The sequence below is a fragment of the Pristiophorus japonicus genome, chromosome 5 (genome assembly GCF_044704955.1).
Source record: "Pristiophorus japonicus isolate sPriJap1 chromosome 5, sPriJap1.hap1, whole genome shotgun sequence".
Taxonomy (NCBI): Eukaryota; Metazoa; Chordata; class Chondrichthyes; family Pristiophoridae; genus Pristiophorus; species Pristiophorus japonicus.
The window spans coordinates 40,045,449-40,167,344 of NC_091981.1; the positions used below are offsets into that span (position 1 = coordinate 40,045,449).

Consider the following 121,896-nt stretch of genomic DNA (forward strand, 5'->3'; position numbering starts at 1 on the left):
TCCCCACCCCCGCGTTTCCCCTCTCTCGCTTCAACAACCCCCCCCGCTCCGTTCTCTCTCTCTCTCTCTCTTCACCCCCCCTCCCGCAGTCTCTCTCTCTCTCTCTCTCTCTCTGCCCTCCTTCTCTTCCCCCCCCTCCCCCACTCACTGCCTCTTTGCCTCTCTCTCTCCCCCCATGCCCCCTCTGATTTTTTCTCTCCCACAGAAGGCCACGAAATGTTCCTGTAGATAATCACAGCAATATTCTAGGCAAAAGTCCTGGAGATAATCCAAAAGTTCTAGAAACAGCTCCAGTGGCAATGAGCTCCACGCAGTTCGAGGTTCGGCCTCATTTCCGGTTTCCTCGGATTGAGCGCGCATGTGCAAAAAGGGGACGGAGCAGAAGGACACAAAAAAGTTGTCGCAAATGATCACTCCAAATAGAATACAGATCTCTGTAGATAGCAGGGTTTTTAAGAATGAGTAATATTAGACTAGTCAATGAACACTTGAAAACACAAACAGTTGCTGTGACAGTTCATGTGGCATAGTGTAATACAACATTTAACTCTGTAATGCACTTCAGAAATATAGTACAACAATTTAAATAGGTGCAAAGTTAGACGCGATTAGAGGAAGAATTCTGAAGAGCCAGAAATAAGACTGTCCGGCATGAGGCTAGTGCGCCACAGTGGAAGACTTTGGGCTGGATTTTCAGGTCATTTGAGACCAGGGTTTCGTCGGGTTTTCACCCTCCGCGGCGAAAAATGGGGCGGTCAGCTGTTTTGCGTCCGGGCACAATCCTCGGGTCAGTTTTTGCGGCGGCGCTTAGAAGCACTGCCAGGGGGAAGCTGTGCTGGGTGTGCAACACCGGCAGAAGTTTCGTCAAACACCCTACCCGTATGCTGCGAAACACTCCCCGCAATGACCGCCAGGAAAAACCACAGTGGTCTAGTCCAGCCCTGCTGGCGCCGGTGAGTTGGATAAACTGTAAAAAAGGTAAGTTAAAGTTTTAATTTTTTCATATTTTTGCAGCGATGTGCGTGGTAAGGATGTTGGCAATGTTTTTTGCAAGTTTTTGTGAATTTTTTTGTGTGTGTTTCTTCCCCCTCCCAAGGCCTCTCTCGGAGCGCTCCAGGCCCGGCACTAAAGTTTGTGAGGATCCCGTTTTTGCACTGCAAAACTAGTACTATGCCTCTCGTTGTATCCCGGCGCAAGGCCCAAATGACGAAAGTTGCTCCACAAAGCGGAAACGTTAACTGGGTGGTAAATTTCCCGCCTCACCTCAGGCTCGAGGGGCCGTATGGCCTTCTCCTACTCCTATTTCTTATATTCTATTTCTTATGTTTTCACCGTGAAAACAACAAAGTCAAAAATCCAGCCCATCTAACAGTTAAATAATCGAATAGGTTTGTGCTTTTAGATATAGACTTGAATGGGAAGTACACAAATATTACCTGTTAATTATACTATATAAACTGTAAAGGGCTAACTTTAGAAAACAATTACTGGGATCTTCAATATGATTATTGGTTACATTAAACCCAATAATGTTGCATTACTGCAATTCTAAAACCACACTATTTTGTTTGTGATCATATCATTCTTGGCTTTGCAAATGCAATGAAATAATGTAGCTGTTAGTAATGCATCAAATTGTATCCTATTCAGTCCTCGTTATCTTTGGGATGAGCTATGGGTTAAAATGAGTCAATTAGTGCTGCATTTACTTCTTCTTGAAGATCTGCTGTGGTTTCATCTGTTTAATTGAGTCAATATATATATACATATGGTAAATCACAAATATAACCCAAGAAACAAATCTAAATAACAATCAATTCTTCCAACAACTTATAAAAAAGGGGTAATGTTGGTGACACTATTATATTCATCACCAGTAACTATATTCTGGCTATCATTGACTGCATTCTCTTGGTACACTTACTTATGTTTATTTATAGGCGTCATCATCATCATAGGCAGTCCCTCGAAACGAGGATGACTTGCTTCCACACCAAAAAAGGATGAGTTCACAGGCGTTTGGAACGAAGGACCCGAATTACATCCTCAAGAGTGGAAGATGCCTATGCGTGGATTTTTTTTAACATGTGGTGGCCGTTGCACACCATCCACCACACGGGCTTGACAGAGCTAGGTCTTGGTCCAGTGGCAAGGATTACCCAAGACGACTGGGAGACCAGCTCTGCTGCGCGGACCTAGTGCGCATACATATGGCAGTATGGGCTGGCCTGTGCTGCCCCGGGGCCCCTGGCCCCGAACTCACGCCCCCCCGGATCCCGATCACATCCCTCCACACCGATCCTTCGCTCCGACCCCGCCGCTCCTACTGTATCTTCCCATGCTCCAATCACCGACCTGGACCTTGATGACATCACTCTTCGCTGCCGTCGCCCTGCTGCACCAGCTCGCGCTGTTCCCTGGAATGGGATGCCTCCACGCTGCTCCCGGGCCGCTCACCTCTGCTCCTTTTATGGCCCTGACCTGCCGCTGGTGTTCTCACGCAGGTCGTGGCCTCCACACTGCGCCCCGCCAGAACTGTACCTCACTGCTCCCCAGCAACAACATCAGAATGTTACACAGCTCCCCAACAACTTGTATTTATATAGCGCCTTTAACGTAGTGAAACGACCCAGGGAGCTTCACAGGAGCGTCATGCGATAAACGTCTGACACCAAGCGGCACAAGTAGAAACCAGCGCAGGTGATCAAAAGCTTGGTCAAAGCATTCGAGAAGGCACCCAACGTCTCGAGTCTCTTCGCCGGGTGCAGGCGGGAGGAGCATACGACAACCCAAGCACCCCACCCACTCGTCCCTCCAACCACTACCTGCGACAGAGAGTGTAGATCCCGCATTGGTCTCATCATTATAGGTGTACAAATAACATGTCTCCTACAATTTTAATGGCAAGTTCACCAAAACTATATTAACTAATAATAGACCTACTAGTAACTAGTGGACTAGTTCTCTCTCTGAAGAACATAAGAAATAGGCACAGGAGTAGGCCATATGGCCCCTCGAGTCTACTCCGCCATTGAATATCATAGCTGATCATCGACCTCAACTCCACTTTCCTGCCCAATCTCCATCTACCTCGATTCCCCTAGACTCCAAAAATCTATCTACCTCAGCCTCGAAGATATTCACCAACCCAGCATCCACAGCCCTCTAAGTGAACAAAATCCAAAGATTCACAACCCTTTGAGGGAACAAATTCTTCCTCATCTCTGTCTTAAATGGCCTACTTCTTATCTGGAGACTGTAGCACCTAGTTCTAGACATCCAGCCAAGGGAAACAGCTCTCAGCATCTACCCTGTCAGAATCTTGTATGTTTCAATGAGATCACCTCTCATTCTTTTAAATCCCAGGAATATTGGCCCATTCTACACAATCTCATGATATGATTACCCTCTCATCCCAGGATTCAATCTAGTGAACCTTTGTTACACCGCCTCCAAGGCGACTATATCCTTCCTTAGACAAGGAGACGGAAACGGTGCACAGTACTCCAGGTATGGTCTCACTGAGGCCCTGTACAATTGTAGCAAGACTTCCTTACTCTTATACTCCAACCCCTTGCAATAAAGGACAACATGCCATTTGCCTTCCTATTGCTTGCTGTACCTGCATGCTAGCTTTCTGTGTTTCTTGCACAAGGACACCCAAATCTCTCTGAACACCAACATTTAAAAGTTTCTCACCATTTAAAAATATTCTGTTTTTCTATTCTTCCTACATTATACTCTATCTGCCACCTTAATACCCACTCACTTGGACTATTTATATCCCTTTGCGGAAACTTTGTGATCTCCTCACAGCTTACAGTGCCACCTAGCTTTGTATCGTCAGCAAACTTGGAACATTAGGTAGAGAGATAGAACATAGAAAATAGGTGCAGGAGTAGGCCATTTGGCCCTTCAAGTGCAGGAGTAGGCCATTTGGCCCTTCAAGCCTGCATCGCCATTCAATGAGTTCATGGCTGAACATGCAACTTCAGTACCCCATTCCTGCTTTCTCGCCATATCCCTTGATCCCCCTAGTAGTAAGAACTACATCCAACTCCTTTTTGAATATATTTAGTGAATTAGCCTCAACAACTTTCTGTGGTAGAGAATGCCACAGGTTCACCACTCTCTGGGTGAAGAAGTTTCTCCTCATCTCAGTCCTAAATGGCTTACCCCTTATCCTTAAACTGTGACCCCTGGTTCTGGACTTCCCCAACATTGGGAACATTCTTCTTGCATCTAACCTGTCTAAACCCGTCAGAATTTTCAACGTTTCTAGGAGATCCCCTCTCATTCTTCTGAACTCCAATGAATACAAGCCCAGTTGATCCAGTCTTTCTTGATATGACAGTCCCGCCATCCCGGGAATCAGTCTGGGGAACCTTCGCTGCATTCCCGCAATAGCAAGAATGTCCTTCCTCAAGTTAGGAGACCAAAACTGTACACAATACTCCAGGTGTAGCCTCACCAAGGCCCTGTACAACTGTAGCAGGACTTCCTTACTCTTATACATTCAGTCCCTTCATCTAGGTCATTAATATAGATTGTAAATAGCTGAGGTCCCAGCATTGATCCTTGCGGCACCCCACAGGTTACAGCCTGCCAACCTGAAAAAGGCCCGTTTATTCCTCATCTCTGTTTTCTGTCCGTTAATCAATCCTCTATCCAAGCTAATACATTACCTCCAATCCCATGATCCCTTATCTTGTGTAATAACTTTTTATGTGGCACCTTATCAAATGCCTTTTGAAATTTAGAAAGAAAGAAAAAAAGACTTGGATTTATATAGCGCCTTTCACGACCACTGGACGTCTCAAAGCGCTTTACAGCCAATGAAGTACTTTTGGAGTGTAGTCACTGTTGTAATGTGGGAAATGCGACAGTCAAGCTCCCACAAACAGCAATGCGATAATAACAAGATAATGCGTTTTTTTGTTATGTTGATTGAGAGATAAATATTGGCCAGGGATAAATAGCTCCGGTGTTCTTTTTCAAAATAGTGCCATGGAATTTTTTACGGCCACCTGGGAGGGCCTTAGTTTAATGTTCCATCTGAAAGACAGCACCTTCGACAGTATAGCGCTTCCCAGCACTGCACTGGGAGTGTCAGCCTCGATTATTTGGTACTCAAGTCCTTCGAGCGGGACTTGAACCCACAACCTTCTGACTCGAGGCGAGAGTGCTACCCACTGACAGCTGACACTGCAGAGAAAGTGAGAAAGGGAGGGAAAGAGAGAGGGAGAGCGGGGAAAAAAGCAAGAGCGAAAAAAAAACATCAGTCTGAACAGAAAATTAATACCCAAAAATAACTCTGGGAGGGGGGTGCGTGGTGGGGGGTGCGTGGTGGGGGAATCTGTGGATAGGGTTATACCTTCCGTGATCTACTCCCTCCACTGGTCAGAACCTTAGAACATAGGCCCGGTCAAACAACGATTACTTCTTCATCCTGTAATATATACTCGATCAATGGGTTTAACCTTAACATACAAAAGCAAAATATTGCGGATGCTAGAATCTGGAATAAAAACAGAAAATGCTGGAAATCTCAGCTGGTCAGGAAGGATCTGTGGAGAGAAAGCAGAGTTAACGTTTCGGGTCGATGACCCTTCGTCAGAACTGGAGAGTGGTCGGAAAGAACACATTCTTAAGAAGCACTGAAAGGGGGAGGGGAAGAACGAACAATAGGGAAGATCTGTGATCGGGTGAAAGACAGGAGAGATAGAGAGACAAAAGGGATGATGGACCAAAATGAAATGGTAATGCCAGGAGTTGGAAAAACAAGAGTCAAGGTAGGGTGTGAATGGCGGGATAATGACCAGCTGCCATTAGAGACGAGGAGAGAAAAAAAGAAACAGGCTCGGGGGGGTGGGGGGGTGGGGAGGGGGGAGAAAGGGAGCCAAAGGTTGGCAGTGGTTACGCTCTGAAGTTGTTGAACTCGTTGTTGAGTCCAGAAGGCTGTAAAGTGCCGAAACGAAAGATGAGGTGCTCCCCTCAAGCTTGCGTTGAGCTCGGCTCCGGGTGAGGAGAACTTCGCTGTGTGATATCACAGGTAAGGCAGGCAAATCATTGATAGTGATTGTGGACTAAGTTTCTCTTTTAAATTAACATATAGCATATAACTAAATATTAAAAATTAACCTTTATTTGTTTAACTAATTTAATAAACTATATAGGGTAAATACTTGATTAACGCTAAACTAATTAATTAAATTAAATAATGGGAGAACAGGAGATGTGTTGCTGCTGCAATATGTGGGAGCTTCTGGACGTTTTGGTCCAGGGCGACTACATCTGCGGCAAGTGCCTGCGGCTCGATGAAATTCGGCTCCAAGTTGAGGAGCTGGAGTCTGAGCTACAGACATTGCAAGACATCAGGGAGGGAGAAAGTTACCTGGACCTTTTGCTCCAGGAGGAGCCACACCCTCTAGATTAAATACTTTGGAATTGACACGTGGTCAGGGACAGGAGGGTGTGATTGTGAGTGAAGCAGGTAAGGGGATCCAGGAGGTAGCATTACAGGAGCTTCAGTCCCTGCACTTGTCCAATAGATTTGAGGTTCTTGCAACCCTTGAGGACAAGTGTGCAGACTGCGGGGTGGATGAGCAGACTGACCAAGGCACCATGTGCAGAAAGCCATTCAAGTGGGGTGAGTAAAGAGGCAAATGGTTGTAGTAGGGGACAGCATAGTTAGGGGGATAGATAGGGTTCTCTGCAGCAAAGAGCGTACATCCCAAAGGCTGTGTTGCCTACCCGGTGCCAGGGTAAAGGACATCTCCTCCTGGCTGGAGAAGAACTTGGAGTGGGAGGGGGAGGATCCAGTTATCGTGGTACACGTTGGTACCAATGACATAGCAGAACCTCTTTCTTAGTCCTACCTGAGAGAGTTTGAACAGTTAGGGACTAAATTGAAAAGCAGAACCAAAGTTAATAATCTCTGCATTATTACCTGAGCCACGAGCAAATTAGAATCGGAGATGAATGCGTGGCTCAGAGGTTGGTGTGGGAGAAGTAGGTTTCGATTCGTGGGGCACTGGCACCAATACTCTGGAAAGAGAGAGCTGTTCCGTGGGGACGGACTACACCTGAACTATGCTGGAACCAGAGTTCTAGCGAACCGACTAAGTAGGGAGGTAGACAGGGTTTTAAATTAAATAAAGAGGGGGGGTGGGGGAGGACAGTCGCAGTGGAGAGCAATCTAGAATGCTAAAGAGAAAAAAAAAGGAAGCAATGCAGGAAAGTGATTGTGGTAAGGATAACCAGATTATGTCAGGAAGGGATAGAGCATACAAACAAAAGAGTGCACTAACAAATCGTGTCCTGGTAAGAAGAAATAGCGATAAGACAAATAGGGCTATAGTACAAAATAATGTTAAGATGTCTAATAATGTTAAAATGACAAATTTAAAAGCATTGTATCTGAATGCACAAAGCATCTGTAATAAGGTAGACGAATTAACAGCGCAAATAGATACGATATAGTTGCAATTATGGAGACATAGTTGCAGGGTGACCAGGGTTGGGAACTGAATATCCAAGGATATTCGATATTTAGGAAGGACAGGCAAAAAGGAAGAGGGGGTGGTGTGGCGTTGTTAGTAAAGGATGAAATCAGAGCAATTGTGAGAAAGGATATTGGCTCAGAAAATTAAGATGTAGAATCAGTCTGGGTGGAGCTAAGGAGTGCCAAGGGGCAGAAAACATTGGTGGGAGTTGTCTATAGGCCTCCAAACAGTAGTGGTACTGTAGGGGACAGCATCAAACAGGAAATTAGAGATGCATGTAGCAAGGGTCCTACAGTAATCATAGGTGACTTTAATCTACATATAGACTGGCCAAACCAAATTAGTAATAATACTGTGGCAGATGAATTCCTGGAGTGTGTACGAGATGTTTTTTTTTTAGACCAGTATGTTGAGGAGCCTACTAGGGAACAGACTATTCTAGATTGGGTATTGTGTACTGAGAAAGAGTTAATTAACAGTCTTGTTGTGCGGGCTCCTTTAGGGAAGAGTGACCACAACTCGATAGAATTCTTTATTAAGATGGAAAGTGAATTAGTCCGATCCGAAACTAGGGTCCTAAATCTAAACAAAGGAAACTACAAAGGTATGAGGAATGAATTGGCTATGATAGATTGGGAAGATTCATTAAAAGGCATGACGGTGGATAGGCAATGGTTAATATTTAAGGAACGAATGCATGAATTGCAACAATTATACATTCCTTTCTGGGTAAAAACACAAAAGGAAAAGTAGCCCAACCATGGCTAACAAAAGAAATTAAGGATAGTACAGGTTGGGCGTCCGAAATCCAGAAACCTCGGGACCAAGGCTGTTCCGGATATTGGAATGTCTTTGCTTGGGCCGAGGTAGGTGGGGTCGGCCTGCCTAGGTAAGGGGGAGAGGGGGGAGCCGGGGCTGGGGCGAAGTCGGGCCGAGGCGAGGTAGGGCCGCCAAGGGCCGGGCCGGGTGAAGTCGAGCCGCCGAGGGCCAGGGCGGCGAAGTCGCGTCGAAGTCGGGCTGGAGGTCGGGCCGCCGAGGACTGGGGCGAGGGAGGGCCGCTGAAGGACGGGGCGAAGTCCGGTCGCCAAGGCGGGGGATCCAGATCTCGGAACATTTTCCAGTTTCCGGACAACCCCGCCACAGATTGGCCCGGTGTCCGGATTCTGGAACTCTGGATTTCGGACGCTAAACCTGTATTAAATCCAAAGAGGAGTTATATAAAGTTGCCAGAAAAAGTAGCAAGCCTGAGGATTGGGAGCAGTTTAGAATTCATCAAAAAAGGACAAAGAAATTGATTAAGAGGGGAAAAATAGAGACAGAGAGTAAACTTGCAAGGAACATAAAAACCGACTGCAAAAGTTTCTACAAGTACGTAAAAAAAAAATGATTAGTGAAGACAAATGTACGTCCTTTACAGCCAGAAACAGGAGAATTTGTAATGGGGAACAAGGAAATGGCAGAACAATTAAATAAATACTTCGGTTCTGTCTTCACGGAAGAGGACACAAATAACATCCCAGAAACGCAAGGGAACCAAGGGCTTAGTGAGCAAGAGGAATTAAGGGAAATAATTATTAATAAGAAAATAGTGCTGGAGAGACTAATGGAACTGAAGGCAGATAAATCCCTAGGGTCTGATGATCTGCATCCCAGAGTACTAAAAGAGGTAGACATGAAATAGTAGCTGCATTGGTTGTCATCTTCCAAAATTCTATAGATTATAGAACAGTTCCTGCAGATTGGAGGGTGGCAAATGTAACCCCACTATTTAAAAAAGGAGAGAGAAAACAGGAAATTACAGACTAGTTAACCTGACATTAGTAGGGAAAATGGAGTCTATAATAAAGGATGTGATAACAGCACATTTAGATAATATCAATGGGATTAAACAAAGCCAACATGGATTTATGAAAGGAAAATCATGTTTGACAAACCTACTGGAATTTTTTGAGGATGTAATTGATAGAATAGATAAGGGAGAACCAGTGGATGTACCCAGTATTTGGATTTTCAGAAGGCATTTGATAAAGCCCACATAAGGGGCCCAAGTTTCCACATGATTCACGCCTGATTTTTAGGAGCAACTGGTGGAGAACGGATAATTTTAGAAATCGCAATTCTCCACATTTTTTTTTCTACAGTTCTAGTCAGGTAAAACAGTTCTAGTTTAGAACAGAATTTTTTCTTCAAAAGGGGGCGTGTCCGGCCACTGACGCCTGATTTGAAAGTTTCCACAGTGAAAATGTACTCCAAACTAAAGTAGAATGGAGCCAGTGAAGATTTTTGTAGAACTGAAAAAACCTATTCTACACATTAAAAAATCAGGCGCAGGTTACAAATTAGGCGTCCAGAACGAGGTGGGGGGGAAGGGAACTCATTAAATTCGACAATAAATCCTTATTTATACTTCTACAAATATTATACAAATAAATCCAACCTGAATAAACATTTATAAGTCAAGAAAAGATTAAATAAACCATCTTCCTACCTGTGTGAAAGTGCTTCAGCCAGGGAGAATTCTGCAGCCGTTCGTGCCGCTGAGGCGGAGGGAGAGGGGGGGGAGGGGGAGAGAGGGGGGAGGGGGGGGGAGGGGGAGAGAGGGGGGAGGGAGAGAGGGGGGGGGAGGGGGAGAGAGGGGGGGGAGGGGGAGAGAGGGGGGGGGAGGGGGAGAGAGGGGGGGGGGAGGGGGAGAGAGGGGGGGGAGGGGGAGAGAGGGGGGGAGGGGGAGAGAGGGGGGGAGGGGGAGAGAGGGGGGGAGGGGGAGAGAGGGGGGGAGGGGGAGAGAGGGGGGGGGAGGGGGAGAGGGGGGGGAGAGGGGGAGAGGGGGGGGGAGGGGGAGAGAGGGGGGGGAGGGGGAGAGAGGGGGGGGAGGGGGAGAGAGGGGGGGAGGGGGAGAGAGGGGGGGAGGGGGAGAGAGGGGGGGGAGGGGGAGAGAGGGGGGGGAGGGGAGAGAGGGGGGGGAGGGGGAGAGAGGGGGGGGGAGGGGGAGAGAGGGGGGGGAGGGGGAGAGAGGGGGGGAGGGGGAGAGAGGGGGGGAGGGGGAGAGAGGGGGGGAGGGGGAGAGAGGGGGGGGAGGGGGAGAGAGGGGGGGGAGGGGGAGAGAGGGGGGGGAGGGGGAGAGAGGGGGGGGAGGGGGAGAGAGGGGGGGGAGGGGGAGAGAGGGGGGGAGGGGGAGAGAGGGGGGGGAGGGGGAGAGAGGGGGGGGAGGGGGAGAGAGGGGGGAGGGGGAGAGAGGGGGGGAGGGGAGAGAGGGGGGGGGAGGGGGAGGGAGGGAGGGAGGGAGAGAGAGGGGGAGGGAGGGAGGGAGGGAGGGAGGGAGGGAGAGAGAGGGGGAGAGAGAGGGGGAGGGAGGGAGGGAGAGAGAGGGGGAGGGAGGGAGGGAGAGAGGGGGAGGGAGGGAGGGAGAGAGAGGGGGAGGGAGGGAGGGAGAGGGGGAGGGAGGGAGGGAGAGAGAGGGGGAGGGAGGGAGGGAGAGAGAGGGGGAGGGAGGGAGGGAGAGAGAGGGGGAGGGAGAGAGAGAGAGGGGGAGGGAGGGAGGGAGGGAGGGAGAGAGAGAGAGAGGGGGAGGGAGGGAGGGAGAGAGAGGGGGAGGGAGGGAGGGAGAGAGAGCGGGGGGCGTCGGGTTGGGGAACAGGAGCGCGGGTCGGGTCAGTCGGGTGGGGGGGGGAGCGGGTCTCGGGTCGGGGTCGGGACTCGGGTCAAGTCGGAGCGGGTGTCGGGTCTCGGGTTGGGTCGGGGGGGGGGCGGGGGGAGCGGGCGTCGGGTCTCAGGTCGGTGCGGGGGAGCGGGTCTCGGGGCGGGGCGGGGAGCGGGTGTCGGGTCGGGTTGGCGGGGTGGGGGGAGCGAGTGTCGGGTCTGGTCGGGCGGGGAGCAGGAGCTGGCCGTGGGAGGAGCCTCATTCACGCAGCCCCAGTGAGGCCATTGGGCCAGGGCTCGGGGCTGCGTGCTTCGGGCCCCTCCCACACAGTTCGGCGCCTGGAGCTACTGCACTTGCGTGCCGACTGTAGCGCGCATGTGCAGAGATCCCGGCACTGTTTTCAGCGCCGGGACCTGGCTCCGCCCCCCCATAGCCCGTGCTGACTGCGCCGAGTGCCACAGGACCTGTAAGTAGGTGGAGAATACCGAGGATTTTTTTAGGCGCTGTTTTTTTTCTTGTGGAAACTTGGGCCCCATAGGTTAGTGAGCAAAATTGAAGTACATAGAATTGGGGGTAATGTATTGACATGGATTGAAAATTGGTTAACTGACAGGAAACAGCGAGTAGGAATAAACGGGTCTTTTTCGGGGTGGCGGGCAGTGACTAGTGGGGTGTATATATATGATTTGGATGAAGGAACCAAATGTATATTTCCAAGTTTGCTGACGACACAAAGCTTGATGGGACTGTGAGTTGTGAGGAGGATGCAAAGACGTTGCAAGGCGATTTAGATAGGTTGAGTGAGTGGGCAAACACACGGCAGATGCAGTAGAACGTGGATAAATGTGAAGTTATCCACATTGGTAGGAAAAACATAAAGACAAAGTATTATTTAGATAGTGATGGCTTGGGAATAGTCGATGTACAGAGGGACCTGTGTGTCCTTGTACACCAGTCATTGAAAGCAAACATGTAGGTGCAGCAAGCAGTTAGGAAGGCAAATGGCATGTTGGCCTTCATTGCAAGAGGATTTGGGTACAGGAGCAAGGATGTATTACTACAGTTATACAGGGCCTTGGTGAGCATTGGTGTGCAGTTTTGGTCTCATTACCCAAGATAGGATATACTTACCATAGAGGGAGTGCAGCGAAGGTTCACCAGACTGATTCCTGGGATGGCAGGACTGTCGAATGAGGAGAGATTGGGTCAACTTGGCCTGTATATACTAGTGTTTAGAAGAATGAGAGGGGATCTCATTGAAACGTACAAAATTCTGACTGGGTTGGATAGATTGGATGTGGGGGGGATGTTTCCCCTGGCTGGGAAGTCAAGAACAAGGGGACACAGTCTCAGGATACGGGGTAGGAAATTTAGGACCGAGTTGAGGAGGAATTTCTTCACTCAGAGGGTGGTGAACCTGTGGAGGCCAAATCACTGAATATATTTAAGAGGGAGATAGATAGATTCCTGGAAACAAAAGGCATCAAGGGGTATGGGAAAAAAGCGGGAATATGGTGTTGAGATAGAGGATCAGCCATGATCATATTGAATGGCGGTACAGACTCGAAGGGCCGAATGGCCTACTACTGAACCTATTTTCTATGTTTCTATCTTGACTGATGTTTTTCCAACTTCTGGCATTACCATTTCAATTTGGTCCATCATCCCTTTTGTCTCTAACTCTCCTGTCTTCCACCCTATCACAGACCTTCCCTTTTGTTCTTTCTTCCGCTCCCTCTTTCAGTGCTTGTTAAGAATCTGTTCTTTCCGAACACTCTCCAGTTCTGACGAAGGGTCATCGACCTGAAACGTTAACTTTGCTTTCTCTCCACAGTTGCTGCCTGACCTGCTGAGATTTCCAGCATTTTCTGTTTTTAACCTTAATATATAGTTTGATGCGCATTTAAAACCCGTAGATTGCAGTTATTTTTTAAATGCTCTTCTTCGCCTCACTCTGCAAACCCTTTGGCCTACCCTCTGCTAAAAATTCCATTTCAAACCAGTTAGTCCCCCGAGCCACAGTCAGCTGAACTGTAAAATAGGATACAGAGCAAAAAAGACACTTGGTGACCGGCATCGCCAGAAACACAGAATGGGAGAGCAACAAAACAGGATCTGCAGAGCTCGGGGCAATTCAGCACAAGTGTCAGGAACTGCTCCACAAAGTTACTCAGTTGCACCTACTGCACGGCAACGTGTGTAGGGACAAGAATGAGTGACAGGCACAACATAAATTGGGAGAAAGGGACAGAGTACATTTAGGTGGGAAAGCAAGCTGTGAGGAGGACGCAAATAATCTGCAATGGGATATAGATAGGCTAAGTGAGTGGGCAAAAGTTTGGCAGATGGAGTATAATGTGGGAAAATGTGAGGTTATCCACTTTGGTAGGAAAAATAAAAAAGCAAATTATTTAAATGGGGAGAGATTACAAAATGCTGAGGTAGAGGGATCTGTGGGTCCTTGTAAATGAAACACAAAAGTTAGCATGCAGGTACAGCAAGTGATTAGGAAGGCAAATGGAATGTTGGCCTTTACTGCAAGAGGGATGGAGTATAAAAGTCCTGCTACAACTGAGACCACACCTGGAGTACAGTTTTTGTCTCCTTATTTAAGGAGGGATATATTTGCATTCGAGGCAGTTCAGAGAAGGTTCACGAGGTTGATTCCTGAGATGAAGGAGCTATCTTATGAAGAAAGGTTGAGCAGGTTGGACCTATACTCATTAGAGTTTAGAAGAACGAGAGGTGATCTTATTGAAAGGTGTAAGATTCTGAGGGGGCTTGACAAGGTAGATTTAGAAAGGATGTTTCCCTGCGTGGGAGAATCTAGAACTGGGGGGCATATTTTCAGAATAAGGGGTTGCCCATTTAAAATAGAAATGAGGAGGAATTTCTTCTCTCAGAGAGCTGTGGAGGCTGGATCATTGAATATATTTGAGGTAGAGATAAGGGAGTGAAGGGTTATGGGGAGCAGGCAAGGAAGTGGAGTTGAGGCCAAGATCAGATCAGCCATGATCTTATTGAATGGCAGAGCAGACTCGAGGAGCCAAATGGCCTACTCCTGCTCCTATTATGTCTTATGTTTATACTACATTCACTGGTTCCCCTTTATCTACCCTGCTAGTTACATCCTCAAAAAATTCTAATAAATGTCAAACATGATTTCCCTTTCATAAAACCATGTTGACTCTGCCTACTCATGTTATGATTTTCTAAGTGTCCTGATACCACATCCTTAACATTAACTTCCTCCTATTTCTGGCTTCTCTTCCCCTGGCATTTTTTCAGACAATGCCTGTTCATTTGCTTCTTCTCACTATTTTCAAAGCTCCCAAACACGCCACTTCATGAGATCGCAAGTACTTCTTCCTATTTAGTCATGGCATGGTCTCCTCAACATAGTTTGGGTAACCAATTTAACGAACATTTCCATTCTGTCCACAAGTATGATCCTGAACTCTCATTTGTTTTCTTTTCATCTTAGATTATACAGTACACAGCACAAACTGTGTAAGCCGGCAATGGTACGAGGACGTATTTGACTGTTGGGAGCTTTACCCTGTGCCTGGCCAAATAGTGTTTGCTTCAGGGCCAGCTCTCACCTTAGTGATCAGAGTCTATAGTTACAATATAATGTATTCCCACATTGTGCTCCTGAAACAGCCTTCACAATACATGGATCATTACAACTGTGAGTTTCAACAAAAATCATTTACTTCAAAGCAAACTGGCTCTATTCAGTTTGTGTACCTGCAGAGAAGATATCCATGGCCGGTTTTAGTTCTCCCCTCGTCCTCTGGTTGTTGTGAGTCAGATCCACCAGTGGGGTCGTTGGATCTCTCGCCGCTTCCAGCTCCGTGCTAAACATTGTCCCGTCCACAAAGCGCTCGGGGGCGATGTAGCAGGTCCTCCTCCTGGAGGTGTCGAAGAAGTAATTGAAGTCGGCCGGATTGTCTTCGGGCAGGTAGGTGGGCTTGAAGCTGGCAAAGTCGGTGAGCAGCACCCAGTTCCAGCTGGTGACCATGACGTTTTCCGTCTTGATGTCCCCGTGGCGTACGCCGACCCGGTGAGCCTGCTCCACCGCGTTGAGGAGCTGGAAGGCGATCCACTTCTTCTCGATGTTGTTGAGGAAAGGCCGGGTGCTGATTCGGTCGTACAGGTTGTCCCGGGCGTACTGCCGGAAGAGCATGGCGGCTTTCTCGGTGAAGCTCGCCCTCTGGAAGGGGACACAGTTGTGCGCCCCGTGCAGCTTGTGCCGCAGCTCCTCCAGCTCCTGCTTGTAGGCGGTGAGCGGCAGCGACGGGTCCTGCACGGCGAACACCTTGACCACCACCAGCCCCTCGCGGTGCTTGGCCCGGGCCACCTTGAAGAAGCGGGTGCTGCCCAGGCTCTTGTCGTACTCGAATTCGTGGATGTCCGAGAAGTAACTGTCAACAGACAGGATCTGAGAGGGAGCGATGCCGGCCAGCTGGTTACCCATAGCGACAGGGGCACCGAGCGCGCGCGACACAGGGGAGGGGGAGAGAGAGAGAGAGAGAGAGAGCGCGCGAGACTGGAACTGAGTGCGAGTCAGGAATTGAACGGTTTCAACGGTCAGTAACGGACACCCGCCCCACTCATCCCAACCACAGCCGCCCTCAAACCTCCGGCAGAATAAATACAGTTCGTCAATAAGCCAAAAGACAAGACGTTGCTCCCGGCTGCTTCTCGGTACTATTGTGGATCACTCCTGGCAGACGAGATGGACTTTCTCGGAACTGTTTAAATCCGTGTCTTTCCTTCCTCCCCCTTCCCTCGAAAAGTCACATTTTTGACGATTGTCGCTCCAGAGGTTGTGAATGTCACGTTAGGTTTAAAAAAAAAAGTGAACTTCACCAAAATAAAACAAACGCCTCGGGTTTGCGGTAACCAGCCACGTTTAGATCTGTCGAGGTGAAGGTAACGACCTGGAATTTCGGGAAGACCAAATCTAACTCCGGACGAGATGACTGGAGCCCCTTCCTGCGTTGAACCCGGAGGAAGATGGCGGCGGTAACGGCAGCGAAATTCAACGTAAGAACTGTTTAAAAAGACTAGTAGGAACCGACCGCACTGTCACGGCGCGAGGGGTTGATAATATGGGACGGACGGTTGGAAGCCGAGTTGGCGCGTGCGCACGAATCGGATTGCAACGTGAGGTGCGCGTGCGCTATTGGTGTAAGTGGAATTGTACAGTAAACACTGAAGTTTACGTGAGCTTGATAATTGTATATAAAATAAAGGTTACCTGTTATAATTGGATGTGGGAGTAGATATTTTAACAAGTATTGACTGATTCAGCTACGCCAAAAATGAAATGGACGCAGAGATGGTTGAACGGCAAAAAACAAAGGGTAGGGGGCAAAGGAAGCTTTTCAGATTATAAAGCTTCCCATAAAGTATTTGAGAATCTCAATCTATGTGTATTCATGACATTAATTTAGATCTATGTGTATTTATTAACTTTCATTAACAGTGAGGTTTCAGACTAAAGTACTGTAACGATGGTAATGCATTGAGGAACCTCATCAAAATTAATAAATAAGATCTAATCACTAGATGTCGCTCAAATCTCGTTGTGCGATGCTTTATATATGTCTTCTCAGAACATGAACAGTTCAACATGACTGGTAGATTTTACCTCCAAATTAATTTAGGGATCTGAAGTTTTTTTTCTTCCTTTTGGTTTTAATTGCATCTCATGATGCAATTACAGGTTGTCTATAGTTTCAAAATAATGGGAAAGGAGGGGCTAAGGATCTGTTCCAGGATAGAAAGGAAGAACTTGCATTGATCTGGCACCGTTCATTCCCTCAGGATGTCCCAATTTGCAGCCAATTACATATTTTTGGTGTAGTCATTGTTGTAATGCAAGAAAACATGGCAACTAATTTGTGCACAGCAAGATTACACAAACAATATTGAGATAATTGACAAGATAATTTTTTTTGTGATGATGATTGAGGGATACATGTTTGCCAGGAAAATGCTGCTCTTTGAATGGTGCCATAGGATCTTTTATGCCCATCTGAGCGAACATAGGAACATGAGTAGGCCATTCAGCCCCTCGAGCCTGTTCCACCATTTAATTAGATCTTAACTCCATCCACCCGCCTTGGTTCTGTAATCATCAATATCCTTGCCTGTCAAAAATATCAATCTCCGTTTTGACATTTTCAATTGACTTAGCCTAACAGCTTTTTGGGGGTAGTGTTGCAGATTTCCACAACGCTTTCCGTGAAGAATTGCTTTCTGACATCACCTCTGAGTGGCCTAGCTCTAATTTTAAGATTGTGGCTCCTTGTTTTGGACTCCTTCAACAGAGGAAATAGTTTTTAGTGATTTTTGTACTTGGATCCCTAAATCTCTGCTCATCCATAGTTCTTAGCTTCTCGTTATTTCGAAAAATACTCTGATCTATCTTTCTTTAGTCTCATTTTCCGACAGTTTTGCCCATTCACTTAATCTACCAATGTCCCCTTGCAATCTTCTACTTCCATCTACACTATTTCCTGTGCCACCTAACTTAGTGTTGTCAGTAAACTTAGATATGCGGCTCTTTAATCTTTCACCCAAGTCATTTTATAAATATAGTGAGAAGCTATGGCCCCAGTACAGATCCCTGAGAGACACCACTAGTCACATCCTGCTAATTTGAGAGCAGACGGGCCTCGGTGTAATGTCTCATCTGAAAGACAGCATCTCCGACAGCACTCCCTCAGTACGGTACTAAGAGAGTGCTGTTTACTATACTGTAAACCTCAATTATGTGCTCAAGTCTCTAGATTGGGACTTGAATCCACGACCTTCTGACTCAGGAGAGAATTTTACCATTGAGCCAAGGCTGACACCTATGTTGAGCTATCTTATTCCAGCCAATTTGATCAATACAGGTTGTTGGCATGATGCTGGAACAAGTACTCTGACATAAAACAAAATCAGATCTATGGAGAATAATGCAGTCTGCAAGCAGTAGTATTATATTCTATAGATTAAAGTTTAGAACTCAAATAAACCCAGTGAAGGAGTGGGTGAGGAGGGGAAGGAAGAGCGAGAGAGAGAGAGAGAGAGTTCCAGATATATCTGAGTTTTCATGGCAACTCAGACATGTAGTATTTAACGATGACTGGCTAACTGGCTGGAAAACAAAAATAAAAGGTACATGTGGTCTGGAGTTAATTGATGAATATCACATAAGTAAAGTGCAGGATATAATGTCCACTTTCATAACTAGAGTTTTGACTGCTACTCATCAGTTTACTGGCCTCCTACACATAATTTCCTTCAGTCTAAGTTCTCTTACAACAGTTTAGTGATGATAGAGACAGAATCTTGAGAAGTGGGTGGGCAGTAGAGACTTATTCTGAAAACTCAATTCTGGGACTAGTAAAGTTGAACATTAATAAATGGTCAAGACAGCTGAATAGTTAGAAAAACAAGTATTCTAATTGGAATATTATGGCTAATATTTGCATAGAGTTACACAGAAATTATAGCACAGAAACAAGCCATTCGGTACAACTGATCTATGCCTGTGTTTATGCTTCACATGAGCCTCATCCTGCCTTACTTCATCTCGCCTTATCAACATGCCCTTCTATTCCTTTCTCCTTCTGGTACTTATCTAGCTTACTCTTAAATGCTATTCACCTCAACTACTCCAGGTGGTATCAAGTTCCAAATTCTAACCACTCTCTGGGTAAAGAAGTTTCTCCTGAATTCCTTATTGGATTTATTGGTTACTATCTTATATTTATGATCCCTAGTTTTGGATTCCTCCACAAGCAGAAGCATTTTCTTTGTCGACCCGATCAAACCCCTTCATAATTTTAAAGACTGCTATTAATGCTTAGTCTAGGACACTGAGTTGGGACATTAACCTTCATAGAGGGCATTTCTCCAGACATCTGTCTTGCTCCTTGTAGTTACTAGTGTTACTTCAAATCCACTTGCTGAAGATAAATCAGTTCCCTTGCTTCTGATAGCAACAACTGCATCTTACAAATAATTTGCTTTGAGAGCCCATATTTCTTTTTATTTAAAACAAAACTCTTCAATTGAGATATTGGTCCAGAAATCCCGGCCTTCCCGGGTCCATACGGAGTTTCTACGGACCCGGGAAGGCATTGGAAAAGCCGGTTTTCAGCGCACAACGCGCTGCGCTGAAAACCGTTTTTTCTGATCTGTCAAGTTTCTGGCTTGATAGATCTCGCGCGTATAGGGAACAAGGACATTTGCACGGGCAAGATTCTAGGATTTATGCATATCTTGCCCAGCAAATGTCCTCAAAACTCTTGCGCCTGATAAAAACTTAAGGAGTTCCCATTATTATGAATGAGAATATACTATACCTGATTGGCTCCCCAGAGCCTTGTGACTACAACTCCAGGCTTGCACACGCCCCAATGTGAACGCGCTTCGTTGCGCAAGAGGAGGAGGCCTCGACGCCGGGATCTCTGGCGAGCATTCGACCAAAAGGTAGGTGTGCATCTTCTGTCCTATTTTTAGTCGAGCGCCCGTGGGAAGAAGAAACGAGGATTTCTGGGCCATGAAGATCTGGGCTCTCTAAGCTTGGCTTATATGTTATTGTGATTTCTACCATCATTGTCCTTACATTTACGTCCAGCAGAGAAAGCCACATATGACAGTTCCTATAACCTATTCATAGAAAAATTAATCAAATTGCAGAGTTTTATCCCCAACACAGGTAAAAATCCAGGAATCCTGTGTAATAAAAATGGAATTTGACGTACTCAGTCATTGTAACTCAATGGTCCTGCTAATTATCTTTATGGCTATTTTCAGAAATATATGGGTGACTCAAGATTTGTGAAAGAAAGTAATGTTTATCATCAGCCTCTTGCTCATCATTAAATGAACTCTTCCACACTGTATGTGGAACAGACTTATAATGAAGGCAACTGATTTAGGGTTAATTAATTTAAAAGGGAGTTGAATAAAAATCTGTTGAGAAAGGAGATTGAGCGTTATAGAGGTATTAGCAATACTGCTTGTTTTTTTTCAGTGGAGGTAGGAAAAGGAACTGAGAGCCATATATCCATGCTTGCTGATGACACAAGGGTTGATGGCATAGTAAGTAATATAGATGGGAGCATGCAATTACAAAGAGGCATTGATAGATTAAGTGAGTGGGCAAAACTATGGCAGATGGTTTTCAACGCAGGTAAGTGTGAGGTCATCCATTTTGGACCAAAAAAGGATAGATCTGACTTTTTTTAAATGGAGAAACAGTGGAAGGCCAAAGAGATTTAGAGGTCTAGGTACACAGATCACTAAAATATAGTAGTCAGGTACAAAAAATAATCAAAACGAATAATGGAATATTAGCCTTTATAACTAGAGGCCTACAGTGTAAAGGGGAGAAGTTTTGCAACATCTATATAAATCCCTGGTTAGATCACATCTGGAGTATTGTGTACAGTTCTGGGCACAGCACCATAGAAAGACTATATTGGCCTTGGAATGAGTGCAGCACAGATTCACCAGAATGTTACCAGAGCTCCAAGGGTTAGATTATGAGGAGAAATTACATAAACTCGGCTTGTATCCCTGGAATATAGCAGATTAAGGGGTGATGATTGAGATTTTTAAGATTTTGAAAGGAATTGATAGGGTAGATAGAGAGAAACGTCTTCTGCTGGTGGGGAAATCTAGAACAAGGAGATATAACCTTAAAATCAGAGCTAGGCCATTCAGGAGGGAACTTAGGAAACACAGTGAGAAAATCAGTAAGAAACCTTTGGCCAAATTAAGTTAATTTCAGGATTAAGTCATGGCAGGAAAGCCCAGACGTATCATGCTCCTCCTGTGCTATGTAGGAAATTAGGGACACTTCCAGTGTCCCTGACTACTATGTGTGCGGGAAGCGTATCCAGCTGCAGCTCCTGACAGACCGCATTGTGGCATTGGAGCTGCGCATGGATTCACTGTGGAGCATCCGCGATGCAGAGGATGTCGTGAATAGCACGTTTAGTGAGTTGGTCACACCGCAGGTAAAGGTTACAAAGGCAGATAGGGGATGGGTGACCATCAGGCAGAGCAGGAGTAGGAAGGTAGTGCAGGAGTCTCCCGTGGTCATCTCCCTCCAAAACAGATATACCACTTTGGATACTATTGGGGGAGATGGCACTTCAGGGGAAGGCAGCAGCAGCCAAGTTCATGGCACCATGGGTGGCTCTGCTGCACAGGAGGGCAGCAAAAAGAGTGGGAGAGTTATTGTGGTAGGGGATTCTACTGTAAGGGGAATAGATAGTTGTTTCTGCGGCCACAATCGAGACTCCAGGATGGTATGTTGCCTCCCTGGTGCAAGGGTCAAGGATGTCTCGGAGCTGCAGGGCATTCTGGAGGGGGAGGGTGAACAGCCAGTTGTTGTGCATATAGGTACCAACGATATAGGTAAAAAAATGGGACGAGGTCCTACAAGCTGAATTTAGGGAGCTAGGAGTTAAATTTAAAAAGCAGAACCTCAAAGGTAGTAATCTCAGGATTGCTACCAGTGCACATGCTAGTCAGAGTAGGAATGGCAGGATAGTTAAGATGAATACGTGGCTTGAGGAATGGTGCAAGAGGGAGGGATTCAAATTCCTGGGACATTGGAACCGGTTCTGGGGGAGGTGGGACCAGTACAAACCGGACAGCCTGCACCTGAGCGGGACCGGAACCGATGTCCTACGGGGAGTGTATGCTAGTGCTGTTGGGGAGAGTTTAAACTAATATGGCAGGGGGATGGGAATCTCTGCAGGGAGGCAGAGGGAAGTAAAATGGGGGCAGAAGCAAAAGGTAGAAAGGAAATAAGGAAAAGTGGAGGGCAGAGAAATCAAAGGTAAAAATCAAAAAGGGCCACATTACAACATAATTCTAAAAGTTAAAAAAAACAAGTCTGAAGGCTCTGTGTCTCAATGTGAGGAGCATTCGTAATAAGGTGGATGAACTAACTGCGCAGATAGCTGTTAACGGATATGATGTAATTGGGATTACGGAGACATGGCTCCAGGATGACCAAGGCTGGGAACTCAACATTCAGGAAGGATAGACAGGGGTATTCAACATTCAGGAAGGATAGACAGAAAGGAAAAAGGAGGTGGGGTAGCGTTGCTGGTTAATGAGGAGATTAACGCAATAGTAAGGAAGGACATTGGCTTGGATGATGTGAAATCTGTATGGGTAGAGCTGCGGAACACCAAAGGGCAGAAAACGCTAGTGGGAGTTGTGTACAGACCATCAAACAGTAATATTGAGGTTGGGGATGACATCAAACAGGAAATTAGGGATGCGTGCAATAAAGGTAAAGGTCATGGGTGACTTTAATCTGCATCTAGATTGGGCTAACCAAACTGGTAGCAATACGATGGAGGAGGATTTCCTGGAGTGTATAAGGGATAGTTTTCCAGACCAATATGTCGAGGAACCAACTAAAGAGCTGGCCATCCTAGACTGGGTGTTGTGTAATGAGAGAGGATTAATTAGCAATCTTGTTGTGCGAGGACCCTTGGGGAAGAGTGACCATAATATGTAGAATTCTTCATTTAAGATAGAGAGTGGCACAATTAATTCAGAGACTAGGGTCCTGAACTTAAAGAAAGGTAACTTCGATGGTATGAGACGTGAATTAGCTAGGATAGACTGGCGAATGATACTTAAAGGGTTGACGGTGGATAGGCAATGGCAGACATTTAAAAATCACATGGATGAACTTCAACAATTGTACATCCCTGTCTGGCGTAAAAATAAAATGGAGAAGATGGCTCAACCATGGCTAACAAGGGAAATTAGGGATAGTGTTAAATCCAAGGAAGAGGGGTATAAATTGGCCAGAAAAAGCAGCAAACCTAAGGACTGGGAGAAATTTAGAATTCAGCAGAGGAGGACAAAGGGTTTAATTAGGAGGGGGAAAATAGAGTATGAGAGTAAGCTTGCAGGGAACATAAAAACTGACTGCAAAAGCTTCTGTGAAGAGAAGTGAAGAGAAAAAGATTAGTGAAGACAAATATAGGTCCCTTGCAATCAGAATCATGTGAATTTATAATGGGGAACAAAGAAATGGCAGACCAATTGAACAAATACTTTGGTTCTGTCTTCACGAAGGAAGACACAAATAACCTTCCGGAAATACTAGGGGACCGAGGGTCTAGCGAGAAGGAGGAACTGAAGGAAATCCTTATTAGTCGGGAAATTGTGTTAGGGAAATTGATGGGATTGAAGGCCGATAAATCCCCAGGGCCTGAAAGTCTGCATCTCAGAGTACTTAAGGAAGTAGCCTTAGAAATAGTGGATGCATTTTCCAACATTCTATAGACTCTGGATCAGTTCCTATGGATTGGCGGGTAGCTAATGTAACCCTACTTTTTAAAAAAGGAGGGAGAGAGAAAACAGGGAATTAACGACTGGTTAACCTGACATCGGTAGTAGGGAAAATGTTGGAATGAATTATTAAAGATGTAATAACAGGGTATTTGGAAAGCAGTGACAGGATTGGTCCAAGTCAGCACAGATTTATGAAATGAAAATCATGTTTGACAAATCTTCTAGAATTTTTTGAGGATGTAACGAGTAGAGTGTACAAGGGAGAACCAGTGGATGTGGTGTATTTGGACTTTCAAAAGGCTTTTGACAAGGTCCCACACAAGAGATTAGTGTGCGCAATTAAAGCACATGGTATTGGGGGTAATGTATTGATGTGGATAGAGAACTGGTTGGCAGACAGGAAGCAAAGAGTAGGAATAAACGGGTCCTTTTCAGAATGTCAGGTAGTGACTAGTGGAGTACCGCAAGGTTCAGTGCTGGGACCCCAGCTATTTACAATATGCATTAATGATTTAGACGAAGGAATTGAATGTAATATCTCCAAGTTTGCTGTTGACACTAAGCTGGGTGGCAGTGTGAGTTGTGAGGAGGATGCTAAGAGGCTGCAGGGTGACTTGGACAGCTTAGGTGAGTGGGCAAATGCATGGCAGTATAATGTAGATAAATGTGAGGTTATCCACTTTGGTGGCAAAAACAGGAAGGCAGAATATTATCTGAATGGTGACAGATTAGGAAAAGGGGGAGGTGCAAGGAGACCTGGGTGTCATGGTTCATCGGTCAATTGAAAGTTGGCATGCAGGTACAGCAGGCGGTGAAGAAAGCAAATGGCACGTTGGCCTTCATAGCGAGAGGATTTGAGTATAGGAGCAGGGAGGTCTTACTGCAGTTGTACAGGGCCTTGGTGAGGCCTCACCTTGAATATTGTGTACAGTTTTGGTCTCCTAATCTGAGGAAGGACATTCTTGCTATTGAGGGAGTGCAGCGAAGGTTCACCAGACTGATTCCGGGGATGGCAGGACTGACCTATGAAGAAAGACTGGATCAACTAGGCTTATATTCACTGGAATTTAGAAGAATGAGAGGGGATCTCATAGAAACATATAAAATTCTGACAGGTTTGTACTTGTTAGATGCAGGAAGAATGTTCCCGATGTTGGGGAAGTCCAGAACTAGGGGTCACAGTCTAAGGATAAGGGGTAAGCCATTTAGGACTGAGATGAGGAGAAACGTTTTCACTCAGAGAATTGTGAACCTGTGGAATTCTCTACCACAGAAAGTTGTTGAGGCCAGTTTGTTAAATATATTCAAAAGGGAGTTAGATGAAGTCCTTACTACTCGGGGGATCAAGGGGTATGGCGTGAAAGCAGGAAGTGGGTACTGAAGTTTCATGTTCAGCCATGAACTCATTGAATGGCGGTGCAGGCTAGAAGGGCTGAATGGCCTGCTCCTGCACCTATTTTCTATGTTTCTATGTTTCTATGTTCACACTGGACTGCTATCTCAGATTTGAGGTCATGTTTAGGCCTGTAGGAAGTGAGGTTGCTATGAAAGCTAACTTTTTGCTTGAGCTTGAGTAAAAGTATTGAGAGGTCCAAATACAGGTAGTAACAATTATTATCTACAATTTACAGCACATTCTTTATAATCTCTCTGCCTATGATGCATTTATGTTGTATTTATTTTAAAAAGACAAATGTAAGATACTGATATTAATTAAAATATTTCCAAAATTTCAACTTGGACAGCGTGTTACACATTTTGTTTTCTTATCAACTTCCCAAATTGCTTTTCGAAGTGATTTATGTTTCAAGCATGACTTCATCAGCAACACAACTTTTATTTGTAAATTGAATTTTCTTCAGTCGTTTAAAAATCGCAAACAAGTATGACAACTTTTGTCGAGAAGGGTCTGTGGTTATGCTAAAAGTTAGCCCCACTAGAGGGCTGTCAAACACTATACCCCATATTATAGGGATGTATCCCTAATCTCAGTAGTTTTAGATTTTCATTGTTGGTATTTCTAAATATACAGTCAACATTTTTGACAATCCATTGCTCAAAAAGAAACACACACAAATTGTAAACACTGGAAATCTGAAACAAAAAAACAAAAATAAATGCTAGAAACACTCAATAGATTAAACTGCATCTGTGGAAAGAATAAACAGGTTGTCATTTCTTGTGTAACCCTTTCTCAGAATTGGAAAAGAAAAAATGAGCACCATTTAAATAGAATCAGAACAAAAATGGAGAGCAGGAGCGCGCGCACACACACCAAAGAGGAAATATGGATTGAATAACTGTGATATGCTTAAAGTAAAAAATAGAATAGTTAAATGGCTGAAATGATATTAACACAAGACCATAGGAACAAATTAAACACTATAATACAAAAAATATGTGACTAATTAGGTGGTGAGGGAATATGCGACTAACTAGGTGGTGAGGGTAAATCCGGTCTCAAACTGAAACAGGAGAAATGAAATCAGATCTAGCCGCTAAGAAGAAAAGTCAATCGACATCAAGTGTGCAGACCACCCCCCAACCCCCGCCCGCATGGTGTTGCAATGATCAACCTAACTCCCACCCCAAAACGTGTATCCTCCATTTAGAAATAGTGGGGACCTTCAGGTCTGGAGTTATTAAAGTTAACGACAAGGCGGAAGGCTGCAGAGTTCAGAAGAGAAAGCTATGGTGCCATTCCTTACTTTGAAGTTGTTATGTATATAACCCTTGGTAACCTGTATGATATCACCACCAGAGGGACTACCTGTTTGAGTCCCAAGGGATCCCAGCATCCCTTGGAAGCACGGTATATAAGCAGGCCTCCCATGCTGTACCAACACCCTGGAGTTTAATTAAAGGAGCTAAGGTCGCACTTACTCATTGCATACAGTACTCAGTTGTATCACTTTATTATGAGCATAACAATTGGTGACGAGATAACGAACAACCACGTGAAAATGCAAAGAACTGTTGGTATCCTGGAGAAATTCTCAGAAGGGGACGATTGGGAGGCCTTTGTGGAGTGACTCGACCAATACTTCGTGGCCAACAAGCTGGAAAGGGACGAGAATGCTGCCAAACGAAGGGCGATCCTCCTTACCGTGTGTGGGGCAACAACCCATGGCCTCATGAAGTATCTTCTAGCTCCGGGGAAACCAACAACCAAATCCTATGAAGAACTGTGTACGCTGGTCCGGGAGCACCTAAATCCAAAGGAAAGAATTTTGATGGCAAGGTGTCAGTTCTACACGTGTCAACAGTCTGAAGGCCAGGAAGTGGCGAGCTACGTCGCCGAACGAAGCCGCCTTGCAGGACATTGTGAATTCGATGGATTCCTTGAGCAAATGCTAAGAGACTTTTTTGTGGTTGGCATTGGCCATGAGGTTATCCTTTGCAAACTATTGACTATTGAAACACCGAATCTGAGCAAAGCCATAACGATAGCCCAGGCATTTATGTCCACCAGCGATAACGCCAAACAAATTTCACAGCACAAAGAGGTTTCGACAAGTACTGTACACAAAGTAACGTCATTTTCAGGCAGGAATGCATATGGCAGAACGTACACGCAAGCAGCTGCATGACCTCAGATAACCCAGAGTCCGCCATCAATCGTTAATGCGAGGCAGTTAACACCTTGTTGGCGCTGTGGAGGTGATCATCGAATCCATCAATGCCGCTTCAAACACTATGCTGCAAAGGCTGTGGAACAATGGGACACCTCCAGCGAATGTGCAGACAAGCTGCAAACCCTGCACACCACCATGTTGCAGAGGAAGATCAATCCATGGTGGATCAGGCTGAACTAGAGACTCGAACCAAGGAGGCAGAAGTGTACGGGGTACACATCTTCACGAAATATCCACCGATCATGTTAAAAGTTGAACTGAACGGAATTCCAGTATCCATGGAACTAGACATGGGTGCGAGTCAGTCTATCATGAGCAAAAAGGCCTTCGACAGGCTGTGGTGCAACAAGGCACACAGTCCTAAGCTTAGCCCCATTCACACCAAGCTAAGAACTTACACCAAAGAGCTGATCCCTGTTATTGGCAGCACAGAAGTAAGAGTCTCCTCCTATGATGGAGCAGTGCACGAACTCCCACTATGGATTGTGCCAGGAGATGGCCCCATACTGTTCGGCAGAAGCTGGCTGGGAAAAATCCGCTGGAACTGGGACGACATCCGAATACTTTCATCCGTCAACGACGCCTTATGTGCCCAGGTTCTGAGCAAGTTCCCGTTGTTGTTTGAGCCAGGCATTGGAAGTTTCTCTGGGGCAAAGGTGCAGATCCACTTTGTTCCCGGTACACGGCCCATCCATCACAAGGCACAGGCGGTGCCATATATGATGCAAGAGAAAGTGGAAATTGAATTGGACAGGCTGCAATGAGAAGGCATCATCGCGCCGGTGGAGTTCAACAAGTGGGCCAGTCCAATTGTTCCGGTTCTCAAAGGTGATGGCACAGTCAGAATGTGTGGGGACTATAAAGTAACGATTAACCGTTTTTTGCTACAGGACCAGTACCCAAGGCAGACGACCTATTTGTGACCCTGGCTGGAGGAAAGACGTTCACCAAGTTGGACCTGACCTCGGCCTTCATGATACAAGAGCTGGAGGAATCTTCGGAAGGCCTCACCTGCATCAACACGCACAAAGGTCTGTTCATCTACAATAGATGCCCGTTTGGGATTCGTTCGGCCGCGCCAATTTTCTAACGGAACATGCAGAGCCTACTAAAGTTGGTTCCGCACACCGTAGTCTTCCAGGACGACATACTGGTCACAGGTCGGGACACCATCGAACACTTGCAGTACCTGGAAGAGGTTCTAAGTCGTCTAGATCGTGTGGGACTTGGGTTGAAACGCTCAAAGTATGTTTTCCTGGCGCCAGAGGTCAAATTCTTAGGAAGAAGAATCGCAGCAGACGGCATCAGACCCACCGACGCCAAGAAGGAGACCAACGCGCTGAGACCACAGAATGTGACGGAGGTGCGATCATTCCTGGAACTCCTAAACTATTTTGGTAATTTTCTACCCGGGTTAAGCACCTTGCTAGAACCCCTACATGTACTACTGTGCAAGGGAGATGATTGGCTATGGGGGAAATCACAAGAGGCTGCTTTTCAGAAAGCCAGAAATCTGTTAAGTTGCAACAAACTGCTTGTTCTGTATAACCCATGTAAACGATTAGTGCTAGCTTGCGATGCGTCGTCATATGGGGTCGGGTGTGTGTTATAACAGGCTAACGAATTGGGAACATTGCAACTGGTCGCCTATGCGTCCAGGAATTTGTCCAAGGCCGAAAGGGCTTACAGCATGACTGAAAAAGAAGCTCTGGCGTACGTTTACGGGGTTAAAAAAAAAATGCATCAGTATCGGTTTGGTCTCAAGTTTGAGCTAGAAACTGACCATAAGCCGCTCATATCGCTATTCTCAGAGAGCAAAGGGATTAACACCAATGCCGCTGCCCGCATCCAAAGATGGGCGCTCATGCTGTCGGCATACAACTATGTAATCCGCCACAGACCAGGCACAGAGAACTGCGCTGATGCTCTCAGGCGCCCACCACCGGGGTGGAAATGGCACAGCCTGCAGACTTGCTCTTGGTGATAGATGCATTCGAAAACGAAAAGTCACCCGTTACGGCTCGCCAGATCAGGACCTGGACCAGCTAGGATCCTTTACTGTCCCTGGTAAAAAAAAACTGTGTCCTCCATGGGAGCTGGTCCAGCGTCCCAGCAGAGATGCGTGAAGAGATCAAGCCATTCCAGTGGCGCAAAGACGAAATGTCCATACAGGCAGACTGTCTTTTGTGGGGTAATCGTGTGGTTTTGCCTAAGAAAGGCAGGGAAACGTTCATATGCGACCTACACTGTACCCATCCAGGCATAGTAATGATGAAAGCTATAGACAGATCCCATGTGTGGTACCCGGCATCGACTCAGACTTAGAGTCATGCGTGCGCCAATGCAGCACTTGCTCTGAACTGAGTAATGCACCCAGAGAGGCACCGCTAAGTTTGTGGTCATGGCCTTCCAAACCGTGGTCTAGGGTCCACATTGACTTTGCAGGCATATTCCTAGGCAAAATGTTCTTGGTTGTTGTGGATGCTTATTCAAAATGGATTGAATGTGTAATAATGTCTGTAAGCACATCCACTGCCACCATTGAAAGCCGACAAGCCATGTTTGCCACACACGGCCTGCCTGATGTCCTTGTCAGCGACAATGGGCGGTGTTTCACCAGTGCGGAATTCAAGGAATTCATGACCCGCAATGGGATCAAGCATGTCACATCTGCCCCGTTCAAGTCCGCATCCAACGGCCAGACAGAACGGGCAGTCCAAACCATCAAGCAAAGCTTGAAACGTGTGTCTGAAGACTCCCTGCAGACCCGCCTGTCCTGAGTCCTGCTCAGCTACCGCACCAGACCCCACTCGCTCACCGGGTTTATCCCAGCTGAGCTGCTCATGAAAAGGGCGCTCAAAACAAGGCTCACTCTTGTCCACCCTGATCTCCATGATCACGCCGAAGGCAGGTGGCATCAACAAAGCATGTACCATGATCGCGCAAACTTATCAAGCGATATTGAAGTCAATGACCCTGTATTTGAACTCAACTATGGACATGGTCCCAAATGGCTTGCTGGCATGGTCACAGCCAAAGAAGGGATTAGGGTGTTTCAGGTCAAACTGTCCGATGGACTAATGTGCAGAAAGCATTTGGTACCAAACCAAGTTTCAATTCACAGCCACGAGCAACCCGAAGAGGACACCACCAACTTCGACCCTCCAGCACACACACAAGTAGCAACCGACATCACGGTTGACCACAAAGCTGAACTCACCATCTCCAGCAACCCGGCAAGGCCAGCTGCCCAGCAGCCCAGCGAAGAACCAACCAACTCACCCACACCTGCATTTGTACTGAGACGATTGATAAGGGAGTGAAAAGCCCCAGATCGTCTCGCTCTGTAAATAAGTGTACTATTGACTTTGGGAGGGAGTGATGTTATGTATGTAACCCTTGGCAACCTGTATGATACCACCACCAGAGGGTCTACCTGTTCCAAGGGATCCCAGCATCCCTTGGGAGCACTGTATATAAGCAGGCCTCCCATGCTGTACCAACACTCTGGAGTTTAATTAAAGGAGCTAAGGTCACACTTATTGCATACAGTACTCAGTTGTATCACTTTATTATGAGCGTAACAATCGTTATTTAAATTATTTTTAAAATGGCATTTTTGGAAGCAGAATCACTAATATAACTATTTCCACCAATCTGATAATTCGACATTGAAGCATGATGCTGCTACTTTTCTAATTGTTGCTTTACATAGCACTGTTAGAAAGAAAGACTTGTATTTAAACAAGTCCCAAAGCGCCTCATAGCCAACAACAACAACTTGTTTTAAATATAGTGCCTTTAACAAGGTGCTTCACAGGTGTATTATAAGACAAAACAAATAAATTTGACACCGAGGCACATAAGAAGAAATTAAAGCAGATGCTTGGTCAAAGAGGTAGGTTTTACGGAGCGTCTTAAAGGAGGAAAGAGAGGCGGAGAGGTTTGGGTGGGGGTGGGGGTTGGGTGGCGGGGGGAGTTCCAGAGCTTAAGGCCCAGGCAGCTGAAGGCTCGGCCGCCAATGTTGAGCATCAGGGATGCTCAAGAGGGCAAAATTTGAGGAACGCAGATATCTTGGATAGTGGGGATTGGGTTGCGGGGGGGGGGGGGGAAGCTGTGGCGGGGGTGTTATGAGGTAGAAGGAGATTACAAAGAGTAGGGAGAGGCAAGGCCACGGAGGGATTTGTAAGCAAGGATGAGAATTTTGAAATTGAGGCATTCCTTAACCAGGAGCCAATGTAGGTGTGTGAGCACAGCGATGATGGGTGAGTGGGACTTGGTGCGAGTTAGGACATGGGCTGCCGAGTGTTGGATGATCTCAAGTTTAAGTAGAGTAGAATGTGGGAGGCCATGTGTTGGAGTAGTCGAGTCTAGAGGTAACAAAGTCATGGATGAGGGTTTCAGCAGCAGATGAGCTGAGGCATGGGCGGAGACGGGCGATGTTACGGAGGTGGAAATAGACGGTTTTAGTTAGGCTGCGGACATGTGGCCGGAAGCTCATTTCAGGGTCAAATATGATGCCAAGGTTGCGAACAGTCTGTTTCGGTCTCAGACAGATGCCAAGGAGAGGGATGGTGTCGGTGTCCAGGGACCGCAGTTTGTGGCGGGGACCAAAGACAATGGCATTGGTCTTCCCAATATTTAATTGGAGAACATTTCTGCTCATCCAGAACTCTGTCGGACAAGCAGTCTGACAATTTAGAGACCCTGGAGGGGTCAAGAAAAATGGTGGTGAGGTAGAGCTGAGTGTCGTCAGCATACATGTGGAAACTGATGTGTTTTTGGACAATGTCGTCAAGGGGCAGCATAGGAGGGGGCCAAAGATAGATCCTTGGGGGACACCAGAGGTAACGATGCGGGAGTGGGAAGAGAACCCATTGAAGGTGATTTTCTGGCTACGATTAGATAGATCAGAATGAATCCCACCCAGTTGGACAATGGAGAGGCGTTGGAGGAGGATGGAGTGGTCAACCATGTCAAAGGCTGCAGACAGGATGAGAAGGACGAGGACAGATAGTTTACCTTCGTCACAGTCACAAAGGATATCATTTGTGACTTTGAGAGCTGTTTCAGTACTGTGGCAGGGGCGGAAACCAAATTGAAGAGATTCAAACATGGAGTTCCGGGAAAGATGGGCATGGATTTGGGAGGTGACATGTTCAAGGACTTTGGAGAGGAAAGGGAGGTTGGAGATGTGGCGGTAGCTTGCAAGCACTGTGGGGTCAAGGATTTCTTTTGGTAGGAGATGGGGACAGTACCTGAGGAGAGAGAACCATTAACAATGTCAGCTAACATGGAAGCCAGAAAAGGAAGTTGGGTGATCAGTTTAGTGAGAATAAGTGGCTCACATGGACAACATAAGAACATAAGAAATAGGAGCAAGAGTAGGTCACCTGGCCCCTCGAGCCTGCTCCGCCATTCAATAAGATCATGGCTGATCTGTTCATGGACTCAGCTCCACTTCCCTGCCCACTTCCCATAACCCATTATTCCCATATCGCTCAAAAATCTGTCTATCTCTGCCTTAAATATATTCAATGACCCAGCCTCCACAGATCTCTGGGGCAGAGAATTCCACAGATTTACAATCCTCAGAGAAGAAATTCCTCCTCATCTCAGTTTTAAATGAGCGGCATCTTATTCTGAGACTGCCCCCTAGTTTTAGTTTCCCCTATGAGTTGAAATATCCTCTCTTCATCCACCTTGTCGAGCCCCCTCATTATCTTATATGTTTTGATAAGATCACCTTTCATTCTTCTGAACTTCAAAGAGTATAGGCCCAACCTACTCAATTTATCTTCATAAGTCAACCCCCCTCATCTCCAGAATCAACTGAGTGAACCTTCTCTGAACAGCCTCCAAAGCAAGTATATCCTTCCTTAAATACGGAGACCAAAACTGTACACAGTACTCTAGGTGTGGCCTCACCAATACCCTGTACAGTTGTAGTAGGAATGCTCTGCTTTTATACTCCATTCCCTTGCGATAAAGGCCAACATTCTATTTGCCTTTGTTATTACTTGCTGTACCTGCATACTAACTGTTATGTATTTAACCCCATGTAAGCTTGTAACCTACATTGCACCTGTGCACCAGAGGGCCTACCTGGGATCCCAGCATCCCTTGGGAGTACAGTATATAAGCAGGCCACCCACGAGGTACCTGCACTCTGGAACTACAATAAAGGAGCTAAGGTCACACTTACTCATTACACACAGTACGCGGTCTGACCATTTATTATGAGTATAACAATTGGCGACGAGGTAACGAACCGCGCAAAAGTGCAAAGAACAGTCAGCATCCTGGAGAAGTTCTCGGAGGGGGACGATTGGGAGGCCTTCGTGGAGAGACTCGACCAATACTTCGCAGCCAACGAGCTGTAACAGGACGAGATCGCAACCAAACAAAGGCCGATCCTCCTAACTGTTTGTGGGGCCACTACCGATAGCCTCACGAAGAATCTCCTGGCCCTGGCTAAACCAACAGAGAAATCCTACGAAGAACTATCTACGCTGGTCCGGGAGCACCTAAATCCTAAGGAAAGTGTTTTGTTGGTGAGATATCGGTTCGACACGTGTCAATGATCGGAGGGCCAGAAAATGGCGAGCTATATCGCCGAACTAAGGCGCCTTGAAGGACATTGTGAGTTTGAGGGATTCCTAGAACAAATGCTCAGAGACTTTTTTGTACTGGGCATCGGACATGAGACAATCCTTCGCAAACTGTTGACTGTAGAAACTCCGAATCTGAGTAAAACCATAACGATAGCACCAGCATTTATGTCCACCAGCGACAACACCAAGCAGATTTCGCAGAACAAAGAAGTTTCGGCCAGTACTGTGCCAGTAACGTCAGTTTTGAGCAGAAATGTACAGGGCAGAATGTACACACCGGTTGCTGTGGCCCGACCTCAATTGACCCAGAGTTCACCATCATCTGTTAATGCAAAGCAGTTAACACTCTGTTGGCACTGCGGGGGGTGATCATCGGCCCCATCAATGCCGCTTAAGCACTATGCATGCAATGGCTGCAGAACAATGGGACACCTCCAACGAATGTGCAGGCGCGCTGCAAACCCTGCAAACGTTGCAGAGGAAGATCGGTCCACAAGAGATCAGACGGAATTGGAAACTCGTACGGAGGAGGCAGAGGTGTACCGGGTACACACGTTCATGACGAAATGCCCACCAACAATGTTGAAAGTTGAACTGAACGGTATTCTAGAGACTATGGAGCTGGACAGGGGGCAAGTCAGTCCATAATGAGTAAAAAGGCCTTTGACAGGCTGTGGGGGAAGAAGGCACACAGGCCCAAGCTCAGCCCCATTCACACGAAGCTAAGGACTTTTACAAAGGAACTAATCCCGATAATTGGCAGTGCTGAAGTCAAAGTCTCCTATGATGGAGCAGTACATGAACTCCTGCTGTAAATTGTGCCGGGGGATGGCCCCACGTTATTTGGCAGAAGCTGGCTGGGGGAAATCCGCAGGTTCTAAGCAAGTTCCCATCGTTATTCAAGCCAAGCATTGGAAGTTTCTCTGGGGCGAAAGTGCAGATCCATTTGGTTCCCGGTACGCGACCCATCCACCACAAGGCTCGGACGGTACCGTACATGATGCGTGAAAAAATGGAAATCGAGCTAGACAGGCTGCAACGTGAAGGCATCATCGCGCCGATGGAATTCAACGACTGGGCCAGTCCAATTGTTCCGGTACTCAAGGAGGACGGTGCAGTTAGAATTTGCGGTGACTATAAAGTAACAATTAACCATTTTTCGCTGCAAGACCAGTACCCAAGGCAGACAACCCTGGCTGGAGGGAAGACGTTCACCAAGCTAGACCCGACCTCGGCCTACATGATGCAGGAGCTGGAGGAGTCTTCGAAAGGCCTCATCTGCATCAACACGCACAAAGGTCTATTTATTTACAACCGGTGCCCGTTCAGGATTCGGTCGGCTGCAGCGATCTTCCAGCGAAACAAAGAAAGCCTGCTAAAGTCGGTTCCTTTTACAGTGGTCTTCCAGGACGACATATTGGTTACAGGTCGGGACACCATGTAGCACTTGAAAAACCTGGAGAAGGTTCTTAGTCGGTTGGAACGCTCGAAGTGTGCTTTCCTGGCCCAGGAGGTCGAATTCTTAGGAAGTAGGATCGCAGCAACGGCATCAGACCCACCGACGCCAAGACGGAGGCCATCAAGAACACGCCGCGACCACGGAACGTGACGGAGATGCGGTCGTTTCTGGGACTCCTTAACTACTTCGGTAATTTCCTACCTGGGTTAAGCACCCTGCTAGAACCCCTACATGCAAGGGAAACGACTGGGTATGGGGGAATTCGCAAGAGGCTGCCTTTTAAGAAAGCCAGAAATTTACTGTGTTCTAACAAACTGCTAAACCTGTATAACCCATGTAAACAATTAGTGTTAGCTTGCGATGAGTCGTCATACGGGGTTGGGTGTGTGTTACAACAGGCTAATGAATCGAGAATTTTGCAACCAGTTGCGTATGCATCCAGGAGTTTGTCCAAGGCCGAAAGGGCCTACAGCATGGTTGAAAAAGAGGCTCTGGCGTGCGTTTACGGGGTAAAAAAAATGCACCAGTACTTGTTTGGCCTCAAGTTTGAGCTTGAAACAGACCACAAGCCGCTCATATCGCTATTCTCGGAGAGCAAAGGAATCAATACCAATGCCTCTGCCCGCATCCAAAGATGGGCGTTCATGCTGTCGGCATACAATTATGTAATTCGCCTCAGACCGGGCACAGAGAATTGCGCAGATGCTCTCAGTCAGCTACCATTGTGCCATTTCCACTCCTATGGTGGACAGCCAGCGGACTTGCTTATGGTCATGGAGGCATTTGAGAATGAGAAATCCCCCGTTACGGCCTGCCAGATCAGGACCTGGACCAGCCAGGATCCTTTACTGTCCCTGATTAAAAAAACTGTGTCCTCCATGAGATCTAGTCCAGTGTCCCAGTGGAGATGCAAGAAGCGATTTAAGCCATTCTACAGATGCAAAGATGACCTGTCCCTGCAGGCGGACTGTCTCTTGTGGGGCAATCGTGTGGTCTTGCCCAAGAAAGGCAGAGACATATTTATTGGGGAACTACACAGCAGCCACCCAGGCATCGTGATGATGAAAGTCATAGCCAGATCTCACGTGTGGTGGCCAGGCATCGACTCAGATTTAGAGTCATGTGCAGGCCAGTGCAACGCTTGCTCTCAGTTGAGCAATGCACCAGAGAGGACCGCTAAGTTTATGGTCCTGGCCATTCAAATCGTGGTCAAGGATCATGTAGACTATGCAGGCCCATTCCTAGGCAAAATGTTTTTGGTTGTCGTGGATGCTTACTCAAAGTGGATTGAATGTGCAATAATGTCTGCAAGCACGTCCACGGCCACCATTGAAAGTCTAAGAGCTATGTTTGCCACGCATGGCCTGCCTGATGTCCTAGTCAGCGACAATGGGTCGTGCTTCACAAGTGACGAACTCAAAGAGTTCACGACCTGCAACGGGATCAAATATGTCACATCTGCGCCGTTCAAGCCTGCATCCAACGGCCAAACCAGGCCGGGCAGTCCAGACCATCAAGCAAAGCTTGAAACGTGTGTCGGAAGGCTCCCTGCAGACCCGGTTGTCCCTAGTACTGCTCAGCTACTGCACCAGACCCCACTCACTCACAGGAATTCCCCTAGCCAAGCTGCTCATGAAAAGGGCACTTAAAACAAGGCTCTCTCTGGTCCACCCTGATCTACATGATCACATGGAGGACAAGTAGCATCGACAGAGTGTGTATCATGAATACGCAAACTTGTCACGCAATATTGAGACCAATTACCCAGTGTTTGTGCTCAATTATCGACACGGTCCCAAATGGCTCATTGGCACAGTCACAGCCAAAGAGGGGAGTAGGTTGTTTCAGGTCAAACTGACAAATGCACAGAAAACACTTGGACCAAATTAAACTGCGGTTCACCAACAGCTACGCACAAGCTGAAGAGGACTCCACCAACTTTGACCTTCCAACACACACACACACACACACACACACACACACAAGTGGCAACTGACATCACAGTTGACCACAAAACAAAACTCATCATCCCCAGCAGCCCGGCAAGGCCGGCTGCCCAACAGCCCAATGAAGAACTGACCAACCCAACCACATCAACATTTGTACCGAGACAATCGACAAGGGAACGCAAAGCCCCAGATCGTCTCACCTTGTAAATAAGTATATTGTTGACTTCACAGAGGAGTGATGTTATGTATTTAACCCCTTATAACCTTGTAACGTGCATCACACCTGTCCACCAGAGGGCCTACCTGTTGGATTCCCAAGGGATCCCAGCATCCCTTGGGAGTGCAGTATATAAGCAGGCCTCCCACGAGGTACCTGCACTCTGGAACAACAATAAAAGAGCTAAGGTCACACTTGCTCATTACACACAGTACTCGGTCTGACCATTTATTATGAGTATAACACTAACTTTTTGTGTTTCATGCACAAGGACCCCCAGGTCCCTCTGTACAGCAGCACTTTGTAATTTTTCTCCATTTAAATTATAATTTGTTTTTGTATTTTTTCTGCCAAAGTGGATAACCTCAGATTTTCCCACATTATATTCCCATCTGCCAAATTTTTGCCCACTCACTTAGCCTGTATGTATCCCTTTGCAGATTTTTTGTGTCCTCCTCACAATTTGCTCTCCCTTCCAACTTTGTATCATCGGTAAACTTGGCTCTATTACACTCGGTCCCCTCATCCAAGTCATTAATGTAGATTGTAAATAGTTGAGGCCCCAGCACCAATCCCTGCGGCACCCCACTAGTTACTGTTTGCCAACCGGAAAATGACCCATTTATCCCGTCTCTCTGTTTTCTGTTTGTTAGCCAATCCTCTATCCATGCTAATATATTACCCCCATCCCTGTGAACTTTTATCTTGTGCAGTAAACTTTTATGTAGCACCTTATCGAATGTCTTCTGGAACTCCAAATACACGACATCCACTGGTTCCCCCTTATCTACCCTGCTCATTACATCCTCAAAGAACTCCAGCAAATTTGTCAAACATGATTTCCCTTTCATAAAACCATGTTGACTCTGCTTGATTGAATCATGCTTTTCTAAATGTCCTGCTACTGCTTCCTTAATAATGGACTCCAGCATTTTCCTAACAACAGATGTTAGGCTAACTGGTGTATAGTTTCCTGCTTTCTGTCTGCCTCCTTTTTTAAATAGGGGTGTTACATTTGCGGTTTTCCAATCCACTGGGACCTCCCCAGAATCCAGGGAATTTTGGTAGATTACAACCAATGCATCCACTATCTCTGCAGTCACTTCTTTTAAGACGCTAGGATGGAAGCCATCAGGTCCAGGGGACTTATCCGCCTTTAGTCCCATTATTTTACCGAGTACTACATTTTTAGTGGTTGTATTAAGTTTCTCCCTCCCTATAGCCCCTTAATTATCCACTATTGGGATGTTTTTAGTGTCTTCTACCATGAAGACCGATACAAAATATTTGTTCAAAGTCTCTGCCATTTCCCTGTTCCCCATTATTAATTCCCCAGTCTCATCCTCTAAGGGACCAACATTTACTTTAGCCACTCTTTTCCTTTTTATGTACCGACAGAAACTCTTACTAACTGTTTTTATATTTCCTGCGAGTTTGCTTTCATAAATTGTGTTAGGGAAATTGATGGGATTGAAGGCTCTGCTGCACAGGAAGGCAGGAAAAAGAGTGGGAGAGCTATAGTGTTAGGGGATCCTATTGTAAGGGGAATAGATAGACGTTTCTGCGGCCGCAATCGAGCCTCCAGGATGGTATGTTGCCTTCCTGGTGCAAGGGTCAAGGATGTCTCAGGGTGGTTGCAGGACATTTTGGAGGGGGAGGGTGAACAACCAGTTGTCGTGGTGTATATAGGTTCCAACTATATAGGTAAAAAATGGGATGAGGTTCTACAAACTGAATTTAGGGAGCTAGGAGTTAAATTAAAAAGTAGGACCTCAAAGGTCATAATCTCAGGATTGCTACCAGTGCCACGTGCTAGTCAGAGTAGGAATCGCAGGAAAGCTTAGATGAATACGTGGCTTGAGGAGTGATGCAGAAGGGAGGGATTCAAATTCCTGCGACATTGGAACCCTAGTCTCTGAATTAACTGTGTCACTCTTCATCTTAATAAAGAATTCTACCATATTATGGTCACTGGGGGAGGTGGGACCAGTACAAACCGGACGGTCTGCACCTGGGAAGGACCGGAACCAATGTCCTCGGGGGAGTGTTTGCTCGTTCTATTGGGGAGGGGTTAAACTAATAGGGCAGGTGGATGGGAACCTATGCAGGGAAATGGAGGGAAGTAGAATGGGGGCAGAAGCAAAAGATAGAAAGAAGAAAAGTAAAAGTGGAGGGCAGAGAAACCCAAGGCAAAAATCAAAAAGGGCCACATTACAACAAAATTCTAAAGGGACAAAGTGTTAAAAAGACAAGACTGAAGGCTCTGTGCCTCAATGCGAGGAGTATTCGTAATAAGGTGGACGAATTAACTGCTCAGGCAGCAATTAATGAATATGATATAATTGGCATCATGGAGACATGGCTCCAGGGTGATCAAGGCTGGGAACTCAACATCCAAGGGTATTCAACATTCAGGGGTATTCAACATTCAGGAAGGATACACAGAAAGGAAAAGGAGGTGGGGTAGCGTTGCTGGTTAAAGAGGAGATTAACGCAAGAGTCAGGAAGGACATTAGCTTGGATGATGTGGAATCTGTATGGGTGGAGCTGCGGAATACCAAAGGGCAGAAAACTCTAGTGGGAGCTGTGTACAGATCACCAAACAGTAGTAGTGAGGTTGGGGACAGCATCAAACAAGAAATTAGGGATGCGTGCAATAAAGGTACAGCAGTTATCATGGGCAACTTTAATCTAAATATAGATTGGGCTAACCAAACTTGTAGCAATACAGTGGAGGAGGATTTCCTGGAGTGTGTTAGGGATGGTTCTCTGGACCAATATGTCGAGGAACCAACTGGAGGGCTGGCCATCCTAGACTGGGTGATGTGTAATGAGAAAGGACTAATTAGCAATCTTGTTGTCCGAGGCCCCTTAGGGAAGAGTGACCATAATATGGTAGAATTCTTTATTAAGATGGAGAGTGACACAGTTAATTCAGAGACTAGGGTCCTGAACTTAAGAAAAGGTAACTTCGATGGTATGAGATGTGAATTGGCTAGAATAGACTGGCAAATGATGCTTAAAGGGTTGATGGTGGATAGGCAATGGCAAACATTTAAAGATCACATGGATGAACTTCAACAATTGTACATCCCTGTCTGGAGTAAAAATATAACTGGGAAAGTGGCTCAACCGTGGCTAACAAGGGAAATTAAGGATAGTGTTAAATCCAAGGAAGAGGCATATAAATTGGCCAGAAAAAGCAGCAAACCTGAGGACTGGGAGAAATTTAGAATTCAGCAGAGGAAGACAAAGGGTTTAATTCGGAGGGGGAAATAGAGTATGAGAGGAAGCTTGCTGGGAACATAAAAACTGACTGCAAAAGCTTCTATAGATATGTGAAGAGAAAAAGATTAGTGAAGACAAACAAAGGTCCCTTGCAGTTAGATTCAGGTGAATTTATAATGGGAACAAAGAAATGGCAGACCAGTTGAACAAATACTTTGGTTCTCTCTTCATGAAGGAGGACACAAATAACCTTCCTGAAGTACTAGGGGACCGAGGGTCTAGTGAAAAGGAGGAACTGAAGGAAATGCTTATTAGGCAGGAAATTGTGTTAGGGAAATTGATGGGATTGAAGGCCAATAAATCCACGGGACCTGATAGTCTGCATCTCAGAGTACTTAAGGAAGTGGCCCTAGAAATAGTGGATGCATTGGTGATCATTTATCAACAGTCTATCGACTCTGGATCAGTTCCTGTGGACTGGAGGGTAGCTAATGTAACACCACTTTTTAAAAAAGGAGGGAGAGAGAAAACAAGTAATTATAGACCGGTTAACCTGACATCAGTAGTGGGGAAAATGTTGTAATCAATTATTAAAGATGAAATAGCAGCGCAATTGAAAAGCGGTGACAGGATCGGTCCAAATCAGCATGGATTTATGAAAGGGAAATCATGCTTGACAAATGTTCTGGAATTTTTTGAGGATGTAACTGGTAGAGTGGACCAGTGGATGTGGTGCATTTGGACTTTCAAAAGGCTTTTGACAAGGTCCCACACAAGAGGTTGGTGTGCAAAATTAAAGCACATCATATTGGGGGTAATGTACTGACGTGGATAGAAAACTGGTTGGCAGACAGAAGGCAGAGAGTCGGGATAAACGGGTCCTTTTCAGTGGTGTGCCGCAGGGCTCAGTGCTGGGACCCGAGCTATTTACAATATACATGAATGATTTAGATGAAGGAATTGAGTGTAATATCTCCAGGTTTGCTGATGACACTAAGCTGGGTGACGGTGTGAGCTGTGAAGAGGACGCTAAGAGGTTGCAGGGTGACTTGGACAGGTTAGGTGCATGGCAGATGCAGTATAATGTGGATAAATGTGAGGTTATCCACTTTGGGGGCAATAACACGAAGGCAGAATATTATCTGAATGGTGACAGATTCGGAAAAGGGGAGGTGCAACGAGACCTGGATGTCATGGTTCATCAGTCACTGAAAGTTGGCATGCAGGTACAGCAGGCGGTGAAGAAGGCAAATGGTATGTTGGCCTTCATAGCTAGGGGATTTGAGTATAGGAGCAGGGAGATCTTACTGCAGTTGTACAGGGCCTTAGTGAGGCCTCACCTGGAATATTGTGTTCAGTTTTGGTCTCCTAATCTGAGGAAGGACGCTCTTGCTATTGAGGGAGTGCAGCGAAGGTTCACCAGACTGATTCCCGGGACGGCAGGACTGACACATGAGGAGAGACTGGATCGACTGGGCCTGTATTCACTGGAGTTTAGAAGGATGAGAGGGATTCTCATAGAAACATATAAAATTCTGATGGGACTGGACAGGTTAGATGCAGGAAGAATGTTCCCGATGTTGGGGAAGTCCAGAGCCAGGGGACACAGTCTGAGGATAAAGGGTAAGCCGTTTAGGACTGAGATGAGGAGAAACTTCTTCACTCAGAGAGTTGTTAACCTGTGGAATTCCCTACCGCAGAGAGTTGTTGATGCCAGTTCATTGGATATGTTCAAGAGGGAGTTAGATATGCCCTTGCAGCTAAAGGGATCAAGGGGTATGGAGAGAAAGCAGGAAAGGGGTACTGAGGTGAATGATCAGCCATGATCTTATTGAATGGTGGTGCAGGCTCGAAGGGCTGAATGGTCTACTACTGCACCTATTTTCTATGTTTCTATGTTCCCTTCCCTCTTATTTTTTAGTCATTCTTTGCTGGCTGTTAAAAGTTTCCTAATCCTCTGACCTCCCACTAGTCTTGGCCACTTTGTATGCCCTTGTTTTTAATTTGATACCATCCCGTATAGATGGTTATCCCTTCTCTTACACTTTCCTTCTCATTGGAATATATTTGTGTTGAGAGTTATATAATATCTCCTTAAATGTCTGCCACTGCTCATCAATGGCCCCACACTTTAATCTATTTTCCTAGTCCACTTTAGCTAACTGCCTTCATACCTTTGTAGTCTCCTTTGTTTAAGCTTAGGACTGGTTTGAGATCCAACTTTCTCACCCTCCAACTGAATTTGAAATTCAACCATGCTATGGTCACTCATTCCTAGAGGATCCTTTACTAGGAAATTGTTTATTAATCCTTTCTCATTACACAGTAACAGATCTAAGATAGCCTGCTCCCTGGTTGGTTCCACAATGTACTGTTCAAGGAAACTATCCTGGATACACTCTATAAACTCTTCCTCAAGGCTACCCTGGCCAATTTGCTTTGTCCAATCAATATGAAGGTTAACATCCCCCATGATTATTGCCGTTACCTTTTTACAAGTCTACATTATTTCTTGCTGTATACTCCGTCCAACAGTGAAACTACTGTTAAAGGGCCGATAGACCATGCCCACCAATGACTTTTTCCCCTTCTTATTCCTTATCTCCATCCAAACTGATTCAACATCTTGATTTTCTGAGCCAATATTGTTTCTCACTAATGCACTGATCTCATCCTTTATTAACCCTGGTTGGTTCCACAACGTACTGTTCAAGGAAACTATCCTGGATACATTACTTTCCCTTTCTGTCTGTCCTTCAGAATTGTCACATACCCCTGAATATTTTGTTCCCAGCCTTGGTCTCCTTGCAACCACGTCTCTGTAATGACTATCAGATCATACCCATTTGTATTTATTTGTGCCGTCAACTCATCTATTTTGTTATGAATGCAGCATGCATTCAGATAAAGAGCATTTAAATTTAATTTTTGCCATTATTTCCTGCTTTGACCCCACTTTCTGTTATACTTTTATATTGTACATTCTGATCCTTCCTTTCACGCTCTGGTTTTCATTTCCCCCAGTGCTACCCTGCTCGTTTGCGTTCTTATTCTTTGACTTTTTAAATTGAGCGTAGAGAGATCAAGAGGGGAGCTGAGAGAGAAACTCGAGAAAGATGCGAGCTCAGTGCTGGGGCAGGGGGGAACCTGAAAGGAAATTTGGCCCGGTGGGCTGGGGGATGCAAGGGAAGTGGCAGAGGCAGCTGATCGGATAGTCTCAATCTTTGAGACAAAGAAGTCCAGGAGCTACTCGCTCTTGTTGGGGTGAGTGTTCTGGAAACAGGGAAGAGGGGTTTAAGAAGATGGTTAGCAGTAGAGAATAGTAGCAAAGGGTTATCTTTGCATTCCAGAATGATCCTGGAAAGTGAGCAGTTTTGATAGACAAGAGTAGGACCTGATAATGCTTTATGTGGTCCAGCCAGATCTGGCAGTGAATGGTTAAACCAGTTGTCTGCCACATCCGTTCAAGTCTGCACCCCGTGGACTTGAGGGAGCGAATATGAGGGCCGTACCAGGGGGAGCGAAGATGAGGGCCGTACCAGGGGGAATGGCCAGGTTGAGAGTAATGGTTTTAATAGAGACTAGAGCATCAAAGGTGGTGGTGAAGGTGTAGTTGAGCAGAAATTTTATGGTGAATGGAGGGCCAAAGGCTGGACAGTTTGGAATTGATAAATGTATTGTAAGAGTCTGGAGAGAGTTTTTCCAGGGGGGGATGCAGAAGGAAGTAGGGTTGGGTGGAGGAAGGGGGATGTGGGTGGAGAGCGATACAAGGAAATAGTTCAGAAATGGCTATATCTGCAATTGACACGGTAGGAATTGCGAGGCCACGAGAGATGGCAAGATCAAGAGAGTGGCCGTGAATATAAGTTGAGGTCACATGGAAGGAGAGATTAAGGGAGGATAGGAGGGTAGTGAACATATTAAGGGAGGATAGGAGTGTAGAGCGAGCATGATGAATTGAGATGGAGGTTGAAGTTACCGAAGATGAGAAGTCACTCGATGCAGAGGCTGAGGGAGGAAAGCAGTGAAGATATTGCAGTGATAACATTTTTATTGTACTTGGGTGGGTGGTAGAGAATGAGAATTTTAAATGAGAGGTGAGAGGGCTGGAATAAGGTGAGATGTTCAAAGTATGAAAAAGTGCCAAGGAGTAGGGGGATAGGTCAAGAAGTAGTTTAAGTTTAGTCATTGTTGGTAGTATAGGAAATTATCGATCACCTGTCGCGGTCCATTAATGCAGCACGCCTAACGGCTTTCATTTTCGCTTAATACTCTACTTAATAATTTATAATTAGCTTACTGGTTGTTCAACTGCCCAAATTAACCCATGTGATTTGGTTTGGTACTTTCACTTATACATGCAGGCATCATCTCTGCGATCGGTCGCTCTTCCCAGCTGGGAAACTATAAAGACAGTTTTCTGACCGATGTGAAATAAGGCAAAATAAAATATTTTATCAGTAAAAGAGAGTAAGCGAATAAGTATATTTTTTGACGTAACGTGGACTCCCGGTACCAATTTTACCTGGAAAAGTGACGTTACCCCAATTCCTTCGATTTCAATCTGGATTGAAAAAAGATCAAGCATGTCAGAAGCCATACACTTCAATATATTCTGCTGTCTGGAGTAGTGCTGGGGTAAGGAGGCTGCAGTTAGGACCCCCGCTGTATTAAGAAATTAGAAAAATGTGTTCAAAGAGTAAAAATGAGGATAGGCAAATATGGTACAAAGCTCCTTCGGAGCACGTGAAACTGTTAGAATCAGAGAAATGTTTCAAGTAGTGACAGATTGAAGGAAGGAGCCGTCTGTTTCGGTGGGGGTGGGGGGGGGTCATCTTTAAACGAAATATGTGACTCTTGTTAGGTTGTGGATGTATAAATTACTGTGGCTTAAATCTAGCAATACTGATTAAGCTTGTTTTAAATATATATAGTTTAAATCATGAATTATATAACCGACGAGTGTGCAAGAGAATCAAAATAGTTTCGGGCTTTCCACAGTACAAGAGATGGAATCGGTGCAGTTCTAGTTTTGTTTCGCCAGTCCAGGTGCGGCAGCACAGAGAGGAGGCTCAGGCAGACGCAATGTTCTCTCTTTGTTCCCCGGCACGTCCTTGTCGCTCCTCCCCTCACGCTGCTCAGCCTCGGACTTATGAAAGCACTAACTTCAGACGTAGCCATCAGCATCAGGAGCAGTCTTGAGGCCGGAGGGGGTCGAACTAGAAAATGTCGTCAAATCTCTTCTGAACAATACCACATTGACTTTTTGACAAAAGAGGCTGGTTCGCCAACTCCACTAATGTGATCGGGGGATGAAAAAAAAATCACATCACAGGAGAGACGGAATCTGAGGGTGGATCTGACTTTAATGTAAGTGAAAAAGGAGGAAAAAATGGGATCCGCGGGGTTACTTTGCAACAAATTATTCTTTCCTTTGTTACTTCTGTGGGAGACAGAGAGGGTGGAACGCAGTCCATTGTTTTCCGAATGGAGAGTGTTCCATTGCTGAACCTAGAAACGGGCAGAGGCTACCCTGACCCCACCGGCAGCAACTACCAGTCAGTATCCAGTTTATGGAAGAATCCATAATTTTACACAAGTAAAAGTAATGCTGGTAAATGATCTTCTCATTTTCCTCCCGAAATGACTGGAAATCAGAAATAGAATTTTGAGGAAGGGTGAATGAGCAATTAGTCTTTTATTAACTTAAGGTTTGTAAAACAGCTATATGTTCTCTGGCTTGAAATTTCTAACTATGAACTAGTAATCGCCTCTTGTAAGTCAAAAGCTTTTTAATATATATTTAACGATAATTATGGTATTCAAAAATCTGTTTCCGACCTTCTGATGTATCCATTCCAACGAAATTCTAAACATTTGTGTAGATTAATCTGAGTACAATGATAACTGCAACGATGGCTTATATATATATATGCCCGTGTTTATTAGGTAAAGGGAAACAAAACACACAAATAACTAGAGCCAATTAGATTTATTAAAATGTGAAACATCCAAGTATATTCTCTACAGTAGTCCCGACTTATGAAAGACAAAAGAAAAGTGTGTTTTTCTACATCAGATTTGAAATCGCATTGTAAAGTGGGGTGTGTCCAATTTTTATAAAGCATCAAAAAGTGGCGAGATTGTTCTGTTCATTAATTTAAATGATTGCCTCTAAGTGTGCAGTACAGAAGTGTCTGATAAATGAATCCTGCTATTCCTCTGCATTTTTTTTAAATTTGGTTACCATGCACTGAAGGTGGGCTTTCCCAAGCTGGGTTTTCCCTCCAGCTACTACTTTATTTATGCACTTCCTGTTTGAAGTGAGTGGAGCAGTAATTTGGGTAATTCTGAAAATGAATGAAGAGTATGTGGGCAAATTAGTAGTTTAGTGTGGGAGGTTGTAATTAAACTGAAATATATATTGGGACATTTAGAATCATTCAGCACAGAAAGAGGCCATTCAGCCTATTGTGCCTGTGCCAGCTCTTTGAAAGAGCTATCCAATTAGTCCCTCTCCCTTGCTCTTTCCCCACATCCCTGCAAATGTTTCCTTTTTAAATGTGTATATTTACTTTTAAATTTGGATTCTCTCTCTTGTTCTCTCCCTCCCCCACTATATAAGCGTGGATTTAAAATTTCTTCCATTTGAGATGAGAAATTCTAATTTATCATTGTGATAAAGCAGCCTGCTGGATATCTATTTGCAGCAAGTTTATGATTTCAGCGAATCTTCTAGGGCATGGGTCCATGTGGAGATTTAGTTTTTTTTCCCCCACAGTAGAGGATAAATCAATGGGTTGGTCACCCCAAGCTAATTCTTTTAGATTTCATAACATTTGGAGGACTGAGATAAGATCCTCTCGAGAGGAGCATGAAAGTCTAAAGGGCAAGGAAAAGTAATATTTTTTAATGTGGGTTTTCTTTTCTCTAATAATTCAAATTGGATATGATATCTGGGCATGTGTGCGTGTTTCTGCTTGTATGACTTTCCATTATCACTAAGTGGTACCCACACATAAGCTCACCACCCCTAAAAAAATCTATAACTATTTTGCCATCATGTAATCTTTACAGCACATCAAGGCGTCACACCGACTCTGGTGGTAGGAGGGAGTAGGTGTGCTGATTTGTGTCAGACAATCGGAACTTTTATTTAAAAAAAAAAATTAAAGTGGTTCAATAAAGAATGTGAGAATAGATATAAAGAGCTATCTGTGCAAAATAAATGTTAGCCCTCTAAAGAGTAATGAGCTCCCAAAGCAAGCTCTCTACTCGGAACTCGTCCACGGCAAATGAGCCAAAGGTGGGCAGAGGAAATGTTACAAGGACACCCTCAAAGTGCAACGTTCCCACTGACACCTGGGAGTCCTTGGCCATAGACTACCCTAAATGGAGGAAGTGCATTCGGGAGGGCGCTGAGCTCCTCGAGTATCGTCGCCAAGAGTGTGCAGAAATCAAGCGCAGGCATCGGAAGGAGAGTGCGGCAAACTAGGCTCCCTGCCTACCCTTTCCCTCAACAACTATCTGTCCGACCTGTGACAGAGACTGTGGTTCTCATACTGGACTGTACAGCCACCTTGGAACTCATGCTAAGAGTGGAAGCAAGTCTTCCTCGATTCCGAGGGACTGCCTATGATGATGATGAATGAGCTTAATTCCGAGAATTTTATTTAAAGGCATATATACCATTTTCTGTCTCAGCCTTGCAGAGAGATGTCTGGGCTATGTGGCAGCCTCCCCATACAGGATGGCTGTGATCAGTAGAGCTGAGGAACAAATCTGTGCTCCTCCTGTTTCCAAGACTGCATTATGATGCAGTACTAAGCTACTGTTTAAATCTTTTTATTTAATACATGCTATTGTATTTTTAAAGCTCCTCTGCCCAGTAATGACAATGATCTGGAGTTTTTAAAAATGCAATTATTACTTCACATAATATAATGGGGATTTTTTTTTTAAGCTTGGTCCCTTTCCAATTGTTTCCCTGATTAAGAGGGTGAGTCGGTCACCAATACAAATGCTGTTTCAAAACCAGCAGGCATAAATGATGCTGGAAGATAGGCCAGGCTTGTAGTTGCTTTGCAGTATTACTTCATTCCCTCTGGTGAAAGGCCTAGCATCTGCTTGATGCCCCAAACCCTAAGCTTCTCCCCTGATTTAACAGATTGTTAACTGAGTGCTTCAAAATGAATCAATATTGTCATTGCAGAAATAAAGGATTGAAATGCAGTCAAATTTGCTGCTGTAGAAATGCACTATACTTGTATCTATCACTGTTGGTGCGTGAAACATTTACGTGGGCGCATTGTGGGCTTTTCTTTTCTATTGGGATTTTAGTAAAGCATAACAGTGAATGCATGAAATCTTTGCACCATGTCCATTTCAGCCATGAAAACATAAGTATTAGATTTTTCCATTCAAACTTGGGAGTCTGAAGAAAGCATCATGTGTGTTAAAAAGAACTTGCAATGATATAGCACCTTTCACAAACTCAGGACATCCCAAAATGCTTTATAACCAATTAAGTATTTTTGAAGTTTAGTTACTGTTGTAATGTCGGCAGGAAATTTGCGCACAGCAAGGTCCTTCAAATACCTATGTGATAATGACAAGATGATCTCTTTTTTTAGCAATGTTGGTTGAGGAATAAATATTGGCCAGGACACTGGGGAAAATTCTCCTGCTCTTCTTCTAATAGTGCCCAGGGATCTTTTACATATAGCTGAAAGGGCATATGGCACCTTGGTTTCACATCTCATCCAAAAGATGGCACTTCCAACAGTGCAGCACTCTCTCAATACTGCACTGGAGTGACAGCCTAGATGATGTGCTCAAGGCTCTCAATTGGGGCTTGAACCCACAGCCTTATGTCTGAGCCGAGACTGACACGTATAAAATGCCAGACTGAAATACTGGTGATTACAGGTCTTTTTATTTGTGAGAGCAATGTGAAATAATGAATTATGAGCATCATGCAAGGAGTATAATGCACATTATTATGGCTTATTGGTTTAAATGTCTTCCTATCCTATCCTTGACTTCTTTTTGATGATCTAATGGCAATTCTTATAAGTGGAATTTGTCCCATATGATCTAGGAAGGCTGTTTCTTTCAATCTGTGCTCAGCATGTATATCCAAAGGAGTAATAATTATATGTATTTAAGATAAGGGATGAATAGTAATATTCTCTGGTGTAATTCCTGTGGGGTTTTTTAATTCGTTCGTGGGATGTGGGCAGCGCTGGCAAGGCCAGCATTTATTGCCCATCCCTAATTGCCCTTGAGAAGATGATGGTGAGCCACCTTCTAGAACTGTTGCAGTCCATGTGGTGAAGGTATTCCCACAGTGCTGTTAGGGAAAGAGTTTCAAGATTTTGACCCAGCGACAATGAAGGAACGCCGATATACTTCCAAGTCAGGGTGAAGCTGCACTCATGCAGGCAAGTGGAGAATATTCCATCACACTCCTAACTTGTGCCTTGTAGATGGTGGACAGGCTTTGGGAACCCGGAGGAGAGACACTTGCTGCAGAACACCCAATCTCTGACCTGCTCTTGTTGCCACAGTATTTATGTGGCTGGTCCAGTTAAGTTTCTGGTCAATGATGACCCCCAGGATGTTGTTGATGGTGGGGGATTCGGCGATGGCAATGCCGTTGAATGTCAAGGGGCGGTGTTTAGACTCTCGCTTGTTGGAGATAGTCATTGCCTGGCACTTGTATAGCGCAAATGTTTCTTGCCACTTATCAGCCCAAGCCTGAATGTCGTCCAGGTCTTGCTGCATGAGGGCATGGATTGTTCCATTATCTGAGGATTTGCAAATGGCACTGGGCACTGCAGTTATCAGCGAACATCCCCACTTCTGACCTTATGATGGAGGGAAGATCATTGATGAAGCAGCTGAAGGAAGATAGATGGGCCTAGGACACTGCCATGAGGAACTCCTGCAGTGATGATGTCTTAGGGCTGTGATGATTGACCTCCAACGACCACAACCATTTTTGTTTTGTGCTAAGTATGGCTCCAGTCAGTGGAGAGTTTTAACCCGATTCCCATTGACTTCAGTTTTACTAAGGCTCCTCGATGCCACTCTCGGTCAAATGCTGCTTGATTTCAAGGGAAGTCACTCTCGCCTCCCCTCTGGAATTCAGCTCTTTTGTCCATGTTTGAACCAAAGCTGTAATGAGGTCCGAAGCTGAGTGGTCCTGGCGGATCCCAAACTGGGCACCGGTGAGAAGATTATTGGGTGAGTAAGTACCGCTTGATAGCACTCTCGACGACACCTTCCATCATTTTGCTGATGATTGAAAGTAGACTGATGGGGTGGTAATTGGCCGGATTGGATTTGTCCTGCTTTTTGTGGACAGGACATACCTGGGCAGTTTTCCACATTGTCAGACAGAGGCCAGTTTTGTAGCTATACTGGAACAGCTTGGCTAGAGGCGCGGCTAGTTCTGGAGCACAAGTGTTCAGCATGACAGCTGGGATTGTTGTCGGGGCCCATAGCTTTTGGTGTATCCATTGTGCTCAGCCGTTTCTTGATATCACATTGAGTTAATCAAATTGGCTGAAGACTGGCTTCTGTGATGGTGGGGACCTCACGAGGAGGCCGATATGGATCATCCGCTCTGTACTTCTGACTGAAAATGGATGCAAATGTTTCAGCCTTGTCTTTTGCACTCAGGGCTACGCCATCATTGAGGATGGGGATATTCATGGAGGCTCCTCCTCCCGTTAGTTGTTTAATGGTCCGCCACCATTCATGGCTGGATACGGCAGGACTACAGAGCTTTGATCTAATCTGATTTAGGGAATGGAGAGTATAAGAGTAACATTTAAACATATAAATAAATGGCTGAAAATTTGGTGTTAAAACAACACTGCTATCTTCATAAATAGCTGGGAACATTACCAGAACAAAGGGATTGTTACAGGAGATCCAGGCTGCACCTTATTCTAATAGGAACAAAGAGATTTGCAGGAACATTGAGGCAGCAATCTAAAATCATTAAAACCAGATAGCTAGGAGTGCAGGAAGATAACTGGATCCCACATGAAGTGGATCATAATGAGCTGTGTATGTGCATGTGCCCTCTCCCATGGGGTTGCACACCTTCAGGTGAAGCAGGGCAGAGAGTAGGGATAAATAAACCAGCACAGCTGATGTATTTCAGTCACCATTTTAGGTGCACGTTCTGTGTGTATTTTGTGTAATACTTTGGTTTTATGTGATTGGTTTGGCTGTTCAATTATAAACTATAACATTTTGAGGGATCATTCTCGGGTTGGCAATCAGTAACCAGTGGGGTGCCGCAGGCATCAGTGCTGGGACCCCAACTATTTACAATCTATATTAACGACTTGGAAGAAGGGACAGAGTGTAATGTAGCCAAGTTTGCTGACGATACAAAGATGGGACGAAAAGCAATGTGTGAGGAGGAGACACAAAATCTGCAAAAGGACATAGACAGGCTAAGTGAGTGGGAAAAAATTTGGCAGATGGAGTATTATGTTGGAAAGTGTGAGGTCATGTACTTTGGCAGAAAAAAATTAAAGAGCAAGTTATTATTTAAATGGAGAAAGATTGCAAAGTGCTGCAGTACAGCAGGACCTGGAGGTACTTGTGCATGAAACACAAAAGGTTAGTATGCAGGTACAGCAAGTGATCAGGAAGGCCAATGGAATCTTGGCCTTTATTGCAAAGAAGATGGAGTATAAAAGCAGGGAAGTCTTGCTACAGTTATACAGAGTATTGGTGAGGCCACACCTGGAATACTGTGTGCAGTTTTGGTTTCCATATTTACGAAATGATATACTTGCTTTGGAGGCAGTTCAGAGAAGGTTCACAAGATTGATTCCAGAGGAGGGGGTTGACTTATGAGGAAATGTTGAATAGGTTGGGCCTCTACTCATTGGAATTCAAAAGAATGAGAGGTGATCTTATCGAAACATATAAGATTGAGGGAGCTGGACAAGGTGGATGCAGAGAGGATGTTTCCACTGATAGAGGAGACTAGAACTAGGGGGCATAATCTTAGAATAAGGGGCCGCCCATTTAAAACAGAGATGAGAAATTTCTTTGAGGGTTGTGGATCTGTGGAATTTGCTGCCTCAGAGAGCTGTGGAAGCTGGGACATTGAATAAATTTAAGACAGAAATAGAGAGTTTCTTAACCAATAAGGGGTTATGAGGAGCGGGCGGGGAACTGGAGCCGAGTCCATGATCGGATCAGCCATGATTGTATTAAGTGGCGGAGCAGGCTCGAGGGGTCATTTGGTGGCCTTCTCCTCCTATTTCTTATGTTCTTCTTATGAGAGGTGGAGTTGATGGGAGGATAGGAGTGTCTCTATGGTATAGGCTGATAAGCTGAGAAATATAAAGTGGAGGTGTTGAAGTGCCCCCGCTGGTGGGAGGGTGCTGTTACAACATGATAAATCTACAAGGGCAGTTTCCATTAAAAATGTGAACATAAAAATTTATAATGGGAAAGGTTTATACAGTTATGACAATGTGACGACTGAAGTAAGGTTTTGTAGACAAAAGTATGCAGATATAGAGATTTTACTATATAGATATTAATTTAATTACTCAAGAACATCTTCAGATTGAATACAGTGGAGCTTCATGGGCTAAAGGACTAAACAAGGATTTTACTATAATTAAGGCTTAATGGATTCCCATTTGGTGAAACTCTCCATAGATGTTAAATTGTAGGCACAACCTGGGGTTAATATATTGCACAGCATAACTTCATCTGATTTTTAATATTGGGTCACCCATTTTAAATATAATCAGGCTGGGTGCCTCAGATTTAGCCAGCATTTCAAATTTAACTGAGGCTGTTCGTGTTTCTCGGAGAACCCGCCAGCTAAAGTAAGGCGAGGACTGCTGGATCCAGGAGGTAGTGTCCCTGCTTCATCACCCACCTCTCCCCCGCAGTGCCTCCGATCCTCTGGCTCTAATGTTCAGTTGGTCAACATTCTGTTTAATTCCAAGCTGTGTTTCTGACACCATATCCTCTCTGTTAAAAAGACTACCTACTTCCACTGCTGAAACATTGCCCGTCTCCTCCCCCACCTCAGCCCGCCTGCCACTGAAGCCCTTATTCATACCTTCATTATCTCGCGACGTAGTTACTCCAATGCTCTCCTTACTGGCCTCCCATCATTCACTCTCCATAAACTTCAGCTAATCGAAAGCTTTGCTGCCGATATCCTAACCCACACCAAGTCCCCCTCAGCCATCATAGGATATGAGACACCGAAACATGCTATTCGGTGCAACCAGTCTTGCCATCCTATCCTGGTTTTTGCTGCTAAATTTGGCTCCCAGTCTCCCTGGTGCTGCAAATTTTAAATTCTCTGTGTTCTATGTGTCACCCTTCTCTATCTCTCCAACTTCCTCCAGCACTGCAATTTCCTGCTCCCAAAATCATTCCCCTGACTTCAGCCTTTTATCCAACTTCCCTCTCCCTTTACCCTACCTGGGCTTAACTCTGGAATTTCCTGTCTGAGCCCCTCCTTAGAACCCACCTCTTTGACAAAGCTTTTCATCATCATTCCTAAACTCTCCTCCTTTGGCTCTGCATCCATTTTACTTAACGCCTCTGTTAAGCACCTTGGGACGTTTCTCTAAGTTAAAGGTGCTTTGTAAATGTAAGTTGTTGATTCAACCCAACCGCTTTTTGAAAGACCTCCAGCACCTTTTCACGCAACTGCTTTTAACCCAGTCAGAGTCAAAAATGAAATCTACAGTGACCCATCTAAAATAGCTGGTAGTAATGGGCCTCTGTTTGTTTTGTGTAGCTTCCAAGAACATGTCATGAAAGGTCATGACTTGTAGTGTTCATTGATGCTCAGTATGACTATTTTTCAGTGCCATTTTTAACTTTGTGGATTTTTGACTCAGAGGAAATGTTATCTTAAGCTCTCTTGCTTAGTGAAATGCATTATTGAGCCATGTAAACTAGGTAAATTTCAGGTGCAATACCTGTTCTGTGCTGAGTTCGCTAATCTTAGATGGGACATCAATCAAAGTGTTAGGATTAGTGTTGGAAATGCTTGTGTGTGAACAGGACTAGGCTTGGCTTTGAAACTCTCTGTTTGAAAAGGGGGCTGACACTCACTGCCATGGTTCATACTTGAAGAATGGCCACTTTGAGGTAGAAACAGGAGGGCTGGCAGAACTAATTAAAGCATTCTTCGGGGGGAAAAAAATCACAATCTTCAGGAGAAGAAAAAAAAAGGATGGGGCAATCTGCTTTAATGTGTTCCTTTATAGTGCCCTTTGAGAGAACTTTCAATATGAAATAGCTGTCATGATCTCAAGTACCTATGACTGTATTTTTCAACTTGGTTGGTTTGCAGTAATACAACTGATATTGTAATTCCAAGCATGTGTCAAATATATATTTTTTTTAATTCAAGAGGGTTTCATCCGAATTTCCCATAGTTGGCTGGGTTGAGCAGACTGCTTTTTGTATCTGGATTGCATTTTTCAGGCAGCATGATGCAACATTGGCTACATTAAGGTTACGTTTGCATTTGTCTCACTTCTCCCTTTTCCAGATGAGAAATGATTGTTTGAACAGCATTGCATACCCTCTGTCCTTCAATAAATTTTGTGTATTAAAGTTTGAGCAACATGGTACTTGTACTCTTCAAGAGCTGTCCTGCTAACTACACTCAATGTAAGATCAATATTTGACAATTAAGTTTTGTATCCTATCCACATTATCACACTTTGTTTTTGGCCTCTGTTGGTAAAATGGATTTGGAAAAGTTAATTGGAGAGCACTGGAACTTGAGAGTGAGACCTGCATTTATATAGTGTTTTATCACCTCCCGGATGTCCCAATGCGCTTAACATAATTCATTACTTTTTGACAGCAGTAGCTGTTGTGAAAGGAAAACATAACTTGCCCCTTGTGTCCCTGTTATTAATAATAAAATGGCTGTTGATACCGCAAAGTAATTTTATTTTATTACTGAACAACTGAATACTTTCAGTTAATGGATAGTGATCCATTGCAATTCAACTGCAACGTTTTGTATTTTCTGTTAACTTTGTTCTACTTAAAATCAAATCCCCAATTATTTAGTTGCTAAATATTTTATTTTGAATAATATACTTTCAGTGGCACAATTTATTTTATCATACAATTTTTAGTATCAGAAAATTAATTCATCCTACATACATGGCCTTATTGTGATTGTTAACGTTCGTGAACAGCAATAATCACGGGACTGACTGGAGAATGTAATTGTAACTTGCCACCAATTGCATTGGAATTACACCTAGTTGTTATGCTAACTGATCCAATTTGTAACTTGTACAGGGTACCTTGTTCCTATAAACTTTCAATATTAGCCTTAAATTCTTGAGGCCCACTGCTCAGGTGATTTATTATAGACTAAACATCATTCATAATCTCTGTTATATCTTTAACTTCCAGTAAATACATTAGCCATTCTCATGTATTTTCAGCAACTTGTTATATTTGAGCTATTGACTTTACATTCTCTCTCTAGCTGCCTTTGAATTTCTCCCTTTTTATAATAAATTCCAACATTAAGACTCCCTGAGGCCAAAATTGCCCCTTTCCTTAAGGCCTCTTAACATCTAATCCATTTTACCAACACCTCTTGGGTGCCAGGCCGCTGGCCCAACCAAAACCCTCCCTCGTGGCCCAGTGGATCGAAGTTTAAAGATCACGCAGGCTCTCCCCTTTAAGTTGGGGGCGGTGCAGAGTGGCCGCCACAATGACGTCAACTTCCGCCCCTCTAGTGGTGTCTCCGCCACATATCCGCCCCCATTAAGAGCGACTTCCAGATCCGAGTGGGACAAAAAACAGCGGAATTTTGCTCGCAGCCACCTCAACCATCGCGGCGGTAAAAACCATAGAAACGGGGCGCGCACCCCGTTTCGGGCAGGGGGACAATTCCAACCCTTGCCCCTCCCCTGAATTTTGACATGCCATTGATTAACCTCATTAAAAAGGAACTGGATAAATATTTTTGGGGAATGGGAGATAGAAGAATAGACTAAGATCAAGTACTTTGCTGGGCACAGACTTTCTGCGGGGTTAGGATGGGATGGAAGGTTGTTTGTGCAGTACACCCAGCTAGAGTTGAATACTGGAGATGGGAGGCTTGGGGATTAGTTATGCTAAATTCTGAAAATACTCAGCATATCACACATTATGGGTTATACAATTGTACAAATAGATATGGGGCAGTGAGAACCAATTCCCATAAAAAAGTAAGATGCTAAGACTGCTTTTAGGTTCAGTGGCATCAGTTACTCCCAAGAAGGTCTTTACACCAGACTTGAATTTGTAACACCCAGTAAGAATCAGGAGACGTGGGGCTCCTGTCGGGTGTGGAGACGGGCGATACATTTATATATCGCACAGATGTCACGCCTACCTCCAGGAAAGAGGAAGACAGGAAACACTTTTAATTCCTCATTGATGAAGATTAAACTGCAAACAATTTTTTTTTTAGTAACTATTATTAAAAGGCTTGGTTATTGATGCAATGTTCGGTCATCTATTTCTAAGGGAACAGAGTCTTGTCTTACATCCACAAGTATGTTGTTGAAGGTCAATACAACCACAATGGAACAAAATACACCTAATACATAATTTATTTCTTTATAAACAGTAACAGTCGAACAGAATGAGCCACTAGATTTTCTTCACTGGCTGTGAGCAACATGACTTTTGATGCTTAGAATATAGAGGGGAAACAGCGAATGTTGGAAGTCTGAAATAAAAATGGAAAATACACAACCACATGTGATGCCCCCAAACACTCATTCCATTTGAGACAGCAATTCACAGGTTTGTTCTCTAATCCAGTATAAAGTAAAATCTGACACTTTGACCACGCCATCCTCCTACAACACTGCTACTCTGCTGTCCAGCTCCGTGAGATTGCCCTCACTTGGTTCTACTCTTGCCTATCCAATTATCCAAGCAGTTACCTCTGGAGTCCTCAAGGATCTATCCTTGGCTACCACCTCTTTCTCATGTACATGCTGTCTATTGACAACATCCAAAGACATGGGGTCAGCTTCCATATGTATGCTGATGAGATCCAGCTCTACCTCTCCACCACCACGCTTGACTGCTCTATTGCCTCTGTGTTGTCAGCATGCTTATCTAACATCCAATTCTCAGTTTCCTCCAGTTGAGAAGATCAGAGCCATTGTCTTCAGCCTTGCCACTGATTCCAACCCCTTCTCAGAAAATGTCTCCAGTTGAACCGGACTGTTCACACCCTTGCCATCCTATTTGAGCCCAAGGTGAGTTTCCAACCCCGTATTCTCTCCATCACAAAGACTGCCTTCTTACACCTCTGCACCACACCCTGCCGCAGTCTAACTGCTGCTGAAACTCTCATCCAGACTCGGCTATTCTAACACTGTCCTGGCCGGCCTCCCATGCCCTTTAAATTTCAGCTCTTCTGAGACTGAGCTACCTGTATTCTATTTCGCACCAAGTCCCGTTTACCCATCAATCCTGTCTTTGCTAACATTACTGGCTCCCGGTCCCCCAACACCTCCAGTTTAAAATTCTCATCTTGTTTAAAACCTTTTATTGGCCAACATTTATTCCTTAACCAACATCTAAAACATGATCTAGTCATTTATTTAATTGCTGTTTGTGGGACCTTGCTATGCACAAATTAGTGGCCGCGTTTCCTACATTACAACAGTGACTACACTTCAGAAAGGACTGCATTGACAGTAAAGCACTTTTGGATGTTCTGAGGTCCTGAAAGGCGCTATATAAATACAAGTTCTTTTTTATTTTTGTTAACATTAAGACCATAAAAAAGAAATGAATAGACAGCTGACTGCCTGCAGTTCCTTCGCGCCCAAGCTGAATTATTCTCTGCTAAAGTTTGCAAGTACCATCAGCAGCGGAAAGAGCGTGCGGCAAACCAGTCCCACCCACCCTTTTCCTCAACGACTGTCTGTCCCACCTGTGACAGAGACTGTAATTCTCGTATTGGACTGTTCAGTCACCTAAGAACTCATTTTTAGAGTGGAAGCAAGTCTTCCTCGATTCTGAGGGACTGCCTATGATGATGATAGTATGTGGAATGCACAATTATTAGGTGACAGTTTCAGAGGTAAATGAGACGCAGTAAACCTTTTTTTGTGAATTATTCAGATTGAGTCTGGAACCTTTCTTGGGGTGAAGAGAAGGGAGAGGTACTTCAACCCAACAGTACAAGGAAATCAAATGTGCATACACAGTTGAAGCACTATTAAGTAAATAACTATCTTAATTGGTGTTAATTCAGTTCAGTTGCTTCCTCCAATGCCAGTACAGATAACCAAGCCAGGGCGGCGTAAGATGATTCGGAGGTGGAAATAGGCCACCTTGGTGATGGCTGGATATGTGGTCGGAAGCTCATCTCGGGATCACCAAGGTTGCGAAGAGTCTGGTTCAGCTTCAAAAGTTGCCAGAGACAGGGATGGAGATGGTGGCAAGGGAACAGAGTTTGTGATGGGGACTGAATTACAATGACTTTGGTCTTCCCAATATTTAGTTGGAGGAATTTTTTGCGCATCCAGTACTGGATGTTGGATAAGCAATGTGACAGTTTAGAGACAGTGGAGGGGTTGAGAGGTGGTGGTGAGGTAGAGCTGAATGTCATTAGCGTACATATGGAAACAGATGTGTGTTTTCCGATGTCATCGAGAAAGAAAAGGAAGACTTGCATATTTATACATTGCCTTTCATGACCACTGACATCCCAAACCACTGAAGTACTTTTTGAAGTGTACATCACTGTTGTAATGTGGAAACGTGGCAGCCAATTTGCACATAGCAAGCTCCCACAAACAACAATGTGATAATGACCAAATAATCTGTTTTAGTGATGTTGATCGAGGGATAAATATTGGCCAGGATACAGGGGATAACTCCTCTATTTTTCTTTGAAATCGTGCCATAGGATCTTTTACATCCACCTGAGAGGGCAGATGGGGCCTCTGTTTAACATCTCATCCAAAAGATGACATTGCAGCAGTCCCTCAGTACTGCACTGGAGTGTCAACCTAGATTTTTGTGCTCCAGTCTCTGGAGTGGAACTTGAACCCACAACCTTCTGATTCCGAGGCGAGGGTGCTATCCACTGAGCCACGGCTGACACACTAATGGTGACTGCCGTTAGTTAGACTTGCCCCTGCACCCTTCAGCAACTTTGTGGGAACTTTTTCGTCAGCTGAAGTGTGAGGTGATAATGGCACAGCGAGGGAAACCAGGCATCTAGTACCTGAGTCAACAGGGCAACCAACAGGATATCTTCTTAACCAGAGGCAACGATGCGGGAGCAGGAAGAGAAACCATTGCAGGTGATTCTCTGGCTACGATTAGATAGATAAGAATGGAACCAGGTGAGTGCAGTCCCACCCAGCTGGATGACTGTGTAGAGGTGTTGGAGAAGAATGGAGTGGTCAACCGTGTCAAAGGCTGCAGACAAGAAGGATGAGGAGGGATAGTTTACCTTTGTCAGTCACAAAGGATGTCATATTGTAACATTGATGAGAGTTGTTTCGGTACTGTGGCAGAGGCGGAAACCTGATTGGAGGGATTCAAACATGGAGTTGTGGGAAAGATGGGCACAGATTTGGGAGGTGATAGCACATTCAGGGACATGAGAGGAAAGGGAGGTTGGAGATGGGACGGTAGTTTGCAAGGACAGAGGGGCCAAGGGTTGTTTTTTTGAGGAGAGGGGTGATGACAGCAGGTTTGAAGGGAAAGTAGCTGAGGAGAGAACCGTTGACAATATCAGCAAACATGGAGCCAGGAAGGGAAGTTGGGTAGTCAGTTTAGTAGGAATGGGGTCGAGGGAGCAGGACGTGAGTCTCGTGGACAAGATGTGCTCGAAGAAGGCATGAGCTGGGAGAGAAACTATTGTAATGAGATTTAGTGTCAAACTAAATGAACACTTGTATTCTGAAATAAACAGTAAGCAGTAAAATACAACTTTTACGGATATGGTAATGTAATGGTTGTTTTACTGAACTAGCAATTCAGAGACTGGGTTCATAACCCAGAGAATGGGAGTTCAAACCTCACCCAGGGTAGTTTGAGAATTCAACTTCAGTTTTAAAAAATAAATCTGAAAATAAAAAGCTGGTACCAGGTAAAAGTTGACATGAAGCTGTCTGATTGATTGTTGTAAAAACCCAACTGGTTCACTGATCTTTAGGAAAGGATACCTGCTGTCATTGCCTGGCCTAGTGTATAAGTGACTCCAGTCCCACACCGAGTGGTTGTCTCTGAACTGCCCTCTGAAGTGGCTTAGCAAGCCACTCTGTTGTATCAAGCCACTGCAAAGCAACGGTTCGGGAAGAAAGCTCACCTCAATCTTCGAGGGCAACTAGGGATGCACAATAACACAGCCTTCCCAGCAATGCTGGGAATTAATCTTGTGAATTAATTTTTTTAAATTGGAACTTCGTAATTCAATTTTGGGTGGGGCATCAGTTCTGATAAACTGAGAAAACTAGCCCCTCAATTGTTCTGAGCTTTTCCATTGAGCAGCTGAACCATAGAGATCTAGAAAATCTTGGGTTTGATTCCCAGTCTCAGCCAGCACAGCAATAGGTGCCCTATAGTTTCAGTTGGTGTCCTTGGATGAAGTCTGGAATAGCTAGCTTGGGTTTCCATTCCTGATCACTATCTGGAGGCCCTTGCTAAAGAAACACTCATACACCATAGTCCGATGACTATGGGATTGGCTCGAATCCTGCGATTGAATAGCTGGGGTGCACTCACTGGCTGCTTGGGAGCGAGTGAATCATGCCCGGGGCACCATACTCCTTAAGGAGCCACAGCCTTCAGGAGGCAGCAAAACTAATGAGAAAATAATCTGACCAACAACATCCCAGGGTTGTTATGTCAAAGGAACCTTGAAAACTGAATTACTGCATTGGCTTATTGCCAATTGTCTAGCATCCTCAATATAAAGTTAGTTTTAAAATGTGTTCCTTCGCTTTCACTTCTCGTTATCATCTTTGAACCAACTACAGCAAAGCCTTCAAGTTGCGTTTACATAAATCCACTTCAGTGTGAGTTGGCTACTAACCTGTCAGGCCTATAGGTCAGTGAACATATTGTACAGCTGTTGTGCAGTGTTAATCTCTTTAAGAACATAAGAAATAGGAACAGGAGTAGGTCATACGGCCCCTCGAGCCTGCTCCGCCATTCAATATCATGGCTGATCTGATCATGGACTCAGCTCCATTTCCCTGCCCACTCCCCATAACCCTTTATCCCCTTATCGTTTAAGAAACTCTCTATTTCTGTCTCAAATTTATTCAATGTTCCAGCTTCCATAGCTCTCTGAGGCAGCGAATTCCACAGATTTACAACCCTCTCAGAAGAAATTTCTCCTCGTCACTGTGTTAGATAGGCGGCCCCTTATTCTAAGATCATGCCCTCTAGTTCTAGTCTCCTCCATCAGTGGAAACATCCTTTCTGCATCCACTTGTCAAGTCCCCTCATAATCTTATACGTTTTGATAAGATTGCACCTCATTCTTCTGAATTCCAATGAGTAGAGGCCCAACCTACTCAACATTTCCTCATAAGTCAACCCCCTCATCCCCAGAATCAACCTAGTGAACCTGCTCTGAACTGCCTCCAAAGCAACTATATTCTTTCGTAAATATGGAAACCAAAACTGCACGCAGTATTCCAGGTGTGGCCTCACCAATACCTTTATATAGCTGTAGCAAGACTGCCCTGCTTTTATACTCCATCCCCTTTGCAATAAAGGCCAAGATTCCATTGGCCTTCCTGATCACTTGAGTTTCATGCACAAGTACCCCCAGGTCCCGCTGTACTGCTGCACTTTGCAATCTTTCTCCATTTAAATAGTAACTTGCTCTTCGATTTTTTTTTTCTGCCAAAGTGCATAACCTCACACTTTCCAACATTATACTCCATCTGCCAAATTTTTGCCCACTCACTTAGCCTGTCTATGTCCTTTTGCAGATTTTTTTGTGTTCTCCTCACATACTGCTTTTCCTCCCATCTTTGTATCGTCAGCAAACTTGGCTACGTTGAACTCAGTCCCTTCTTCCATGTCATTAATATAGATTGTAAATAGTTGGGGTCCCAGTACTGATCCCTGCGGCACCCCACTAGTTACTGGTTGCTAACAAGAGAATGAACCATTTATCCCGACTCTCTGTTCTGTTAGCATGGATAGAGGATTGGCTAACTAATATATTACCCCCAACCCCGTGAACTTTTATCTTGTGCAGTAACCTTTTATGTGGTATATTCTGGAAGTCCAAATACCTTCTGGAAGTCCAAATACACCACATCCACTGGTTCCCCTTTATCCACCCTATTCGTTACGTCCTCCGAGAACTCCAGCAAATTTGTCAAACATGACTTCCCCTTCATAAATCTATGCTGACTCTGCCTGACCAAATTTTGCTTTTCCAAATGTCCTGCTAATGCTTCTTTAATAATGGACTCCAACATTTTCACAACCACAGATGTTAGGCTAACTGGTCTATAGTTTACTGCTTTTTGTCTGCCTCCTTTTTTAAATAGGGGCATTACATTTGCAGTTTTCCAAACTGTTGGGACCTCCAGAATCCAGGAAATTTTGGTAAATTACAACCAATTTCTATTCTGAATCTACTCTTAGCAGTTGATTACTGGTATTGATTTTTAAACTGCGTCGTACTATAGCAGAATAGCAATGCCTTCCAAAATCCCAGTCAAACATTCGAAGCGAAGCAGCTGGGAATCACCAAATGTCGCAGAAATATCTCCATCCACCATTTCTCCCTCCACCTTGTTTTACAAAAAAACACTGAGGTTCAAAGAATTAGTTAAGTAGGTGTTAGCAAGATTTGAAATAACACTGGGAATGGAATACTCAAGGACCTTTTAAAAATCCGTTGTTGTTGTCAATTTATGATGCCATTTTATCGCATGCTTTTCAGTTTTTAGTTTTAGCATTAGAAAGCAGGAGAAAGTAATTTAAGCCCTCAAACGGTAAGTTTCATGGAAAATCAGCAAAAATGAGTTATTTTGAACTTCACTAAACTCCATTGTTAGTTTGGCAGAAATACTAGGGATTATTAATTAGTTAGCAAATGTATAATTATTGAAGAGTTAAGCCATTTGTACTCTTCGGCTTTGGTTTCTGCTTTGGAACATGTGAAGTGGGATTTCATAAGCTAAAGATTCAGCTGCAATCCTTGCATCCTGTGAGGCTTGCTATATTAAGAACATAAGAATTAGAAGCAGGAGCAGGCCATGCAGCCCCTCGAGCCTGCTTTGCCATTCAACAAGATCATGGCTGATCTTTGACCGCAATTCCACTTTCCTGCCCAATCTTCATATACCTTGATTCCCCTAGAGTCCAAAAATCTATCTATCTCAGACTTGAATATATTCAACGGTTTAGCATCCACAGCCCTTTCGGGTAGAGAATTCTAAAGGTTTACAACCCTCAGTGAATACATTCCTCTTCCTCTCAGTCTTAAATAGCTGACCAATTATCCTGACCAATTATGCCCCCTAGCTCTAGACTCTCCAGCCAGGGGAAACAACCTCTCAGCATCTACCCTGTCAATCCCCCTCCGAATCTTGTATGTTTCAGTGAGATCACCTCTGATTCTTGCAAACTCCAGAGAGTATAGGCTCAATCTCCTCATAGGACAACCCTGTCATCCCAAGAATCAATCTAGTGAACCTACGCTGCACTGCCTCTAAGGCAAATATACCCTTCTTCCGACAAGGAGACCAAAATTGTGCACAGTACTCCAGGAGTGGTCTCGCCAAAGTCCTGTATAATTGTAGCAAGACTTCCTTACTCCCATACTCCAACCCCTTTGCATTAAAGGTCAACATGCCACTTGCCTTCCTAATTGCTTGCAGTATCTGCATGCTAACACTCAGTTAGCATTGTAGGGTCCAATCGTGCCTCATCATGTACTCTCATATTATCATTTATTCTATACAATCCTGCCTGCCTCTACAGTCTTGCATTATTATGTATTCTATACAGTCTTGCAGTCTTACCACGCATTCCATATCTTATCCTGTCATTTATGGTATAAGGGAGAAATCTAAACATTCATTTTTTTTTTCAGGCTATTGGACCATGTAAAGTGGGATTTTATAAAGCTGTGATCCTTCTCCAGTCCCACCAATATGTGACACTCACTTTAATTCTGCACAAATAAGGTCCACTACAAGCAAAGCCTTTATTCCACATTCAATGAGGAGCAAATTCATAGCAGTTGCATAGTCTTAATGCCATGAGTCAGTGGTTCGCAGCAAAACAATGTCCTTATTTGGGTTATCTGCTTAGTAAATACTTTGACACACCTGAAATTTCCAGTATTTTTCAGGTTGTTTGGGGTCTGGAGGATCAGTGCTTCAATTTATTTTCAGTCGCTTTTATTTCCAGCACCAGATTTCTGATTCGTTCCCTTGGAGGACAAGACACACCCAGCTGTTTATCTGGAGTATATAATTAGATCCTGCCTGCCTAAGTAACCAAGTACTTTGCAAAGTATAATTTGAGCTATTCTGACTGCCAGGCTCCAGACGCAATAGAGCTCACATATAGCAGACAGAGCTCGCCCTCGCAGGTGAATAGAAGCAGATCGGGAACGCATATGCGGCTCCAGGATACTGTGTGCATGCGCAGAAGGCCACAAAGATGTGCATGCAGATAATCACTCTTTATTTACCCCATTTTTAAACCACCTTTAAGAAGCATTATCACCAAGTAACCAACCTTGAGTTGTTTCGCTTCCAGAATTTGGCACCGCACATTGGGTCTCAATAAGCACCCGTATTGTGCAAGTGATGCTGCAAAGTGTATGTGTTGATATTACTTGCCCAACATGTACTCATTTTGGGATCCACCCGGAGCAATGAGAGCTCTTGTTTTTCAGGGTGAGCAACTAGCAGAAATAACCAATCCAAGGTGAACAACCCCAGCTTCTCTAGTCTATCCACATAACTCTCTCTTCCCACATTCCTGGAACCAGTCGAATAAATTTCTTCTGCACACTCTCCAAAATCTTCACGTCCTTCCTAAAATGTGGTGCCCAGAATTGGACACAATACTCCAACTGGGACCAATTTGTGTTTTATTTAGGTTTTGCATAACTTCCTGGCTTTTGTACTCTTTGTGCCTTATTTATTTATTTATTTATTTTTTTATTTATATATATATATATATATATATATATATATAAAGTCCAGGATCCCATATGCTTTATTAACTGCTTTGTCCTGCCACCTTCAAAGATTTGGGCACAAGCACACTTGGGTGTCTCTGTTCTTGCACCCTCTTTAAAATTGTACCATTTAGTGTGCATGGTCTCTCATTCTTTCTACCAAACTGTATCATCCCTCACTTCACTGCATTGAATTTCATCTGCCCTGTCTCCGCCTTTACTTCCAGCCTATCTGTCTCTTTTGGAAGTCTACTACAATCTTCCTCGCTTTATTACACTTGTGTTTTCTGGCGACTATATTCACAGCGTAGGTATGATTGTACGATATTTGCAAGCACGGGCAACCAAGGTGTCGGTGCTGATAAAAACGTACCGTTGACGATTCTAATAGAGTTCAGCTGGACATCAACGGATTTGACATGCAGACTTGATAGCCATGTTCGAGAGCAATACTCCACTGTCAAATGCTGCCATAAGGAGGGTTTGAGCGTCTGCTCCCCATGTGGATCCAGTGAGTTTCTGCAACAGGTTGACCCTACTCTTAAGTTTTTTCCCAAGGTTCTGGAGGTGTTGTCTATGCAACAGGGTGTGATTGAGCGTGACTCCTAAAAAAAAAAATAGGGTTTTTTTTCCCCCATGGTTTAGCTCTGTGCCGCAAAAGGAGACTTTTAGAGCTCGATTTTCTTGATTGCTGTTGAGGTGGAATGTCGAGGTAACAGTCTTTTCTTGGTTTAGCCAAAGTTGCCATCGGTGAAAGTAGGCCTCCATCCTCTGTAAATCGCTGGTGGCAGACAAATTCTTGCTTTGTGTTGCCAAGGCAATATCATCAGCATATATAAATTTGCGGGACTCGGTTTCGGGCAGATCACTGATGCAAGTGTTGATGGGTGTGTGAGAATGACTTTGCTATACAACTTGATGAACCCACAGACATTTCTAAAATGTCCCATTTACTCACCTATGTTCGGTATGTGTGGAATAATGAAATAAAAGACGACTTTTTATTTTGCAAAGAGGTCAAGCCAATATAAAGTCGGATGATATTCTCAAATTGTTGGATGATTTCATGACTTCAGCAGAAATCAGGTGGACAAATTGCACTGGGGTCTGCACTCATGGGGCTGCAGCAGTGACCAGAAAGCATTCTGGTGTTGTGCAAAAAGTAAAAGCCACTGCATCTTGCGCTTTTTGGACATGTTTCTTTTTACACCGAGAGGCACTTGCTGCGAAAGGTATTGAACCAGATGTTCTCAACACAGCGGTAACACTCATTAATTTTACAAAATCCAGAGCAACGAACTCCAGGTGTTTTACTGGACTTTGAAGAAGTGGGTGAGAGCACAATTCCTTGCTCGTGCTTACAGAAGTGAGATGGCTATCTCGAGGCAGAATACTAGCCCGTATACAGTATTTCATCTCCGGGAAGAGGTATGTACTCTTAGCTGATAAAGAACCTGAACTTGCCGAGGTGCTGGCATGTAGCTGGCTAAACCGGGTTACTTCGCAGACCTATTCAATGAAATAAGCTGAATAAAACTATGCAAGGGGGAGAACTCATTTCTTTGTCACCATAAAAGAATTGACTCAGAAGGAAACTGCAAGTATGGAAAGTTCTTGTCTGTGGGGGGACTACGGATATGTTTGAGCTCTTGCATTCTTTCATTTACGAAAAAAACGTCAACTTTGATGTAATCAAACCACAGCTGCAAGCGCATCTTTCTGGTCGTGCAACAAATTTTATACTTATTGTTCAGAACTCTCGACGTAACAATCTGCTACACTGTGGGCTACAAACCCCTTTAATGAGAATGTTGAAACTAAACTGCCATCAAAGCTTTTAGAAGAGCTCATTGACATTTCGTCAGACAACTCTCTCAGAACCAAGTTGAGTGAAATGCTGCTAGAGAGATTTTGGTCTGGGTGCTCCGATGAATGCAGCACTGCTTCTTCTGTAGCACAAAGTGTTGGTCCCATTTAGCACAACCTACTTAAGTGAAGCTGGATTTTCAGCAATGACATCAATGAGAAAATACCGAGCCAGGATGAACATTGATCATGACGTGCATTTGCTTGTCAAAGATGCCTCCATTAGCAGGAACTAATACCCAGTTTACACTATTGCGAGTCTGTTTTATTTCCCGGGCTCCTGTGGTGAATTTTCATAAAGTGCTTCTGGAATCTTTTACTGATCAGTATTTACAAATAGAAATGAAAACTATGACATCAGAACAAGAATGTTGACTTGGTGTCAAATGCCTGGTAGTTTCTAGAGGTTGGCATGTACATCCACTAACATTTTTCATTTACAGCAGATTCTGCCAGCATACTTCGGGGAAAGACTAGTTTCCTTTTGCCCAGTTCCCTTTAATTAACTGCTTGTCACTATAGAAGTAGCTGTTCATTTTGGATACATGCAATTTAATTAAAAAATAATTTTAAAAATCACTCTACAGTTTTCAAATCCTAAACTGACTCTTGATTCCCACGCTGGATGTTAATATTTGAACTGTGGAGGGCTGCAGAATAAATCAAATTCTCAGAATAGTACAGTGCATTGCTGCTGAAACTGGACTTTTATTTGGCACTGTTGAATGTTGAAGAAATATGAATCTTGAATTGGAACTAGCTGCAACAAGTAGTTTTATTTAGTAATATTTCAAAGTTTGTGTAATCTGCTTATCCTTGTCAGTCTCTAAATGTTGTTTTTATAGAGACCTGCCCTTGAATTCTAGTGCAGCCAAAAGTTTAAATAATGTGGGATTTACAATACAGTAAAATGACACCAGGACAGCTCCAGGTACTACAGGGTATATGTGTATGAATTTCTGTCACCCTCTTTGTAAAAATGCTGGATTTCAACAGATTGTATATAGGAGTTAAATGAAAACAGTTTCACTTGGTCATTTTTATTATTTATTCAAGCAGGTATTAAAACATTCTTGAATGTAATGAGAGACTTGCATACTTAAAAACAAAAACAAATTCATAGGAATGTTTAACAAAAATTTCCAATTAAAATTATTTAGTACAGAATGGCGCTTCCAGATGAATTTGTAGCTGTTCGGGAGATGGTCTTATCAGCTAGGATAATCAAGCTTCTCAGATGTCTGAGAAATGTAAAACAGCTGGGATTTGTTACTTAAGTATCTGGTTGTCATAAAGTACAATTTAATGTTACAAAATTATGATCAAGCAAATGGCCTGGTAATATTTAAATAGGTTTTAAAGTGAGAAGATCCAAGAACAAAGATCAGATTTTTGCACTGTAGATTCGATGGGCCCAAGTTTCCACATGATTCGCGCCTGATTTTTAGGAACAACTGGTGGAGAATGGACTATTTTAGAAATTGCAATTCTCCACTTTTTTTTCTGCAGTTCTAGTCAGGTAGAACAGTTCTAGTTTAGAACAGAATTTTTTCTTCAAAAGGGGGCGCGTCCGGCCACTGACGCCTGATTTGAAAGTTTCCACAGTGAAAATGTACTCCAAACTAAAGTAGAATGGAGCCAGTGAAGATTTTTGTAGAACTGAAAAAACCTGTTCTACACATTAAAAAAATCAGGCACAGAGTGAAGGGGGGGGGGAAGGAAAGGGAACTCATTAAATTCGACAATAAATCCTTATCTATACTTCTACAAATAAATTATAAGCCAAGAAAAGATTAAATAAACCATCTTCCTACCTGTGTGAAAGTGCTTCAGCCAGGGAGAATTCTGCAGCAGAGAGCGAGAGCGAGAGTGACGGTCTGGTCGGCGGGGAGAAGCGGGTGTCGGGCGGGGAGCAGGAGCTGGCCGTGGGAGGAGCCTTATTCACGCAGCCCCAGTGAGGCCATTCAGCCAGGGCTAGGGGCTGCGTGCTTCGGGCCCCTCCCACACAGTTCGGCGCCTGCAGCTACTGCACTTGCGTGCCGACTGTAGCGCGCATGTGCAGAGGTCCCGGCACTGTTTTCAGCGCAGGGACCTGGCTCCGCCCCCCCACAACTTGTGCTGACTGCGCCGAGGGCCAGAGGACCTGTAAGTAGGTGGAGAATACCGAGGATTTTTTTAGGCGCGAAAAACGGGCGCCCAGCTCGGAGGGGCGCCCGTTTTTTTTCTTGTGGAAACTTGGGCCCGATATCTTGTTGCAGCTTCACCTTAGTGACTGGTTTAACATTGGCCTGGAAATCCCGGCCTCCCGGGTCCGTAATGGGTGTCTACGGACCCGGGAAGTCATCGCAAAAGCTGGTTTTCAGCGCACAATGCGCTTGCGCTGAAAACCGGCTTTTCTGATCCAACGCATATCTGGAGCGAGGAAATTTGTAAGGGCAAGATTGCCGGATTTACCCATATCTTGCCCAGCAAATGTCCTCAAAAATCTTGCGCCTGATTTAAAAAAAAATAATAAATTAAGAAAACACATTTTATTGTTTTAAAAACCCTGCCCACTAAGGTAAGTTTATTTTTAACCCTAATTACAAAACTTCTTTAAAAATTGGAAAATATATTTTTAATTTTAATTTCTATTAATTTTAATTGTGAAGTATTTTTTATTTTTTACTATGGCATTTCGTGTGTTTGTTATTTTAATAGCAATGAGAACTCGTCGATAGAGTTCTCATTGCTATTAATGAGAAAGCTGTGGAATACTCTACCTGATTGTACTTTCTGCATGGGAACCTGGAGAATGGGAGTGCACTTCACAGCGCGGGAAGAGAAGGCCTCCCCACCGGAATCCCATGCTCATTGTGTTTTAAAATGTAAAAGATGTTGCTTTTTGGAACCACAAGTTGATGTCCAATTTCCATTCTACTTTTAACAACTATCTACTTCTACTTCGAACATAGGAACAGGACTAAACCATTTAGCCCCTCAAGCCATTCAATTAGATCATGGCTGATCTATATCATAACTCCATCTATTCATCTTAGTTCCTTAACATAGCCTAACAAAAACCTTATCAATCTCCATTTTTTGAATTTTTCAATTGACCTAGCCTTAAACAGCTTTTTGGGGGAAAGACTTTCTGATTTACATTGCCCATTGTGTGACATCACCCCTGAACAGCCTAGCACTAATTTTAAGGTTATGCCCACTTGTTCAGTACTCCCCCACCAGAGGAAATAGTTTCACTCTATCTACCCTGTTAATGCCATTAATCATCTTAAATACCTCAATTAGATCACCAATTAATTTTCTTTGCTCAAGGGCATGCAAGCCTAATCTTTGCAACCTGCCATCATAATTTAACCCTTTAGCCCCAGTATTATTCTGGTGAAACTGAGCTGCATCCCCCTCCAAGGCCAGTATATCCTTTGAGGTGCGGGGCACAGAACTGAACACAGTACTCTAAATGGGGTCAAACAAGAGCTTTATATAACTAATATAACTTCCACCCCTTTGTATTCCAACCCCCTTGAGATAAAGACCAGCATTCCATTAACCACTTTTTACAGTGATTTCTGTACTTGGATCCCTAAATCTCTCTGCATCTTAGTTCGTAGTTTCTCACCGTTTAGAAAGTACCTTTCTTTGGTCCAAAGTGGATGATCTCGCACTTCCCAAATTGAATTCCCTCTTCCACAGTTTCTCCTTGCATACTGATGCAGTTGGTGGAATAACATCAAGGGAATGCAATAAGAATAATTTGGCAGAGAATAACGAAGACTTCAGCTATTACAGATTTATCCATCTTGAACACTAGTCTCCATTGTGTTGAACAAAAGGGAACTTTTTTTTAAAACTAACCCAAGGCATTTGAATCAGTACAACAAACTAGAGGAAGGAGTGATTCAAGACTCTTGTGACCACGAGATTGATTAATTCTTGAGACTTGATACACATTACAACGTTAATACCTGTATAATGTTTTTTTTCAACTGCAATGACTTGAATGTTTTCATTAGTGATGCGCTGAATTAAATGTTTTATCTTTGTCACATTTAAATTCTTGCCGTTTGAGATCCCTGTTCTGTTTGGAAGCTTTACACCTCTGTTGCTCTGCAATGTCACTAAGTTCTGTGCTTTGGTAAACCAAATCCTGTTATACCTTGCTTATACTACACATTTTGAAGTAAATGCCATATCATATATATGAAAATATTCTGAGAGGACTTTCCATTGTGAAGGACAGCAGTGTGTCCTGTGATAACAGATTGGGATGCTGGCAGTCCATCTGATTGGCATGAATGATAAGGTAGTGGCCACAGGCAAACATATCCTGTCAGTTTGATGTCTGTTATAGGAAAATGCTGAAGATCCCGGAATAGTCAACAGTTCTTAGGGAATCATGGCATAGCTTTAAAAATGGAGGTTCTGTCTAATGTTCCCTACAACTTTTTTTGTGCGCAGTCCCTTTTAAATTTGCTGCGCGACCGCACATACGCAGCATCTTCAGCGCAACAGCTTGAGCGGCCAGCGCGGAACCTCCCAATTGATCTGCACCTTGGGGGAACATTGGTCCTGCCTCGTTATGTGATTGAGTCCTTTGAGGAAGTGACCAAATTAATAGGCAATGGCAGGCCATTAGATGTTGGATACTTGATTTGCAGCGCATACAATTTCTCCTCCAAGTCACAATGGTGATAAATGTCCAAGTCACATCCTGACTTGGACATTTATCACCATTCCTTCATCGTCGCTGGGTCAAAATCCAGAAACACTCTACCTAACATCACTATGGCAGTACCTTCACCTTACGGACTGCAGTGTTTCAAGAAGGAGGATCACCACCACGTTCGAGGGCAACTAGGGATGGGCAATAAATTCTGGCTTTGATGGTGATGCCTACATCCCAAGAATGATTTTTTTTAAATTTAGATGGCTAGGATGCTCCCAGTAAAGCCGATGTGCTGTTTTATAAGGACAGAGTGTACAGTGTGTTGATGGTAGAGCTGTTTAATAATGAACTGTTAAGTAGTAAGAGAATCTTGCGGATCAGAAAGTGTTGATTTCAGGTTCCAGGTCAGAAGTCCTCACCATTAGCATTAAATGACTGGAATTTTAAAAGAATGTTTTTTATATGTCTTTACCATTTCTATGATATTCATATATTCCATCTAACTAGCACAGATAATGGTTTCCATTCAATGGGAGGTCCCTACAATTGAATCACAATTCAGAAGAGAGTAGTGTTATAGGGCTGCATTTTATAGCGATGCATAATTGTGTTTTCTCGCATATTGAAGGAAACTAAGCTTTGTTTGGAAGGTGGTCTGTGCTGTGACATTTGTGCATCCAGTTGCTCTGACTTGAATACTTGACAAATTGTGGGGGTTTATGACAGGAGATCGACAGTTAAACAGTATTATATTTTTGCAGATGGATCACGCTGTTTACACAGTGGGACTGTCAACACACTAGGTTTTTTGGTGAGATCTTTTGGTCAAGCCCCTGAAAATGCAGTAGGCCCACAAAATTAGATTTTTTACCGTCGAATGTGTTTTAAATTTCCCAATGTTTTGTAACATAATTCAGATTTTGCTCAGACTTGCTCATACTTTTGCTTTTTGCATAAGAAAACACTAAGTCAACTAATCATCTGAATCTACTGTTAGATTAGTTTCTCTTGTGCATCAACTACTGATTTATGTTATCCTATTGAAACTGGTAGTCTTAATAGGTAACTATGGGAATCAAGATAACCTTGACGGCTGTTCAGGATAAAAGTTACCATTTACACAGTGCAGACAACATGGGATAAGGTCCAAACTGAATAGGTAGATGGATTTTTCACAATTTTTATAAAATCTCCTTGCTTTAAGGCAAGTACAAATCTGTTGAGAATTTATCCGGTTGGGTCAAAACTGCTCACCACTGTTACTGCTCCGAGCTGCACTTCGCAATATCGCACATTTCACATTTTATCAAGGGATTTCCGAGAGCACTTCTACCTGCTCTTAAGCCAGGGGAAGTATATTAAGAGGCTCAGCTTCACCAAGGAGCTGGTCACTGAACTCTTGCCACATTCTGCAACCAGAACTGCAGCCTCAGAGCAGGGCAACAACGGTGCTTCCGGTGGTCCTCAAGGTCACCGTGGCCCTTAATTATTTTCGCCACCAGACTCTTCCAGTCTGGAGCAGGTGACATAGCTAAAATCTCCCAGTTCGCTGTCCATAGCTGCATCTGAGAGGTCACAAAGGCTCTGTACTCCAGAAGAAGGGACTTCATTATCTTAGTGCGCATGTGGCAGGGCGCTATCGACTGCCCAATCATCTTTGGGGACACTGCATACCAATCCCGCGATGTTTCGTAACCACAAAGGCTACCACTCAATGTGCAGTTGGTGTGCAACCACACCCAGTGTATCATGATGGTGAATGCCCGGCATCCTTGCAGCAATCATGATGCCTTCATCCTGTGCCAGGAATCTTCCAGCCACCACGTCAAACCCGCAGGTGGCTGCTTGGAGACGAGAGCTATCCTTCACCTGGCTGATGACTCCCCTCGCAATCCCACCACTCGTGGCCGGTACTTCTAATGAGAGCCATGCTAGCACACGGGACCTCATTGAGCAGACCATCTGGGTGCTCGAGCAACAGTTGCACTGTCTTGACTGCTTGGGAGGAGCACTCCAGTGGTGATCTGCTGCATGCTCCACAACTTGGCTATCATGAGGCACAGCCCTTGCCACCATAGGTTCCAGAACTACTGGGGGGGGGGGCGACAGATCCCCATTCCGAACGGGCTGTTTATGAGCACCTTATCAGACTCTGGTTCCAATGAATAAAACCCCAGATCTCTGTTGCTCACCACTTCTCCATCTTACTAGCCCTTGTCCTGGAATATCACAGCATCCTCCCGGATACAAGGCTGAAATGAGAGCCACCAAAAAACAAACATTCCAAACCTAATTTATAAATTAATCAAATCAAAACAACCAATATAAACTAATCACCTTGTGCATTCACTTAGTGTCTGTCTTTCATGTTCATTTTTGTACTTTAGTGCTCCTACAAAGTGCACCCCAGTGGCTGGTGGAAGGCTGCTGGATTTCAGTGGGCGAGACTGCAGATGGCCTTGCAGAACGACCTCGAGCAGCTTTGGGCCTAGAAAGCCTGGCATTCGACTGTATCACCTCGGCATGAGCAGCAGCAGTGTGGGCTTGCTGGCTGACAGGCAGCAGCAAGGGCACTGCCGGAGTGGCAGTAGTGAGAATAGTGTCATCCTGAGCGAGGACAGCAGGTTCCTGTTTCACAGAGACATTCTCCCAGGGCAGCACCTCAACTTACTAGCCACTTGTTGGAGTACAGACTGCTGGACTGCTGTGAGGCCCTGCAAGTCCATTTCTACAGTTGTAAACCCAGCCACAATGGCAGCAGTCTGAGCTTCCACTGCAGTTCTGAGATGTTGGGTCGCTTCCGCATGTGATGTAATGGAAGCTGCGATATTGCCCATCACACCCAGCATCATGGTTGGGTCTGATTGAGTTGCCCATCATTTCCATCCTGGCAATCATAAGCTCCAAGCTCCGTGCCATGCAAATACCTCTGCAATGTTGGAGCTAGACTCCTCCATGCTCCTTGACACTGACAAGAGACTCTCTGGCAGGTCTGCCATTGCACCAAGCATTTGTGTGCATGCCCATCACCATTCTTCTGAAGTCCGCCCCATGAAGGTCATACCTGTGTCCTGTGCAGCAGAATTCGTGCACGAACTCGCCCTCCGGGGAGCTGGCACCCGACCTACTCTTTCCCCCTGGCTGGGCTGCTGCTCACTCGTGCCCAGTGACTCACCACTTGCAGATCCCGCCTCTATACTACCCCTAAAGTGCAATTTTCTAAGCTGGTATCTGCGAGTGTCCAGTTCAGTGACGGTGTCTCTTCTCTCTCTCTCCTCCATGTTTTTGGGGACTGGCTGTGCTGGTGGGACTTCACTGGTATCAGAAAGGCACAAGGCGGGATCTGCAAGTGGTGAGTCACTGGGCACGAGTGAGGGGAGGTAGGAAAAGCAGACTATCCAGGTCCTCCAGGTTGTAAGTGAGAAGAAATTGTGGGATGAAAGGGAAGTGGGATGTGAGAAGAAGGATTAGATATGAGCATACCATCATCAGCAATGCTTTGAACATTGGCATTCACCCTGGACACAGTGATGGCCCCTCCACTGATCTCCAGCACTACTTCCTCCAACTCGGAGGTTCTACAGTTGGGTTTCCCCTCCACCCATCTACTGCTGCACCCGGCAGTTCTGAGCCATCTTTGCAAGAGAAAGGGTAGTGTGTCACTGAATGTGGTGCAATGTGTTTGGATGCTGTAGCTGCCATGGTTGAATAGCTGGCAGTGTGTGCGCAAGGTGTGAGATGTGGGTACAACATTGTTAAGTGTGTGAGGATCAGATGAAGCTATGATTGTGAGGTATGAATAGTAATTGCTAGAAATTGTTGGTAGGTGAGTGATGGGGTTGTAGTGTATTGAGCAGTGTGTGAGGCTGGTGGTGCAGATGGTGGGATATGGCATTTGAAGATGCATTCTCTCACCTTGACCACTCATGAGGTCATTAAACTTCTTGCGGCACTTGATTCAGGTCCAGGGGACAACAGTCGTTGCACTGACAGCTTTGGCTATCTCCTCCCATAGCTTTCTGCTGTTCTGCCTTGAAGACCTCCTGCTCCCCTACAGGTAGAGGACCTGATGGTGCCTTTGAAGCCCCAGGACCAAGGCCTCCAGTGCTGCATTGTAAAATTTGCTTGCTCGCTCTGTTGGCTATTGGGCCATGGCTTTCTCTACACTAACAATGAGGAGCTCTGCAGCAAAACACCTTTTTAAGTACTGCAGAGTGCCTGGGCCAAACTTTATTGGCAAGAAGACTGCAGCCGATATCGGCCCTCCAATCAGTACTGCAATCATTATAATGTGCAGGCACCGCCAATTTTGCATGCTGCCTGCACCACTTTTGGCGCAGGCACATCGCGTTTCATGTTGGCCACGTTTTTGGACCTTATCCAAATTCTAGGCCAGGATGTTTTTGTTTCTGCCTTGAACGCTGCTAAGTTGCCTCACAGTTGTTGCCTAAGTCAGTGCAAAGGAGCAATGAAGAGTCTGCTTTTGTTCAGGCACTTGAGTGCGTCAGGCCTATAAAACGTATTGTAAATTCTGCACATGTTACCTAAAAGTGAGATATTAATAGATTTACAGTATTTTGGTGAAGTACAGTAATTATACCAGGCAAAAAAATAAATTGGGCAGAATTGTGGAAAGGAGTTGATTTATGTAGTTAAGTGTTCCTAGCAAATTGTCTGGTGAATCATTATCCTCTTTAGTTGGCGTATGCACAGGGACAAATTTGTAATAACATTCTGATTTGATTGCTCTTGGTGTTTGTGCAGATCTGGTCACTTTCAAGAGCACTCCCACTGCGCCCTCCTTATTTCATAATCATAGAATGATTACAGCACGGAAGAAGGTCATACGGCCCGTCGAGCCTATGCCGGCTCGCTGCAAGAGCACCTCAGCTAGTCCCCCACTCCCCTGCCCTTTTTCCATAGCAATTTTTTTTCTTTCAGATACTTCTCCAACTCCCTTTTGAAAGCAGTAATTGAGTCTGCCTCCACCATTATTTCAGGCAGTGCATTCCAGATCCTAACCACTCGCTGTGTTTAAAAAAAAAAAAAAAAAAAGTTTTTTCTTGTGTTGCCTTTGGTTCTTTTACCAATCATCTTAAATCTGTGTCCTCTGGTTCTTGAATCTTCCGCCAATGGGAACAGTTTCTCTCGATCTGCTCTGTCCAGACCGCTCATGATTTTAAACACCTCTATCAAAGCTCCTTTTAACCTTCTCTGCTCGAAGGAGAACAACTCCAGCTTCTCCAGTCTGTCCACGGAACTGAAGTCCCTCATCCCTGGAATCACTCTTGTAAGTCTTTTCTGCGTCCTTTCCAATGCCTTCACATCCTTCTTAAAGTGCAGTGCCCAGAATTGGACATAATCCAGTTGAGGCTGAATCAATATTTAATACAGGTTCTTCATCATTTCCACTCACCAACCAGCTCCTTTCCTTGCGCTGACATCACTAACCTCGCTCCCTGTTACTCGCGCTCCCTCCAGGCTCTTGGGCCTACCTTTATCTGCGGCCGCTCCTCTTGCTATCCTGCAGGTCTCGTGTCTATTGACTTAGAGACCTAGAGTTCTGTAGCTCCATTCCTCCTTTTCAGTCAGACGTCTCCACCAATTTCCTGCGCTCACAAAATTCCTCACTCTGCGAATCACGAATCACTCTGCTTGCGAAACTCCCATCTCTGTCTCCAAGCTCTGTGCTTTTGCAAAGTCGTGCCTAATATATACTTTTTGGAGAGTCTCATAATCTACAACTGTTTCTAGCTCCCAACTCTCTTAAATACCGGCAATTTGCCAATTGAATTCAACCATGTGTCCCTTCTTAAAGGGGCACAACCACTAAAATCTGTAAATTAACAAAAAAAACATTTAAAGGAACTGTAATAAATCAAATTAAAATTTGGTTTCTGGGGGTGGTGATGCGCTGCAGTCACTCTGGTGCCCACCGGTCACAGCAGGCCTCGAGCATGCCAGTGGACACCGCATGCTCCACCTCCAGGGACACCCGGGCGCGAACATAGTTGCGGAGAGAGGCAGACAGTTAGGCCGAACGGCCGCCACTGCCTGGACCTGTTAATGACCACCTTGGCCATGCGCAGGAGCGGTCCTACGTGGAGGTCCTCCGACTTGCCCGCTCCTCCCTGCACCAGGTGCCCAAAGGTCAGGAGCGTGGGACTTAAATGCAATCAAAAATCGAGGAGCAGCCCTTTCAAATAGTGGAAGAGGGGCTGCAAACTCTCGAACTCAACATAAACGTGGAACACGGACTCCTCCAGGCCACAGAAAATGCAGGCGGTCTGGGAGTCTGTGAACCGACTTAAAAACTTATTGCGCAGGACTGCCCCGTGCAACACCCTCCCGGCCAAGTCCCTAATAGATAAAGGGAAAACTCCTGCATAGAGAGCATTCCATTGGGGACCCCCGTCTCCTCCGCACGGCAGGATGGTGCGCCAAGGCTTGTTCTACGGCAGACAAGGATGGCAAAATGGAGGGTGTGCAAGAGCAGACCGCACAGGAATGCACTTCATGCAGAATGGAAATTACAGAAAGGAATTCCCAGAGGCGGCTCAAGTTGTGAGGCGCCGGCTCCCGAGGGAGGTTTCGTGGCCTGGCGCCAATGAGGAATTCCATTCAGACAGAATCGCCCCACGTGCTTGAGTTTCCTGGACATACCTAGGGCCCAGTACCACTTTTAGGGACTCAATGGCTTTGACCTCAAGCCATACGTCAGCCAGCATGTGCTGTGCCATTCAACCCGCTCCTCTGCCATCAAGTTGGTCCCTGACTCTGGTCACCTTGCCAGATACAGACCCGACCTCCGTCAGCCACATGAACCTGTGGTCGTAGAGGTGCGGATTCCTGAGCAGCAGCTCCCGAAAGACAGCCACAGTTCCTGATCGGGGAGAACTGCATCCGCAGACGAACTTTTTCCAGACCCTGATCAGTTCCTGGTAGAAGACAGGCAGTCCCCATAAGAAGGCCCACGCGCTCCCCAGGTTTACAGCAGGAGAGCTGCGTGTCGTAGTTGAGACCGTGAAACTGACAGAAGAAATGCATCGCCAGACACACCATTTGGGAGGATCCACAACGTATAGATATCTCTAGTCGGTGAGCTTTTTCTGTATCTTGGTGACACATGTAAGGGGCGGGGGAGTTCAAAGTGACCAATCGGTACCACAGCAGAGCGGCCACAAGTTGATTTATGACCAGCATGCGACCCTTGTAGGACAGCACTCTGAGCAGTCCTGTCCAGTGCTCTAGGCGAGCGGTGACTTTGGCCTCCGGCTCTTGCCATGTCTCCGGCCAGGCTGCCTCGGCAGGGCTAAGGTAGTCTCCCAGGTAGAGGAGATTAGCCTGAGCTCCTCCGGCAGAGAGTCCAACCGCCACTGACTCACCTGGTGTCCGGAACGTTTCTCCCAGTTGATCCTGGCGGAGGGTGCGGCCGAGTGGACCTGCTGGCACGCGCACATCCTTCGCAAGTCAACTGGATCCCTGACCATGAGGAGCACGTCATCGGTGTAAGCTGAGAGGACGACCTCCACGCCCAGCCCTTGCAGAGCCAGTCCCGTCAACCTCTTCCACAAAAGGTGCAGGAAAGGCTCCACGCAGATGGCATATAACTGGCCAGACATGGGGCACCCTTGACACACGCCTCTCCAGAAGCAAAGGTGCGCCGTCAAAGACCAGTTAAACCTTAATCAGACACTCCGGCGGCGTACGGAAGTCAGATCCAGGTGACTAAATCCGTCCCGAACCTGAATGTGCGCAAAGTCCTGAAGAGATATTCGTGGTCCCCACCCCTCCCCCCCGGCGAATGCCTTCTCCCGGTCTAGGGAAAAGAAGGCGACTGACAGCCCTCTGGAAATGGTAAACCAGGTCCTGGAAAAGATGAATGTTGTCATAGATGGTCCAGCCTAGGACCGTGTAGGACGGGTCGTGGTGGATCACATGGGCTAGCACAATGCCAAGGCAAGCAGACATGGCCCTGGCATAAATCTTGTAATCTGAGGAGGGAGACTGGGCGGCAGATTTGAAATAGGTGATGATCGCACCTCTTGGGCATCAGGACAATGACCGTCGTCTCCCCGGTCGCCAAACTTTCCTCCAGGACCCGCGTGTAGTCGCCCCACACCCCCAGAACACCCTGTGGGTACTCAGTCAGCCTGTCCAGCCCCAGGGCTCGAGAGCTGGCCGAGGCACTGGTCAGTGCCGCCAGGCTTAGCGGAGCTTCCAGCTGTTCAGTGAGTTCTGGGCCGACCTTTGACAGGTCCTCCCACAACACTCTGCGCACATCCTTGCTGGACAGATTCGGAGAGAACAGAGTCTCTCGTCCGGTAATAGGCCTAGGCCTCGGCACTGAAGCCCGCCGGATCCAAGACCAGAGATCCATCATCGACCAGCAGCTTACGGATGCCCTGTCTTTTTTTTCTAGCGAGTAGAAGAAGGGGGAGCTGCGGTCCAGATCCCGGAGGAACTGGATCCGCAACCTCACGTACGCCTCGGGACCCGATGAGCTGCAGATCCTTCAGTGCTGGGTCTTCGACGACTTGACCAAGATGGGATTCCAGATCGAGTACCTCTTTCTCCATCTGCCATACCTGGACCGCCCACCTCTTGGTCAACCCCCTCGCGTACTCCTGACAGGAGACTGCATGAGCCTTGCCACATCCCACCATAGCCTCAAGGAGGGGAAGCCTCCCTGCGTCCGTCTCCAGTCGGCCCAGAATCGACTGAACAACTCACGGAACTGCTCGTCCTCCAGTAAGCCGCTTGTTAAAATGGCAGTACGTGGACACCACCCGCCCCCCCCCCGCCCCTGCCCGTGCGCTGAGCGGAGTGAGTTCTACCCACACCAGATGGTGGTCCCAGCACAGCACCGGCCGCATTAAAGCCACCGGAATGCAGGGGTTGATTTTGCACACAGATCTGGAGGGCGTACACGTTCACTAGATGGAGGGGCACATCCCCCAGATGAACAGTAATAATGGAGTAAGCGGCCTGGCACAGGCTTCTTGACCCTCGAGATCTCGGGCTGAAAATGTGAGGTCAGCAAAACAGCCACCCCGTAAGGTGCAGAGGTAGCTCATGCAGACCTTGTCTTGTCTCCCAGAACTGTGTGGGTTTCCTGCAGGAAGCACGACCGTACTTCCCTTCCTGCCGTTGATGTTGAGGCTGGCTTTGGTTATTTTCATGACAAGAGCACAGAACAACCTCTACTTATCTACTGTGGGAAGGGAGTGGAGTAATGTGTTATCCTCCACTCCCTCAGCAACCCAGTGAGGAACATCTTGAGCCGGCGCAGTTTGAGATGTCTCGCATCCTTGTCAACACCTATGGTCTCAACAGCGGCGCTGACAGACCTGATGAGCAGCGCCAGCTCCGACCACCTGTCGAGGGCCAGCTGAATTTTGTCTTGACGACCCTGGCATTCCACCAAAGATCCTGCAGTTCCACGATGGCGATGAGGAGAGACTCACTAGGGGGGCACAAGGGCATCTACCGCCATGCTGGCGATGGAGTCCAATTTGTCCCCAGTGCCCTCCACCGAGCCCCCATCCTCCTCCAGGAGGTCATCGCCAGCAGACGATCCGTCCACCGCATATGGTACGACCACCAGCTCGGCTGCACCCACCGGCCCTACCTCTGTCCCAATCCCACCCCCATGATCAACAGCAGAGATGTCCTCCCTGGGCTCCTCCAGGGGTGCCGGGCCAGGAGCTGGCAGTGGTTTGGGGCTCCCCTCTGCCCTGATAAGTCAAGCTGTATGGAGAAACCGGGGAGAAAACCATTCCCAGCTCCTGCAACGCACAACTCCCATCGTCTGAGACGAAGATAGGGGACCCTCCCTCTGCCCGGCACCACCCACCCAGCGGGCAGGGTGTTTTTATTAAAATCTTCCACCAGCAGTTCTTGGGAGATGTTGGGGATGTGACTGGGCGAGTTCGGCCTCATCTACCACACCCGCCCCAGCCCCTATGACACCCAATCCAGCGACAAGTGATGATTGTGATAATATTGTATCAGTGGATGGTTCCGCTTACCGCCCCACGGGCAGGGCTTTTTCCCCATCCCCGGGAGGCACAGGCTGGACTGACATAGCTGTCACACTCTCCGGAGGGATGGGCGACTCCTGGCAACGGCACGTCTTGGTAACGGGGGCGGCGGGACCCGCACCGGATGCCAACTCCTGCACGGGGAGATCTCTCTCCTCTCTCTCCTCCTCCGCTTCTAAGGAGCAACACCTTCCTTTTAGTCCAGAGGGATGCGGAGATAGGGAGACCTCTATGACTGCCAAGGCCTGCGCCTCCGCTCCTCCTACTGTTTTTTTTTCTCGGGCATGGGTTTTAAATTTGCCTGCCGCAGGAGATTGCAAAGTGCCACAGTTCAGCGGGACCTGGGGGTACTTGTGCATGAAACGCAAAATGATAGTATGTAGGTACAGCAAGTGATCAGGAAGGCCAGTGGTATCTTGACCTTCATTGCAAAGGGGATGGAGTATAAAAGCAGGGAAGTCTTGCTACAGTTATATAAGGTATTGTTGAGGCCACATCTGGAATACTGCGTGCAGTTTTCGTTTCCATATTTACGAAAGGATATACTTGCTTTGGAGGCAGTTCAGAGAAGGTTCACTAGGTTGATTCCGGGGATGAGGGGGTTGACTTGAGGAAAGGTTGAGTAAGTTGGGCCTCTACTCATTGGAATTCAGAAGAACGAGAGGTGATCTTATCGAAATGTATAAGATTATGAGGAGGCTTGACAAGGTGGATGCAGAGAGGATGTTTCCACTGATGGGGGAGACTAGAACTAGAGGGCATGATCTTAGAATAAAGGACCGCCCATTTAAAACAGAGATGAGAAGAAATTTCTTCTGAGGGTTGTCAATCTGTGGAATTCGCTGCCTCAGAGAGCTGTGGAAGCTGGGACATTGAATAAATTTAAGACAGAAGTAGACAGTTTCTTAAACGATAAGGGGTTATGTGAAACGGGCGGGGAAGTGGAGCTGAGTCCATGATCAGATCAGCCATGATATTGAATGGTGGACCAGGCTCGAGGGGCTGTATGGCCTACTCCTGCTCCTATTTCTTACGTTCTTATGAGAGGGTGCGGGTTTGGGCACTGGATCCCTCACACTTGTGGTCGCTAATATGACGTTTGGACCGAGAGCGGTTATGGGGCCGTTTGAGTTTTCGAGCGGACTTGCCTCGGTATGTTTTTTCTCCGCACCTTCCTTCCACTTGGACGCTGTCCCTCACCACCCCTCCCCCCCCCCCCAGAGGCCGCGATGGCATTGGCTTCCAATTTCGCCTACGCATCCATTGGCTCTAACACTGGGACGGGGAGGAGTGTTGGTGGCTGTGGCATCCGCCTCGGGTGATGGGGTAGCGGGAGTAGCTGTGACTGTCACGTCCACATATGTTATTGCTGACCCTGCCACCAGCGAAGATGGAGTCGCCATATCTGGGTGTTATATTTTTTTTGAGAACCACACTCGACCCTCAAGTCTCAGGCCTGGTGTTCTTAATTAAGCCTTGGTTTTATTTTTCTTCAGCAGAGGGTGCTCTGAAATGAAAAAACACCTCTCCCCTTTTTTATGTTAATGGGAGAGGGGCCTTCTCCGCTCTGCTCGATATTCAGTTAAATAAATGGATAGAGGTGCCTCTCAGAGAGATAGATAGAGGGATGAGGTGGGGGGGAACGGTTGGAGGCCGCAGGGGCGGAGTTGCCACTCACGACGGTGGGTGGGTGGGTGGGTGGGTGCTTGCAGGGGTACACTCCAATGGTACCTGTCTTCACGGAAGACGACACAAAAAACCTCACAGAAATAGTGGAGAAGCAAGGGTATAATGAGAATTAGGAACTGAAAGAAATTAGTATTAATAAAAAAATAGCATTGGAGAAATTAATAGGACTGAAAGTATATAATTCCTGATCGGACCTGATGGCCTACGTCGTAGGGTTTTGAAAGAAGTGTAGAGATAGTGGATGCATTGGTTTCATCTTCCAAATTTCCATAGATTCTAGAACGGTTCCTGCAGATTGGAAGATAGCTAATGGAACGCCGCTATTTAAGAAAGGAGGGAGAGGGACGGAGAAAACAGGGAAATACAGACCAGTTAGCCTGACGTCAGTAGTAGGGAAAGTGCTGGAAGGATTTGGTAACGGGGCACTTAGAAAATAATAATAGGATTGGGCAGAGTCAACACAGATTTATGAAAGGGAAGTCATGTTTGACAATTCTGTTAGTTTTTTGAGGTTGTAACTAAAGAAAGACTTATAGTGCCTTTCATGACTACCGGATGTCCCAAAGTGCTTTGCAGCCAATGAAGTACTTTTGGAGTGTAGTCACTATTATAATGTGGGAAATGTGGCAGCCAATGTGTGCACAGCAAGCTCTCACAAACAGCAATGTGATAATGACCAGAGCATATGTTTCTGTTAACTAGTAGAATAGATAAGGGGGAAACCAGTAGATGTGGTATATTTGGATTTTCAGAAGGCTTTCGATAAGGTGCCACACAAGAGGTTATTAAACATAATTAGGGCTCATGGGATTGGGGGTAATATACTAGCATGGATTGAGGATTGGTTAACGGATAGAAAACAGAGAGCAGGAATAAATGGGTCATTTTCGGATTGGCCGACTAACTAGTGGGCTGCCGCAAGGTTAGGTGCTTGGGCCCCAGTTATTCACAATCTATATCAATGATTTGGATGAGGGGACCAAATGTAATATATCCAAGTTTGCTGATGATACAAAGCTAGGTGGGAATATAAGTTGTGAGTAGGCTACAAAGAGGCTTCAAAGGGATATAGACAGGCTAAGTGAGTGGGCAAGAACATGGCAAATGGAATATAATGTGAAGTTATCCACTTTAGTAGGAAAAATAGAAAAGCAGAGTTTTTTTAAACGGGGAGAGATTGGGAAATGTTGATGTTCAGTGGGATCTGTGTGCCCTTGTACACGAATCTCTGAAAGTTAACATGCAGGTACAGCAAGCAATTAAGAAAGCAAATGGTATGTTGGCCTTTATTACAAGAGGGTTTGAGTATAAGAGTAAAGACGTCTTACTGCAATTATATAGGGCCCTGGTGAGGCCACACCTTGTGTACCGTTTTGGTCTCCTTGTCTAAGGAAGGATATACTTGCCATAGAGAGAGTGCAACAAAGGTTCACCAGACTGATTCCTGGGATGGGGGTTTCTCCTTTTGAGGAGAAATTGAGTAGACTAGGCCTATATTCTCTAGAGTTTAAAAGAATGAGAAGTGATCTCATTGAAACATACAGCATTCTTAGAGTAGATGCAGGGAAGATGTTTCCTGTGGCTGAGGAGTCTAGAACCAGTTGTCACAGTCTCAGAATAAGGGGTCGGTCATTTAGGACTGAAATGAGGAGAAACGTCTTCACTCATCTTTGGTGCATCTTTGGAATTCTCTACCCCAGAGGGCTGTGGAAGCTCAGTCTTTGAGTATAATCTTGACAGAGATCGATAGATCTTTTGATAGAGGAATTTGGGGATAGTGCAGGAAAGTGGAGTTGAGGGAGAACATCAGCCATGATATTGAATGGCGAAGCAGGCTCGAGGGGCTGAATGGCCTACTCCTGCTCTTAATCTTTTGTTCTTGTATCTCCTGACCTCCTCTTCTCCTCTTTCCCCTTTCTCCTAGCTCCAGGCACCTCTAGCAGTAGCAGGCAGCTCCTCTCGTAGCAGCAACACCTGTTGGAACAATGAAACCTTCTTGCATGGGACTGCCCTGTACATGTCAGTCTGTTAGCTTCTTCTCCTTTGCCAGCAATGCTGAGAATCACTCAGTTTGCAAATCTCCAAGCTCTCTGCTCAAGTTCTCTTTCTTTTCTCCTCAAATTGTTCGGCATCAGTAACATTGAAAACTGTAACAAGGCACTCGATGTTTTTTTTATTTTTGTTCCCGAAAACTTAGCCGGCCATTTCAAATCCAGAAACCATGAACCATGAGTTGTACTTTTGTTTATTGAAAATCAACATATTTTGGAGGGTCTTTTTCTTTTTTCTGCCGGCTCTCTCCCTTGCCTCCCCAACTCAGCCTCCTCTTCTGAAGGTGATGACTCCTTGCTGAGATAAGACTCCAAGATACCTCGCCTAAGATTGAGTGTAGATTGTGGTTCCTGACAGACTCTTTGATCATAAGGGATCAATGCAGCCAAGTCCAAACCTGCTTCCATTGTAGAGGTTGCTGAATAGAGATGATGAGCAGGAAACCAGACCATTTTGCACCCTCTAAGGCTGGGCATTGAGGCAAATTGTAAGGAACAAACCTGGGCTTCCTAATTCCCGAAGCTCTGCTACTCATTGGATAAACTTGCTGACGTATTGGGACACCCAATATTTTGGCGTGTTGATTGTGATGTTAGCATTGACTTTCTTTTGACGATTTCATGTGGTAAATTTAAATTATTTTAAAAATACCAGAGGGTATGTGGAACCTTTTTATTCAGCTGATATACAAAATGACCCTTTCTCCTCCACTTTATGAACGATGGAGCTTTCAAGACTGAGATGAATAGATTTTTGTTGGGCAAGTGTTATGGAGCTAAAGCAGGTAAATGGAGTTGAGCCATGATCTAATTGAATGGCAGAACAGGCTTGAGGGGCCGTATAGCCTACTGTTCCTATCCTAAAATCTAGGGTGAACGGGCTGGTTTCAATACTGTTAATTGTTGAAATAAAGAGGATTATGTTTACTAGAAATAAGCTTGCAGAGTAATTAACATAAATTAGTTTGGTACAGGTGTACTTAATTTTCCCCAGGCCAGTACTTTCCCAAATATTAAAATTTAATTTATGTTGCCTGGTTATGACAATGCTGGCCTAGCTGGTGGGGTAGGAGAGATGGTAGTTAAGATTAGAAAGGCAAATAGTAATCTGACAAACAAAATGGATATTTTGTCCATGATTTCTTCTTTTATCTTTACAATGTCCCTTAAGTTGCTTTGATACTAAGGGCCCAAGTTTTCACATGATTCGCGCCTGATTTTTAGGAGCAACTGGTGGAGAACGGACTATTTTAGAATTCGCAATTCTCCACATTTTTTTTCCGCAGTTCTAGTCAGGTAGAACAGTTCCAGTTTAGAACAGAATTTTTTCTTCAAAAGGGGGCGTGTCCAGCCACTGACGCCTGATTTGAAAGTTTCCACAGTGAAAATGTACTCCAAACTAAAGTAGAATGGCGCCAGTGAAGATTTTTGTAGAACTGAAAAAACTTGTTCTACACATTAAAAAATCAGGCGCAGGTTACAAATTATGCGTCCAGAACGAGGTGGGGGGGGAAGGGAACTCATTAAATTCAACAATAAATCCTTATTTATACTTCTACAAATATTATACAAATAAATCCAACCTGAATAAACATTTATAAGCCAAGAAAAGATTAAATAAACCATCTTCCTACCTGTGTGAAAGTGCTTCAGCCAGGGAGAATTCTGCAGCTATTCATGCCGCTGAGGGAGAGGGAGAGAGAGGGGAGGGAGAGGGAGAGAGAGGCGGGGGGGGGGGGTCAGGGAACGGGAGCAGGGGGGAGCGTGTGTCGGGTCGGGGAGCGGGCCTCGGGGCGGGGAGCGGGTCGGGGGGGGGAGGGTGGCGGGCCTCGGAGCGGGGAGGGGGGGGGAGAGCGGGTGTCGGGTCGGGGGGGGGGGGAGCGGGTGTCGGGTCGGGGGGGGGAGGGGGAGCGGGTGTCGGGTCGGGGGGGGGGGGGAGCGGGTGTCGGTTCGGGTCTGGTCGGTGGGTTGGGGGGGGGGGGGAGCGAGTGTCGGGTCTGGTCGGGCGGGGAGCAGGAGCTGGCCGTGGGAGGAGCCTTATTCACGCAGCCCCAGTGAGGCCATTCAGCCAGGGCTCGGGGCTGCGTGCTTCGGGCCCCTCCCACACAGTTCGGTGCCTGGAGCTACTGCACTTGCGTGCCCACTGTAGCGCGCATGTGCAGAGGTCCCGGCACTGTTTTCAGTGCAGGGACCTGGCTCCGCCCCCCCCCCACAGCTCGTGCTGACTGCGCCGAGTGCCACAAGACCTGTAAGTCGGTGGAGAATACCGAGGATTTTTTTAGGCGCCGTTTTAGGCGAGAAAAACGGGCGCCCAGCTCGGAGGGGCGCCCGTTTTTTTTCTTGTGGAAACTTGGGCCCTATGTGAGACACGTGCTGGCACCACTGTTTCCCGACACAGACCACAGCAAATAGGTGCATCTCGATGATAAACCTGTGGTATTTGCCAAGACTGAGACCAAAAAGATCTGTTCCAAGGGTAATGCTACACACCTCCGCAACTCTCATAAAAGCATAGGAGACCATTCGTCTCATTTTGCCTTGCTGGCTCTTTGGAAGAGCTATCCAATCAATCCCACTCCCCTGCTCTTTTCACACAGCCCTGTAAAGTTTTTCCCTTCAAGTATTTATCCAATTCTCTTTTGAATATTACTTTTGAATCTGCTTCCACCACTCTTTCAGCCAGTGCATTCCAGATCATAACTTGCTTTGCAAAAAAAAATGTTTCTTCTGGTTCTTTTGCCAATCACCTTAAATCTGTGTCCTCTGGTTGCCGACCCTTCAGTCACTGGAAACAGTTTCTCCTTATTTACTCCATCAAAACCATTCATGATTTTGACCACCTCTATCAAATCTCCTCATAACCTTCTCTGCTGTAAAGAGAATAACCCCAGCTTCTCCAGTCTCTCCTCATAGCTGAAGTCCCTCATTCCTAGTACCATTCTAGTAAATCACTTCTGCACCCTCCTAAGGCCTTGACATATTTCCTAAAGTGGTGCCCAGAATTGAACACAGTACTCCAGCTGAGGCCTAACCAATGTTAGAGAAAGGTTTAGCATAACTTCCTCACTTTTGTACTCTATTTGCACTCTCTTCCTTTTAATAAGTCAAGGATACCACATGTTTTCTTAACTCTGATATTGAATACTTTAATGAATCCTTTGTCATTGCCTTGGACATCTCCAAAGCCTTCATGAAGTTTGGCACCATGCACTTATAGGCCTAGAAATTCATCTCTGGCAGTGGAGCAAAATGAGCGGTATCTGATTGACCACCCGTTTTGCACAGAGCCTAATACTCGGTTCCATTGCAGTCGGTGGAATTAAATATCAGGCACTGCGTATAACAGGCGACTGAACCGATACTGCCCATTTTTTGCATCACTGCTTGAGACAAATTTCTAGGCCATGTCTTTAAAAGCAATACTGCGGTGTTGGGTGGCGGCAAGATAGAAATGAAAGCTGTGGTTTCATTTCACAATTACAATTGTTATGCTAGTCATGTTTTTACTTCCTCGGCCTGAGTTTTTTTTTCTGCCAATTTTCTACCTCCCTCGCCCCCCCCCCCCCCCCCCCCACCTTGCCATTCTGATGGTACTGATTATGGCTGGGATAGGTTCCATGGGTACTGGTCTGACCTTTGGTATCATCGTCCCCATAGGCAGTCCCTCGAAACGAGGATGACTTGCTTCCATGCCAAAAAGGGATGAGTTCACTCTTCATCCACTCTTCACGTGTGACCCAGATAGTGATTGTTGCCAGTCTATTTGGTCACAAGGAGATGGGGCCAGCGCAATTGAGCTTGGCCCAGTTCTTGTCTGAAGTCCACACAGTTTCACTTTTTATCCAAAGTTACTGAATTGCAGTCAAGACTTGGAAATGTAGTCAACCTCTCTTTCCCCTCCCCCTCCCCTCCCCCCCCCCCCCCCCCCTCCCCCTCCCCATAGTACACTTCACTCCTAATCCAGGGATGCTGAGTAAGTCTGAGTCCCTTAAAGCTAAATGGTGACCTATGATTGTTAAGGCAGTCATGGTACCTACAAGATATTATGTGATATATTTAAAGATTTAAGTGTTGAATAACAGAAGCACACACGCATGCTACAGAAATGCATCTAGTAAAGTGTAAGAAGGAACTGTTGTCACTACTGTATTTGTTAGTGAATGTTGAGGAATTATATTCTGAATCAACTCTGTTCTCTGACTTTATAGCATCTGGACTCTGTCTGCGTAATGAGAAATCATCTCGTATAAATATACAATGGAACTCTATTGGTACATGTAAGTACTGGACATACCAAGAAGGAGATTACACTTTAATTATGTCATCCACATTACACTCTTTCTCTGCAGTGAATCCATGTTTGGACTAAATCTAAACTCGGTTTAATTTTTGAATAAAAGTTTTGTGGAGATGCAGACTTTTAAATTAAAAAAAAAATTATTTGCACTTTTGCTTGCTGGCTCTGAAATAAATTAGCTCAATTGTATAAAAACGACTGTGCTACAGCAAAAAATGTTTGGGTTCTTGATTGTTGATCATGTGGGATTTACTCCGCTGCCTTCACAATCGTCCTGGTATAACACCAAATTATCACCCTATTTCCTTTTCATAAGTACTTCCGTACTTACAAAAGCTGCTGTTAACTATCAAGTTATCCATCACTGAGAATCCTGCCTAATCCACAATTCCCAGTATAGATTTTGGTAAACTGTTCCACTAATAATGCGACACAGCTCTGGAACTCCGATCTGGAATACTTAGGTGAGTCATTTGTCATTGCCTTGGACATGTCTAAAGCCTTGATAGAGATTGGCACCTTGCACTTCTAGCCAAGTTACAGTAATGTGGCCTCTCAACAAAGCTATGTTCATAACTATCCAATTTCCTTTCCAGTCATTCTCTCTGTGCTCTAGTTAATGGTTTATCCTCTGATTTTTTTTTTTCATTAACCCGGAGGTTCCCTGCTATTTCTGTTCTTTCTCCTACTTTGTTCCTCCTTTGTACCAACAGCATCTCCCACTAATGATCTAGCCCCCTCCACTTTTCACACATTTAAATTCCTCAAAGCACACAATTGCTACCTCTATTGCTGTGTGACAGGTGAGTCATCTTGTTTTGATCTCTCTGCACATTGGGGGACACACATTTTATAAAGATATCATTTCATTGTGTCTCTTGTAAGTCTACCACCTCTTGGTCCTCTTTATCAACTGTCTTCAACTTAGTAACTCCCCTGACTTTTAAATGGAATGTTCCCATTTTTTCCATTGCTAAAGTTGTTTTTGAGAAGCTCAGTTACCTCTTTCATGCTACATTTTCCCATTAACAGTCCTGAGCTCTAAACCCCTCCAGTACAAAAATATTGACCCCATACCCGAGTAGGCTTTTCTAGCACCATTTTCACTCTTGGAGAGCTTGAAACTTTATTGCAACCCCTTTCTTGCCTTCTTTCCATTTATATGCCTCTATGTGCTGTTCATGCAAGGGAAATCGCCATCTATGAGGCTTTTTTCTTGCTTGGGAAAAAGTCTGCTGAGTTATTTTTAGTACCAAAAGGTGACTGTTTCTCTTGAACACCTGAGGGCATCCTATATACGTAATCAGTAAATTGAGTTTAAATAGCTGGACACAAATCTGCCAAGTAGCATGACCTTGGTTTGATCCTTGGGAAGCTATAATAGTTGCAAGTTAGAATTGATGGCCCTGCTTGCCACGTGCCCATATTGCACACTCCAGCAGGGATACGGAGCCTGTTTTAATCCATTAATGGATGGATTTGCATTTATATAGCGCCTTTCCCTACCTCAGACATTCCAAAGCACTTTACAGCCAATTAAGTACTTTTGAAGTGTAGTCACTGATGTAATGTAGGAAGTGTGGCAGCCAATTTGTGCACAGTAAGGTCCCACAAACGGCAATGAGACAATGACCAGATAATGTGTTTATTTGGTCATTACTTGGTCATTATCACATTGCTGTTTGTGGGAGCTGGCTGTGCACATATTGGCTGCTGCGTTTCCCACATTACAATAGTGACTACACTTCAAAAGTACTTCATTGACTATAAAGCACTTTGAGACGTCCAGTGGTCATGAAAGGCACTCTATAAATGCAAGTCTTATTTAAGTGTTATTGGTTGAGGGATAAATATAGGCCAGGACACCAGGGAGAACTCCCCTAATTTTATTCAAAATAGTGCGGTTGAATCCTTTACGTACACCTGAAGGGGCAAACAGGGCCTCGGTTTAACATCTCATCTGAAAGACAGCACCAAGACAGTGCAGCATTCCCTCAGTACTGCACTGAAGTGCCAGCCTAGATATTGTGCTCAAGCCCCTCGAGTGGGACTTGAACCCACGACCTTCTGACTCTGAGGCGCGAGTGCTACCACTGGCCATGACTGACATAAAATAAATATGTATCATTTCCTAATGAATGTTTTTTCACTCCCAACAGAATAGTGATTATATTTATTATTGTCAAAATCTTCTTCTACATCTGCTGGTATCGCTCACGGCAGCGACAACTAGATGCTTATCTGAGCAATCCACGCAACGCCCAGATAGTAATTGTTGGGGGCAGGGCCTACCTACATCAACTCTGTGAGCGGCAAAATGTAAGTGACCATAGTTCTCTGCTTCCTTCTGAAAGAGAGAGTTGCGTGTAATTTGAATGAAATGCAAATTCTTGCGGTCTAACTTTGAGACGAGGATGTTTTTGAAAAAGTCTTGAGATTAAATAAAACCACAGTATTCAAGGTGGGTAATGAAGATGGGGAAGGGCAGAGAGAAGGGGGAAGAAGGCAGTTATAGGCCTGATGCTTCCTTGTTACCTATCGCCCTCCAAATACTTCATTGTAATTGGCTGCCTCGACATTCTGTGCCAGTGTGGCAAAAGGGTAATTTTTAGTGATACCAGTGAAGTCAAAATAGATCTTACGTGTTTTAAGTCAATGATGGCACAAGTCTTCCCTCTGAGGTATCTAGCTTTTTTATGTGGGCCTTTTGCAAAATTTGGTATTTTAATGTGTATTAATCTTTAAAGTATTTCATAAATACTTATGAGAAGCATTAGCTATTACAAGTCTGAGTTGTAATGCATGCTGTAGCACCAATGTTGAAATAGTTGCTTGTGGTTTGTTCAGGTTTGGTTTGGTAGTCACCCTATGATCTGTTCCTAAAGAAATGCTATGGTTTATTTTCTTAGTTCTACTTCATAATGTTAACTAGCTGACTCTTAACCCAGCATCCTGTTTCTGTAGTCAATTTTCTGACCATAATTTTTATCCCCTTCCAATTTAATGGTGCAGTATCTTTATACCTCTCATACATCTTCAGTACAAATCTTGCAGATTTAAGTAATGCCACCTACAGTATCTGTAATTGGACTGGATGGAGCCATTCCCCAGCACTATGATCCCTCACCTTAATTACTGCAAATTAGTACAGGTGCAGAAAATGCGCAATTGGTTCAAAGCAGTCCACCTCATCTCATAGATTCATTTAGCACAGGAGGCCATTCAGCCCATCGTGACTATGCCTTTGAAAGAGCTATCCAGTTAGTTCCACTCCCCCACTTTTTCCCCATAGCCCTGAAATGTTTCATTTTTAAGTATTTATCCAATTCATAGAATCATAGGACCCAAGTTTCCACAAGAAAAAAAACGGGCGCCCCTCCGAGCTGGGCGCCCGTTTTTCGCGTCTAAAACGGCGCCTAAAAAAAAAATCGCGATTCTGGAGCGTTCTGCAGCTCCTTGTCTGCCTGGCGCGGCGTGCAATGGGCGGAGCCTACACTCGCGCCGATTTTGTAAGTGGGAGGGGGCGGGTACTATTTAAATTAGTTTTTTTCCTGCCGGCAACGCTGCATGTGTGCGTTGGAGCGTTCGCGCATGCTCAGTGTGAAAAAATACATTGCCACTCGGCCACTTTTGTAGTTCTTTGTAGTTGTTTAGTTTTTAAAAATTTTTTAATAAAAGTACATTGCCATCAGCACAGAGGCTTCTTGTAGCAGTGAGAAGGCTGCAGGAAACCTCAAAGTTGAGGCAGCCGTTTCCCGACGACCTCCGCCTTTTGCCGTCGCGAAATGGCTCCTCAATTTCTGAGGCTTCCTGCAGCCTTCTCTCTTTCCCGCCAGCGGTGTGGAACGGCTCCATTCCCTCCCTTTCCCCCCCCCTTGCGTTCGGTTGGCTCCCTCCCACCCCTCGCCCGCGTTCGTCGGCTCCCTCCCCCCCCCCCCCCCCCCGCGTTCGGTCGTCTCCCGCCCGCCCGTGTTCGTCGGCTGCCTTCCCTCTTTCCCCCACCACACCCCCCCCCCCCCCGCGTTCGTCGGCTCCCTCTCTCTTTTCCCCCCCCCCCCCCCCCAGATTCGTTGGCTCTCTCCTCTTCCCCCCCCTCCCCCGCGTTCGTCGGCTCCCTTCCCTCTCTTCTCCTCCTCCTCCTCCCCCCCCCCCCCCCCCCGTTCGTCGGCTCCCTCCTCCCTCTCCCCTCCCCCCCCCCGGCCCGCGTTCGGTCAGCTCCCTCGTTTTGTGAGGCTTGCTGCACCATTCTTCCTGGCTGAAGCACTTTCACAGGTAGGAAGATGGTTTATTTAATCTTTTCCTTGCTTATAAATGTTTATTCAGGTTGGATTTATTTGTATAAGTATAAATAAGGATTGATTGTAGAATTTAATGACTTCCCCCCCCCCCACCCCCCCACCTCGTTCTGGACACCTGATTTGTAACCTGCGCCTGATTTTTTTAATGTGTAGAACAGGTTTTTTCAGTTCTACAAAAATCTTCACTGGCTCCATTCTTTACTTTAGTTTGGAGTACATTTTCACTGTGGAAACTTTCAAATCAGGCGTCAGTGGCCGGACACGCCCCCTTTTGAAGAAAAAATTCTGTCGAAAGTAGAACTGTTCTACCTGACTAGAACTGCGGAAAAAAAATGTGGAGAATTGCGAATTCTAAAATAGTCCGTTCTCCACCAGTTGCTCCTAAAAATCAGGCGCGAATCATGTGGAAACTTGGGCCCATAGAATGGTTACAGCATAATAGGAAGGCCATTCGGCCCGTCAAGCCCATACTGGCTCTCTGCAAGAGCACTTCAGCTAATCCCACTCCCCTGCCCTTTCCTCATAGTCCTGCAAGTCTTATCCTTCAGTTGCTTGTCCAATTCCCTTTTGAAAGCCATGATTGAATCGTCTCCACCACCCTTTCAGACAGTACATTCCAGATCCTAATCACTCGCTGCGTAAAAAAGTTTTTCCTCATGTCGCCTTTGGTTCTTCTACCAGTCACTTTATATCTGTGTCCTCTAGTTCTCGACCCTTCTGCCAATGGGAACAGTTCCTTTCTATCTACTCCATCTAGACGCCTCATGATTTTGACCCCAGCTTCTCCAGTCTATCCATGTAACTGAAGTCTCCCATCTCTGGAACCATTCTTGTAAAACTTTTCTGCACCCTCTCTAAGGCCTTCACATCCTCCTCAAAGTGTGGTGTTCAGAATTGGACACAATACACCAGTTGAAGCCGAACCAGTGTTTTAGAAATGTTCATCCTAACTTCCTTGCTTTTGTACTGTATGCCTTTGTTTACGAAGCCCAGGATCCCGTATGCTTTTTTTTAACTGTTTTCTCAACCTGCCCTGTCACCTTCAACGATTTGTGCACATATAGCCCCGGGTCTCTCTGTTCATACACCACCTTTAGAATTGTACCCTTTAGTTTATATTGCCTCTCCTAGTTCTGCCTACCAAAATATATCACTTCACACTTTTCTGCATTAAATTTCATCTGCCACATGTCTGCCCATTCCACCAGCCTGTCTATATCCTCTTGAAGTCCACCACTATCCCCCTCATTATTCACTATACTTCCAAGTTTTGTGTCATCTGCAAATTTTGAAATTGTGCCCTGTATGCACAAGTCTATATATATCATTAATATATATCAAGAAAAGCAGTGGTCCTAGTACCGACCCCTGGGGAACACCACGGTATACCTTCCTCAGTCTGATAAACAACCATTCACCACTACTGTTTCCTGTCACTTAGCCAATTTCGTATCCATGCTGCCACTGTCCCTTTTATTCCATGGGCATCAACTTTGCTAGCAAACCTATTATGTAGTACTTCATCAAACACCTTTTGGAAATCCATGTACACTGCATTGCCCTCATCAACCCTCTCTGTTACCTCATCAAAAAACTCAATCAAGTTAGTTAAACACTATTTGCCTTTAACAAATCCATGCTGGCTTTCCTTAATTAATCCACCCTTGTCCAAGTGATAATTTTGTCTCAGATAATGGTTTCTAAAAGCTTCCCCACTACCAAAGTTAAACTGACTGGCCTGTAGTTGCTGGGTTTATCCTTGCACCCTTTTTTGAACAAGGATGTGACATTTGCAATTCTCCAGACCTCTGGCACCACTCCCGTATCCAAGGAGGATTGGAAGATTATGGCCAATACCTCTGCAATTTCCACATTTACTTCCCTCAGCATCCTAGGAGGCACCCCATCCAGTCCTGGTGACTTATCTACTTTAAGTACAGCCAGCATTTCTAATACCTCCTCTTTTTAAATGTTCTATCCCATCCAGTATGTCAACTATCTCCTCTTTCACTATGACTTTGGCAGCATCTTCTTCCTTGGTAAAGACAGATGCAATGTACTCATTTAGTACCTCAGCCATGCCCTCTGTCTCCATGTGTAGGTTTCCATTTTTGTCCCTAATCAGCCCCACCCCATCTCTTACTACCCGTTTACTATTTATATGCCTATAGAAGACTTTTGGATTCCCTTTTATGTTGGCTGCCAATCTATTCTCATACTCTCTCTTTGGCCCTCATTTCATTTTTCACTTCCCCTCTGAGCTTTCCATATTCAGCTTGGTTCTCATTTGTATTCTCAACCTGACATCTGTCATACTTCCCTTTTTTCAGCTTCATCTTGCTCGCAGACCATCTCCTCTTTAAAGGCAGCCCATTGTTCAATTACAGTTTTGTCTGCCAATTTTTGATTCTAATTTACCTGGATCAGATCCATTCTCAACCCACTGAAATTGGCCTTTCTCCAATTAAGTATTTTTACTCTAGATTGCTCCCTGTCTTTTTCCATAGCTAATCTAAACCTTGTGATATTATGATTACTGTTCACTAAATGTTCACCTACTGACACTTGCTCTAATTGACCTACCTCATTCCCCAGAACCAGATCCAGAAATGGTTCCTTCCTCATTGGGCTGGAAACGTACTGATCAAGAAAGTTCTCCTGAACACACTTCAGAAATTCTTCCCTTTCTCTGCCCTTTGCACTATTACTAGCCCAGTCTGTATTAGGATAATTGAAGTCCCCCATTATCACTACTCTATAGTTCTTGCACCTCACTGTAATTTCCCTGCAAATTTGTTCCTCTATATCCTTCCCTCTAGTTGATGGCCTGTAGAATACACCTAGTAGTATAATGGCATGGCCTATAGAATACACCTAGTAGTGTAATGGCACCACTATTGTTTCTCAACTCTAACCAAATAGATTCAGTCCTTGACCGCTCCAGGACATCCTCTCTCTCCAGCACTGTAACATTCTCCTTAATCAATACTGCCACCCCACCTCCTTTCTTTCTTTCCTTCCCTCCTTATCTTTTCTGAACCTTGTATCCAGGAATATTTAGTATACGATCCTGGTCCCCGTTATCGCCACAGCATCATAGTCTCATATGTCTATTTGCACCTGCCGCTCACCAACCTTATTTACACACTTCGTGCATTCACACACATGCACTGTAAACCTATCTTAGACCTTCTCGTCTTCTCGCTTAGTCTAACCTCACCTAATACCGTACTATTTCTTATTCTAGTGCTACCTGTCCCTCCCAATCCTTTGTGCAACCAGTTTAACCTTGCTAATGCTACATCCTGGTGTTCATCCCCCTGCCAAATTAGTTTAAACCCGCCACCGCCTCACCCCCCCCCCCCCCCCCCAGTGAGGATATTGGTCACGGCTCCATTGAGGTGCAACCCATCCGGCCTGTACAAGTCCCACCTTCCCCAGAAACGGTCCCAATATCCCAGGAATCTAAAGCCCCCCACTCCTGCACCTTATCTCCAGCCATGCATTCATCTGCTCCATCCTCCTATTTCTATACTCACTAGCTTGTGGCACTGAGAGTTATCTGGAGATTACTACATTTTGAGGTCCTGCTTTTTAATCTCTTTCCTAGCTCCCTAAAATCTACCTGTAGGACCTTATCCCTCTTTCTCCCTTTGTCGTTGATATCAATATGGACCATGATCTCTGGCTGTTCACCCTCCCGCCTCAGAATGTCCTGCAGCTGCTCAGTGACATCCTTGACCCTGGCACCAGGGTCTATTAACTCAGAGATCTTGGGTCTGTGGCTTCATTCCTCCTTTTCAGTTAGACATCTCACCTGGCGCCTTCCTCTTCACTGAATTCCTGCGCTCACCAAATTCCTCCACTCGGTTTATAATCACTCCGTTTGCATTCCCCCTGCTCTGCCTCCTTGCTTTGTGCTCAAGCTCTTAAGAACATAAGACACAGGAGCAGGTGTAGGCCATACGGCCCTTCGAGCCTGCTCCGCCATTTAATACGATCATGGCTGATCCGATCATGGATTCAAGTCCACTTCCCTGCCCGCTCACCATAACCCCTTATTCCCTTATCGGTTAAGAAACTGTCTAACTCTGTCTTAAATTTATTCAATGACCCAGCTTCCACAGCTCTCTGAGGTAGTGAATTCCACAGATTTACAACCCTCAAGAAATTCCTTCTCATCTCAGCCCTTTATTCTAAGATTATGCTCAAGTTCTAGTCTCCCCTATCAGTGGAAACATCCTCACTGCATCCACCTTGTCAAGCCCCTCATAATCTTATGCGTTTCGATAAGATCACCTCTCATTCTTCTGAATTCCAATAAGTAGAGGCCCAACCTTCTCAACCTTTCCTCATAAGTCAACCCCCTCATCTCTGGAATCAACCCAGTGAACCTTCTCTGAACTGCCTCCAAAGCAAGTATATCCTTTCTTAAATATGGAAACCAAAACTGTACGCAGTATTCCAGGTGTAGCCTCACTAATACCCTGTATAACTGTAGCAAGACTTCCCTGCTTTTATACTCCATCCCCTTTGCAATAAAGGCCAAGATTCTATTGGCCGCTTTGATCACTTGCTGTACCTGCATACTATCGTTTTATGTTTACCTAAACGCACGCAGCATTCGAAATAAAGTAAATGAGTTGACAGCACAAATCATTACAAATGGGTATAATTTGGTGGCCATTACAGAAACGTGGTTGCAGGGTGGCCAAGACTGGGAATTAAACATACAGGGGTATCTGACAATTCAGAAGGATAGACAAGAAGGGAAAGGAGGTGAGGTAGCTCTGTTAATAAAGGATGATATCAGGGCAGTTGTGAGAGATGATATTGGCTCCAATGAACAAAATGTTGAATCATTGTGGGTGGAGATTCGAGATAGTAAAGGGAAAAAGTCACTGGTGGGCGTAGTTTATAAGCCCCCAAATAATAACTTCACGGTGGGGCGGACAATAATCAAGGGAATAATGGAGGCATGTGAAAAAGGAACGGCAGTAATCATGGGGGATTTTAACCTACATATCGATTGGTCAAATCAAATCGCACGGGATAGTCTGGAGGAGGAAGTCATAGAATGCATACGGGATTGTTTCTTCGAACAGTATGTTACAGAACCTACAGGGGAGCAAGCTATCTTAGATCTGGTCCTGTGTAATGAGACAGGAATAATAAACTATCTCTTAGTAAAATATCCTCTCGGAATGAGTGATCACAGTATGGTTAAATTTGTAATAGAGATTGAGGGTGAGGAAGTAGTGTCTCAAACGAGCATACTATGCTTAAACAAAGGGGACTACAGTGGGATGAGGGCAGAGTTAGCTAAAGTAGACTGGGAACACAGACTAAACGGTGGCACAATTGAGGAACAGTGGAGGACTTTTAAGGAGCTCTTTCATAGTGCTCAACAAAAATATATTCCAGTGAAAAAGAAGGGCGGTAAGAGAAGGGATAACCAGCCGTGGATAACCAAGGAAATAAAGGAGAGTATCAAATTAAAAACCAATGCGTATAAGGTGGCCAAGGTAAGTGGGAAACTAGAAGATTGGGAAAATTTTAAACGACAGCAAAGAATGACTCAGGAAGCAATAAAGAAAGGAAAGATAGATTACGAAAGTAAACTTGCGCAAAATATAAAAACAGCTAGTAAAAGCTTTTACCGATTTATATAAAACGGAAAAGAGTGACTAAAGTAAGTGTTGGTCCCTTAGAATGGATTTAATAATGGGAAATGTGGAAATGGCTGAGACCTTAAACAATTATTTTGCTTCGGTCTTCATAGTGGAAGACACAAAAACCATGCCAAAAATTGCTGGTCACAGGAATGTGGGAAGGGAGGACCTTGAGATAATCACTATCACTAGTGGGGTAGTGCTGGACAGGCGAATGGGACTCAAGGTAGACAAGTCTCCTGGTCCTGATGAAATGCATCCTAGGGTATTAAAAGAGATGGCAGAAGTTATAGCAGATGCATTCGTTATAATCTACCAAAATTCTCTGGACTCTGGGGAGGTACCAGCGGATTGGAAAGCAGCTAATGTAACGCCTCTGTTTAAAAAAGGGGGCAGACAAAAGGCAGGTAACTATAGGTCGGTTAGTTTAACATCTGTAGTGGGGACATTGCTTGAAGCTATCATTAAGGAAGAAATAGCGGGACATCTAGATAGGAATAGTGCAATCAAGCAGACGCAGCATGGATTCATGAAAGGGAAATCATGTTTAACTAATTGACGTGAATTCTTTGAGGATATAACGAGCATAGTGGATAGAGGTGTACCGATGAAAGTGGTGTATTTAGATTTCCAAAAGGCATTCGATAAGATGCCACACAAAAGGTTACTGCAGAAGATAAAGGTACGCGGAGTCAGAGGAAATGTATTAGCATGGATCGAGAATATGCTAGCTAACAGAAAGCAGAGAGTCGGGATAAATGGGTCCTTTTCGGGTTGGAAATTGGTGGTTAGTGGTGTGCCACAGGGATCGGTGCTGGGACCACAACTGTTTACAATATACATAGATGACCTGGAAGAGGGGACAGAGTGCAGTGTAACAAAATTTGCAGATGATACAAAGATTAGTGGGAAAGCGGGTTGTGTCGAGGACACAGCGGCTGTAAAGAGATTTAGAGAGGTTAAGCGAATGGGCTAAGGTTTGGCAGATGGAACACAATTTTCGGAAAATGTGAGGTTATCCACCTTGGGGGAAAAAAAACAGTAAAAGGGAATATTATTTGAATGGGGAGAAATTACAACATGCTGCGGTGCAGAGGGACCTGGGGGTCCTTGTGCATGAATCCCAAAAAGTTAGTTTGCAGGTGCAGCAAGTAATCAGGAAGGCGAATGGAATGTTGGCCTTCATTGCGAGAGGGATGGAGTACAAAAGCAGGGAGGTCCTGCTGCAACTGTACAGGGTATTGGTGAGGCTGCACCTGGAGTACTGCGTGCAGTTTTGGTCACCTTACTTAAGGAAGGATATACTAGCCTTGGAGGGGGTACAGAGACGATTCACTAGGCTGATTCCGGAGATGAGGGGGGTTTACCTTATGATGATAGATTGAGTAGACTGGGTCTTTACTCGTTGGAGTTCAGAAGGATGAGGGGTGATCTTATAGAAACATTTAAAATAATGAAAGGGATAGACAAGATAGAGGCAGAGAGGTTGTTTCCACTGGTCGGGAGTCTAGAACTAGGGGGCACAGCCTCAAAATACGGGGGAGCCAATTTAAAACAGATTTGAGAAGGAATTTCTTCTCCCAGAGGGTTGTGAATCTGTGAAATTCTCTGCCCAAGGAAGCAGTTGAGGCTAGCTCATTGAATGTATTCAAATCACAGATAGATAGATTTTTAACCAATAAGGGAATTAAGGGTTATGGGGAGCGGGCGGGTAAGTGGAGCTGAGTCCACGGCCAGATCAGCCATGATCTTTTTGAATGGCGGAGCAGGCTCGAGGGGCTAGATGGCCTACTCCTGTTCCTAATTCTTATGTTCTTATGTTCTGATGTTCATGCACAAGTACCCCCAGGTCCCGCTGTACTGCGGCACTTTGCAATCTTTCTCCATTTAAATAATAACTTGCTCTTCGATTTTATTTTTTCCCTGCCAAAGTGCATAACCTTACACTTTCCAACATTGCACTCCATCTGCCAAATTTTTGTCCATTCACTTAGCCTGTCGATGTCCTTTTGCAGGTTTCCAGAAAATTTGGCAAACATGACTTTCCCTTCATAAATCCATGCTGACTCTGCCTGACTGAATTATCCTTTTCCAAATGTCCTGCTACTGCTTCTTTAATAATGGACTCCCAACATTTTCACAATCACAGATGTTAGGCTAACTGGTCTATAGTTTCCTGCTTTTTGTCTGCCTCCTTTTTGAAATAGGGGCATTACATTTGCAGTTTTCCAATCTGCTGGGACCTCCCCAGAATCCAGGGAATTTTGGTAAATTACAACCATTGCTTCCACTTTTCCCTGCCGCTTCTTCTCTTAAGACCCGAGGATGCAAGCTATCAGGTCCGGGGGATTTATCTTACTGAGTACCACCTCCTTAGTGATTGTGATTGTGGTAAGTTCCTCTTGCCTATAGCCTCTTGACTATCCACTGTTGGGATATTTTTAGTGTCCTCTACCGTAAAGACTGATCCAAAATATTTTTATAAGTTTCTGCCATCTCCATGTTCCTGATTACTAATGCCCCAGTTTCATCCTCTAAGGGGCCAACATTTACTTTAGCCACTCTTTTTTCCTTTTTATATACCTATAGAAACTCTTGCTGTCTTTTTTTTTATATTTTGTGCTAGTTTACATTCATAGTCTGTCTACCCTTTCTCAATCATTTTTTGTGTCATTCTTTGCTGGCTTTTAAAAGCTTCCCAATCTTCTGCCCTCCCAGTAGTTTTGGCCACTTTGTATTCCCTTGTTTTTAATTGGATACCATCCTTTATTTCTTTAGTTAGCCATGGATGGCTATCGTTTCTTTTACACCCTTTCCTTATCACTGGAATATATTTTTCTTGAGTTATGAAATATCTCCTTAAATGTACGCCACTGTTCATCAACAGTCCTACACTTTAATCTATTTTCCCAGTCCACTTTACCCAACTCTGCCCTCATATCTTCATAGTCTCCTTTATTTAAGCTTAGTATGCTGGTTTGAGATCCAACTTTCTCGCCCTCCATCTCCTTTGAAAGTCACTATTGAATCTGTTTCCGCCACCCTTTCAGATCATACCAATATGCTGCGTAATTTTTTTTTTGTTTATTCTCTTTTCCCCCCCCCCTCCCCCGGTTGAAAAATACTAGCATTCCAGCCTACCACCTTTTATGCTTCCTGGCATTTTGCTTGGTGTGATGTTGATTTTGTGAAGGGAAGGAGAGGGGTCAGGTGGTCAACTTCAACTATCTTGCCCTCCTGATTCAAATGAGGTGTTTAGTGAAGTTGAGCAGCTCAGAATAGAGCAGGAAACAGGAAGTAGGATCACTAGTTTTTGGTTTAAATTGCAAGCAAGAAAATGGCAAATAATCTCTTGCTTTCAAAGTCAGATATGTGACTTTAGAAGATTGATAAAGGAAATGTGCAGGACACAGGATCTGCAATTGTCCAGTGCTGTGAAACCAGCAATGAAGATTCCATAAAGAACTTCCAATAAAAGTTTGAAACGACCCCTATGGGAGCTCCACAACAAATTGAAAAAACAGATGGGAGAACATCCGATGACGTGATTAAAAAGTGAACCCTGATTAAAAGCTACCATCTGTCTTGAGACGGAATCTAACTTGCTGATCCCAGTACAATTAGTTCAGCAGTCTTGGCATGAGATGGAGAGGGGTTGGAAGTGGAAAATATAATTGAATAATTGCAGGAAATGTTTGAGTAGGCAAAGCAGAATTCCAAAGCCAGCATCTCTTCAGTGTCCATGAACAAGCTCAGAGATTGTAATTTGATATCAGCATTCCTAAAACATGAGCAGCAGCAACTGGTATGGCAATACTAATTTGAGCAAACTGACTGTTTTTTCCTCTGAACTTGCGTGAATCTTTTCTCACCCAGAGTAACTGAGACAGTGGTCCTTGTTGACACATTAAATACAAAAGTCTCCAGTGTGGGACTTGCCATGTTGCGTATCTTTTTCTTTTTCCTTCTTTCTCCCATCCACATTGAAATGTTGTGAGTAAAATACCAAATAGCAGTGATTATAGCACAAACCTCAAAATAACCATAGGGCATATTGGGATGGCTAGTAGGAACATAACTATGTATATACATTTCTCTTATTTAGTGAAATTCTAATATGACAACAGTACAATGTTATGGTTGGCAAATTGTGTGATTTGATTGTGGAAGACTTCTGTCTCCACAGTTGCCTTCTGAAAAAATGATGGAAACGGGAACATTTAACTCCTTCATTTACTTGTATATGTATAATAAATTACACACTACCATATGTACTAAGGCTATAAGATTGGAACATCATAAACCGAGATAGCAATGAATCTGCCTCGATAGCATGCCAAGATATGTTTTGAAATCATTAGAGATGCTGTTGATTGCACTGTGTTCAAAATACATCTTGGAATGCTGATATGCTGTTTATATTTGGCTCTTATGATTGAAAGGTTAATCAAGCTGAAGCCAATAAGTATGGGTTTTGTCATTTTCCCCATAATTACACTTTTGCAAAAAAAAAATTGAACAAACTATATGCATTTAAAATCTTAATTTGCATCCAGTATTTTTTCATAGGATTTAGTGAAAGGTCTTGCTTACTATTGCTTTTGTTACAGAGTCCTATGTGGTACAGCTGGTATGGTGGTCAGGATGACAGCTCCATTGGAGAACCATCTGGGTCACTACCTCCTGCTCCTTCCTACAGCCAACTAGAAGTACCACCTCCATATGAAGCAGTGTCAAGAGGTCAAACAGGTACAAAGTTAATTCCTAATTCTGGAACTCCCGTAGTTTATACAAACGCCTAGTTTCATTCAGTAGATATAATGCTTTTTCCAAAAAAAGACATCTCCTGAAAGAAGTAAAGCTGCTGTCAACATAAAAACATAAGATATAGGAGCAGGAGTACGCCACCTGGCCCCTCGAGCCTGCTCCACCATTTAATAAGATCATGGCTGATCTGATCATGGACTCAGCTCCACTTCCCTGCACGCTCCCCATAACCCTTTATTCCCTTATCGCTCAAAAATCTGTCTAACTCCGCCTTAAATATATTCAATGACCCAGCCTCCACAGCTCTCTGGGGCAGAGAATTCCATAGATTTACAACCTTCAGAGAGAAGAAATTCCTCCTCATCTCAGTTTTAAATGGGCGGCCCCTTATTCTGAGACTATGTCTCCTAGTTTTAGTTTCCCCTATGAGTGGAAATATTCTCTGCCCTTATTGAGCCCCCTCATTATCTTTTATATGTTTCGATAAGATCACCTCTCATTCTTCCTATGGACTGGAGGGTAGCTAATGTAACACCACTTTTTAAAAAAGGAGGGAGAGAGAAAACAGGTAATTATAGACCAGTTAGCCTGACATCAGTAGTGGGGAAAATGTTGGAATCAATTATTAAAGATGAAATAGCAGCACATTTGGAAAGCAGTGACAGGATCGGTCCACGTCAGCATGGATTTATGAAGGGGAAATCATGTTTGACAAATCTAGAATTTTTTGAGGATGTAACTAGTAGAGTGAACAAGGGAAAACCAGTGGATGTGGTGTATTTGGATTTTCAAAAGGCTTTCAAAATTAAAGCACAAGGTATTGGGGGTAATGTACTGACGTGGATAGAGAACTGGTTGGCAGACAGGAAACAAGAGTCGAGTTAAACGGGTCCTTTTCAGAATGGCAGACAGTGACTAGTGGGGTGCCGCAGTGCTCAGTGCTGGGACCCCAGCTATTTACGATATACATCAGTGATTTAGATGAAGGAATTAAGTGTAATATCTCCAAGTTTGCAGATGACACTAAGCTGGATGGCGGTGTGAGCTGTGAGGAAGATGCAAAGAGGCTGCAGGGTGACTTGGACAGGTTAGGTGATTGGGCAAATGCATGGCAGATGCAGTATAATGTGGATAAATGTAAGGTTATCCACTTTGATGGCAAAAACACAAAGGCAGAATATTATCTGAATGGCGGCAGATTAGGAAAAGGGGAGGTGCAACGAGACCTAGGTGTCATGGTACATCAGTCATTGAAAGTTGGCATGCAGGTACAGCAAGCGGTGAAGAAGGCAAATGGTATGTTGGCCTTCATAGCTAGGGGATTTGAGTATAGGAGCAGGGAGGTCTTACTACAGTTGTACAGGGCCTTTGTGAGGCCTCACCTGGAATATTGTGTTCAGTTTTGGTCTCCTAATCTGAGGAAGGATGTTCTTGCTATTGAGGGAGTGCAGCGAAGGTTCACCAGACTGATTCCCGGAATGGCAGGACTGACATATGAGGAGAGACTGTTCACTGGAGTTTAGAAGGATGACAGGGGATCTCATAGAAACATATAAAATTCTGATGAGTTTGGACAGGTTAGATGCAGGAAGAATGTTCCCAATGTTGGGGAAGTCCAGAACCAAGGGACACAGTCGAAGGATAAGGGGTAAGACATTTGGGACTGGGGTGAGGAGAAACTTCCTCACTCAGAGTTGTTGACCTGTGGAATTCTCTACCGCAGAGAGTTGTTGATGCCAGTTCATTGGATATAATCAAGAGGGAGTTAGATATAGCCCTTACGACTAAAGGGATCAAGGGGTATGGAGAGCAAGCAGGAAAGGGGTACTGAGGTGAATGATCAGCCATGATCTTATTGAATGGTGGTGCAGGCTCGAAGGGGTGAATGGCCTACTCCTGCACCTATTTCCTATGTTTCTGAACTCCAATGAGTATAGGCCCAACCTACTCAACCTATCTTCATAAGTCAACCCCCTCATTTCTGGAATTAACCTTCTCTGAATAGCCTCCAATGCAAGTATATCCTTCTTTAAGTACAGAGACCAAAACTGTAAGCAGTACTCTAGGTGTGGCCTCACCAATATCCTGTACAGTTGTAGCAGGACTTCTCTGCTTGTATACTCTATCCCCCTTAGAATAAAGGCCAACATTCCATTTGTCTTCCTGATTAATTTTGTGTTTCATGCACAAGGACCCGCAGGTCCCTCTGTACTGCAGCACTTTGCAATTTTTCTCCATTTAAATAATAATTTGCGCTTCTATTTTTTCTGCCAAAATGGAGAACCTCAGATTTTCCCACATTATATTCCATCTGCCAAATTTTTGCCCACTCACTTAGCCTGTCTATATCCCTTTGCTGATTTTTTTTTTGTCTCCTCACAATTTGCTTTCCCACCCATCTTTGTATCTTCAGCAAACTTGGCTTCATTACACTCAGTCCCTTCATCCAAGTCATTAATGTAGATTGTAAATTTGTCAAGTTGGGAAGTTTGTGTTACGCTCTGTTCCCAAAACAACCAACTTTTTTAAAAGTCAGGCTGGTCTTTGTGTTGCCACACATTTTTTCTTCCTATGACTATTCTCCAACAGCAGCTGAGTTTCTTTTGGTATTTAATCTATAATCCATATAGGGGAGGTAGTATTCTCTTGTACTCACCATTATAGTCCTCTCTACAGCCTATAAATTACTGTTGTTGGTATTAGCAGATGAGCGTGTTGACCATGAGACATTACTCTGTTGATGTGACTGTTAACTCAAATTATCTCTGGTCAGTTTTGGGTGAAGCTAAGTCTGGGGGGGGGCTGATTTTTGTTGTTCGTGTTCTCTCTTTGAAAAGTAAAAATAAATTTACTAAAGTTTTTTAATTTGAATGTCCATTTTATTGCCAATATGGAAACCCTTGAGTAGGATATCTCTCTCTGCTAGGCCGCTCTGGTGATGTCAATTATGGGGCATAACCCAGAGTAATTGCAGTTGAGTTTAAACTGTCCTGAGGCCTCTTCAGAGAAACCCAGCACTGGGAAACCACACAAATAGGTTAGCAAACTGCATCCCCTAGAGACATCTTGCAGTGTGTGGTGAGGGGGTGGGGGGGGAGAAAGTCAGTAAAAAACACTTTGTCGTGATAGTTTGTGGCAAACTATGAAAACCTGACTCATATTCTTGTATAGTAAGACACCATATATTATGGCTAGTCATGAAGGTCAGATATCCCCTGAGGAGGCTGGCTTGAAAATTCATGACTAAGTTGCCTCAAGAATCTGGGTATTTTATATGATGCATTTTCTAAGCACTGGAAAAAAATAATTTAAATACCTGCATTCTTGTAGCCCACTTTGCTAATGCAGCATGGTTATAAATGTCAGTTATTGTGAGTTGTTGGATCTGAGATCACAGAGGCGATGAATGCAATGTATTTTTGGTCTTTATTCACTTGGTCTAAAATTTATGGTGGGTGGAATTACCTTTGTGCCTGTGCAGCAATCTGCAGATAAATAAGCAGTTCAGTTGTGATGGTGAGTGTACAGAGCAGTACTTAACATGGAAATCCCATGTACTTTATTCAGCAGTTCAAAGGAAACAAAAGGGAGGACGCTGACATGTAATTAGAGAAGTGATTCAATTTCTGCCCAGTTGACTGAGCATATCTCAGCAATATTTAACTGATCTGCATCAGTGGTACTTTCCTATAGTGCATTTGCTGAATGTACTACTCTAAGCTGTGCCCACATTTCCTAAATCTGTCATGGTGGTTTCAATGAGTTTGAATCTATGTGGTAAATACACGTGGTTACGAAGTTTGTGTATGTGTGTAATCGCCTGTGCATGTACTATAAGTTTCACCAACAAAATAAACCTGAAAATGCCATGACCATCACCCTGGTGATTACACTGCCGTGCTTTATAAATAATGAGAAACCTGCTTCAGGGTCTTGTAGATTTATAACTAATATTTCAATGGAGGTTTATTTTCTTTACTTGCCCCTACAGATGATTTAAAGCCTCCACCATATACAGAGTATGCAGCCGAATGTATTGAAGAGGCTCACACCCCGTCTATACCAGAGGGCTATGATGCTTGCAGCTTGAGTGATGCTCCTCCTCCGTACACTCCTAGTCCATCGGTTGAGACTGAACAGCAGGATAACGTGCCACCATCTAGTGCCCAGGAAACTGGCAGTACCACTACAACAGGCTCACCATGTCAAGTCTGAAAAAAATGCACTTCCTGGGACTTCTGTGGATAGTTACTTTTTTTTCAGAAATGGGGAAAAAGTCCAAAGCGCCTGAATTTTCTTTTGTTTTGTAAAGATTTGATTTTTCTGTACAGTTTTTAAAAGAAGTTTACAGTGATGCACTACACAGAACGCATTGTTCACTGTTTGCTGCTATCAGCACTACCTTCTCTCTTTTTGTAAGCATTAATCGCACTTTCCAAGGTGAAGCCCAAGGCAAAGGATGATGCTACATTTCAAAAGATTGTACACTTGCCAGTGACTGCAATGTGCATGTCCCTGTGCTGGGAGGGATGGTGCTAGGGGTAGAGGGAGAGAAGTACTCAACCTTGTGTCCAGATGCTGCCAACCAGGGATACTGACGGGCTGCAAATTCCAAAATCTCTGACATCTCGAGAGCTTGCGGTTGCAAATAAACAGGAGGCGAGAGTTATCTGGTGAGCACTAGGATCTTCTTGCATTCTAGTGTTATCAAAGTATCTTCAAGGTCATTCCTTGCAATCTATACTTTGTGAAGTTTTGCCAAGACTGCATTATTTGCCCCAAAGGAAAAAAACTGTCTCCATGATATGAAGGGACACCTTCAATTTTAGAGGAGTGTACAGAAAGTGTAGACTTTAAAGCAGACCTTTCTGTCCTAGCATTTAATTGCTAATTTCCTGCAAACAAAAAAGTATTTTTTAAAAACATTTTCTGATTCAACTTCTTGTAGGAAACTCCCCTGCCTTAGAAAAAAAACTTAGATCTTCAATATTAACATAAAATTCCCTTAATGATTGCGTAGAAAGAAACCAAAACCCTTTGTCATAAACTTTTAAAGTGAAGGAAATGTTTGCTGTATGGTTAGTGGTATAAATTGACAAATGATTGGCCGGTTTAGTTCTCTATTATGAGAGTGGGATTTATTGCTAAACCTAATTTTGGTCAACACATGTGCTAATAGCATTGTTAAACATTTTAACATTTTCCACTTACTTTATTACATGTCTGTATGTTGGTAGGCCTCCAAGATGGTGTCCACTCAAACCCCAGATCCATGGAAGCATTGGATTGAACCTAGATTATTAGCAAGGGGATATATATGCTGTAGTTTTGGTTCAAGCGAACTGATAATCTGAATTTTTTTCTTCAGTTCTTCAAACTTTTGTAATGCTTTGAACCAACCTCCGAGACATATCAAACGTTTCTAAATGTCTTAGCAGTTATTTAATGAAACGGATATGTAGCTTTGTCGATCATGTTTCTTGTGGATGATTTTTTAAAACATATCTCAATTAACTTTTCTTACCTTAATCACTTTGCTGTAGAGGTTTTACGTTCTGGGGTGGGTAGTGCTTTCATTAATTTTGTACTTTCCAGTTGGTTGAAATTGAAATAGAATTTAACAGTATTTCAGACCTGTGTAAATGTTTCAATTCAACTTCTTGGACTTGTTGAATTATGTAGCTTCTTAACCAACAAATACAGTTTGCTGATTCTGTCTAAAATAGTTTTTGTTCCTGTGTTTTGTTTTCATGATACATTGGTTTGTCGCACGTGCTCTTGATCGGTTAGTGTCCACAAGTTGAAACCGTTTTACAGATAACAAAAAACCCAGAAGTGTTTTCATCTCAAGTCACCAATGTCCAATTAAACTAGAAGATGTATGTAAACAGTTGGAGACTCAGTGGAAAATTAATGCAGAATTTTTGTTTCCTCCAATTTTTTTTTTTTGCCTCCTGCCCTAAAGGCTTACTCATGCTTGGACTGAGTTCCCCAAGAGACAGTCACATGTCTGGCAACTGCTGATTTTCATAACTGTGATTGTTGACAGGATATTCAGCAAGCTTCCCTTCAAAATCTGACTTAGATTATTGATGAAATCAGCAAGCCCAGGAAAAAATGGTTTAACAACAATACCAGCCTATTTTCCTGCTCCACTGCATGTCAGTTTTCAGTTTGTGCAGTTGGTAATTGGTTTGGAGGTAGGAGACAGAGTAGGGATAAAGGGAACATTCTCTGATTTGTGGGATCTGACAAGTGGTGTTCCTCAATGATCTGTACTGGGGACTCTGCTTTTCACCATATTTATTTATTAACTTGTACGAAGAATACAAAGTTCTACATCCAAATTTTCAGATGACACTAAGTTAGGAGGTACAGTAAGTTGTGTAGGTGGGAGCAGTAAGTTGCAAAGGGACATAGACTAAGTGAGTGGGCAGATGGGAGTTCTATGTGGCCAAATATGAGATCATCCATTTTGGATCTGAGAAAGACCAATATTTTCTTAAAGGTGAGACACTAGGAGCTGTGGAGGCACAAAGGGATTTAGCTGTCCATTGTCACATCACTAAAAGTTAGTACACATGTACATAAAATAATCAAAAAAGCTAATGGAATATTGAGCTTTATATCAAGGTGGTTGGACTTCAAAAGTGAGGAAGTTATGTTTCAGTTCTACAGAGTTTGGCCAGACCCTTTCTGGAGTACAGCGTTCAGGTTTGGGCATTAGATCTCAAATTATATGTTGGCTTGGAGGGGATGCAGCACCAATTCATCAAAATGGTACAAAGGCTTAAAGGGTTAATTATGAGGACAGGTTGCATAAACTTAAGTTTGGACGACTGAGGGGTGATCTGATCAAGGTCTGAAAAATGAGAAAAGGGATTTGATACAGAGAAACTTACTTCCTCTGAAGGGGATATCCATAACAAAAGGGCACTTTTTCTCACAAAGCATAATGGAAATATGGAACTCGCTCCCCCAGTATGTTGTGCCTGCTGGGTCAATTGAAATGTTCAAGACTGAGAGAGATAGATTTTTGTTATGTAAGGATATCAAGCGATATGGACCAAAGGCGGGTAAATGGAGTGCAGCCATGATCTAATAGAATGGGAAACAGGTTCGAGATGCTGGGCAGCCTACTCCTGTTCCTATGTGCAGCTAAATATAACTGCAATGGTAAACCACTCTTGCAACTGTTCTTCCCTGTAGAATCGTGGTAGATTACGTTATTGTGACCAAACTAGGTTATTAAATATATATTTGCTGTTTGATGTGCTACATCTCATTCTGAGAGTGTAATCTCGGGGCTAGGTTTTAAGCATCCCACCCCTCTGGAAAAAGTCTGTAAAGATGTATTCGGAATTTTAATCGTTACTAATGAGTCTCCCAAGGTATTGAATGAATGAAAAATGTTTAGCTGTTTTATGACGACAGGGGCATTATACCAGCTAACATGCAATGCATTATTCTGGTGCTAAGTTGGAGCTGTGCCCCCTTAAGACCACCAAATCTAATTGTTAAATAAATAGAACCTCAGGATAATTGGAGAATTGTTTTTTAGTTAGGGAACTGAGTTCATTTTTAATACTGCTAATCAGAACCCAGGATAAAATGCCTGTACTTCCCCTGCCTCGCCCCCCCCCCCCCCCCCAACCATGCATGATTACTATGGTTATTTTTAAGTTGAGGTACAGATATTAGACATCAATTTTATTTTTAAGTTGATGGGAGTGTTTGTACATTTCAAAGAACTAGCTTTCTCTTTTTTAAAAAAATCTATAAATAAATTTGGCTAATATGCAAATGTCTTGCAACAATCAGCTAAAAAGATATTTGACTATGATGAAGCATAATATAACAGACAGGAAATGCGCACACACATCCTGTTTTTACTGGCAAAATCCCCCTGGCACTGTTTATAGTGCTTTACAAGGACAGGAACATTATACAGTACAAAATGCAATGTTTTTTTCTGTTAGAGTAAAGGCTACAAAGTTAATTGCTGTTCTATAAACACTTAGTTCATCGGTCAATTAAAAGACTACAGTCATCCTGCTCCTGTTGTGTTGTGTTCGAGGGTTTCTTCACACTTTGTTACATTTCAATTGTCACACTCAGTCAGGAAATGTACGCTAGGTTATCTGTTTTTATAATGCTCGTAAATTGCCTGAAGTGTTACCCAGGACCAGTAGATATTCAAAATATAATGGCTGTAATTTGCGGTCAGTGGCAAAGCAAGGCGTTCATCGGCTCCAAAGTTCTAACAAAGATCTTACAGTCTGTGGCGAGATGATCAGCTTTTTCAACATTCAGTTGAGATCAGTGCAAGATAACGTGGAGTTCCTTCTGCGAGCTGCTGTGATGACGACCAGTTGTCGAAGCAGCCAATCACAATGCAGCAGAATTCTTAGACAGGGAACCAGGAAGGGAAAAGCTCCTTTTAGTCTTAACTTTTTAAAAATGTTAGAACAAAACAACGATCGGGACTCTCGCATGGGGAAAAAGTAAAACTGAAATAAATATGAATAAACTTAACACAAAATATATTTAAGTTTCTTGAATTGTAATTTTTATTAAAATGTATAAATTTGACACTCAAAAAATGTTTTAATTAGCTTTTCAGGGATATCATCTTTGTTGAGCAGTCAATATACTGTTAACACCTCAGTTACACCTAATTCAACAAGATCTAACTTTTAATCAGGTATTTAACAGCGATATTAGTGTGAAAAAGCTGAAGAGTTCATCAGTTTCACTGATTGCAGGCTATGGGGTGGAGGGCACAATACAACCAGTATCAGAGCAGTGAGACTTAAGGATTTCCGTATTAGGATGCACATGCACTAAATCCTGAAGTTGTGGTCAGTTTCAAAGGGATGATAATAGCGAATGCTGTTCGCGGTTATTACCCACCACAAATTCTGGGCCAACATGTACACAAGGTGGCAATTAAGTTGGGAGAGACGTCACAAACTCAATCCATAGTGCCACCTGCTTTCTAGAGTCTGTAACTATCTCCTTTACAGGTAACTTTACACAGGTAATTTTATTAAGTGTTCACATGAATAATTGTGACAAAATTGGACAGGAAGTGTAAGCACACAAGATTTTTAATAATATATAGATGTATAATGGATGATGAGCAAACATCTGCCTCTAAACATAGTGAGAACTTGTAAACTATATAATTGGAGTTGGCAATGGATTCTACTGTAGCTTTCACACACTATCTGAGAAATTTCAAAGATAATACATTAAATTCTACAGTATTAAAATGTGTTGAGGGATATTTTCAAATCCACAACTGGGATTTTACAATGGAGTTTATTTTCACATGGAGTGTCTACAACTGCTAATTTTGCCTTTGCTGTGTTGTATAATCATTCTATTCATAGCATCTAGTCATTTTACCCAGGAATCTGACCAATATCTAGATAAAGATTAATTTAAATATTTTTAATGTCACTAGATCAGATTTTGCATTGGCTTTTTCATGAACTATTTTGGAGAAGGAGCCACCAATATCAATTGGTTTTTGAATATGAAAATTACTGTTCTGCCAGCAGCAGATCTGCTACTCATTTGCATTTCCTCCTACAGCACAAATTATAACTTACTGCAAGAGGAAAATATGTGACCCACAAACTATTTTCTGTGGCCTGTTGCAGTGGTAGTCTGGTATGATTTCGGCTGAGATTCACCTGGTCTAAAAGAGATAGAAATGCCTGATATGCCTGCAATTCTTTTGTCAAGGTCAGCTAAGGATGCTAAGTAATTAATACTCTCCAAATAGATCTCTTCTGTAATAACTTGTGTCTAAGTGAAAAATAAAGTCTCAAGATAATTTGGCTCAGTAGAAAAATCTAACCTAAGTGGTTAGCACTCATTTACTGTCATTATTATAGATTTACCAGTAACAGTAATTGATGTCATGGATGAAAAAATGCCATTTGGTCTACTGAGCTCATCGCTCTAGCATTTCAACTCATTCAACCTACCATTAATCTGCATCTTGAATTTCCCTCGAACATATTTAAGTCCCCATCTTACCTGGTAGTGTACTCCAAAAGTTTATCACCCTCTGAGTAAAGGGTTTTTTTCTGTAATGTTTTAAATTCACTTTTCACTAACTTTATTTATCCACTTGATCACTGACTGATCTTAAAAATATTCGAGAGTTGCCTTATCTATGGCATTTTATACTTTTTGATACCTCAATTAGTAATAAAAAAAATAGTTTTATGATGCAAAATAAAAATGCAGGCCAAGCCCTGCTGCAAGCATGTGTATGTTTGGTCCATTTATTAAAGAAGCAGTGCACAGAAATATAAGTGCAAATACAAAATAGATCTCCAGTTATAGCCAAATACACAATATACTGGCAAATTCATCTGTAGTAGGTGGCATATGATATTTGTAGCATTCCTTTGTATTGTATTTAAAGTGGTACCATCTTCATGCAGCACTCATGGTTTTTTGTTGCCAATAATGTAAATTGTGTTGAAGTGGATCAGTGTCATTTACGTTTGATATTGCTGTGACAAAAATGATGCATAGTTCTCGGGTTTTCATCCAGACCTCACTCTAATATGTCAGACACCATTTAAGTACCAATATCACTTGCATAAATAGTCTTTTTACTTGGAGTGAAGCGATGAAGTCAAAATTTGCTCTTGGTCACTTTAAGGATACATTACACTACAACTGACATTGATGCAAAGCAAAAATGCTTTGCAATGAGACTGTTCCACAATGACAGAGTGGAAATGTGGAATAAATCTGGAGTCCGAGACTGACCTGATTTCAGAGCAAAATGGAGTCAGAATTCCTGAAATAGGCAATCTTGCTGCACTTCTCTCCAGTTCAGGTCAGGTGCTGACTCTGAATTTACACTGCAATAGTTTAATATCAGTGTTGGGTGGATCACTTCATATTGGCATTAAAAGTGTACAGATACTTGGAAGGCTTTTCCACCACTAATGGAATGAGACACTGATTCTAGGGAGCCTGATTTGGACAAGCCACAAGAGACTGACTCCAGATTTAGCTTGTGTTTACACTATTACAAGTGTCAGTGTGAAATATAATGGGCTAGACATTCCACTTCACCGCCCAAAGCGGCCGGCTATCCCCCATTTTGAGAAAAAAGTGGAAACTCAGGCTGTAACATTGCCTGAAAATTAAACCCCCAAGTTTCAACTCTCATCATCCTGCTGATCACTGAGATGTGGAACTTTCGGCACATCGCTGGGCTGATTGCTCGCCGAGAACATCGCTGGATAATAGTTGCTCTTCCCGGGTCTTCCTCATCGAACTGGGCACTACGGACGCCATTTTGAATTTCGGAGGAAGGGGGGATGCAGGTAAAAAAAATTCGAGCTTATATATTGAGAATTATTTAAGGGTCTTTTAGAGTTCGATCCACTCACATTTATACTTATTTTTAAATTATATTCATATTAGTTTAGTAGATTAGGCTTTTTTTAACTAAAAAGTGCATTTACAGCAAGTGAAAATAATTATTGATAGTGGGGTCTATGCTTTCTCTGCCACTACTACGCTGGTTTCTGAAAGGATCAATCGAAGAGGTGGCCAAGTAATGCGGAGACAGGAGGCTAGCGAGAGTACAAGGAAAAGCAATCTTACCTCAACTTGTCTAAAAACGCATGCCTTAGGAGGCTGCACTTCCAGAAGGAGGTCATCGATGAGATTTGCCAGCTCATCAAAGGGGATCTACAGCCTTCCAGCACCATCAGAACCGCACTGCCCATTGAGGTAAAGGTTACTGCGGCATTATCCTTCTATGCATCTGGATCCTTTCAGGCTTCAGCTGGCGACATCTGTGGTATCTCTCAGCACACCACACACTGCTGCATTCGGCAGGTGACTGAAGCCCTTTATGCTCACAGGATGAACTTTATAAACTTCCCTATGACCAGGGAGACACAGACCGAGAGAGCTTTGGGTTTCTTGCGAATAGCAAACTTCCCCGAGGTGCAGGGAGCAATAGACTGCTGAACGGCTTTCGTGGCCCACCAGCAAGGCTGCACGTTCCTCCAGGTCAATGAAAGGTTGAAGCTGAGCAGAGCCCCCTCCGGTGCGCCTCTGCTCAGCGCAGTTGTTAGATATCTTCTGCAAACGAGAAAAGAGCATAGCATAAGCTAATTGACTAGGTAGTATCATGGAGTCACAACAGTTTAAAACGTTACATGCTACAGCTTGACACATATACATCTCTCTATACTGCAGCAGCCAGAGAGACTTCCATCCCATCAAACACTCCCACGGTAGATACAACACGGGTTCAATACAGATTAACGCTCCCTCTACACTGTCCCATCAAACACTCCCAGGATAGCTAGAGCATGGGGTTATTTACAGAGTAAAGCTCCCTCTACATAGTCCCAGGTTCAGAGACCTGTCCAGATCTTAACATGGAGTATTATGTAATACATGTATGAATAATAAACTTAAATTCAATCCAGGAGATTCATTATTATAATTACAATTTGCATCAGTACAATATAAAATGCAACTTACTCTTGCTGCAGCTACCAAGTTGTTCCAGAATTTCCGTCACTGGTCCGATCCCCTCGCCTCATGGGAAGCCAGGGACAGCGATCTTCACCCAGATTTTCCAATACACATAGGGTGGGAGTTTCCCGTGAGCACCCCGAGTCAATTGGCCCCACCAGGAATGCACTTCGTCACCGAGGGCCTCATTAGCTTCATCGCTGACAGGTTTCGCCCTCTTTCTCTCCCCCTCAGCATCATGATGCATTTCAGACATAATATGTAACTTTTAGCTGTATATTATAATGTATAAAGTATGTTGCAAAGTCTTTCAAATAACTGTAAACCTCTGTAAAACTCTCTCTCTCTTCTCTCCTCCAATTCACTGCCTTCTCGATATCTCTCTTTTCTCTCTCTCTCTCTCTGCCCCTCCCTCATGTGTAGATGACCCCTGACCTCCTGAAACGTGGGAAAACCCGTCATCAAAAAAAAAATCACATGCGCAGAAGGCCGTTGCTAGGGAAGCTTTTGCTTTCCACATTGCTGGCCATTCACTGGGTGCGCATCACATTGCCGACCTTTCGCATCGCCCATTTCACAGCACTGGCCTATCGCCGAGTGGAAAATCGCGATCAAAAAAATGGACGATGTTCCAGCGATCGGAAAGGCTGAGACATTGAACATCGCTGGAACATTGCCCATTTTTGGGGCGTTAGCCAGCAAAGTGGAAAGTCTAGTCCATAAAGTTTTGTCTCCATATATTCCACATTTTTGCTTAAGTTGGTCTACACTTACAGATTCTGTAAAAACAAACTAAATTTTAACCTCGAGATGTATATTTTAAAAAACTGGAATATGTTCATGTGAACAACAATATGACCATACAGCTCTATAACAAATATGAAGTTTAAAAAAAAATACGGCTTCTATTATATGACTTGAGTGGGAAATGTGGAAAGGAATTGATAAATTACACCTCACTGATTCACTTACTGGCTGACAGGTGGTGTTTGGACTACGTTGAAGTGATGTTATGGGAATTGAAGACTCCAGATTTGTATTGAAATTATTTAATTCTCAGCAATTTGGTGGGACAAACATGAGAACCAGTTTTATTGTACATAATTTTAGGAATATCTGCATCGTTTCATAGAATGATACAGCACAGAAGGAGGTTATTCGGTCCATCGTGCATATGCAGGCTCTTTGGTAGAGCAATTAATCCCACTTCTCTGCTCTTCCCCATAGCCTGTAATGTTTTTCCCTTCAAGTATTTATCCAATTCCCTTTTGAATGTTACTATTGAATCTGCTTCCACCATTCATACAGTGCATTCCACATCACAGCTCGCTATGTAAAGAAATGTTTTCTCATGTCGCCCCTGGTTCTTTTGTCAATTACCTTAAATCTGGGTTCTCTGCCTACTGAACCTTCTGCCACTGAAAAAGTTTTTCCTTATTTACTCTTATCAAAAGCATTCATACTTTTGAACACCTCTATCAAATCTCTTAACTTTCTCTGCTCGAAGGAAACAGTACCAGCTTCCCCTGTCTCTTCACATAACTGAAGTCCATCATCTCTGGTACTTTTCTAGTAAATCTCGTCCGCACCCTCTCCAAGGCCTTGACATCTTTCCTAAAGTGTGATGCCCAGAATTGAGCCCAATACTCCAGCTGAGGCCTAACCAAAGTTTTATAAAGATTTAGCATAACTTCCTTGCTGTTATACTCTATTTCTCTATTAGCTTACCACACTTTTTAAAATCTCTCATTTAAAAAAAAGAAAAATGTAAAAAGGTACGGGAAAGGGCGATGGAATGAGATTTAATCGATAGCTCTTTCAGAGAGCTGGCAACATGCAGTATTCGTAACATGATAGATGAGTTGACAGCACAAATAGATATAAATGGGTATTGGGTAAATGATCTGATAGCCATTACAGAGACATGGTTGCAAGGTGACCAAGGCTGGAAACTGAATATTCAGGGGTATTTGACAATTCGGAAGGATAGACAGAAAGGAAAGGGAGGTGGGGTAGCTCTGCTTAAAAAAAGATGCGATCAGTACAGTAGTGAGAAACGATATTGGCTCAGAAGATCAAGATATAGAATCAGTTTGGGTAGAGATAAGAAATAATAAGGGGAAGAAGTCACTGGTGGGCGAAGCTATACTGTTGGACAGAGTATAAATCAAGAAATAATGTAGGCTTGTAAGAAAGGTATGGCAAAAGTCATGGATGATTTTAATCTTCATATTGATTGGACAAATCAAATTGGCCAAGGTAGCCTTGAGGACAAGTTCATAGAGTGTATCTGGGATGGTTTCCTTGAACAGTATGTTGTGGAAGCAACCAGGGTGCAGGCTATCTTAGATCTGGTACTGTGTGACGAGAAAGGATTAATAAATGATCTCATAGTAAAGGATCTGCTAGGAACGAGTGATCATAGCATAGTTGAATTTCAAATTCAGTTGGAGGGTGAGAAAGTCGGATCTCAATCAGTGTCCTGATTCTAAACAAAGGCGATTACAAAGGTATGAAAGCGGAGTTGGCGAAAGTGGGCTGGGAAAACAGATTAAAGTGTAAGATGGTTGATAAGCAGTGGCAGACATTTAAGGAGATATTTCATAGCTCTCATCAAAAATATATTCCAGTGAGAAGGAAAGACTTTAAGAGAAGGGATAACCATCCGTGGCTAACTAAGGAAGGAAAGGATGGTATCAAGTTGAAAACAATGGCATACAAAGTGGTCAAGAATAGTGGGAGGCCAGAGGCTTGGGAAATGTTTTAAAACCACCAAAGGACAACTAAAAAAAAATAAGAAAGGGAAGATAGATTATGAGAGTAAACAAGCAAGAAATATAAAAACAGAAAGTAAGAGCTTCTACAGGTATATAAAAAGGAAGAGAATAACTAAAGTAAATGTTGGTCCCCGAGAGGATGAGACTGGGAAATTAATAATGTGGAACAGGGAAATGCCAAAGACTTTGAACAACTATTTTGTATCGGTCTTCACAGTAGAAGACACTAAAAATGGATAATCAAGGGGCTATAGGGAGGGAGGAACTTAAAACTATTACTAAAGAAAAAGTACTCAGTAAAATAATGGGACTAAAGATGGACAAGTTCTCTGGACCTGATGGCTTGCATCCTAGGGTCTTAAAAGAAGTGGCGGCAGAGATAGTGGATGCATTGGTTATAATCTACCAAAATTCACTGGATTCCACAGAGGTCCCAGTGGATTTGAAAACTGCAAATGTAACGCCCGATTTAAAAAAGTAGGCAGACAGAAAGCAGTAAACTATAGATCAGTTAGCCTAACATCTGTCGTTGGGAAATTGCTGGAGTCCATTATTACAGAAGCAGTAGCAGAACATTTGGAAAAACATAATATAGTCAAGTAGAGCCAGCATGGTTTTATGAAAGGGAAATCATGTTTGACAAATTTACTGGAGTTCTTTGAGGATGTAACGAGCAGGGTGGATGAAGGGACACCAGTGGATGTGGTGTATTTGGATTTCCAGAAGGCATTCAATAAAGTGCCACATAAAAGACTACTGCACAAGATAAAAGCTCACAGGGTTGGGGGTAATATACTTGCATGGATAGCAGATTTGCTAACTAACAGAAAACAGAGTCAGGATGGTAACCAGTGGGGTGCCACAGGGATCGGTGCTGGTGCCTCAACTATTTACAATCTATATTAATGACATGGATGAAGGGACCGAGTGTTATGTAGCCAAGTTTGCTGATGATGCAAAGATGGGTGGGAAAGCAAGTTGTGAGGAGGACACAAAAAATCTGAAAAGGGATATAGACAGGCTAAGTGAGTGAGCAAATATTTGGCAGATGGAGTATAATGTGCGAAAGTGTGAGGTTATCCACTTTGGCAGGAAAAATAAAAAAACAAATTATTATTTAAATGGAGAAAAAATAACAAAGTGATGTAGTACAGAGGGATCTGGGGGTCCTTGTGCATGAAATACAAAAAGTTAGTATGCAGGTAGAGCAAGTAATCAGGAAGGCAAATGGAATGTTGGCCTTTAGTGTTAAATCCAAGGAAGAGGCATATAAATTGGCCAGAAAAAGCAGCAAACCTAAGGATTGGGAGAAATTTAGAATTCAGCAGAGAAGGACAAAGGGTTTAATTAGGAGGGGGAAAATAGAGTATGAGAGGAAGCTTGCTGGGAACATAAAAACTGACT

The 121,896-nt window shown here is 44.3% G+C and overlaps 2 protein-coding genes across 6 annotated transcripts in view; one reads left to right on the plus strand and one right to left on the minus strand.

Moving 5' to 3' along the window:
* Positions 1 to 16,205, minus strand: part of pik3r4 (phosphoinositide-3-kinase, regulatory subunit 4) — a 110,152-nt gene extending 93,947 nt beyond the window's left edge. For both annotated transcript variants that reach the window (XM_070880550.1, XM_070880549.1), the window contains exon 1: positions 14,893 to 16,205. In XM_070880550.1, coding sequence (XP_070736651.1) covers positions 14,893 to 15,622 — 730 coding nt within the window. In that variant the 5' untranslated portion in view covers positions 15,623 to 16,205. The remainder of the gene's footprint in view (positions 1 to 14,892) is intronic.
* Positions 16,206 to 44,638: 28,433 nt separating this feature from the next.
* Positions 44,639 to 110,904, plus strand: LOC139264306 (uncharacterized). 4 transcript variants are annotated; one of them, XM_070880552.1, is made up of 6 exons: positions 44,639 to 44,702; positions 45,588 to 45,956; positions 90,356 to 90,424; positions 92,604 to 92,763; positions 105,025 to 105,163; positions 109,173 to 110,904. In XM_070880552.1, the coding sequence occupies exons 3-6, from the start codon at positions 90,405 to 90,407 to the stop codon at positions 109,394 to 109,396; spliced, it is 543 nt and encodes a 180-aa protein (XP_070736653.1). In that variant the 5' UTR covers positions 44,639 to 44,702; positions 45,588 to 45,956; positions 90,356 to 90,404; the 3' UTR covers positions 109,397 to 110,904. The 4 variants fall into 4 exon arrangements, with proteins under 4 accessions (XP_070736653.1, XP_070736654.1, XP_070736652.1 ...); XM_070880553.1 differs by lacking the exon at positions 44,639 to 44,702 and adding an exon at positions 67,123 to 67,260 and having other exon boundaries at positions 45,555 to 45,956; XM_070880551.1 differs by lacking the exon at positions 44,639 to 44,702 and having other exon boundaries at positions 45,556 to 45,956.
* Positions 110,905 to 121,896: the final 10,992 nt, after the last annotated feature.

What these genes read in the sequence shown, in the direction of transcription:
- LOC139264306 (XM_070880552.1), top strand. Translation starts at nt 90,405, where the DNA reads ATGGAACTCTATTGGTACAT. An exon ending in AACTCTGTGAGCGGCAAAAT is followed by an intron (nt 92,764 to 105,024) that starts GTAAGTGACCAT and finishes CTTTTGTTACAG; the next exon opens with AGTCCTATGTGGTACAGCTG. An exon ending in AGTGTCAAGAGGTCAAACAG is followed by an intron (nt 105,164 to 109,172) that starts GTACAAAGTTAA and finishes TTGCCCCTACAG; the next exon opens with ATGATTTAAAGCCTCCACCA.